Here is a 144,179-nt window from a genome sequence, read left to right as displayed (position 1 = left end):
TTGTCTCTTAAATCTTTAAGAGTAGCTAAGACAACAACAATTACACCTAGAAATAATAATCGAACAAGTAAAATAACAAAATCAATAGATAAACAATATCAGACAAAATTTTGATTTTTAAGGAACAAGGAAATAAGTTGTAACGACCCACCCTTCTTACTACTACTACACTCTAAGGATGACCGTTACTTGACTACTAACTCTACTTAACCGGTATGATAAAAAAATCACATGGAAACCCTACCGAAAAATTTCGGCAGAGTCTCCCCTGTACCGGTGACCATATCCGTAAATACATACAAAGTATACTCAGCCACAGGCGGCTAGAACATATATTTTCACAACCACGCAGTTTAATAAATCAAATCATGCAAGTAATGAAAAGCGGAAACATAACTTCCTACTACAAAATTTTCTTATCAACTTAATAAGAAATTAAACTAAACAAATTCTTAAACTAAGTGAGTTCTTTAGCTAAGTCCAAAGGATCTCCATAGTCCACACATCACACACCGTCACAGCATCTCCTTGTCGCCTTCTTCCTTATACTTTAGCTTTTCCTTTATCTGCAGTAGGAGGAAAATAGTATCTATAAGCTAAAAGCTTAGTGAGCGCTATCCTACTCACAAAAACTCGATATGCATGTATATAAATAAAAACATGCTAAAACTGAATGCTAACATGTAAAGCTACTCATGCTCATAAATAGAAAAGAAATCAACTAACTGAAAAGCTAACATGTATAGCTACTCATGCTCATAAATAGCAAAGGAATCATGCTAACTGAAATACTAAACATGTATAGCTAATCATGCTCATAAATAGCAAAGAAATCAACTAACTGAAAAACTAAACATGTATAGCTAATCATGCTCATAAATAGCAAAGGAATCATACTAACTGAAATACTAAACATGTATAGCTAATCATGCTCATACATAGCGAAGAAACTAACTGAAAAGCTAACATGTAAAGCTAATCATAGAACTATCATGTGTATCAATAAGAAACTGAATTGATACCTAAGCTAAACTAATTAATGCTAAACTGAGTCTAACTTGTATTCACATAACTAATTTGTGAAGTTTTGAAAACTATTTACATAATAGATTAAAATAATAATCATGCTGCTGATGGGCCCGGCAACTGTACTTGCTGTGCGCGCATCCCTAACTAAACCCAGGATTGCAAGTTCCGAGTCTAGTAGGGTTTACTAGGTTATCTAAACCTAGGGACAACTGTGGGAGCCCAACCCAATGGACATCTGGTCCAGTACAGCGCCACTGCTAAAAGTAAAATACTGGATCTTAAACTATTTAACTTATCTTACTTTTACTAGGTTATCTGAACCTAGAGGCGACTGTGGGAGCCCACCCATTGGACCGTAGTCCCATATAAGCTGAAGCAAGACTAAATAAGTTATTTTAAATGCTTCTACTGCATTTACTGAGCTATTAAAATGCCTACTGTAGCATTATATTGAGCTAAGCATTTTATCAAGCACTTGGTGTGCACTAGAACACACCCTACGTACTAAAAATCTGTATACAAAGCTTAACATAACTCTGCATATTAAGCTTATCAAAATATGCATACTAAGCTTATCTAAAATCTGCATGCTATAAAAATAGGACTGCTCATGTTAAACTGATAGCAAAGGAAACTGTACGTCTAATAGCAATAGAAAAGAAGTCTGCTCATGCTTACAAATAGCTAAGGAAAATCTAGAAAAAGAAAACTGCTCTTCTATTAGCAATGTAAAAGAAATCTGCTCATTCTAATTAATTCCAACAAAGTGGAACATAAGGAAAGGATGATTTCTGCTACAGTCAAAAGTTACCACATGATATACTAAAGCATATGTTGTTCATGTCCAGTTAATGGTATACAAACCTATTCTGCAAAGCTAACATAGAATGATATACTTAAACACATGCTATTCTCAAATCTCCAATTATCTCAATGTTGTACCGTATAGTAAACTAAACCCCTAATCAACTTCAATAGCTACTAGAGAAACTGAAAGTGAGGTAGATGATTTTATCAATACCAACATTCTAATTGGTACAAAGAAAGATAGATAAAAAGAACAAACCATTTACCCCCACCATTAAAAAGAACAACATTCTTTAAGCTAGCATTCAACGGAACCTACATATTTCACCATTTAACTTCTAGAATTCAAAATTTATCTACAAGCAAACTCTAAGGTTTCATGCAAGGCTTCGGAACAAGGAAAAGAACCAAGGAATGAACTTCGGTGCTATCCCAATGCTGTATACCATGATCCGGAAGCAAAGAACATAAATTAAACCTCCTACTTTTTAGAATTAGATCCCCACTGCAAGGTCAAAGTTTTCCAAAACCTAACAATTCCCCTTTTATTTCCCTAATGAAACTCACGACATTTGTACCCTTTTGAACCTCACGGCAGAACTTCAAAAACAAAACAAAAGAAAAACTCTAAATCAATGCCACAAGGAGGATTGTTCATGCTCGGCAAAGAAATGAAGAAGGCAAAATCGCGGAACTACTCCTACTGCAGGTGAGAAGCAACTCACCGTGATTTGCTTGAACTTACAACCGACGGGAAGAACTCTAGGGTTCCGGTTTGCTCGGAGCTTCAACCTCCCTTGTGCCCACAGACCCTCCTCCTCGAGGGAAACTCGGATCCGCGAGGGTTCGCCGGAGAGAAAACTTCACCGGCCGTCGGAGGGAGGAAACCCTAGGAGAGGCTGCGGTTTTCGCCCGAGCAGGAGTCGGCGTCGCCGCGTGAGAAGAGGAGAAATTTCGAGAGAAAATTTTTAGGTTTTCCTCTCCTAACTTAACCTCTTTTATAACCTAGGGTTAATCCGATTCCAACTATGCTTTAATTTATTTCTCCCCATACTTAGTTAACAAAGCCCATATAGCTCAGCTGGTTGAGCCGTGTCCGGTTGGGTCAGTCCGACCCGAGGTCGTAGGTTCGAGCTTCGGTTTTGACAAATTTTTTGTCAACTTCTTTCGTTCAGTAAAAATACCAAACGAACTCCAAAAATTACGAAAAAATACTCTAAAAATTTCTAAAAATCTCTAGAATTTTTCTAAAGCATTTCTAGATTTTTATAAGGACTTTTAGAACTCGAAATAGGGAAAGTTGGGTCGTTACATAAGTAGTTTTGAACCATGAGACACTAGTACAACTTAAAGAGTTACTCATAGCCAACACAGATCTACTCACAAATAGATTGGATAACTTACAACAAACCCTTGAGGAAGTTAAATATAAATGAATAAATTGCACTTTGAAAATAATTACTACGAAGAGGCTTTAGACTTTTCCAAACAATTTGCTAAAACAATAGAAATAGGATACTGTAAACTTGAAGTTGTAGGAACAGGCAACCAAGTCCTTATCCAACAAAATAACACCATATTAACCTTACATCTCTCCATCATAGACTCATAATAATAGATAACAAACTACTACAACTAGAAACTCAAATAAAAAATACACCTAAGACCACAAATTTATATGAAAGTATCAACATTGTAACAAAATATTTAAGTAAACTCTCCACAGGAGCCATAATCCCTAGAAAGCAACCAAACAAATATAAATTTTTAACTTACAATGAGTCAAACACAAACCAGAGATCTCTCATATCCAATAAGAAAACAAATTAAAACAAATACTACTTCTTGGTTAGATAATATCATAACATAAGGAAGAAATAGTACCTCAACAAGTACATATCAATTAGAAGACTTAATAGATGTTGAAAGTAATATGGTTACTTTCTTAGATAGACAATTAACAACCTTAAATCCAAGATGGATTTATAATCAAGATTACTAAACTTTTCAACAACACTTTATAGGCATCATAGGACACAACCACTACACTTACCAAATGGAAGAGAAGAACACTTGGCCCTCATCGCAGCCAAATCTGCAAGAGCACTCTCACAAAGAAGACATAACTATATCCACCAAGGACTACTAGTAATAGGACTTAGAGGACTAACAAAGAAAAAGATTATGAGCTAAACTATTCCTAGTCCTCTATGATTCTCATTTTTTAGAAATAGAACAGGCAATCATTGGACTTATAGAAGTAGGCATGAATAACAACCTTGGAATTACATATTTCTATCCAAATTTTAATATGACTATTGAAGATTCTATTAAACATATTAAAATAAATGTCCAAGCCAAAGGTTATAAAAATTTTCTAAAGAACAACACCCAAATTGATATAATCTTTTTGGGAAAACAAAGACACAAATTAATAATAGTTACAAAGTCCAAATAAACTCTATCATTAAAGCCTTAACATCAAAAGGTATTTCCTTTTTGGAACCAAAAGTTTTTTCTTCTGAAACCCTAGCAGGACTAGATTGGAGTCTAAATCTAGACCTCAATACACAACAAAGAACACTAAGACCAAAAGAATTGATTATGTACAAAAATAGGCATGGAAAAACAATATTCAGATTTAATAACTATCAACCCTCCACTTCTCAAAATGAAAAAGAGGAAGAGAAAGAAAACTTTAACTTAATGAACATTGAAAGCCTACCTGAAGAAAACCGAAACTAAGAATTTCAAGACTACCAAGAATTTCAAGGATTTTATGATGACTTAGACAAATATATGTATAGCCTAGCAGAAATAACATCCTATACAAATATATAAGAATTATTGGAATTTGAACAAAATGAAAAAAAATTTCATAGACTAGAACAAGATTGGGAACTCTATTTTAATGATGATCAACACATTATTGCTAGGAAGCAACTCCCACAAGTAAACCTTATAAATCCAGTAGAATCAATAGGAACATCTAGACCATCTAGACTAGTACCCTTAAACATACCTCCAATAGCCACACATGGAACGCCTGAAAATTCTCAAATCAATTTTAGAAATATTCTATGATTTTTCTGGAATTTTAGAATATTTTTATGGAATTTTTGGAGTAGCAGAAGTAGCAAAAATAAATAGAAACGTAAAATAGCCTAAGCGGGAATTGAACCCGAGACCTATGAGACCTTATGTCTTATAGACAACTCTAGTAACCAGAAGGCCCCAGCAGGGGTGTGCTGAAAGAAGAGGGAAACAGTTATATTTAAGGTTTAGTTAGCCGAATAAACCACTTAATATAAATAGGAAAAATTAAGTGAGGAGTTATTAGTTTTCATCGGAAGCTTTTCCTCTCCTCACCCTAATTCCGCCGACCCCTCTCCCTTCCTCACCTCTCGGCGCCCAAGTACAAGGAAGAACCTAGGGTTCCATCCCTAGGGCCATAGGAGTATCTTCCGGCAACATCAAGGGTACGAGGACGCTCCTCTCCGCAAGAAGAACGCATAGACGCGAGAAGATCGTCGAAGAGATCCCTTCTCCGTAAAATCTAGTGATCGGATTGTAAGAAAAACTAGCGCAGGAGGTAAGAAACCCCTCACCTGCAGTATAAGTAGCTCTTTTCACGATTTTATGCCTTAGTTTAGTTATATACAGATTTTCAGCACATAGGGTGTGAATTAGTGCACACCAAATGCTTGATAAAATGCTTAGCTCAGTTAAATGCAACATAGTCATTTTTAATAGCTTAGACAAATGCAATAGGAGCATTTATGGCATACTTAGCTTTGCTTCGGCTTATATGGGACAGATGGTCCAATGGGTGGGCTCCCACAATCGCCTCTAGGTTCAGATAACCTATTAAGAGCAAGGTAAGGTATATTAGCTACAAATCAGTATTTTACTTTTCAGTGGCACTGTACTGGACTTCAGTTGTCCTTGGGTTGGGCTTCCATAGTCGTCCCTAGGTTTAGATAACCTAGTAAACCCTACTAGAATCGGGATTTGCAACCCCGAGTTTAGTTAGGGATGTGCGCATAACAAGTACAATTGTCAGACCCAACAGCAGCATGATTAGTATATTTATCTATTTATGATAAATAGTTTTTCAAAGCTTCACAATTTAGTTATGTGATTACAGTTCAAAATTTGTATCAGCTTAGCATTAGTTTAGTTAGCTATCGTATCAGTTTAGTTCTATCTTGTTGATACTAGAAGATATTGCCATGATCAGCTATGGATTTCTATGTTTTGTATGATAGTATGCCATGCCATGCTCTAACATGTTCAGTATATATTTCAAATAGCATATTTTAAAAGCATAAATTGCATCGTATGCATGTTTTGTGAGGTAGATGGTTTCTTACTAAGCTCCCAAGCTTACAGATACTTCTTTTCCTTATACTGCAGATAAAGGTAAAGGAAAGATGGATTAGCGGAGGCTGGAGGACAATGCAATGAAGATTTGTGTGGATAGGAACTTGGAATAAAGATCTTTGGAGAAACTAGCAACTTAAAAACTTAGCATTTCCTTTATGTTATTCCTTTCTGCACTTTAGTTATTTAAGTGTCTTGGATTATGAAAGTTATGCATAGATTGTTAGTTGTCATGATATTAGATAGCTAATCATGAGTAATGATAGGTCTAGTAGCTTTGTTTTTTCTTATAGAATTGATATATGTGATTTGAGCATGAAACAGTGTTGAAATCAGACTTCTGATATGAAATCAGAAACCCCAATCGATCAGCCGATCGATTGGAGGCTCCTCAATCGATCAACTGATCGATTGGGCATCTTGTTCCGTGAACAGTAAGCTCCTGAGTCGATCGGGGAATTTTCTCCCGCGAACAGAGAGCTTCTGAATCGATCATTAGATCGATTGGTCAGCTTGGATCGTGTAACACCCACTAAGCTTTTAAGATAAGCATATGAATGTAGGATTTTGCCTTAGAAAAATAAAAGGAAGTGGGTTGAAGCAAAAAGAAATAAAATGAAATAAAAAGAAGAGGAGGTCAAGGATTGAACCTTGAACCTCTTATATTATAATTTATAGAATTAATTAGTAGAAACCAATTGGGATAGAGAGAAGATATTGATAGCAAAGGAGGGAAACTCATGATAAGGGTGAGAGTAAAAGTTAGCCAAAAGAAAACAAGAAAAGAGCAAGAGAAAGGCAACTTGCCTTCCTTCCTTCTCTCCCTCTTTCTCTCTTCTCTTGCCGAAAATAAAAGAGGCTAATTAAGGGGATTCATTCCCCCTTATTTCACCATGAATGATGAGGATAAATAAATAAATAAAAGTAAAAATAAAATAGAAAAAAAAAGGCTAAGGGAGAAGGAAAGCAAAAACTAATTTTGCTACTTCTTCCTCCTTAACATAAAAGGGAGCAAGTAAAGAGAAGAATTCTAATTTTTCTCTCATTTCTCTCATTCTCCCCTCTCCATCACCGAGAACCCCAGCCCCCTCTCCTCCATCTTCGGCCCCAAGCCAAGGTTTTCTCCTAAGAAAGCCTAAGATACAAGGAGGACTTAGCAAGAGGAACAAGGGAAGGGAACTAGAAGAAGAGACTACTTCTTCCATCACCATACCTTAGATCCACAAGAGAAAAGGATGTAAGCTTCCCCTCACCTGTGGTACAAGGCGTTTTATGTGCTTTTCAGATTTTATGAGGATTAGAAAACCTAGAATAGAATTTAAGAAAAATTTGGCCAAAGAAGAGTTTTCAAATCTAGGAAGGTTTAAACAAGTCCTCATTTCATGATATTTTTTTCTATGCTATGTAGGAAGGTTTTCCTTCATGTTTTTATACCTATATGATGCTTGGTCAGAGGAGTACCTAACCCTAGAATTTTGGCCAAAAATATTTTAAAGAGGTTAGGGAAATCATTGTTTAACCAAACTAGTACAAGATTCCCTCCATGAATTACTAAGGGTCTTTTGTTGGTTTTTCTTGCTTAAAAGTTACTTGGAACCAAAAGAAATTCACTCATATGTTTCGGCCAAGAAAAGAGCTTAGGGTTAGGAAGACCTTTAAATTTAAGTAACCATGTTTATATGATAGAATATAGAGTTCTCTTAAAGAATTGCATGTTGAATATTGCTAGAAATTCATGAACTCTTCATTAAGATTTTCGGCCATGATAAGATGGATAGCTTAGAAAAGCTTAAACAAAATTTTAACATGCTCAAGACCTCTGTGATATTGAGATATGAAAGTTGTTTAATGCTCTCATGCTTAATTAGAGTATAGAGAATTTAGTTACATGATATATGACATGTAAGATCACAAGAGTCCTAGCTTGTTTATGAACCAAATTTGTATATGATGTTCTTAGTAATTTTTGCCATGAAACTTAGGTCTTCCATGATTTAGGCCACTTAAAACCTAGTTTAGAGATTGGTAGGTTTCGGCCATGAGGAAAAATAAAAGAAAAAGGAAAGAAACCTAGGAAGCCTAAGACACAATTCACATGTATGTTTATTATGCTTGTCTTTATACATGCTATGAAACTTGTATGACTTCCTATGCTTTTAGGCTATTTGAAGCAAAGTTAACCACTGATGGGTCTCGGCCAAGTAGGGTTTAAATGACCTAGAGGCCTTAGAATTGAAACCAATTGTGTTAAAAATGCTTCTTATGGAAATATGATAATGTGTTGATTGTGTCACATGCTTGTATAATTTTTCCATGACCTAAATGGACCATTGTAGGTCTCGGCCATGAAGGGATAGATGCCCTAGAAACCCTAGAACAAAATTTAAATATTCTCATGTCACTCTACATGAAATATGATAAGTAGAAAGCCAAAGTTCTCATGCTATATGTTGCTTAATGACCTAAAATGAGGCTAGGGTAAGTTTCGGCCATACCCTTTGTATGATACCTTATTATGAATTTATACATGATGTTAGTTCAAGTTCACATGCTTGTATGCTTGTTTTTAGCCCTAATGAATACTTGTGAAATTTTGGCCATGACATATGTTAAGGGCTTGAGGAACTTAGGAATTAGCTCAAATATGATTACTATGTTACTTGGAAGAAAAATGCTATAAATATGGTTTAAGGTTTCCATGCTTTCATGACATTTGGGACCTTGTTTCACACCTGATAAGGTTCAGCCACATGAAGTTTAGGGACTTGGAGAACTTAGAAACCAAGTTAATCATGCTTATAATGCTTCCTATGAAATTGATGTGATGATAATTTAGGTTCCACATGCTTGGAGATTATTTTTACCTAAATTGAGATCTAAGGGGGTTCGGCCATGATAAGAACCCAAGGGATTAGGAAGCTTAGAATCCAAGTTAACTATGTTACAATGTTTCTTATGATAGTATAATCACATGATACACCCTTATGCTTAAATATGTATGCTTGTGATTCATACTTTCCATGATATGACATTTGCTAGAAATATGCATGCTTTTATGATATGCTATGTGGATAGAAATATGCATGCTTTTATAATATGCTATGTGGTGAAAATATGCATGCTTTTATGATATGCTATGTGGTGAAAATATGCATGCTTTTATGACATGATGTATGCCTAAGTGATGCATACCTTTATGATATGATGTATGCCTAAGTGATGCATACTTTTATGACATGATGTATGCCTAAGTGATGCATACCTTTATGATATGATGTATGCCTAAGTGATGCATACTTTTATGATATGATGTATGCCTAAGTGATGCATACTTTTATAATATGATGTGTGCCTAAGTGATGCATGCTCTTATGATGTGTGATATGTATAAGTATGACATGTACTTTACATTATATGGCTTGTACCAAGGGTGGGCTCCATAAGCGCCCCGGGGTCGATGGAATAAGACTCGGGCCTCGTTAGGGATGGGCTCCTAAGTGCCCCTAGGTCGATGGAGTAAGACTCGGGCCTAGTATGTTTGCCTTGTAGGGTTCAAGACTTGCTACCTTGGACCTACATAGGTTGCGCGCAATATGTAAGTGGTACATAGCCGGGATCCCCTTTAAGTTGATAATATGTTCAAGTATATATGTAAGAAGAAATGGTTTTAAAGATCATGAGACATACACATGTTTTTCGGATACATGTTTTCAAAATCATATTGCATATACCTTATGATCATGTTGTGATGATGCTATGATTTATGATATGCCATGATTAGATATGATTATGTTATGTTTCATGCTATGCTTGATATGCCATGCTACCTTATGATGATGCTATGATATGCCATGATTATATATGATTATGTTATGTATCATGCTATGCTTTAAGAGATGATATGCCATGACTAGTTATGATTTTGTTCCGTTGCATGATATGCTTAAAGAGTATGATATGTTATGCCATGACTAGTTGAGATCATGTTATGTTGAGATATTCTTTGATCATGTGATGATTTTCGGTTTTAGTGAGTAGGAAAGGAACTTACTGAGCCATGAGTGCTCATAGCTTACTTTCCTTGTACCACAGATAAAGGAAAAAGCTGGATGAGCTAAAGGAGCAGCAGGAGAGGCAAGGAGATGTGTGTGGCGGTGGCTAGGCAACCAAATAAGAACCTGCTTTAAGAACTTTTAAGAATTACGCTTTGGTTTCGTAAATTGTAGTACTATATGGGTAACTTGATGTTATGTTTCTATTTATCTTGTTATCATATTATGGAAACCATATAAGTGTAGTTCGGATTTGAAAACAAAAGAAAAGTTTTATTAAACTAAGAAAAAAAAAATTATTTCAAGTCTTCCGCTGTAATATGTACATAGAGTATCGTAGCCCCGTCCCTTAGGGTTAGCAGGGAGGGCGGGCGTTACAGATCGATCAGCCGATCGATCCAGAAATTCATCCGTACACAGTAGCACGTTGAATCGATCAGTGGATCGATCCAATAGCTCCAATCGATTGAGTGATAAGCTCAATCGATCGGGAAGCTGGATTTTGACTAGAAACCTTTAGTTGTAGCTCCTTGATCATGGGGGATGAAAAATATGTCATGTATGCCTTAGATCCCATCCCTTAGCACATGTAGAACAAAGAAATTGCCTTAGCATAAAGAAATTTTAAATTAGATCAGTCTTCCGCACCTTATAGTTTAGCATAGCATAATGTGATGGTCGGCCTCGCAGCCTAGTATCAGTAGGAGGCGGGTCGTTACAGAGTGGTATTAGAGCAAGTTCCATACTTCCTTCACACACACATCAGCATTAAACCTGCAGCTTCCAAGTAAGAATATCTCTCACTTTATTATGTTCTTGCTTTCATGTTTATGGATAACAGTAGCATATTTATACATGATAACATCTAACCTGATAGTAGGAATTATATAAACATGATTGTATTAGTTATGTATGTCCTCTATCTCTCTAGAAAATGGTACGAGGACGCCCAGCTAGAAAGACACTAGCTACTGAGCCCCAGCATGAGGCAGGCAGCTCAGTGCCTCCTCCAGACCTTACAGCAGTAGTGGCTCAGTTACAGAAGCAGCTAGCTGAACAGCAACAGGAGATAGCCACTCTAAGGGCTAACCAGCAGAACACTCCCACTGTCACCCCAGAACCTAACTTAGCAACCCCAGTGGTGATAGAGGTTCCCCCAGTCCAACCTGCAGCACCAGTAGCTCCAGCAGCAGGGGCAAGAAGAGAAGCCTATCTGATCCAGTGGCAGAAAATCAAGCCAGAGAATTTCTCAGGCACTAGTGAACCATGGGATGCTCAAGCTTGGTTCAAAACACTGGAGAGTACGATGGAGCTTCTGGACTGGCCAGAGTTTGAAAAGGTGAAATGTACCTCATTCTGCCTAACAGGAGACGCACGTATGTGGTGGGAGAGAATTAAAGTGAAGCGCCCAGTAAACCAGATGACATGGGCCGACTTCGAGAGATAATTCTTTGAAGAGTTATTTCACATGCGAGTCACAAACCACCACTACGACGAGTTCACTGAATTTCGCCAGGGCAACCTTTCAGTTGAGGAAGTCATGAAGAAATTCAATAGACTGGCTCGTCTATGCCCTGAACTAATCAGCACTGAAAAAGAACGAGTCCGGTTGATGCTCAAGATGCTAAGGCCGGAAATAGCAATGAACGTGGCCAGCGGCGTCCATAGGCCGCAAACCACTGAAGAATTAGTAAACAGTGCTCTGACCACCGAGCACTACCAGAACAATATCAAACAACAGAAGCAAATCCTCTCAGAGTCCAAAGGTCAAGGAGGCTCAGGTACTCAGAAACACCAGGGCCACAGCTCTAACTGGAAAGGGAACCCCAGCCATAAACGTAAGCCAGGGAGCTACCCAAAAGGAGGACCAACTAGTAAACAGCCTAGTTATCCCAAATGTTCCACTTGTGGGAAATTTCACCCAGGAGTTTGTCGCAAGGGCACACGAGGATGCTTCGAATGTGGACAAGAAGGGCATATGACTAAGCAATGCCCGAACAAGACCAGTCTTCCTCCACCACAGCTGATTCAGTATGGAGACAAACCAGCTCAGTTACATCAGATGCAGGCTGCTATAGATGGTCCACACATCAGTCAAGGCAGACTAGAAGCCCCCTCAGCCATGACGAATGCGAGGATCTACTCACTCACCAGGGAGGACGTAGTGAACGCCTCGACAGTTGTTACAGGTCAGACTAGTATTTTACAGCAAAATGCAACTGTCTTATTCGATATTGGGGCAACCCATTCCTATATATCTAGGGCATTCGCCGAAAAGTTAGCGATACCTCCAGAGGTACTTAGTGGTCAGTTTCTGACAACACTACCTTCGGGAGAAATTATGACATCCACGCACTGGCTCCGAGTAGTGCCGGTCAGTATAGCAGACAGAGAGCTTTTTGGTGATCTGATAGTATTAGATATGGCCGACTACGATGTCATCTTGGGAATGGACTTTATGATGAAGTACGGTGCCTCCATAGAGTGCCGTAAACAGAGAGTGGTATTCCAACTTGAAGCAGGAGTGCAGTTTGGGTACATCGGAGAACCAAAGATAAGAGCCAAGAAGTTTTTCTCAGCTTTGAAAACACAGAAACTATTGGATTCAGGGTGTATGGGATTCCTAGCCCATGTAGTCAGTACTAGTCAGAACAAGGACCAAAAGCTAGAAGGGGTCCGAGTTGTATGTGATTACCCAGCAGTCTTCCCTGAGGAGTTACCAGGTCTAGCACCAGGCAGAGAGATTGAATTTGAGATAGAGCTCATCCTTGGTACGAATCCCATCTCCAAAGCGCCCTATCGCATGGCCCTAGTAGAGCTGAAGGAACTTCAGGAGCAACTACAGGAGCTGCTTGACAAGGGCTTCATACGCTCTAGTCACTCACCATGGGGAGCACCTATATTGTTCGTGAAGAAGAAGGACGGGAGCATGCGCCTGTGTATAGACTACAGAGCACTGAATCAAGTCACGATCAAGAACAAGTATCCTCTTCCCAGAATAGATGACCTGTTTGATCAGCTAAAGGGAGCAGCAGTGTTCTCTAAAATAGACCTCCGGTCAGGATATCACCAGGTTAGAGTTAAAGAAGGTGATATACCCAAGACAGCCTTCAGGACCAGATACGGACATTATGAGTTCGTAGTCATGCCCTTTGGCGTGACAAATGCTCCAGCTACCTTTATGGACCTTATGAACAGAGTATTCAGAGAATACCTAGACAAATTTGTTATTGTGTTCATCGATGACATTCTTGTCTATTCAGGAACTCAGGAAGAATACACAGAGTACCTGAAGACAGTACTACAGATCCTTCAGCAGAACCAGCTGTACGCCAAGTTCACGAAGTGTGAATTCTGGCTCGATCAGGTGTCCTTTCTGGGTCACATCATCTCTAAAGATGGTATTATGGTAGACCCTAGAAAAATAGAGGCTGTGAGCAACTGGAAAAGACCTAAGAACGCTAGTGAAATCAGAAGCTTTTTGGGACTAGCAGGTTATTACAAAAAATTCGTAGAGGATTTCTCCAGGATAGCCTCCCCACTGACAGCTCTCACCAGGAAGAACAGAAAATTTCAGTGGACAGAGGACTGTGAGAACAGCTTCAGCGAGCTAAAAAAAAGATTGACCAGTGCACCCATTCTGACTCTACCAGAAAACACAGACAGCTTTGATATTTATAATGATGCCTCTAAGTTGGGACTGGGAGCAGTACTGATGCAGAATGGCAAGGTGATCGCCTATGCCTCCAGACAACTCAAGGACTATGAGAGGAACTACCCCACTCATGATCTTGAGCTTGCAACAGTTGTCTTCGCTCTCAAAATTTGGAGACATTACTTGTATGGAGCTCAGTGCAGAGTGTATACAGATCATCAGAGTCTAAAATACTTCTTCACTCAGAAGGATCTGAATATGCGACAGTGTAGATGGTTCGAACTGGTCAAAGATTATGATATAGACATCCTCTACCACCCAGGAAAAGCCAATAAGATAGCAGACGCACTTAGCAGGAAGTCCAGCGCCACCTTACTATCCCTAACAGCCATGTCACCGTCCCTACAGAAGGAGATCACATATTTCAATCTCGAACTTATAGTGGGACAGCTCTCTACTATGACGTTAGAATCCACCTTGCTGGGTGACATCCAGACAGCTCAGGGACAGGATCCTGAAATTCAGAAAATCAAACAAGGGCTAGCAGGATCAGAAAGCGGAGGATTCAGAATATCTGATAGTGGGGCATTGTATTTTGGTGATAGAATATGCGTTCCGAATCAGGAGGAATTAAAGAGAAAGATTTTAGATGAGGCTCACAGGACTCCCTACGCGATGCATCCGGGTTCCACCAAGATGTACCAAGACCTAAAGAGACGTTTTTGGTGGTCTGGGATGAAAAGAGACATCGCTAGATATGTTAGTACCTGTCTGACCTGCCAGAGGGTCAAGGCAGAACACTAGAGACCACGAGGAGTTCTGCAGCCTATTCAGATTCTAGAATGGAAGTGGGAAGATATTTCCATGGACTTCATAGTGGGACTACCCAGAACCACGAATGGTTTGATGCCATCTGGGTAATAGTCGACAGATTGACTAAATTAGCCCATTTCTTAGCTATCAGGATATCCTACTCCATGGAGCAGCTAGCTCAGTTGTATCTCAAGGAGATCGTTAGACTACATGGAGTCCCACGGACCATTATATCAGACAGAGACAGTAGGTTCACATCACACTTCTGGGAGTGTGTACAGTCAGCATTGGGCACTAAGTTAAGATTCAGCACAGCTTTCCATCCTCAGACAGATGGTCAGACGGAGCGATTAAATCAGGTACTCGAAGATATGCTCCAAGCATGTGCCCTAAACTTCAAGGGAAGTTGGTGCAAATATCTGAGTTTAGCAGAATTTGCATACAACAATAGCTATCAGGCCACCATAGGCATGGCACCTTACGAGGCTCTCTACGGGCGGAGGTGTAGATCTCCAATCTGCTGGTATGAAAGTGGTGAACAGAAAGAACTAGAACTTCAGACAGATCTATTAGTAGATACCACACCAGTTATACAGCAGATCCGCCAGAGGATAGAGACAGCTCAGAGCCGCCAGAAAAGCTATGCTGATACATGGCGCAGACCCTTAGAGTTTTCTGTTGGGGATACAGTATTTCGAAGAGTGGCTCCCATGAAGGGAGTAATGCGTTTCGAGAAGAAGGGAAAACTAAGTCCTAGATATGTGGGACCATACCTTATCACCAGAAGAGTTGGCAAGGTAGCATATGAACTAGAACTACCCCAGGAGATGTCAGCTATCCACAACGTATTTCATGTCTCTATGCTGAAGAAGCATATCCCAGATGCCACCCATGTGATTGAGCCCCAGTCGATACAAGTCCGCAAAGACCTCAGCTATGACAATCGGCCTATTCAGATAATAGACCGAGCAGTTAAGAAATTACGGAACAAGGAAGTACCAATAGTAAAAGTTATTTGGCAAAGTCACACAACAGAAGAGGCAACTTGGGAGACAGAAGCTAGTACGAGACAGAAGTACCCAGAGTTATTCTAAGTTTGAGGATGAACTTTTTATAAGGTATGAGGGATTGTAACGCCCGAAAATTCTCAAATCAATTTTAGAAATATTCTATGATTTTTCTAGAATTTTAAAATATTTTTATGGAATTTTTGGAGTAGCAGAAGTAGCAAAAATAAATAGAAACGTAAAATAGCCTAAGCGGGAATTGAACCCGAGACCTATGAGACCCTATGTCTTATAGACAACTCTAGTAACCAGGAGGCCCCAGCAGGGGTGTGCTGAAAGAAGAGGGAAACAGTTATATTTAAGGTTTAGTTAGCCGAATAAACCACTTAATATAAATAGGAAAAATTAAGTGAGGAGTTATTAGTTTTGATCGGAGGCTTTTCCTCTCCTCACCCTAATTCCGCCGACCCCTCTCCCTTCCTCACCTCTCGGCGCCCAAGTCCAAGGAAGAACCTAGGGTTCCATCCCTAGGGCCATAGGAGTATCTTCCGGCAACATCAAGGGTACGAGGACGCTCCTCTCCACGAGAAGAACGCATAGACGCGAGAAGATCGTCGAAGAGATCCCTTCTCCGGAAAATCTAGTGATCGGATTGTAAGAAAAACTAGCGCAGGAGGTAAGAAACCCCTCACCTGCAGTATAAGTAGCTCTTTTCATGATTTTATGCCTTAGTTTAGTTATATACAGATTTTCAGCACATAGGGTGTGAAATAGTGCACACCAAATGTTTGATAAAATGCTTAGCTCAGTTAAATGCAACATAGTCATTTTTAATAGCTTAGACAAATACAATAGGAGCATTTATAGCATACTTAGCTTTGCTTCAGCTTATATGGGACAGATGGTCCAATGGGTGGGCTCCCACAATCGCCTCTAGGTTCAGATAACCTAGTTCTAGGTTCAGATAACATAGTAAGAGCAAGGTAAGGTATATTAGCTACAAATCAGTATTTTACTTTTCAGTGGCACTGTACTGGACTTCAGTTGTCCTTGGGTTAGGCTCCCACAATCGTCCCTAGGTTTAGATGTAACGACCCGCCTTCTACTGACTAGGCGGTGAGGCCAATCGTTACGTTAATCTGTGCTAACTATTCCATGACCATCATTAAAGCTAAGTGCGGAAGCTGTACTAATTGAAATTTTACTAAACTATAATCATCTCTGGGTTCTACATGTGCTAAGGGGTGTAATCTAAACTATTCATGACATATATTACATCCCCTAATGGTCAAGGAACTTAACTAAGAGTTTCTTGCTGATGTCAGGCCTCCCAATCGATCCACGGATCGATTGGAATGGCCGGATCGATCCGTGGATCGATCCAGGTGGCTACTGTATGTGGGGCTTAGGTTGGATCGATCCAGTGATCGATCCAGCATGCTACTGTGCTCGGGCAATATTCTGGATCGATCGGCTGATCGATCCAGACTGGCCAATCGATCCAGTGATCGATCCCAGAGCCTTCTGTTCACGACAGAATTTGCTGGATCGATCGGCTGATCGATCCAGAGGCCTACTGTTCGCGGTACGAACTTCTCAATCGATCGGCTAATCGATTGAGAAGCCTCCAATCGATCAGCCGATCGATTGGGGTTTCTGATTTTGTACTAGAAGTCTGATTTTAGCACTTGTTCGTGCCAAAACTTCCCATGTCAACCCTAAACTAAATGTAAAACATTCTAAACATATACTAATAACTATTCTATCATACATTGGGCAACATTCAAGACATAATATAATGCATGTTCACTAGTTCATACCATTAACCATACTAGAATGCGAAGCATAAGGGAAAAGAGAACAAGACTTTAATAACTAGACTTGCTACAAGTTCTAATGCGTATAAAATAAAACTAGATCCCTAGGATCTTTATTCCAGTTCCTGCCACACACATCCTCATCTGCACTGACCTCCAGCCTCCACTGCTAGTCCATTTTCCTTTTTCCTGTATCTGCAGTATAAGGAAAATAGTATCTGTAAGCTAAAAAGCTTAGTAAGAAACCATCTACCTCACTAAATCATGCACACGATGCAAATATGCTTTTAAATCATGCGGTTTGAAAAACATACCGAATATGCAAGCATGGTATGGCATGGTATCATACAAAGCATGGCATAACATAAGCTGAACATAAAATAAAACTGATCATAACATGTCTAGAACTGTATATGAAGCTATCATATTTAACAACTGAAATAAGCTGAGTTGATACAAAAGTGAGCTAAGCTGAAGCTGAACTAATACTGAATTCCATTATGTTTTAAAACTGATTTGGAAAACTATTATATATAATAGATAAAAATACTAAACATGCTGCTGTAGGGCCCTGGCAACTGTACTTGTTGTGCGCGCATCCCTATCTAAACCCGAGATTGCAAGTTCCGAATCTAGTAGGGTTTACTAGGTTAGCTAAACCTAGGGACGACTATGGGAGTCCAGCCCAGTGGATATCTAATCCATGCAGTCCATTGCTGAAAGTAAAATACTGAAATGCTAATTAGCTGAATCTAGGTTATCTGAACCTAGAAGTAGGTTGTCTGAACCTAGAGGTGACTGTGGGAGCCCACCCATTGGACATCTAGTCCCATAAAGCTGGAATAAAACTGATATGCTGTTTAAACGCTTCTATACATTTAACTATGCTGTTAAAACTGTCTAATGTTGCGCTAAACATTTTTATCGAACACCTAGTGTGCTCCAACTCTCCTCTCTAATAGGGAAAACACCTCTAGGCACCCGATGATGTCTAGAACCTCTATCTGAAGAGGAGAAACGCGTCCGGCCCATCCAGAGGTACTCAACTAACCCCTAAATCTGCGAAGAGAATTAAATACACTCTAGATGTCGATAAAAATCTACATATAACTAAATTATAAGCATGTAATCAAACGAGAGCTACTTATACTGCAGGTGAGGGATTTCTTACCTCGTATGCTAGATTTCTTACAAATCTAATCGCTAAAAATTCCGGTGGAGACGACTTCTCGACGATTCGCTCCCGTCCACGTGCTGTACTCGCGGAGGGGAACGTCCTTGCGCCCGAGATGTCACCGGAAGGCACTCCTATGGCCCTAGGGATGAAACCCTAGGCTTGCTTGGGTGTTGGCGTCGAGAGAAAGAGAGGGAGACGGGGTTGGCGTCGGTGAGGGTTTTGGGGAGGGAGAAGTTGCCGAACCAAATAAAAGAAATAACCCAAACCAACTTAAGTTTCCTATTTATATTAAGGAGTTAATTCACCCAATACCAATATAAATTTTATTGGTTCCCTTTCCTTTCAGCACGGCCCTGCTGGGTTCAACTGGTTACTAGTATTATCCCCAAGCCATAGGTCTCGGGTTCAATCCCCGCTTAGGCCGTTTTCGTTTTCTAATTATTTTTGCTACTTCCATTACTCTAAAAATTCCGAAAAAATATCTAAAAATTCCAGAAAAATCACGGAATAATTCTAATGCAAGTTTGAGAATTTTCGGGCGCTACATTAGATAACCTAATAAACCCTACTAGAATCGTGATTTGCAACCCCGAGTTTAGTTAGGGATGCGCGCATAGCAAGTACAGTTGCCGGGCCCAACAGCAGCATGATTAGTATATTTATCTATTTATGATAAATAGTTTTTCAAAGCTTCACAATTTAGTTATGTGATTACAGTTCAGAATTTGTATCAACTTAGCATTAGTTTAGTTAGCTATCGTATCAGTTTAGTTCTATCTCGTTGATACTAGAAGATATTGCCATGATCAGCTATGGATTTCTATGTTTTGTATGATAGTATGCCATGCCATGCTCTAACATGTTCAGTATATATTTCAAATAGCATGTTTTAAAAGCATAAATTACATCGTATGCATGTTTTGTGAGGTAGATGGTTTCTTACTAAGCTCCCAAGCTTACAGATACTTCTTTTCCTTATACTGCAGATAAAGGTAAAGGAAAGATGGATTAGCGGAGGCTGGAGGACAATGCAATGAAGATGTGTGTGGATAGGAACTTGGAATAAAGATCTTTGGAGAAACTAGCAAGTTAAGAACTTAGCATTTCCTTTATGTTATTCCTTTCTGCACTTTAGTAATTTAAGTGTCTTGGATTATGAAATTTATGCATAGATTGTTAGTTGTCATGATATTTGATAGCTAATCATGAGTAATGATAGGTCTAGTAGCTTTGTCTTTGCTTATAGAATTGATATATGTGATTTGAGCACGAAACAGTACTGAAATCAGACTTCTGATATGAAATCAGAAACCCCAATCGATCAGCCGATCGATTGGAGGCTCCTCAATCGATCAGCTGATCGATTGGGCAACTTGTTCCGCAAACAGTAAGCTCCTGAATCGATCGGGAAATTTGCTCCCGCGAACAGAGAGCTTCTGATTCGATCATTGGATCGATTGGTGTAAAATACTGGAAAATAGGCGAATATTAATAAGGGAATTTTTCGAAATTTTTGGAAATTTTGCGGGAATTTTTTCGGAGCTCATATAGATAAGTTAACGGGGATAAAAACGGAGCCCCGGGAAAGCCTGTTTAGGCTACCCATTTAAGTGAGAAAATGTTTATTTATAAATAACACCTAGCACTAATCATGCGTACAGTCTCCTGATGAATAAAGGTAAATACCAAACTGAAGTAAGAAGGAGAGAAACTGTACTAACCAGGACCCGGTAAAAGAACAAACAGTCCGAAAGGTATAGAAGACCTGTATGCATGTCAATCAAGGTATCCAAGCAATGTGCAGCATATAAGTGCAACAAACACAAACACAAACAATAAATGCATCATGCATATGATGCCAATGTCATGGTCACCCCTGACGCCAGTCAGCCGACTCACAACAACAGTGGGACCGAGTGGGTAGGGCTGTGACGACCGTGCACTCTGCATCACTACTCCTGATGAGTGACCGAGTGGACGGGATGCTGTCGGAGTACATACGTACTCCTACCCCAAATCATAAATGGGGGAGCGCCATGCTCTCATCTCCCGGTACACTGTGACGGGGAGGGATCTCTAACGTGCTACACGCTGCGTCACACTACCCATGAGCGGATCAACGGAGCACCGGAAGAGCCAAACTGACGTGCTACCACGCTGTGTCCCGCTACCCATGAGCGTCACAACGGAGCACCGAACAGTGATGAAACTGGCAAAGTGCTCGACAATAAAGGAGCAATCAATCACTCAGCATGCAATCATGCGAATGGTGCATGTCACTAAACATGGTAATATACTAAACCAATCTCTGGACATATCATAATGTGCACCAAAGCGAATGAATCATATCAAGGTATCTGATCATATAAGGTAACAAACCTAGGTCCTGACATGGTAAAATATGGTTATATCACTACCCATGAGCATGTGGAATCAGGTACATATCCATACAAGATGTAAACAAACAATCAATCAACAGGTAGCATGTATTGGGCAGTGATTAACCGAAACAAGTAAGAAACACAATTAATGCATCTTGTTAATTTAATTACTAAGCATATCAAAGACAATAAGTCAAAAGTACCCGCCTCCAATAGGAAAAGTCCAATCGGTCCAAATCCGACGTCGAGATACTCGTCTCGCGTCAAAACCCTGAGTCACCAATAAATAAATATTTTATTTAGCTATACTCCTATAAATAGCTAAATAAAAATCTCTTACACTAAATTAGGGCAAAACCCTAATCAACAATCACATAAACCTAACTCAGAATCCAACTCATACTAGAAACAAACTACACTGTTCGGATCAAGAACAGAATATCCAAAACCAACAATAACCTGATTCAAGAACAAAATCTACTCATCTTACCTCAACCTCTCAGTCGTTCTTGCTACTGAAATCAAAAGGAGTACGTATGTACTCCGACAGCATCCCGTCCACTCGGTCACTCATCAGGAGTAGTGATGCAGAGTGCACGGTCGTCACAGCCCTACCCACTCGGTCCCTCTGTTGTTGTGAGTCGGCTGACTGGCGTCAGGGGTGACCATGACATTGGCATCATATGCATGATGCATTTATTGTTTGTGTTTGTGTTTGTGTTTGTTGCACTTATATGCTGCACATTGCTTGGATACCTTGATTGACATGCATACAGGTCTTCTATACATTTCGGACTGTTTGTCCTTTTATCGGGTCCTGGTTAGTACAGTTTCTCTCCTGCTTACTTCAGTTTGGTATTTACCTTTATTCATCAGGAGACTGTACGCATGATTAGTGCTAGGTGTTATTTCCTTACTTTGCATATCAATTGTACCTGCTGAGTGTTGGACTCACCCCGCCTCCATTGTTGTTATTTTTCAGGTTGATGCTGTCAGGAGGGAGTTCCAGTTGCTAGTCCCCTGCAGACCTCCAGCTATTTGCTATCGTTTGTATTGTTTTTGATTCTCACTTGACTATATTTGGATTTGGATGTTGAATACTTAGATATTATATAATTTGTCTCGTTGATGGATTTGTTTTTGATTTTATACTACTACATGCCTGCCTGGACGGCAGAAGAGGTAAGAAAAAAAATCAGATTTGGGCTTTACGAGTGTAGTTGAGTAGGGTTGATTTCGAGTCAGAGTATTACTATGTTGTTTATTTTATTAACTGCGTGGTTGTAACAGCCAGAGGCTGAATACATATATAAACTGCGTGGTGATTGATTTTATTTACTGTTATTATTCCAGCCGCCTGTGGCCGAGGTATATGGGTTATGTAGAAGTTTCAGATTGTCCGCCGTACAGGGGAGATGCTGCCGAAATTTCTTTGGACAGGGACACCTCTGGGGCGTGACAATTTAGTGGTATCAGAGCACAGGTATATGATCTTTTGTTTTCGTATTTTTGATGTTTGGGATAACCTGATACCAATTTATTTACTTGGTATCAGAGCCCCAAGTTTGGCAATACTTGTTGGATTTTTGTATTTTGGATTTTCGGGATTTATCTGATACTAATTTATTGGTATCAGAGCAGGTTATGGATACCTACTTTTGGTGTTTTGGAGATTTATCGGATACCTATTGTTAGTATTCTGGATATTTGGGTTAGCCAGGTTTGCGAGTCAAACTAGGCATTTTCGGATTTTCGATATGGTTATGTTTCGGATTTACGTTTCGGATTTATTTGGATTTCCGGCGATGTTTCTCGTTCGGAGTTTGAGGTCAAAGGTTGGGGACAGGACAGTGACGGAACATCTCCAGACAGCAAATAGGTATGATGTTTATTTTATGATAGTTATGACATGTATTAGCACTTTATCTTTAGTACCTGTCTAGTTGTTGTAGCCATATTATATGTGATGGGTTAGCCACTGATCTGGGTCGACCCTCATAGAGATCAAGGATTATAGTCTCTGGTGATTTTTCATATCATACCATCAATAGTTTTAGCTTCTGTTACTACTACTAGGAGATGGAGGCACATATCAGCCTCTGCTATTGTTAGCTGGGTAATGGATGATACCTATATATTCCTGTGGACTTAGCCAGTAGAGTTTTTTATACTCGTATCTTTTGGATAATAGGGTATCCGATACGATGAAAATTGGGCATTGGAGAGTTATCATGTTTGATCATTGTTGAGAATGATTTGAGGTTGAGGGATTTTGGAAGATCAGATATTGTGATGTGTTGATTTCTAATGATTTATGAGAGTAAATGTTATGTGGTTGTTTGATGATCCATTATTAGATATTTGTTTTGATGATCTATTAGTGGATAACTATTTTGATGATTTATATTTGGGTTGTCATTGATGGTGACATAGTGAGTGTCATTTATAATATTCACAGGTTTGATGATTATGGTTGGTGATCAGATTATAAATTGGGTGCTAGAGAGTTTATGGTTGATTGTGCCTATGAGATTTTAATAATCTGGTTAGTTGTGGTTAGTTAAAAGGATGATAAAATGGATAATTGCTTCCTCTGATATTGGACTTCGTGGATAAATAATGATTTGATGTTTTGAATGCTAACTTGCCCTCATGGGGAGTAGAGACTGATTTATCTGATATTATGTGGGCTGATATTTTGAGGATGAAAATGAGAGTGTCTTGATGTTCTTAAATATTGACTTTTTCTTTTGGGTTGTACACATTTATACATATGATATTATGTGGTTGGATATACCTTAGTTGCTTGTGGAGGATTAAGGTATTCTTGATTAGTTAGTAGATGAATGATTTAGTTTTGTTGGGTGATCAGTAGAGGATTGACATATTCTATTTTTAGAGGTTTGAACTGTTAGTTAGAGCCCTAGAGCCAATCATTTGATGATTGTATGGACTCATGTATATCATATTCTTGTATATTAATAAAGGCATTTGTTTGGTTATTATACTTATTTGTATTAGTGCCAAATAGACTAAGTATAATAGCGTCCTTGAGTAGAAGGTTCATACCTATATCAATCGATTAGTTGAATCGATAGTGAGATGATATAGGGAACACTACTCTAAATCATTCCTAGTCGAGTATTAACATTCAGGGACAATGTTAATGTAATAAGACTAACATGTAGGTCAGTTCGATGACTTAATCTCACAAGTCATGGATATAGAGATATCAAGCTGACACATGGGTATACATTGGAGAATGTATACTGAATGACCCGCCATGAGAAAGTATCATGGATCGTTATATGAGTGTCATATACTTTCTCATGTGGCTATTAGTATGACTATTAGTCCTTAGACCTGAAGTCACCATGGATCCCTACATAAGGAGTTATGTACTTTGGTTTCGTCAAACGTCACCCGTAACAGGGTGGACTATAAAGGCGATAACTGGATATGTAACAAATTATGCAGAGGGATGTGAGTGATGTAGATGGGATCTATCCCTCCCATATGACGGGAGCGACATCAATATTCTTGATAGAGTTAGACCACGAAGTGCATGGCCATGCCCAAATGAGTCAACATTAGATGTTGAGCTCATTTGATCGAGTGAGTCTACTTGGAGTTCAAGATTTAGATTGATTAGAGGATGACACGGTCTATGCCTCATATTGATCAATCTAGATGTCTAGGATAGAAGGACAATGTCATATATTGTGAGGAGTCACAATTAGTAGTCACAAGGTGATGTCGGATCTCGACATTCTTGTAACTTGGGTAGTAATGATGTGTTGCTAGATACCGCTCATTACTTATGCTCCTAAATAGGTTTAGGGCATTGCCAACGTTACAAGAACCTATAGGGTCACACACTAAGGACAATTAGATGGAGATTTGATTCATATGATGAACCAAGAGGATTAGATTCATTTGATGAATCATATTGGATTAAGAGTAATCCAAATTGGGCTAATTGAGTTGGACTCAAGTTGATTCATGTATTCAATGAGTCTAATTTAGATTATGACTCATTAAATCAACTTAATTTAATGAATTAGATTCATTATATTAAGTTGGCTTGAATCATAAGGTTGGATTAGATCAACCATGAGAGAGATTTGATCAAGTTTGACTTGATTTGAGAGGAAGAGAAAAAGTCATGTTTGACTTGACTTTTTGCCACATCACTAGTGAGTTGGCAAGATGTGGACAAATAGGATTGCTCCACATCATCAATGTGTGCCACCTCATGGAGGTTGCAAGCCTCCATAGCATTTAATGTGGCCGGCCCACATTAAATGAGGAGGTTACACTTGTTGCCATGTCATTTAGTGAGGTGGCAAGATGTGGACCAATAGTGTTGATCCACATCATCCTAGAGTGCCACCTCATGGGGGTTACAACTCTTAATGGTCTCCACATTAATTAGAATTAATGTGGAGGTTACACCTCCTTGAAGGTGGCCGGCCACTTGAATGTGGAGAAGGATTTTCATTTTGAAAATTATTCTATCATTCATTCCTTCTTCTTCCTCCTAGAGTTCTTCTTGCTCTCTCCCTCTCCTCCTTCCTTGGCCGAACCACATAGGTGCTAGCACACCTTGGTTTTTGGTCACCTCCATCTAGTGTGTCCGTGTGGATACTTCTAGAGGACCGTACGCTTGACGGTCTTGAGATCCGGCACCATTTGGACGAGCGGGATTTGCGTGGGGCGCGCATCAAGGGTAATGATCTTAACTTTAGTGTAGATCTAAAGTTTTTACAAACTCGTACAAGAAAAATGTTTTTCTGAAATTTTTACCTTGCACGAGATCCATGGCTTTGGGTGACTCGGGTTTCCGCGACGCGAAAAGCGGCTTTCGCGGCTTAGAGCCACGTGCAAAGACTTGTACGAGTTTGTTTGTATTTTATGAAAAATAAACCTTCTGTAATTTTCTGTAAAATTGAGTTTTAGAGTTTTATGAGTAATTTTTCCGTAGAAGCGAAGCACGTGTGTCTCAAGACTTGTAGGCTTCGCCACCGGAAAGTTTTCTTTAAACGGCTTCGCTTTGCCCCAAACCGTTTGGGACAGCGGGTCGGGTGCCATTAGATCGCAAAGGAGCAACTCACGATGGTTAGATCATGGGTAGGGGCATAGCCCCTAACCCCGCAAGGGAATTTGCTTCGCGATTGCACCCGAAATCGCTAAAAACGAACCCACCGGGAAGATTTTTCCGAAACGGCAATGTCTCGACCCAAATCGTTTTGGGACAGCGGGTTTAGGCGCTGTTGGATCGCAAAGGAACCCTCGTGATGGTTAGATCGCGGGTAGGGGCGCTGCTCCTGGGCCCCGCAAGGGGATCCGTTCCGCGATTGCGCCCGAAACCGCTAAACGGGACCGCCGGGAAATTTTATTCATAAAAATTGTAAAAATTATTTTAAAATTATAGAAAATTATGAAAAATATATAATTTTGAATTATATATTAATTTGTGATAGTCATGGCCCAAAATACCAATAAGATTGGATTTGTGTTGTAATTCATAATACGGCCTGCGTGCCGTCATATGATTGTGTGTGCTGTATTTTTATTTTTTATTTTTTTCCACGGCCTGTGCGTCGTGCCTTTCTCTTATTCTGGTTGTAAATTAGATTTAGACTCGAATGTAACTCGAGTTTCAAATTGTAATGTACAAATTGGAGCGGTGGAGGGTCCACACGAGACGGAGTTCCGAGGCGGGCACGAGCAACACAAGGTGGTCAAAGGGAGGAGCTTGGAGAAGCTGTTGACCCTAGGTTGACCAATCAATCTTCTCATTGGCTTGAGAAGATCGTAGTAGGGCCATGACTAAATCATAAATAGATTAATTAATTAATTGTTATGTATCTGATGCATGTTTAATAATTAATTAATTAATTAGTGCCTTAACGATTAGATTAGATCTAAGTCGTGCACATGATGCACCCTTGCGATTAGATTAGATCTAAGTCATGCACAAGATGCATCCTTCTCGATTAGATTAGATCTAGATCGAACCAACTCTAAATTCCTAACCGTGCCGTGATACCTATCACTACCTCGATCATATGTATTGTTGAATCTGCCAAAGCAGAGCAATACATATTATCTTGGTAGGGTACGGAGGGACAATCTTGGTCCCGCCTATCAACGCATGGGTGAATACAAACTCAATTAGATTGAGTATTCCTAGTTACTCGGTTGGATCGAGTCAACTATAGGCATTATTCCAACGGTTGGAAAAGATAGGTCAAAATCACATCTATATTAACTCTCGGGCGTATTAGCCAAAGCTAACTCGAGTTTTAATATAAATGCAGATATTGATTCTATAAACAAGAGTTGCATAGAGATGTAATTGGTAATCGTTACCTACCGATCATACTAAGCCTTGGGCGTATTAGCCAAAGCTAACTCAAGGGTTAGTATGATGTAGTTCTTGTCCCACATGAATTATAGTATTCAGTGGGAGCATCATTTAATTAAAGGCCTAATTAAATGATTTTAAAAGAATATGATATTTATTTCTGCATTTATTTCTGTTGTAGAATATCCATGATGTCGAATACGAACACTTTCTCTCTGCGATCTATCCTTAAGAAGGACAAGCTCAACGGAGCAAATTTCCTGGACTGGTACAGGAACCTGAGAATAGTTCTCACTCAGGAACGTAAACTGTACGTTCTGGAGCAGCCCATTCCGGAGGCTCCTCCTGCCACTGCCACGCGAGCTGACCGGGATGCTTATAAGAAGCATCAAGATGACGCATTAGATGTGTCCTGTCTAATGCTCGCAACCATGAACTCTGAGCTTCAGAAGCAACATGAGTTGATGGGTGCTTACGATATGGTTGCACATCTTCGTCAACTATATCAAGGACAAGCAGGGCACTGGAAGAGGAACTTCACAAGACACCTGGAAGATCTTAACAAGAAGAGAAATAAGATTTCTACTTCAGGTATAAATGTTATAGAAGTCAACCTCTCTATTTCTTAGATGTGGGTATTAGATACCGGATGTGCTTTGCACATTTGTACTAATGTACAAGCACTGAGAAATAGCAGAGCATTGACAAAGGGCGAGATAGACCTACAAGTAGGCAATGGAGCACGAGTTGCTGCTGTTGCTGTAGGGACTTATTTTCTATCTCTGCCCTCTGGGCTTATACTAGAGTTAGACGATTGTTGTTATGTGCCTGCATTGACTAAGAACATTATATCAGTTTCTTGTTTGGACAAGAAAGGATTCTCGTTTATAATAAAGAACAAATGTTATTCTGTCTATTTAAACGATATGTTCTATTGTAGTGTACCTCTGATGAACGGACTCTATATTCTAGACCTTGAGAGCTCTATCTATAACATTAGTACTAAGAGGTTCAAATCGAACGATATGAACCACACCTATCTCTGGCACTGTCGCTTAGGTCATATAAATGACAAGCGCTTATCCCAGCTCCATAAGGATGGTTTGCTGGACTCATTTGATTTTGAATCATATGAGATATGCGAGTCATGCCTACGAGGCAAGATGACCAAGACTCCCTTTAGTGGGCACAGCGAGAGAGCAACTGATTTGTTAGGACTCATACATAGTGATGTATGTGGCCCTTTCAATATTGCTGCTGGAGGCGGTTATAGATATTTCATCACATTTACTGATGACTTCAGTAGATATGGTTATGTGTACTTGATGACACATAAGTCTGAATCCTTTGAAAAGTTCAAAGAATTCAAGAATGAAGTACAGAACCAACTTGGCAAGAGTATTAAGATACTTCGATCAGATCGAGGTGGAGAATACCTTAGCCATGAGTTTCGTGACTACCTAGCTGAGTGTGAGATTCTATCCCAACTCACTCCTCCTGGAACACCACAGTGGAATGGTATATCTGAAAGGAGGAATCGTACCCTATTAGATATGGTACGATCTATGATGAGTCACACAGATCTTCCGACATATCTATGGGGATATGCTCTAGACACTGCAGGTTTCATACTCAACCGAGTTCCATCAAAGGCCGTGATAAAAGACACCATATAGGATATGGACTGGGAGAGATGCCCGGGTGTCTTTCATGAGGATTTGGGGCTGTGAGGCTTACGTACGACGTCAAGTCTCAGACAAATTAGGACCCAAATCCGACAAGTGCTATTTCATCGGATATCCCAAGGAAACTAAGGGATATTACTTCTACATTCCCAGTCAGCACAAGGTAGTTGTGGCAAAGACTGGGGTCTTTCTAGAAAGGGACTTTGTTTCTAGAAAGACTAGTGGGAGCGCGTTCGATCTTGAAGAAGTTCAAGATGCGAACAATAGCACTAATGCCACGATGGAAATTGAATTGGAACCACAAAGTGTTGTGGATGATGTTGTTCCACAAGGAGTTGAGGAACAACAACCGGTTCATGTAGACATACCTCTTCGCAGGTCTGATAGGGTACGTCGTCATCCTGAGAGATACTCATTTCTCTTGTCTGACCATGATGACATTGTGCTCATAGAGGATGAGCCTACCACCTATCAAGAAGCTGTGATGAGACCAGATTCCGAGAAATGGCTAAAAGCCATGAGATCCGAGATGGAATCCATGTACACCAACCAAGTATGGACTTTGGTTGATCCACCTGAAGGGGTAAAACCCATTGGGTGCAAGTGGGTCTTTAAGAGAAAGACTGACATGGATGGACCTATCTATAAGGGTCGCTTGGTAGCTAAAGGTTTCAAGCAGATTCATGGTATTGACTATGATGAAACCTTTTCTCCAGTAGCGATGTTTAAGTCCATTCGGATCATGCTTGCTATTGCATCCTACCATGACTATGAGATATGGCAGATGGATGTCAAAACCGCGTTTCTGAATGGAAACCTACTCGAGGATGTGTACATGACACAACCTGAGGGTTTTATATATCCACAGCATACTAGTAGAGTATGCAAGCTGCATAGGTCCATTTATGGACTAAAGCAAGCTTCTCGGAGCTGGAATCTTCGATTCGATGATGTGATCAAACAGTTTGGTTTCATCAAGTACGAAGATGAGCCTTGTGTCTACAAGAAGGTTGTAGGGGACATAGTTGTCTTCCTCATATTGTATGTGGATGACATACTACTCATTGGGAAGGACATCCCTATGCTTCAGTCTGTCAAGACATGGCTAGGGAGTTGCTTCTCAATGAAGGACTTAGGTGAGGCATCCCGCATTCTAGGGATACAGATCTATAGAGATAGATCTAAGAGATTGCTTGGCCTAAGTCAGAGTATATACATTGACAAGGTACTCCTTCGGTTTGCCATGCAGAATTCCAAGAAGGGATTTCTGCCGATGTCACATGGGGTGAGTCTTTCGAAGACTCAAGGTCCCTCTTCTAGAGAGGAGAGAGACCGCATGGATCAGATCCCTTATGCCTCAGCCATAGGATCGATCATGTACGCCATGCTGTGTACTCGACCTAATGTCTCGTATGCTTTGAGCATGACGAGCAGATACCAGATCGGTGAAAGTCATCGATAGCGGTCAAGAATATTCTTAAGTACTTACGAAGGACTAGAGAATATTTCTTGATATATGGAGGCAATGATGAGCTAACCGTAAAGGGTTACGGTGATGCCTGCTTTCAGACCAATCAGGATGATTATCGAACCGGGGTTCGTATTTTGCATTAATGGTGGTGCCGTCACGGAAGAGTTCAAGGTGATACGTGAGTCGATTCTACAATGTCGAGAATATTGCGCATCGAGGCAAAGAAGGAGGCGCTGATCCGCAAGTTCATCATCGAACTTGGGGTGGTTCCTAGCATCACGACCAGTTGAGCTCTATTGTGACAACAATGGAGCTATAGCATAGGCGAAGGAACGCTCACACCAGCGGACCAAGCACATACTACGGCGCTTCCATCTCATTCGAGAGATTATCGATAGAGGAGATGTGAAGATTTGCAGAGTACCTACAGAGGCTAACATCGCAGATCCCTTGACCAAGGCTTTGGCACAGAGGAAGCATGATGGTCACACTAGGTCATTAGGCCTTAGAGCCTATACTGATTGGCACTAGTGCTAGTGGGAGATTGTTAGTTAGAGCCCTAGAGCCAATCATTTGATGATTGTATGGACGCATGTATATCATATTCTTGTATATTAATAACGACATTTGTTTGGTTATTATACTTATTTGTATTAGTGCCAAATATACTAAGTATAATAGCGTCCTTGAGTAGAAGGTTCATACCTATATCAATCGATTAGTTGAATCGATAGTGAGATGATATAGGGAACACTACTCTAAATCATTCCTAGTCAAGTATTAACATTCAGGGACAATGTTAATGCAATAAGACTAGCATGTAGGTCAGTTTGATGACTTAATCTCACAAGTCATGGATATAGAGATATCAAGCTGACACATGGGTATACATTGGAGAATGTATACTGAATGACCCGCCATGAGAAAGTATCATGGATCGTTATATGAGTGTCATATACTTTCTCATGTGGCTATTAGTATGACTATTAGTCCTTAGACCTGAAGTCACCATGGATCCCTACATAAGGAGTTATGTACTTTGGTTTCGTCAAACGTCACCCGTAACAGGGTGGACTATAAAGGCGATTACTGGGTATGTAACAAATTATGCATAGGGATGTGAGTGATGTAGATGGGATCTATCCCTCCCATATGACGGGAGCGACATCAATATTCTTGATAGAGTTAGACCACGAAGTGCATGGCCATGCCCAAATGAGTCAACATTAGATGTTGAGCTCATTTGATCGAGTGAGTCTACTTGGAGTTCAAGATTTAGATTGATTAGAGGATGACACGGTCTATGCCTCATATTGATCAATCTAGATGTCTAGGATAGAAGGACAATGTCATATATTGTGAGGAGTCACAATTAGTAGTCACAAGGTGATGTCGGATCTCGACATTCTTGTAACTTGGGTAGTAATGATGTGTTGCTAGATACCGCTCATTACTTATGCTCCTAAATAGGTTTAGGGCATTGTCAACGTTACAAGAACCTATAGGGTCACACACTAAGGACAATTAGATGGAGATTTGGTTCATATGATGAACCAAGAGGATTAGATTCATTTGATGAATCATTTTGGATTAAGAGTAATCCAAATTAGGCTAATTGAGTTGGACTCAAGTTGATTCATGTATTCAATGAGTCTAATTTAGATTATGACTCATTAAATCAACTTAATTTAATGAATTAGATTCATTATATTAAGTTGGCTTGAATCATAAGGTTGGATTAGATCAACCATGAGAGAGATTTGATCAAGTTTGACTTGATTTGAGAGGAAGAGAAAAAGTCATGTTTGACTTGACTTTTTGCCACATCACTAGTGAGTTGGCAAGATGTGGACAAATAGGATTGCTCCACATCATCAATGTGTGCCACCTCATGGAGGTTGCAAGCCTCCATAGCATTTAATGTGGCCGGCCCACATTAAATGAGGAGGTTACACTTGTTGCCATGTCATTTAGTGAGGTGGCAAGATGTGGACCAATAGTGTTGATCCACATCATCCTAGAGTGCCACCTCATGGGGGTTACAACTCTTAATGGTCTCCACATTAATTGGAATTAATGTGGAGGTTACACCTCCTTGAAGGTGGCCGGCCACTTGAATGTGGAGAAGGATTTTCATTTTGAAAATTATTCTATCATTCATTCCTTCTTCTTCCTCCTAGAGTTCTTCTTGCTCTCTCCCTCTCCTCCTTCCTTGGCCGAACCACATAGGTGCTAGCACACCTTGGTTTTTGGTCACCTCCATCTAGTGTGTCCGTGTGGATACTTCTAGAGGACCGTACGCTTGACGGTCTTGAGATCCGGCACCATTTGGACGAGCGGGATTTGCGTGGGGCGCGCATCAAGGGTAATGATCTTAACTTTAGTGTAGATCTAAAGTTTTTTACAAACTCGTACAAGAAAAATGTTTTTCTGTAAATTTTGTTTACGAATCTTTGCACGAGATTCATGGCTTTGGGTGACTCGGGGTTTCCGCGACGCGAAAAAGCGGTTTTCGCGGCCCGACGAACCCAACACGAACCTTTAAGTTATTTGTGCTTAGTTATGTATCTAGAGCACATTTGAGTACATGTTTTGTACTGACGTGAAAATGACTGATTTAGCCATATATCATTATCGGCTTGGATAGGTTATAAATGATCGATGTATCCTATTCCATGAAGATTTTGATCGTGGATTGTATATACCTGGTGGGATAACTTAGAGGGTGCTTTGGGATATGTGCCCCCGCTGATGTAAGGAAGTGTAGAGCTAATTGCTTAACACTTATGGGATACAATAGTTACTAGTGTATACTGGAAGAGTACATTTGGATTTATGATGATAAAATTTTCCCCATTAGATATAGTCTTGGTAGTGTATGACATTGACTGGCAATGTTATACCACGGTGTGTATATTTTTCTTGTCCGATACCAGTTCCTTTGAACCTAGAGCAGGGTTGTTACTGGATGATTAGGCTGCTTTATTTTGGGTTGCTTTTGATTGATGTATTCATGCTTGATACATATGCATGAATTTTGTTTAGATATACCGGTAACCCATGAGTGTTGGTAGCATAAGGTTGGTCTCTTTGATTGAGCTGGTGTGCTGATTTTACATGTCTATGTTACATGTATATTATGATTGTTATGTGTTGTAGGAGTCATGTGGTAGACTGCCCATTTGCAAGTAGTATATGTATCCATGTTCTGATATGGTTTGAAGTTTCCTTGTGGATCATAGCTATGTAGTTCAGTGTATGTATCTGGATGTATTATTGAAGATATCTTGTTGATTAAATCCGAGATGTAGTATAAGTACATCGGTGGTGTTTTGATGGAGGCATTTTGTCGATTTAATCTGAGTTGTGATATGTACATATGTGTTTGGTGTGGTATCTGAGGTATCTTTTTGATTAGGTTTGATTTGTGAGTGCACCTGAGTTTAGTATATTTTATTGGAAGCATATGTCGGTTATACGATATGTTATGTGAGTGCTGTTTGAGGTGTATTGTTGATTTTACCTATGTTGATTTTGCACACGTGTTCGGTATGTATTGTTGGATGTATCATACTGAATATACCTGAGTTGTGAGTATGTTTGGTGTATAATAATTGGAGGATTTTGTTGATCATACATATGTTGTGTGAGCATGTGTGCTAGGTGTATACATTGGTAGCAGTATGATGATTTTACTTATACTGAATGCAGAATGTGGAGTGACTGCATTATGTCGTTTGTTGGATTAACCCATCAACTAATTTTCCTATCAGTAGATGACCCACTAGGATGATGATAGAGTTGATGATGGATTTGATTAGTTACTAGGTAGTTATAGCCTAGGCTAACCACAGTGATTTGTGGTAGAGAGATCTTGTACAATCTCTAGCTGGATAGTTAGGTGCCTTGGGGTACTTATGTATTATTTTGTGGTGAAGCGTTGCTCCCACATATTACGGATTAGTGGTAGCGGAGCATTGCTCATATATTTATTGCAGATACATATTTCAGATTATTTGTGGTGGAGTGTTGCTCCCACATATTGAGGATTTCTTGTGGTAGAGTGTTGTTCCCACATATGTGGTGTTTCTCTGTGATGAAGCGTTGCTCTCACACGGGAGGATTTATTCTTTGGTGATTTATGTTATTGATGATCAGATTTTTGACTTATTATCGGAGATCTTATGGTTAGAAATGTTGTGATACGGACATTATGTGTCTTGGTTTTTGCCATATAGGCTTACAGTGCCTTAGATGTTTTCAGGGACTCGATGATCCTGGTATGTCGAGGATGTTTGGATAGGTTTCCATTATCTTTGTGGACGATGTTGTAATCTATTTAGAATCCGCGGTGAGTCACGCACATCATCTTTGCATAGTCTAGAGATGTTACGATGGGAACATCTATATGCAAAGTTCAGTAGTGTGTTTTGGGTTTGTCTTCTGTGAGATGTTTGAGACATACGGACCCAGTAGGAGTATACCGTAGTTCCACAGGAGATCGAGGTTATTACCGTTGAGAGTAGACGGAGTCTATAGAAGAGGTTTGCAACTTCCTTTGTTTGGCTCGATATTTCCGGAGATACGTTGAGGGTTTCTCACGGATTGCTATGTCACTGACACGCCTGACCTGGAAAGGCGTGAAGTTCACTTGGACTGAGGATGACAAGACCAACTTCTAGGAGCTGAAGCGGAGACTAGTGTTGGCTCCGATTTTGAATTTTTACCTTCTGGAGAGGACGAATATGTCCTCTGCACCGACGCATCTATTCAGGGTTTGAGCGTTGTTCTGATGTAGCACGATATGGTAGTCTCCTATTCTTCTCGTCGGTTGAAGGAGCATGAGAAGATCTACCCTGTGCATGATCTGGGTAAGTCGCCATTATTTTTGCCATGAAGATTTGGCGACATTATTTATATGGCGTTACATTTGAGATTCTCATTGACCATAAGAGTCTCAAAGATCTGTTTAGTTAGAAGGAATTTAATCTCCGACAGAGGAGATGGATGAAGTTCCTGAAGAATTATGATTTTACCATTAGCTATCACCCGGGAAAAGCTAATGTGGTTGCTGATGCCTTAGCTGGAAGTTCAGAGGGACTTTAACTTGCCACCGAGTTGTGGTCACATATTTGATTCAGGATTTCTCTGCGTTAGACATTGAGGAGCAGGGACATACAGAGCAGGGTATTCTTGTTACCATAGTTGCTCAGTTGTCGATCAGAACGAGAATCCGAGAAGGCCGAGCATCAGAGACCTGCCGGCTTACTTTAGCGGATTCCTAATCCTGAGTGGAAATGAGAACACATTTCTATGGATTTTATGGTAGGATTGCCGAGGACACGATGAGACCATGACGCGATTTGGGTAATCGTTGATCAATTAACCAAGTTCGCGCACTTCTTAGCGACCCGGAGGACTGATCCCCTGGATCGATTGGCAGATCTGTATTGTCGGGAGATTATCAGACTACATGGTGTTTCGTTGAGTATCATTTCGAATAGAGACCTCGGTTCACGTCTCGTGTCTGGCAGAGTCTGCAGCAGGCCTTGCGAACGCAGCTCCGTTTTAGTATAGCTTTCCATCCGCAGACAGATGGACAGTCAGAGCGGACCATTCAGACTCTAGCGGACTTGCGGAGGATATGTGTATTGGATTTTTAGGGGCAGTTGAGAGGACCACTTGCCATTGGTAGAATTTGTCTACAACAACAGCTTTCATTCGGGTATCCAGTTGACACCGTTTGAGGCGTTGTATGGTAGACCTTGTCGGACACCCGTCCTCTGGGATGAGGTTGGGGAGACCCAATTGTTGGGACCTTATAGAGCTCAGCAGAACGAAGAGTTGGTCCGTATTATCAGACGGATGATGTTAGAGACGGAGGATCGCCAGAAGAATTATGCTGATCGGAGACGCAGACCACTAAAGTTCTCTGTTGGCGACCATGTATTTCTGCGAGTTTCACCCACGAAAGGGGTGAAGAGATTTGGCCTCAGAGGTAAGCTAGCTCCGCGGTACATTGGTCCTTTCGAGATCATGGAGAGGATCGGAGCGGTAGCTTACCGATTGGCACTACCACTGTCCCTGTCAGGCGTTCACGATGTATTTCACGTATCGATGCTGAGGAGATACGTGTCCGACCCGACACATGTGCTGGCAGATATTCCAGTTCCAGTTCAGCCTGACATTACATATGAGGAGGTTCCGGTACGGATTCTCGACCGGAAATAGAGTCAGTTGCGGAACAACACTATCCGACTGGTTAAAGTCGGATGGCAGCATCATTCAGACGAGGAGGCTACTTGGGAGCTCGAGGATACTATCCGAGCTCGATATCCCCATCTTTTCACTTGAGGTATGTGATTTAGTTTACCGTTCAGCATTTATACTTTCTGTCTGTTGTTAGTACTTGCTGATGGTAGATAACGAAATTTGGGGACCAAATTTTTATTAGTGGGGGAGAATGTAAAATACCAGAAAATAGGCGAATATTAATAAGGGAATTTTTCGGAATTTTTGGAAATTTTTCGGGAATTTTTTCGGAGCTCGTATGGATAAGTTAACGGGGATAAAAACAGAGCCCTGGGAAAGCCTGTTTAGGCTACTCATTTAAGTGAGAAAATGTTTATTTATAAATACATTTTCTTTTCTTTTTCTTTTTCTTATTTCTTTCTCACTCCGCCGAATCCATGCGCCGACGCTGAGTCTTCTTCTCCCGAATCCCTGCCCTAACCGGTGCCTTCTCCTCCTCTTCACCATTTCTTCTTCTTTCCTCCCTCGACAGCCATTTCTCACCACTGCCGAAGCCCTTCTCTGCCGACGCCGCACTTTGCGCCGATCGTTGTCGCTTGTGCCCTAGCGCCGGCCTTCTGCCCGCGACGCTGACCCCCTCTCCCGCCGGCGATGAGAGCCACCTTTCCTCTCCCCTCCTCTGGTCCGACGAGCCACCGCCGGACACCCTTGCTCTCGGCCCCGTCGCGACGATCAGCGGCCACTGGATGTCGATGCGCGGAGATCACGCCATGCCCTAGCATTGTCGCCGACTGCCAGAATTGATCCAGCACGCCTTGTGACACCGCCGATCCCTTGCCTCTGCCCTAGCCTTCAGCCGCGTGCCCTACTTGATCTTGGAGGTCACGGATTGGTGAGGTTTTGTGTAATGTGGGGTGTTTTTGATTCCGGCAGCAACCCCATCATGCAGCATCCTGTTCCAGCACCAACAGAGGCTAGGTAGTGAGGTAAGGATTAGAGAATTTTATCCTTGCTGTAGATTCAGTGTTGTTTGGACTATTGTGATGATAGATTTGGATTTAGATATGAAGTAGAACTGGCTGTGGGGATTGTTCTTGGTGCTGGACAGCAACTCCATCTAACTATTCTTTTTGATTTCAGTAGCAAGAACGACTGAGAGGTTGAGGTAAGATGAGTAGATTTTGTTCTTGAATTAGGTTATTGTTGGTTTTGGATATTCTGTTCTTGATCCGAACAGTGTAGTTTGTTTCTAATATGAGTTGGATTCTGAGTTAGGTTTATGTGATTGTTGATTAGGGTTTTGCCCTAATTTAGTGTAAGAGATTTTTATTTAGCTATTTATAGGAGTATAGCTAAATAAAATATTTATTTATTGGTGACTCAGGGTTTTGACGCGAGACGAGTATCTCGACGTCGGATTTGGACCGATTGGACTTTTCCTATTGGAGGCGGGTACTTTTGACTTATTGTCTTTGATATGCTTAGTAATTAAATTAACAAGATGCATTAATTGTGTTTCTTACTTGTTTCGGTTAATCACTGCCCAATACATGCTACCTGTTGATTGATTGTTTGTTTACATCTTGTATGGATATGTACTTGATTCCACATGCTCATGGGTAGTGATATAACCATATTTTACCATGTCAGAACCTAGGTTTGATACCTTATATGATCAGATACCTTGATATGATTCATTCGCTTTGGTGCACATTATGATATGTCCAGAGATTGGTTTAGTATATTACCATGTTTAGTGACATGCACCATTCGCATGATTGCATGCTGAGTGATTGATTGCTCCTTTATTGTCGAGCACTTTGCCAGTTTCATCACTGTTCGGTGCTCCGTTGTGACGCTCATGGGTAGCGGGACACAGCGTGGTAGCACGTCAGTTTGGCTCTTCCGGTGCTCCGTTGGTCCGCTCATGGGTAGTGTGACGCAGCGTGTAGCACGTTAGAGATCCCTCCCCGTCACAGTGTACCGGGAGATGAGAGCATTGCGCTCCCCCATTTATGATTTGGGGTAGGAGTACGTATGTACTCCGACAGCATCCCGTCCACTCGGTCACTCATCAGGAGTAGTGATGCAGAGTGCACGGTCGTCACAGCCCTACCCACTCGGTCCCACTGTTGTTGTGAGTCGGCTGACTGGCGTCAGGGGTGACCATGACATTGGCATCATATGCATGATGCATTTATTGTTTGTGTTTGTGTTTGTTGCACTTATATGCTGCACATTGCTTGGATACCTTGATTGACATGCATACAGGTCTTCTATACCTTTCGGACTGTTTGTCCTTTTACCGGGTCCTGGTTAGTACAGTTTCTCTCCTGCTTACTTCAGTTTGGTATTTACCTTTATTCATCAGGAGACTGTACGCATGATTAGTGCTAGGTGTTATTTCCTTACTTTGCATATCAATTGTACCTGCTGAGTGTTGGACTCACCCCGCCTCCATTGTTGTTATTTTTCAGGTTGATGCTGTCAGGAGGGAGTTCCAGTTGCTAGTCCCCTGCAGACCTCTAGCTATTTTCTATTGTTTGTATTGTTTTTGATTCTCACTTGACTATATTTGGATTTGGATGTTGAATACTTAGATATTATATAATTTGTCTCGTTGATGGATTTGTTTTCGATTTTATACTACTACATGCCTGCCTGGACGGCAGAAGAGGTAAGAAAAAAATCGGATTTGGGCTTTACGAGTGTAGTTGAGTAGGGTTGATTTCGAGTCAGAGTATTACTATGTTGTTTATTTTATTAACTACGTGGTTGTAACAGCCAGAGGCTGAATACATATATAAACTGCGTGGTGATTGATTTTATTTACTGTTATTATTCCAGCCGCCTGTGGCTGAGGTATATGGGTTATGTAGAAGTTTCAGATTGTCCGCCGTACAGGGGAGATGCTGCCGAAATTTCTTCGGACAGGGACACCTCTGGGGTGTGACAATTGGTCAGCCTGGATCGATCAGCCGATCGATCCAGAAATTCATCCGTGCACAGAAGCACATTGAATCGATCAGTGGATCGATCCAATAGCTCCAATCGATTGAGTGATAAGCTCAATCGATCGGGAAGCTAGATTTTGACTAGAAACCTTTAGTTGTAGCTCCTTGATCATGGGGGATGAAAAATATGTCATGTATGCCTTAGATCCCATCCCTCAGCACATGTAGAACAAAGAAATTGCCTTAGCATAAAGAAATTTTAAATTAGATCAGTCTTCCGCACCTTATAGTTTATCACAACATAATGTGATGGCCGGCCTCGTAGCCTAGTATCAGTAGGAGGCGGGTCGTTACAACACATTATCTTGAAAGTTCTATGGGAACAAGAGAGTATGGCCAAGGGCATCCCCCTAGAATGAAATTGCTCCATACACCAATAACAATGCATTACTTAGAACAATAGGAAAAAGATGACCACTTGAAATTACTTATTTTGGAAAAAACTCTGTAATATTAAATATAGCAGAATGTGATGATCCCCAAATGTATGTCATATATTTAGAACAATGAATTGTTTCAGACTAAAGAGACTATTAAGCCAAACATAAACTTGACATTGAATCTAGAGAAGCTATGATGCATATAGGAGAGAGCAGCATGAGAAGCATATAAAAAAAAAGTTCCCTGAAGACATTTCTAGAATAGCAGCTCAAGGAAATAATATCTTAAATTTTTGTTATACTATATACCGCCTACTAATAGCCAAAGATACTAACACAGGTTTAGACCTAAGATAACGAGAGGCAATACAAGACTTAGAGCAATTATAGTTTCTAAGTTAGAATTGGATCAAACCATTTTGTAATGATTTTTTAGCCCTAACAGCAATCTCTGGAAATTATTGCAACCCTGAATAGGGGAAAGACTATTTAGTAAATTACTAGTGATTTAGGAAAAGAAATCCATAAAGCATGGGCAGACATGAAAGTAACATAGGTATAAAAATACAACACATTATAGCAGTACTAAAAGAAAAATACACATACATACAAATACAAAAACAACTTAAAACTTAAAAACCAACATTACAGTTTTTGTAGTCAAATTTATACTCCACAGCAATATGGAGCCAATCAACATAAACAATACAAAAGAAAAGGATGACAGCCTCCTAGACCTATTATACAGCCACGACACAAGGGAAAACCATAGAAAACTTGTTTTGTCCAAAAAAGTAAGGAAAGGAAGCCTTACTTAAACAAAGATAAACATGTAAGAAAATATAAACCTACAAAAATGTATGCAAACACGATTACATGTTTCGCCTACCATGAGCCAGGGCATCTTTCTTTGTCTTGTCCAATAAAAATGTTTACACAAGAGAAGCCTAGCTAATAAATAGTACAAAAATGGATTTAGTAAAAATCCAACCAAATGTCTCAAACACATCCTCAATATACTTAATAGTATCCATTGACAACCTAGAAGAAGTCTCATTTTTTGGATCGAGTCACACGTGAGAGGGGGGGCGTGAATCACGTGATTTTGAAAACTTGTTCTTTTTGAATTTTAAAAGATAAGTACGCATCAAAAAACTAAGAAGGCGAAGAAAAAGAACAAGTAGACAGAATACGAATGCAAATGATTTTACTTGGTTCGGAGCCTTCGGTGACTCCTTCACCATGACCCAGGTCCCACGGACCTATCGATAGGTAATCCACTAAAATACCTCTTTCGATACCTCCGAAGGAATCAAGTACAAGAAATTTAGGTACAAGTACAACACACTGTACGTGCCCTTTTGTAGTAAATAAGTACAAAAATTAAAGTTACCAAATTTCAGAAGATGGTCAGCTTAAGCTTGGTGTTTAGGTGACTTCTTAGCAGTAAATGAGCGCAACAGCATTATAGCAGAGTTGTAGCAGGAAGCCGGAGCAGTCAGAGCCTCAATCAGATGTGTAGGATCTTGTATATTACTTCTCCTTGACTGCTCGAGAAGCCCTTATAAGGGTTGTGGAAGGCGCTTTCAAAGGCCTTGAAGGTGCCTCCAACTCAGCAGATTCGATCCCGAACAACCTGGCCCTTATCCACAATGAAGTCCAAACTTTATCTTGTTGAAAGTGTCTTCCATACACTGAAGGTGCCTTCAATGAATAGTGCCAAGGCACCTTCAATGCTTGAAGGTGCCTTCCATCCCTTGGAAGGCACCTCAGGTACTGTTCACCCAAGGACTTTTTGTGCTCTTCTTACCCTGCAAAGTGTGTTAGTGTAATAAAAAAGATAATGACCTGCAAGACAAGTATTAGCATAATAATACTGAGTAGTAATTAGACCCTATCTCGCTTGAGACCAGGATCTAGTCGAGGTCTCAGTTTAGGGATCCGAAATGGACGTAAATTGGACCGATGCCTACTGTCCCTCAACCAGGACGCGTCCCTCACCGAGTCACTCTCCTCTAGTAACTTACCTTTACTTACCTATCAAACATCTGGTTCTTCAGACCTGTTTGGACTTTCTCTAGCCTTGCTTAGTATCTGACCAAGCTGATCTACTAAGACTTGCCTACAACACTGAGTTAGCACCATAGATATAAAATGGTAAAGACAAAACAGTGTTAGCATTATTAATAATTTGCCGGTTCGATTGACCACGCATCGATTACATATTACCTAGGATTTGTTGGATTGAAAGTGCTAGAGGGGGGGGGGGGGGGGGGAATAGCGCTTGTGGCTTTCACTTTCGTTTTGGAAAACTCAAAGTAAAATGCAGCGGAAATAATAAACACAAACACACTAACACCAATATTTACTTGGTTCGGAGCCTGGGGCGACTCCTACTCCAAGGCCCACGCTCGTTGAGTGTTTACTTTGGGCAATCACTACTTGGTTCGGAGCCTTAGAAATAATGTAAATCAAAGATAAAATTAACCATCTCACAAAATCCATAAGGTTCCCTGATTTATAATTTAGAAAAGGGTGAGATGGGCTTAGGCAAAATTTAGATCTAATTAATTTAACTTAATCAAATTAGGTTAATTTAGCCTAAACTAATTTAACTTAATCAATTTTAACCTAACTACTTAATCAATATTAACTTAATAAATAAAATCAATTAATCAATTAACATATTTAATAAAATCAATTAATAAATTTAACTAAATTAATAAATAAACTTAAATAAAATCTAACCTAAACTAAATTAACTCTAACTCAAATCTAAACGTAAAATAAAATCTAAACTTAAAATAAAATCTAAACTTAAACTAAAGTAAATCTAACTTAAATCTAACCATAAATTCAATTAACTTAGATCTAAACTAAATCAAATTAAAACTCAAAAGTTAACTTAAACTTGTTAACTTAACTAATAAATTTCTTGACTTGGTTGATCCATGCAAATTACCATGACCATGCATATGCTAAATTGATAAATGTCAATCATGATTGTTAATTGTATAATCTAGAATGGTTAGATAAGGACCTAGACATAATTTACACTTGACTAGTTAGCCCTAGGGATTTCAAAAAGAAAATTAAATATTCAATTTCTTTGAAAGGCTTTGTCTAGAAGTGGTGGATTATCCCATACCCAAGAAGGCCTAGTGCCTCGCCACAACCTGGAAGTCAATCATTGAAATGTATATTTAATTGACTAATTGAAAAACCTTAGTCTAACTCAAATGTAAATTAATCCTTAGATGATAACCTAAATTAAAGATTAATTTAACCATCTCATAAAATTATTAAGATGCCCTGAGTGATAAACTAGAAAAGGGTGAAATGGACCCAGGTTTATAATAGATAACCAAATCCACATTCAATTTAATTAATTTTGAAAAATTAATTTAAAAAGGTTAATTATTTCAAATTCTAATTATTTTCAAAATTCCAATTAATTTCAAAATGTTAATCTTAATTATCAAAATTATAATTTCAAAATCATAATGAATTTAAAAAGCATAATTATTTGATTATTGACTTTCAATCATAATTAAATTATTAAATTTTTAAAATTTTAATTATTTCTTAATGATAATTAATTGTCAAATCATATTTAATTTTTCAAAATCTTAATGATAGTTAATATGTAAGATTAAAATTTCAAACATTAATATATTTTCAAAAATCTCCAAAAATTTAAATGTTTACTCATATTTTAAATTTAAACTCATTGAAAATTCAAACTTATATTTTAAACCTAAATTTCAATAAAGTTAACTCCGTCTCATACATACTCATAAGCTAAACATGCTTGATAATCTAGAATGGGTGAGATGGAAAATTAGGAAAATAAATAATAATTTTTATATTTTTATACACATGCTTTGACTCTAGAACCCTCAAATATTCTTAGCATTAATTAAGGGGGAGTGCAAAGAAATTTAAAGACTTTAATTTTTATTATTTTTCATAGTTAAAAATTTCAAAATATATCCGAAAAAGGAAGTTTTTTTTAAACTAAGTAATTGCTAAAGTTTTTTATCAAAATAGTTTTAAAGTTAAGTTTTTATCAAATTTTTTTTGGCTAAATCTTTTATCAACATTTTTTAAGTACTCCTAATTAAGTTTTTTAAATTTATCAAAGTCTTTTTAAGAGCTAAGTTTTTGATTAACTTATTTTGAAAACTAAGCTTTTTATCAAAGGCTTTTTAAAGCTAAGTTTTGAAAGTACTAAATTTATCAAAGTTTTTTTTCTAAGTATTTTCAAAACTAAAAATTTAGCTAAATCTTCTTTGGAAAGGCTATTACAATTTCAAAATTTCATAGTTTCAAAATTTACGTTTATCTAAGTTTTTTTGAAAAAGCTAAGTATTTTCAAGAATCCTATACTTTAGCTAAGTTTTTTAAAAGAAATTATTTTTTTTGACTTGGAAAATTATTTTTGACTTGGATTTAAAATTATTTTTGACTTGGAAAATTATTTTTAACTTATTATGCTTAAGGTTGGATTAACTTATTTTGAACTAAAGTCTAAATTAAATTTAAAGTTTTAAACTGTATTCAATTTTCAAAGTTTTATGAAAAGTAGCTTGGTTTTATTACTTGAATTTAATTTATTAACTTAACTTGCAAACCTATTATTTTGACTAGATATTATTTGCTAAGTCATTTTCAAAAACTCAAACAAGTGAATATATTTCCAAGCTATCTTTCATGAGGAGCAGATTATGTTTTCTTTCCATCCCTTTCTCTACTTTATGTATTTTTTATTTATGGCAAAGGGGGAGAGGAAAGTGAAAATTAAGAAAGTTAAAGTAAAAATGAATAAAAGTGAATACTAGAAACATTTTGTTACATTTACTTAAACATTGCAATTGCTTGATTCTTAATATTGCATTTATACTTTCTGAATACTTTCTGTTTTACTTAACTTTGAATTTTGTTGTCATAATCAAAATGGAGGAGATTGTTAGTGCGGAAAGCATCCGACGATCGAAGCTAAGTTTTGATAATGGAAAAGGGTTCAAAGTTAAAGTTATTTGTTATCTAACATGTTTGAATGAGCTTGTAAGAAAATCCTAAGTGTACTTAGGTAAAAGTCCTAACTGCGGTTAGGCAATTGGAAAACCGTAGGGAGAGGTAACCCTAGGTCTTAGGGGTTGGTAACCCTAGGCTGGAAGTCTTGGTGAGTCAAGGGCTTCAGAAAAAAGTCCTAGAGTTGAGGACTCTAGGTGGAAAGTCCTGGTGTCACGAACCAAGTGAAAGATTGGGTGGGCGGGTCATGGACCGGTCGCCCAAGGGAAAGTCCTAGAGCTTCGGGTACTGAGCAAAAGTCCAGTTGGTCTGGAGGATCAACTAGCAACAGGTAAATTCTCCTGAGTGGAGTAGGTGAGGGCGCATTCCCTGGAGAGGGAACAGTAAGCGTCAGTTCAACCTAGGATTTCCGGTTGGAAATTCGAAGTCAGAATCGGACAGTCCGATGACTGTCAAAATATTATGTTTAACTTATTTTATTGTGCTAAACTCTATCTTACAGGATGTGTTTTGTATTTTGGACTAACCCATCTTGCAAGGGGTGAAAAAGTAGAAAAGCCTCAGATGAACAATCCTGAGGCACCCTCCATGGAGCGTGGAGGCGCCTCAAGTCATTGGTTGATGACCTCCATGCAGCAAGACAGAGGGCACCCTCATGGAGCTTGAGGGTGCCTTGGACGCTAAGTAGAGGGCGCCCTCATGGAACTCAGGGCGCCCTGGACGTAGGTGGAGGGCAGCCTCCATATGGTTGGAGGTGCCCTCAGGCAGATAAGCTACGAAGTGGTCAGAGTTCATCCATGTTGCAGATTCGATGTGAATAAGGGAACCCTCCATGGTGTTGGAGGTTTCCTCAATGGCCTTTATAAGGCATCTTCAAGCAGCAGCAAGAAACAACAATGAAATCATAATATGTCTTCTCCGTGCTGCTCAAAAGACGATCTAGAAAAGGTATAGCAAGACCCCGACAACCAGGAGCTTCAAATTTATTATTTTTGTTGTGGTATAAACTTTATTACTGCTCTAATTGTATTTCAAACTATAATATTCCCATGCTTATAGTGATTGTCTAAAGTAAACGCTCAACGAGCATGGACCTTGGAGTAGGAGTCACCCCAGGCTCTGAACCAAGTAAATCTTGGTGTTTGTGTGTTTGTGTTTATTATTTCCGCTACATTTTACTTTGATTTTTCCCAGGCTCCGAAATGAAAGTGAAATGCAGCAAAAATAATACACACAAACACATGAACACCAAGATTTACTTGGTTCGGAGCCTGGGGCTACTTGTACTCCAAGGACCACACTCGTTGAGCATTTACTTTGGGCAATCACTATAAGCACGAGAATATTACAGTTTGAAATACAATTAGAGAAGTAATAAAGTTTATACCGACAAAAAAAATAATAAGTTTGAAGCTTCTGGTTGTCGGGGTCTTGTTATAACTTTTCTGGATCGTCTTTTGAGTAGCACGGAGAACACGGATTATGATTTCGTTGTTGTTTCTTACTGCTGCTTGAAGATGTCTTATAAAGCCCATTGAGAGTGCCTCCAACACCATGGAGAGCACCCTCATCCACATCGAATCCACAGCGTGGATGAGCTCTAACCACTTCACAGCTTATCCGCCTGAGGGCGCCTCCGACCGCATGGAGGGCGCCCTCCACCTGCGCCCAGGGCGCTCTCCACCTGCGCCCAGGGCGCTCTCTGCTTAGCGTCCAGGGTGCCCTCAAGCTCCATGAGGGTGCCCTCTGCCTTACTATGCGGAGGTCATCAACCAGTGACCTGAGGCGCCTCCAAGCTCCAAGGAGGGTGTCTCAGGACTGTTCATCTAAGGCTTTTGCTACTTTTTCACCTCCTACAAGATGGGTTAGTCCAAACTACAAAACACATCCTACAAGACAGAGTTTAGCACAACAAAATAAGTTAAACTGTCACTCCCCGGAGGAGTCTCTGTCCGAAAAAAAATTCGGCAGCATCTCCCCTGTACGGCGGACAATCTGAAACTTTTCTACAAGCACTATACACCTCAGCCACATGCGGCTGGAATAATAACACAAATTAAAACAAACACCACGCATTTTATAAAGATATTCAATAATAATAGGACTCTGACTCAAAATCCACCCTACTCCACTACACTCATAAAGCTCAAATCCAACGAACTCACCTCTTCTGCCGTCCAGGCAGGCACGTAGTAGAATGAAATCCAATATCATATCAAAAATCCATCAAAAAGGTATCACTCCATACAATATCCATAGGAAAAATCCAAAGACAATACTAAAACAAAGTCTGATATAGAAAAAGGCCAAATAAAAACAAATAATGAACTAGTAGAGAACTGGCTCTACGTGCAGATGGGGGGCCAGCGACTGGAACTGCTCCGGACAGCCTCAACCTGAAAATATCAACAATGGAGACGGGGTGAGTCCAACACTCAGCAGGTACAACTGATATGCATAATAAAACAAATAACAGATAACACTAATCATGCGTACAGTCTCCTGAATACGAGAATGAATAAATGCAACTAAAACGAAATCAGGAGATAACTGTACTAACCGGAATCAAGGTACAAAGGTAACAGGTCGTCAGATCGAAGAAATCATAATCCTGTATGCATGTCAATCAAATGCATCCATACAAATGCAGCATATAAGTGCAGCAATCACAACAATAAAATGCAATAAATGCATATGGTGACCGTGCACTCGGACATCACTGCTCCTGACAGTGACTGAGTGGACGGAATGCTGTCGGAGTACTCCTATCCTCTGGCCCCAAATCATAAATGGGGGAGCTCAATGCTCTCATCTCCCGGTACACAATGACGGGGAGGAAAAATCTCTGCCGGCTACCACGCTGAGTCTCCTGACCAACAGAGCCAAACAGAGTCCACCATCTGCCGGCTACCACGCTGCTACACTAAATGCCAACGGAGCCAAACAGAGCGGAACTGACTGTCGGCTACCACGCTGAGTCTCCTGACCAACGGAGCCAAACAGCAGAACCGCCACACACCTGCCTGATATACCACTAATCCATGGGTGGTGGTGGTGTGTGCAGTACATGTAACTGACGATGGGCTCAACCATAGTGGAGCCGACAATCGCACAGCATGCAAACATGATGCATGATACTAAGCATGGCAATCTCATGAATAGCATAGCAAGATCCATACATAAATAAAAGGTGTACCACAAGTCAATGTATCGGATGGAAGGTACATAAACAGATAGGGTGTCATATAAACCCTAGGTCCTGAACATGATGTATCATATGGTTGGGTCACTACCGAAAGCATGTATGGTCAGGTCAATAATAACATGCAGTGCATAATAAATAAACAAACAACATGTAACAGATCATGTAGTGACCAACCGAATCAAAAGGATAACACAATCATTGCTATATGTTAAACAATTTATTATGCATATCAAAAGACATAAGTCAAAGTACCCGCCTCCAATAAAGTGGTCCAATCCGGTAATCAAGATACTCGTCGAGATACCGTCCCGCGTCAAAGTCCTGTGTCATAATATTTAGTTTAGTTAATTCTATCATGCATTCATTAACTAAACTAAATCCTAATCCATTGATCAATTAGGGTTAACTTCATTAACCCTAATTACACAATTAAATAAATTCCCAAACTAGGTTAACAATTATTGCTAACCCAACTAGCAATCATCTACAATGAAGATCAAATTTCTCCACAATACCTCAACCACCGTTGCTGTTGCTGCTGAAACAAGGACTACTTGATGGGGTTGCTGCTGGAAATCTAGAACAAACCACAACACACTACACAAGTCGGACACTTCACTGCTCAAAGCAACAAAAAGGATCAAGCAGTCACCACACAAGAATCAAGTACCCAATTCACTAATTAGGGAAACTCCCTTACCTCTAAGATCACCACTCTGCTGTAAAGAAGAGAGGGGCACCGGCAGTGGATGAACTAGGGCACAGCAGCAACACAGAGAGAAGAAATCCACCGACTGGTCCAAGCAAGGCCAAGAACTGAGATCATTAACACAGATCAAGTCATAACCCAAATTCCACACCTCACAACTTACCTCCAAAACCAACTAAGGCTCGACTGTACCTGATGGCCGGCGACAGTGAGGGGAAGAGACGTCGGCGCTCAGTGGCTGGCACAGAGGAGGAAACAGTGATGGTGAACAGCACACAGAGGAGTCGGCCGGAGAACTAGGGTTGAGATGGCGATGTGCGGCTCGAAAACTAGGGCTCGACGGTGATTCAGGGATCTCGGTGGTAAGGAGGTGACGAGGGCAGGAAAGGAGAGCACTGCAGGAGATCGGCACTAGGGCACAGGATGGCCGGCGATGGCCGGCGTTGCTTCGGTCCAGAGAAGGCAGCAACAAGGAATCGGCGGTGTCGTACGGGCACAAGCACAGAGAGAAGAAACACAAAGAGAAGAAGGCGTCGGTTTCTCCCTTGGTCCGGGCTTATGCACGAGTGGGAGAGGCGGTTGGTGCTCCGGCAGTTAGGGCTCAGAGAAGGTGCGGCGGCGTCGGGGAGAAAAGGGAAGAAATGCGGGGATGGCTCGGGTTCGGCGAGATGAGGAAATAAGTAAAAAAAAATAAAAAGAATTAAAAGAAAAGGAAATGTAAATATAAACATTTCCTCGCTTAAACGGATCGCCTAAACAGGCTTTCCCGGGCCCCGTTTTTATCCCCGTTAACTCGTCCATACGAGATCCGGAAAAATCCCGAAAATTTTTCAAAAATTCCGGAAAATTCCCTTATTAATATTCGCCTATTTTCGGTATTTTACATTCTCCCTCACTAATAAAAATTTGGTCCCCAAATTTCGTTATCTACCATCAGCAAACACTAACAACAGGTATAGAGTATAAATGTCGAACGGTAAATAAATCACATACCTCATGTAAAAAGATGGGGATACCGAGCTCGGATCGTATCCTCAAGCTCCCAAGTAGCCTCCTCATCCGAATGATGCTGCCATCCGACTTTAACCAGCCGGATAGTCTTGTTCCGCAACTGACGCTCCTTCCGATCGAGAATCCGTACCGGAATCTCCTCATAGGTAATGTCAGGCTGAACTGGAACTGGGATATCTGCCAGCACATGTGTCGGGTCGGGCATGTATCTCCGCAGCATAGATACGTGGAATACATCGTGAACGCCTGACAGGGACGGTGGTAGTGCCAGTCGGTAAGCTACTGCTCCGATCCTCTCCAAGATCTCGAAAGGGCCAATATACCGCGGAGCTAGCTTACCCCTGAGGCCAAATCTTTTCACCCCTTTCGTGGGTGAAACTCGCAGAAATACATGGTCGCCAACCCAGAACTCTAGTGGTCTGCGTCTCCGATCAGCATAACTCTTCTGGCGGTCCTGCACCTCGACATCCTCCATCTGATAGTACGGACCAACTCTGCATCCTGCTGAACTCTATGAGGTCCCAACAACTGGGCCTCTCCAACCTCATCCCAAAGGAAGGGTGTCCGACAAGGTCTACCATACAACGCTTCAAACGGTGCCATCTGGATAGCCGAATGAAAGCTATTGTTGTAGGCAAACTCTACCAACGGCAGATGGTCCTCCCAACTGCCTATAAAATCCATAACACATGACCTCAACAGGTCCTCTAAAGCCGGAATGGTCCGCTCTGACTGTCCATCTGTCTGTGGATGGAAGGCTGTACTGAAACGGAGCTGTATGCCCAAGCCCTGCTGCAGACTCTGCCAGAAACGAGACGTAAACCGTGGATCTCTTTCCGAAATGATACTCAACGGAACACCATGTAGTCTGATAATCTCTCGGCAATACAGATCTGCCAATCGATCCAGGGAATCAGTCCTCCGGATCGCTAAGAAATGCGCGGATTTGGTTAATCGATCAACGATTACCCAAATCGCGTCATGGCCTCGTCGTGTCCTCGGCAAACCCACCACAAAGTCCATAGTGATGTGATCCCACTTCCACTCAGGAATAGGAATCCGCTGAAGTAATCCTGCAGGTTTCTGGTGTTCAGCCTTCACCTGCTGACAGACAAGACATCCAGCTACGAAATCCGCGATGTCTTTCTTCATACCGTTCCACCAGTAGGAACGTCTCAAGTCTCGATACATACGGGTCCCGCCTGGATGGATCACAAATCGAGAGCGGTGTGCCTCCTGGAGTAGCTCCTGTAAGATCGGATGAGACTAAGGTACGCATAATCTACCTCGGAAGTATATGATACCCTCCTCGTCTCGTGTAAACTCGGTCTGCTGCCCGGAAGCTATCTGACTGCTAATGAACTGCAAATGCTGATCACCAGCCTGTGCCTCTCGAATCTTCGTCCTGATCGACGATTGAGCAACCATAGTAACAAAAATACCCTGCTCTGTAGATCCCTGCTCCTCCAAGTCTAACTCAGAAAAACTCTGAATCAAGTCCGTGACTGAAGTCCGGTGGCAAGCCAAAGTCGCTCTGGACTTCCTGCTGAGTGCATCTGCAACCACATTAGCTTTCCCTGGGTGGTAGCTAATGGTACAATCGTAGTCCTTCAGGAACTCCATCCATCTCCTCTGTCGGAGATTAAACTCCTTCTGAGTGAAAATATATTTGAGACTCTTATGATCAGTGAGAATCTCAAATGTGATACCGTATAAATGATGTCGCCATAGCTTCAGAGCAAAAATGATGGCAGCTAACTCCAAGTCATGAACTGGGTAGTTCTTCTCATGCTCCTTCAACTGACGAGAAGCATAAGAGACTACTCTGCCGTGCTGCATCAGAACAGCGCCCAAACCCTGAAGAGATGCGTCGGTGTAAAGTACAAACCCATCCTCTCCAGAAGGTAAAACCAAAACTGGAGCCGACACTAATCTCCGCTTCAGCTCCTGAAAGCTGGTCTCGCAATCCTCGGTCCACGTAAACTTCACGCCTTTCCTGGTAAGACGTGTCAGCGGCATAGCAATACGCGAGAAACCCTCGACAAAACGTCGGTAATATCCGGCCAATCCCAGAAAACTGCGGATCTCCTGAACTGACTTCGGCTGCTCCCAACTGGTGACAGCCTCGATCTTCTGAGGATCAACTGAAATACCTCTACTAGAAACCACGTGTCCCAGAAAACCGACTGAGGATAGCCAGAACGCACACTTGCTGAACTTCGCGTACAGCTGATGTCGTCGAAGAATCTCCAAAACTGTGCGAAGATGTTGTACGTGCTCCTCCTCGGAATGAGAGTAGACTAATATGTCATCAATGAAAACGATAACAAACTGATCCAAATACTCCAGAAAAATGCGGTTCATCAAGTCCATAAACACCGCTGGAGCATTGGTAAGCCCAAATGGCATTACCAAAAACTCATAATGACCTTATCGAGTACGGAAAGCTGTCTTCTGAATATCTGAGTCTCTGACTCTCAGCTGATGATATCCGGATCGCAGATCAATCTTAGAATACACTGATGTACCTCTGAGCTGATCAAACAAATCCTCGATCTGTGGTAAGGGATATTTATTTCTAACGGTCACTGCATTCAGCTGTCTGTAGTCAATACATAACCTCATGGTGCCGTCCTTTTTCTTAACAAATAACACAGGAGAACCCCATGGAGAAACACTAGGGTGAATGAATCCCCTATCCAAAAGCTCCTGGAGTTGAACCTTCAGCTCGTTCAACTCCTTTGGTGCCATACGATAAGGAGCTTTCGATGCCGGTGCGGTTCCCGGAATCAACTCAATAGCGAACTCCACTGGCCTTCTGGGAGGCAAACCTGGCAGCTCCTCTGGAAATACATCTGGGTACTCCCGGACTACAGGAACGTCGGAGAGCTGCGAACTGCTGCTGTCCTCAGTACTGATCAAAGATAACAGAAAACCCTGACAGCCATGTGACAGCAACCTCTGAGCCTGTATCGCCGAAATGATCGATAAGCCGTCATCTCTGATGCCAGTGAAATCCCACGAGGGTTGGTTCGGAGGCCGGAATGTGACCACCCTCGTCTGGCAATCAACTGTGGCATGATATGTTGACAAACAGTCCATGCCAAGAATAATATCAAAATCGACCATTTCTAATACTAAAAGATCCACTGTAAGTATTAGGTTGCCAAAATCTAACGGGCAACCTCTGACCTCCTGGGTGACGTCCAATGAATCACCGGACGGTAGGGAGACGGTCAGTCACTGGGGTCTGAAAGTGGGTAATCTACCAACCTCCCGCATAAAAGTGTGAGATATAAATGAATGCGAGCTACCAGTATCTATCAGTATATCTGTAGATAAGGCATAAATAGAAATCATACCGCGGAAAACGGATTCGTCGGCTCGCTGCGCATCCTCTCTGGTCATCGCATGAACACGTCCAGTCTCTAGCGGAGGAGGAGGTAACGCTGCCAGCGGCTGCTGTGGCTGGGCAGAAGTCGGCCACTGAGGCGGTGCTAGATACTGCGCCAGAGAAGACTGAGAGGACGGCGACTGATACTGTGCAGCTGGCTGGGACTGAGTCTGGTACTAACCTATAGGCTGAGGCTGCATCTGATACTGCCCCTGCGTCGGATAATAAAGTCCCGGAACAGAACTCTGGGGTGCTATGGAAGCACTGGAGTACTCCTGTCCAAGCATGCTAAATGTCGCTGCTGCATGTGAAGCACTCGGCTGCTGGCCAGGCAAAGGTTGGGCTCTACGCCCTCCTCGATAAGTACTGGACTGACTGGACTGTCCTCCATGATCCGTCCCTCCAGAAGTCATATGCTGAGTCTTCTGTGGACAATCTCGGCTCTGGTGCCCAAGCAGAAGTGACATGATCTCTGGACCCACATCTGAAACAGCGAATGTCACTGGCGGTTTGTTTCCGGTTCTGCTGGGAAGACCGGAAACGTCCTGAAGAAGACTGCCCTGATTTCTGAGGTTTACGTGATACCCCAGATGTACCCTGATCTGATCGACTACGCCTGCTCTGCTGTGGTGTAGTCTGAGGCCGCTGGATCTGTCCAGATGTCTGACTCGGTTGCTTCCTTTTCCTATCCGGAAAAACTCTCTGCTGAGCTGACTCAAAAATGAGAGCTCTGTCCAACATCTCCGCATAAGATGTGATACCAAGACCGACAAGTCTTAGTTGCAAATGTCCATCCAACCCCTGAATGAACTACTGCATACGTGAACTGTCCTCAGCAACTAGCTCTGGACAAAATCCGGCCAATCTGTCAAACTCTGCATTATACTCAGTCACTGTCCGATTATTCTGTCGCAAACTCAGGAAATCCTGCCGGCGAGCCATCTGATAAGCTCGTGGAAAGAAACGACTCTCAAAAGCCTCTCTGAATCTGACCCAAGTGATGTTCTGCTCACCGATGATGGAACGCTGGGTAAGCCACCAAGTGTCGGCTGCGTCCCGTAAGTGAAAAGCAGCCAGCTCTGCTTTCTCCCACTCGGAGCAAGCAATATAAAATAAAGTCCGCTCCATAGTCTCAATCCAAGACAAGGCCACACTCGGATCTCTGTCTCCTCGGAAGAGTGTGAATCGATTCTTCATCGATTCTGCCAACACTGGAATCCTGGCTCGTGTCGCGGCAAAGTCAGTGAGGTGTGTCAGAACGGCTGGCGGAACTGGCGGAAACACTGGAGCTGGTGCTACAGGTGGTACTGGTGCATATACTGGAGGAGGTACTCCCGGTGCTACTGGGTAAACTGGAGCATAAGCCGTCGGTGGTACTGCCGGGTGAACATAGGTGGCCGCAGCTGGATGTACGGTAGGCAATGGTATCGAATGTGGAGTAGCCGGTATCCCTAATGCAGGTGCTGCTGAGTACACTGTATGTACTGGGGCACAGGGGCTGCTGGTGCCGGATACACGGTGGGTCCAGGTGGCGGTGGTGCCGGATACACCGTAGGCTGGGCTGGAGCGGGTATCGGGAATGCCAATGGTACCCCTGGTGGTACCGGAAATACAGTAGCAGTGAATACTGTCTGTGCAGCTGAGGTAGGTACCTCTAAGGGAGCCATCGGGGTCTGAGAGCCCGACGCACCCACAGTAGGCTGAGTCTGTCCCTGGCTGACAGGCTCATCAACAGAAGGCATCTCTGGCGTATCCAGAGATCCTGCGGTCCTCGTACGTGCTCGTCCAGCACCACGTCTCGCAGCAATACGCGTAGATCGCCTCATATCTGTTAAATTATATTACAGATATTACTACAGGTATTAACAATTACCAAAATGACACCATACCTAATTGCTGTCTTGAGATGTTCCGTCGCTGTCTAGTCCCCAAAATGACCTCGGAATTCCGTACGAGGAAAACAAACACCGAAAATCCATATAAATCCAAAACGGAAGTCCATAACATAATCGAAACGGAAAAATCCGTGCAACCCAAAATAACTGCCTAGACCAATATGTCTCGCAACTAGGGCTAGTATAAAAATGTCCAGAATACTAAAAGCAGGTATCACACCCTGCTCTGATACCAATAAATTGGTATCAGATAAATCTCAAAAATCCAACACACGGAAACCCAACAAATATCGCCAAACTTTGGCGCTCTGATACCATATAAATTGGTATCAGGTTATCCCAAATATCCAAAATACGAAAACAATAATCGCAAAACTTCTCTCTGATACTAAATAAATTGGTATCAGATAAATCTCGAAAATCCAAAACGCATAGCAAGTATCGTATACCTGCTCTGATACCACTAAATTGTCACGCCCCGGAGGAGTCTCTGTCCGAAAAAAAATTCGGCAGCATCTCCCCTATACGGCGGACAATCTGAAACTTTTCTACAAGCACTATACACCTCAGCCACATGCGGCTGGAATAATAACACAAATTAAAACAAACACCACGCAGTTTATAAAGATATTCAATAATAATAGGACTCTGACTCGAAATCCACCCTACTCCACTACACTCGTAAAGCTCAAATCCAACGAACTCACCTCTTCTGCCGTCCAGGCAGGCACGTAGTAGAATGAAATCCAATATCATATCAAAAATCCATCAAAAAGGTATCACTCCATACAATATCCATAGGAAAAATCCAAAGACAATACTAAAACAAAGTCTGATATAGAAAAAGGCCAAATAAAAACAAATAACGAACTAGTAGAGAACTGGCTCTACGTGCAGATGGGGGGCCAGCGACTGGAACTGCTCCGGACAGCCTCAACCTGAAAATATCAACAATGGAGACGGGGTGAGTCCAACACTCAGCAGGTACAACTGATATGCATAATAAAACAAATAACAGACAACACTAATCATGCGTACAGTCTCCTGAATACGAGAAGGAATAAATGCAACTGAAATGAAATCAGGAGATAACTGTACTAACTGGAATCAAGGTACAAAGGTAACAGGTCGTCAGATCGAAGAAATCATAATCCTGTATGCATGTCAATCAAATGCATCCATACAAATGCAGCATATAAGTGCAGCAATCACAACAATAAAATACAATAAATGCATATGCACTACAAGAAAATATGGCTTCAGAAACTGATTTTTGAAACGAAAATAAAATCTGTTTTAAATTTTAGTAAATTATAAACGGATTAGCTACGGAATTATTAATCCGTTCCACTTTTAAAAAAATAATATAGAAAAATATTTTTAAAACGGAATTTAAAATAAATTAGAAAAAAAATTTATAAATTATTTTTTATAAATAAAAATAAATACAGATTAATAACGAAATTAGATACCAAATCCTATTGGTTTATAAATCTATTTTAAACAGAAAAAAAAACAGTTTATAATTTATATAATTTAAGAAAAAAAATTATTAAGTAATTATAAATATATTTTATTTTAATTAATCAAAAACCAAACCCTATTCTAATATAAAAGTTTATGTTTTTTCTCCGCAATCCCGCACGGCTGCAAGCGTTATTTTCTTCTCCGGCTGCACCGGCTGCACGCAATCTTCTTCTCCGGTCCCAAATCAGGCACAGCTCTAAGGTAGGAATGGCTCTGAGGGGCAAGCGATCTTCTTCTCTGGTCCCAAATCACGCACGACTCTAAGGCACCCAACGCTCCGGCTTAAGGGGCTCGCGATCTTCTTCTCCGGAGTTCTTTCCACGATCCACCGAACAAGATCAAGTTTAGGTAATCCTAATCTTCTTCTCCATCCTTCTTCTTTGTCCTAGAACTGCAGCACTAGTTGTGTCCTACTCATGCGATCGAGGTCATTCGCATGACCTAACCGTGTGATGGTTGTCGCACGCGATGCCAATCGCTCGCACGACCTAATTGCGAGGTGGTTGCGCCTAGCCATTGCCGCAACCACCACATTGGTTGTAGCCTTGGTCATCTTGACTGCTGCCTTTCCACTACCGTAGCCTTGGTCTCGTTGTCACTGCACATTTTTTTCTACATATGCTGCTTTGTTTGCCCCGTATGCAAGATTAAACTCTACTGTTTTTTTTTATTTACTGTTTTATTAATAAAATTATTTTTTCAACCAGATATTATTATTGCAATGTTTTATTATTGTTGTTTTCTTGTTGTGCATACAAGTTGTTGTCTGATTGAAGCAATAACAAAACTTGATTGTCTAGGTTCCTATTTAGCTTAATTACGACCCAATTAGTCTTTTAATGTAATATGTGTTTTTAGAGAACGATTAGCTCTAGCTTATTTTGTTTATGAAAAATGTTTGTATATATTTTTTAAAATGAAGGAAATATGTCTACAAAATCAAAGGATGAGTTAAAAAAGTTTCTGCAGTAAAGGACCATAATAAATTTCATGAATCTCTGCCACCCTCTCACATGGTTAAAAAAAGTTAATAATTCACAAAAGATTGAATATTCATGCCGTGAAAACCGGAGCTCCAAAGTCATCTATGATTCACACTACAGATCACATCCTAGAGATGATACACTGAATTGTGGAAATTTTAGTAAAAATGATGAAGTATCTTTTGGACCAAGACAACCATTTGTCACTGAAACAGTGATGCCACAAACTTCTTCTCGTATGATTGTTAATACCAATGAAGTTGTGTGTGATTCTGTTGATAATCTTGCCAATGACATATTTTTAGATGCCCTTGATGATGATGAATTATTGCAGGTAGGATTTATCAATTTCTTTGTTTAGGGAGTTCTAATCTAAAATTCAGATATGGTTGTCTACTAGAGGCTTCATATAAATCATAGTTATTATAAATTTCAGAGTATTGATGTAGACCAAATAGTTATGGAACACTATCAAGTAACTGGCACACCAGAAGGTTCTGTATCTAAATAGGCACCTTTCACTCCAGTCTCTAGAAGTTACATAGGATGCCCTCGTGAAGACGCATTGCCACTGAAACTCATTACTGTCTCAACTGAACTTCTTGATAATGCTTCTGAGCTTAGTCCTGAACACTGCAAAAATCTTAATCAGGAGCGGTTTGTCCTTGTATACATGTACTTGAATGCTTTGTTACATGAGAACTCTTTTCTCCTTAATGAATATTTTTTGTTGCCCCTAATATTCGTGCCAGTTTACATCTCAAAAATAAGATTCAGCATCTTGAGAAAGACCTTTCCCTTTCAAATCAAGATGAAGAAAGACAGAGATCATCTTTCACGGCATCAACAACTACTTCAAGGAATTTTCAACTTGAGAGGCCCTCAAGTATGACAGATCCTGTCAACTTTAACTCCCAGGCTTACATAAGAAATGAACCAGGAGATACTATGACTTGGAGCTCACCTACTCCATCCTGTTATGCAAACCAGTTTGGGACTACATCTGCAGAAAGACAAGTATTTACTCCAAAGCTTCTTGACATTAATTACATTGAAGGATCTGGAGATAAAAAATGGAAAAGTTTAGACTTTCCATGGACAAAGAAACTTGAGGTGATTCCCTTTTAATTTCTCTGTGACTTTTCATCTTTATTATGTTTGGTACTATTGAGTTTTCCTTCTTCCTAGGCTAACAACAGAAAAGTGTTCGGTAATCACTCATTTCACCCCAATCAAAGAGAGGTGATCAATGCTACAATGAGTGGTTGTGATGTCTTTGTTTTAATGCCAACTGGTGGTGGAAAGAGTTTGACATACCAGGTATAATATCATTGTAGTCTATATACTTAATTTTGAATCTATTTTTCCTGTCTAATATGTACAAAAGTTTAGTCCCATTTTTCTTAATCCTCATTAGGGATTGTGATTCATATTTAAACTTTTATTGTTAAACCAATTTCTGCCATTCTAGGTAATATTATTTGAGAAGCATTACATAACTGCTATTTTGGAACTCATGTAGCACAAATATACTTTTCTTGGCTGGTTCTGTATATAGAAGTTTTGTTGCAGCTTCCTGCTCTCATCAGCTCTGGAGTAACATTAGTTGTCTATCCTCTTGTCTCACTCATTCAAGATCAAATTATGCATTTATTACAAGTACTATAGACAGTGTAATGAAGTTTCACTATTCATAAGTAAAATACTCTAAACTGAACTGTTTTACATGTTTTTTTTTAGCAGGCAAACATTCCTGCTACTTATCTTGGTGCCAATATTGAATGGGCTGAACAACAGGATATTTTTCGGGAAGTGATGTCTGATGTTTGCAAATACAAATTGCAGTATGTCACTCCAGAAAAAATTGCAAAGTAAGTTTTTTCTATACAACATAGGATTATCATATTGACATCATTAGCTGTTTCATAATTCAACTACTTAGGCAGTGGACAATGTATTATATGCACAAACAAAACCATTAATGCTATAAAAGTTAAAATGTAGGTGATTCCAACATTGTTTGATCCACTATTTTTGTCATTTAGTAGTCGAATCATTAAAGCTTTTTTTATCCTTACATACTTTTGGTACTAAAATAACTAAAAAATTTCCTCATCAAGTTGCAGCTATGGTGACATCCAAGGTAGGGAAATGCTATGCATTTACTGGCTTTGAAGCACTGAAGGAGTTGTTCCTTTTGAGGTAAGATGCCCTCCCTAAATGCACTTCTTTCTATTGTTTCATCCTCATGTTTCCATTACTTGGATCTATGGGTATATACCCTAGATTTATGTTAATATTTTAAAGACTAGCTCCAGTTTACAATAGACCAGATACCACATTATTCCAATAATTTAAACATCTGATAAATTTATTAAATATTTGACATTTAGATATACATTCAGTGTATCTTATTTGTTCTATTTTATATTGACATATATGATGTATAATTGTAGAAAAAAAAGATTTGGGATGAGATGTGGATGAATTTGAAGTTTTTGAACGAATGCATAAAAGAAAGCAAGGTACTGGAGAGTTTGTGGATAACAAATCGGCTCGAGTTAGTGTAAGTAAACATAATTAATTATTCATTGATTTTTTATTATCTTATATTAATTCTTGTTTATTTTTTTATTTGTTAAATTAATATAAACTATTGTAATATGGACAGGAACAATATAAAGAGAGACAAAATGTTGATGATCAGTCTACTCAGTCTTCATTCAATCTCAAGTCATGGTGATGTAGTGGAAGACCTATGCAAGGGGAGGGTGTACGGATTTGAATGCAATCAACACTTTAGAAGATCATACAATGGAAGTTCCAATGAAATGTGCTCCCATGAGAAGAACAAGAAATTATTTCAAGAAATTGAAGACGTGCGTGTTACTAGCAAGAGGATGGAGGAAGAAATTACTAAAAGCAAAAATAAATTGGAATTTGTTATCAAAGAAAATAGATAGATGGAAGAACAACTTATCCAGGAAGGTAGGCAAAGAGAAGAAAGTCTAAAGGAGATGGTTCGAAAAATGATTCAAGAGGTGGGATATACAAATCATTTATATCTAAGAGGATCTGGTCCCCGTGAGTGTTGTGATAAGTGAAATAAAGATTAAATTACTTTATCTTTGATTAATGGTTAAATGTATTTAGATTATATGAATATTTATTTATTTCAATATTAATTGTACGATACTTTTGCATTAAAATTAATTGTTTTAAATATTTTTAATTTATTTGAAATGTGTGATTGTTGAAAGTACTATGTAGATGAGAAATATAAAAATATAATATAATATAAATTTAGTAATAAATTTAAAAATGATTATATACAAATTTATAAATAAAATTATAAACAGATTTATAAACAGATTAAAATTATATTTGATATGTTATTTGAAACAGATTAATTACGGATTTAAAACAAAATTTGAGACAGAATTTATATACGAATTTATAAACAGAATTATAAATAAATTTATAAATAGATTAAAATTATATTTGTTATGTAATTTGAAACAGACTAATGACGAATTTAAAACAAAATTAGAAACGAAATTTTTATTTTTAATTAATTTCATTTGGTCAAAATAAAACAGATTCATAAACAATTTTTTAATCTGTTTTTGAAATTAGAGACAGAATATTCACTAACGGATATTTGAAACAGAATATTCCGTCTCAAATATCCTTTGGAGACGGAAAAATGACTTTCAAAGACAGAATTTTTCGTCTCTGAAGGCCTGTTTTCTTGTAGTGATGGTGACCGTGCACTCAGACATCACTGTTCCTGACAGTGACTGAGTGAATGGAATACTGTCGGAGTACTCCTATCCTCTGGCCCCAAATCATAAATGGGGGAGCTCAATGCTCTCATCTCCCGGTACACAATGACGGGGAGGAAAAATCTCTGCCGGCTACCACGCTGAGTCTCCTGACCAACGGAGCCAAACAGAGTCCACCATCTGCCGGCTACCACGCTGCTACACTAAATGCCAATGGAGCCAAACAGAGCGGAACTGACTGTCGGCTACCACGCTGAGTCTCCTGACCAACGGAGCCAAACAGCAGAACCGCCACACACCTGCCTGGTATACCACTAATCCATGGGTGGTGGTGGTGTGTGCAGTACATGTAACTGGCGATGGGCTCAACCATAGTGGAGCCGACAATCGCACAGCATGCAAACATGATGCATGATACTAAGATGGCAATCTCATGAATAGCATAGCAAGATCCATACATAAATAAAAGGTGTACCACAAGTCAATGTATCGGATGGAAGGTACACAAACAGATAGGGTGTCATATAAACCCTAGGTCCTGAACATGATGTATCATATGGTTGGGTCACTACCGAAAGCATGTATGGTCAGGTCAATAATAACATGCAGTGCATAATAAATAAACAAACAACATGTAACAGATCATGTAGTGACCAACCGAATCAAAAGGATAACACAATCATTGCTATATGTTAAACACTTTATTATGCATATCAAAAGACATAAGTCAAAGTACCCGCCTCCAATAAAATGGTCCAATCCGGTAATCAAGATACTCGTCGAGATACCGTCTCGCGTCAAAGTCCTGTGTCATAATATTTAGTTTAGTTAATTCTATCATGCATTCATTAACTAAACTAAATCCTAATCCATTGATCAATTAGGGTTAACTTCATTAACCCTAATTACACAATTAAATAAATTCCCAAACTAGGTTAACAATTATTGCTAACCCAACTAGCAATCATCTACAATGAAGATCAAATTTCTCCACAATACCTCAACCACCGTTGCTGTTGCTGCTGAAACAAGGACTACTTGATGTGGTTGCTGCTGGAAATCTAGAACAAACCACAGCACACTACACAAGTCGGACACTTCACTGCTCAAAGCAACAAAAAGGATCAAGCAGTCACCACACAAGAATCAAGTACCCAATTCACTAATTAGGGCAACTCCCTTACCTCTAAGATCACCACTCTGCTGTAAAGAAGAGAGGGGCACCGGCAGTGGATGAACTAGGGCACAACAGCAACACAGAGAGAAGAAATCCACCGACTGGTCCAAGCAAGGCCAAGAACTGAGATCATTAACACAGATCAAGCCATAACCCAAATTCCACACCTCACAACTTACCTCCAAAACCAACTAAGGCTTGGCTGTACCTGATGGCCGGCGACAGTGAGGGGAAGAGACGTCGACGCTCAGTGGCTGGCACAGAGGAGGAAACAGTGATGGTGAACAACACACAGAGGAGTCGGCCGGAGAACTAGGGTTGAGATGGCGATGTGTGGCTCGAAAACTAGGGCTCGGCGGTGATTCAGGGATCTCGGTGGTAAGGAGGTGACGAGGGTAGAGGAAAGGAGAGCACTGCAGGAGATCGGCACTAGGGCACAGGATGGCCGGCGCTGCTTCGGTCCAGAGAAGGCAGCAACAAGGAATCGACGGTGTCGTACGGGCACAAGCACAGAGAGAAGAAACACAAAGAGAAGAAGGCGTCGGCTTCTCCCTTGGTCCGGGCTTATGCACGAGTGGGAGAGGCGGTTGGTGCTCCGGCAGTTAGGGCTCAGAGAAGGTGCAGCGGCGTCTGGGAGAAAAGGGAAGAAATGCGGGGATGGCTCGGGTTCGGCGAGATGAGGAAATAAATAAAAAAAATAAAAAGAATTAAAAGAAAAGGAAATGTAAATATAAACATTTCCTCGCTTAAACGGATCGCCTAAACAGGCTTTCCCGGGCCCCGTTTTTATCCCCGTTAACTCGTCCATACGAGATCCGGAAAAATCCCGAAAAATTTTCAAAAATTTCGGAAAATTCCCTTATTAATATTGGCCTATTTTCGGTATTTTACATAAACATAATATTTTGAGTCCGGGTCTAACTTCGGATTTCGAACCAGAAACCCTAAGTCGAACCGATGCCTATTGTTCCCTCACCGGGGAACGCGTCCTCACCTACTCCACTCAGGAGAAATTACCTATTGCCAGTTGATCCTCCAGACTAACTGGACTTTTGCTCAGCGCCCAAAGCTCCAGGACTTTCCGCTAGATGTCCGCTCCATGACCCACCCAGTCTTTCACCTGGTTCACGACACCAGGACTTTCCACCTAGAGTCCTCGACTCTAGGACTTTTGCCTGATGCCCTCGACCAACCAAGACTTCCCGCCTTGGGTTACCACCCCCTAGGACCTAGGGTTACCTCCCCCTAGGGTTTTCCACTTACCTAACCGAAACTAGGACTTTTGCCTAAGTACACTTAGGACTTTCCTGAAAGCTCATTCAAATATTTTAGATAACAAACAAACTTAACTTTGAACCCTTTGCCATTATCAAAACTTAAGTTCGATCGTCGGATGCTTCCTACACAAATAGGGTTGGCTTCCCTTAAGGATGCGCAACTTTACTCACTAGGACTTCTATTGCCTGACTTCACTCACCAGGACTTCCACCACCTAGCTTCACTCATTAGGGTTCGACTTCACTCACCGGAACTTCCACTACCTTGCTTCACTCACTAGGGTCTAGCTTCACTCACCAAGACTTTCACTACTTACCTTCACTCACTAGGACTTCCACTACCTAGCTTCACTTGGTAGAATTCTCACTTACCTATCCTTTGGTTAGGACTTACCCTTGCTAGTCACACTACAAGAAAAAAGCTAAACAACAACGCTTTTTTGGCGTTGTCGTATGTACTTAAAAAGTGATGTTGTAGATGGTGTTGTAGAAAGTCATATCAAAGACAACGCTTTAAAAGCGTTGTGGTTGGTCACAAAGACAACGCTTTTTAAGCGTTGTCTTTTCGTTCTTAAAAAGCGTTGTTATAGATGCTGTTGTAAAAATGCACATATCAAAGACAACGCTTTAAAAGCGTTGTGGTTGGTCACAAAGACAACGTTTTTTAAGCGTTGTCTATTCGTTCTTAAAAAGCGTTGTTAAAGATGCTGTTGTAAAAATGCACATATCAAAGACAACGCTTTAAAAGCGTTGTGGTTGGTCTCAAAGACATTGTTTTTTAAGCGTTGTCTTTTATTACTTAAAAATGTTGTCTTTTTAAATTTATAAAAAATAGTGTTTTTCTTAATTAAATAGCAAAAATTATAAAAAATACTCAAAATTTACATATAATTGAATATCCACAACCACAATCATTTTTATAATAAGACTATTTAACAAATAAATAAAACTTTATATTATACAAACAAAATGTATACATATTGATCCACAAATTAAATTTGTATCATACAAGTTATCCTTAACTTCATGACAATAATTTTTCAAACACACAAGTTTTACAAAACCTCATCATTGACTAACCGCTGTTGTTGGTGTCCATCGCATGGAATTGCTTCTTTAAGTCCAGCAATCTCTTCTTCTGAAAGGCTTTCAGCTATCACTCTTAGAGCCATCTTCTTCAACTTGTCATCAGCACACCTGGGGTTGTAGGCAATCAAGAAATTTTGTATGAAAACTTTCATACATGTAAATCTCGTACTAAATAATATGTCAATGTTATATATACATGTAATTCATACCGTAAGTGTGTTTATATCATAACTGACAAGTTTTCTTTAGGGCCAACTTCTACTCAAGCTCTTTAAACACTGCATCAAAATAAAAAAATTGGCATTAGTTCTGTGCTAAATGAAAATCATATTTAGAGGAAAAAGCGGGAGTGCTGTAGATGGATATATTAACCAAGCATATTAATGTTTGACCTGTCTTTACAAGTTCTAAGCATATATATTAACCAAGCATATAACCTAAGAGGAATAAGTTACAAAATGCTACTTGATGTTTGACCTGTCTTTATTGGATTTTGCGGCCCCGGTCTTCTTGTAGCCAGGCACAATGTAATACTTGATGTTGACTCTACCTTTGCAGTTGTTTCGGCTTGAGGAGTGGCAAAGAATGGTGGAGTAGAGGATGGATTTTAGGTATTCATCCGTGCCATCGAGGAAATGACTCCAGTAGGTGACTAGCATGTTGACCAGGGCATGCTTGGAGAAGATGACTTGTTTCAGAAGCTTTTTAGATCAAAGATACGAAGTGCATTGTTATAAAACTAGATGCACGAACACTTGCTTATACGGTTCTTGAAATAAAATACATTCGTAACCGTCACTAGCCCAAGCTCAATAAGGAAAATTCACGGTAAATGTGCATAGTATACCTCAGATACTGCAGATGATAGGGAAGGCCAAAAGATAGTTTGACGCAAATATTGAGATTGCCCAAGCCAATCCATGGTACTAATCCTGACAGCTCCTCCAAATCGCACTGACTTGATTGTGTCCACCCATCCTTGTTCATCAGCTTGGAACCTTTGAAATGAAAGCTGCATTGGGTACATGGAAAAAACAACAAAAAGGGAGGATAAATGATAGCCACCAACCTAATTGTTCACAAATATCTGTATAAGTTATTAAGGGTGTTCATAGAAGTTGATCCTTTAGCCGTGTCTGTTAGATGGTCAAATCTAGGCGCCAACTCAAAAATGTTGGCGTCCAAGTGTTAGTGTTCAACTACTTCTGATTTTCTTCATCTTTGAATTGTTAAATACATAGGGTATTTATAGGAATACTCAAGATGTATCTAAATAAATACATGAACCAATATTAAATGACATACATTCATCATCCGAAGAGTCATTCATGAATCCTCCAATATTCATGCTCCAGATGACCATACATTAGATTATAAGTCCAATTAATTTGATTGCAAGGTTGTAAACAGTCCTTGAGGGCTATTGATAGTGATTCCAGTACGTACTGGAAAATAATGGAACAAACCTATGAAACAACTATCAAGGGATTCACTTCAACTTTCCTAAACCAAAGAAGAAACAGATGGATTACAAAAGAAAACAATTTGCACCATCAAACTGAAACTTATAATAAGCCTTAATAAATTAATGAAAAAAGAATTGTTTAGAAGTTCACTGAGAAACATATGAAAATACAACAAATGCAACTGCAAAAAAAAAATAAAAAACTAGTATCCAATTAACTTTTTTTTATACTTTCAGATCAAAAGGTCAAATTTATATACTTTGGTTCATGTTCAAGCAAGAGGATAACAATCTCATCGACAGTTAGTATTTCCTTTTAATATAGAACACTAAAAAGAAGGAATATCAATGATGAAACAAACCTGAAAATGCGAGCTACTGAGGCAGCGAGCAATCTGCTTGAACAAGGTAATCATGCAGCGTTGGAACTCTGTCGTGAGCATCAAAGACCAAATATTACCAAATATTAAGATCACTGACAAACCAAATAATACCTTATTTTTAACAGCTATCTAGAGGATCTGGCTTTTTGACTTGAAGTTGGTTCAAAGAAGACAAATCAAATATACAAATACTAAGATGAAAGCATAATGAAGTAGTTAACTTTTTCTACTTTACCTGATTATAAGATCTACAGCTTCTTGCTCAATATTTTGCTGCACGAGTAATTATTAGAAAAACAAACCCAATAGTGGAACAAAAGCTAGATAAAGAAACTAGATAATTTACATTGACAGAACTTTACAGAATAACATATAATACAGTGCTTTGTACTTGCATATTAATCCAGAAAACATCCTTTCACCTAAGTGACAATTTTTCCAAAACATCATCATTCACAAAACATCATCATTCACTAAAAATTTTCACAAGTTTTTAAACTTCAGTGACAACTTTTCTTTGGGGTCAACTGCTCAAGGTCGATCTGGTAACTATGCACTGCATCAAAAAAATTGGCATTAACTATGATTCCACCAAAAAAAACCACCATTCCATGAACTTAAATCTAAATAGAATTATGGCAACTATCATTCCATACCTATTCATAAATATGATCTTGTATGCACTCCGCCAACTCGGACCGAACCTCATCAATTTGTTCACGAGAGTACCCTATTTTTGTGAACTGTGAGCATACACAATTTATGTTAATGGAAAAAATAATCAACACTGATCACTTTGCAATTTTAAATAGTTTATGTCAAATAATTTGAGATAAGCTAAATAATGTTACTATTGATTGCAGCGAATCTCTCTCAATAGTCTCAACTTCTTCAATAATTTCTCTCATAAATCGCATCACAAAAAAATCACATTGTTTCGCATCCGGTTGTTGAGGAGCCTATATATAGTAATTAGAGTCAAATTGTTAATGAAAATTATACACATTACAATATATGTTAAACAAAAGTACACATACCTTAACTACTTCCCACTTAACATTTTTCCTACCTTTCCTTCCCTTGGTTGAATTAAACAATTTTAAGGCCCTTCATACGTTAAGAATATTTGTTAAATAAGATTTTTATTATAATAAATATTTACTAAAAGAAATCTGAACTCACATTTCCATTACGTATTTTGAATCATCATCGCGAATGCGGCAACTTAGGGAATCCAGCAGGTAAATAGCATCCTTGTAAGGTTCAATAACACTAAGATTCCAATGGAAACTAGGCAAATACATAGGATTAGATCATAAAATTGAATAAATTATCGAAAGGAAGCAATTGAAAGTGATGTTTTACTTCTTGCTTACCCGACATTACATGGCACTAACACTAGTTGATCTGTTGATGCACTTGTCAGCTTATCTGCTAAAAGAGTTGCCCTTTGATTCAGGGTTTCAAGCTTAACTGATTTGTCTTGTGCCGTTTTTGCCAGATATGGGAGTTTGTGAGGATTCATAAATCTGAATTTCTTTGTCTTGGTATCTTTCACCATCTTTTTATACAGACACCTATCATTGCAAAGAAAAAAATATTTAGATACTAAATAATAAAATTTAGATACAAAACACTCATAATAAGTTGGAAAAAATAATGATCACTCATAACACTAAGTTATGGCTGATGATAGTAACATCCATACATGAGAACTTACTATGAACAGTCTTGCATATTAAACATACCAGAAATGTATACATGCAAATTCTTTTATTTCTTGAGGACAAGCACATTTAAGATACTTAAAAATATACAAGAAAAAAGATATGAGCAAAGTACTTCCTGTCTAGAAGAACAAATGGCAGAAGGCAAACATTAAGGGCCGGTTGAAAATGAATGAGCTATATTTATGTAAAGTGTACCACATCAATTGATATTAGTAAACCTCTCAATAGAAATGATGAACTATTAACTTAATGAGAATAACATGGTATGAGAAAATTACTAGAAGTTGAATTTTTCAAGAGTAAACTTGTTCACACAACAATATTAGTAAACTTCTTGCAGTTCAAATCAGGGATTTTCTGTCTTGCTAGATATTAGAATTTCCCAACAAACATAAAGCAATGCAGTAATTTCCCAGCATAAGTAAAGCAATGCAGTTGCAACTGAGAAAATAATATTTAGATACTAAATAATAAAATTTAGATACAAAACAATCATGTGGATTAAAAAATAATGATCACTCATAATAAGTTGGTGAAATTGTAACAATAAACCATAATAAGTTGCTAAAATTGGGAAGCAAACATGTGATGAAAAAGTTGCTGAAATTGCTTAAATAAACTTACTTACCATATGTAGGCAACGATCAAATTTCCTGAAATTGACTCCAAATGATACAAAGAATTGATGTCCTCAAGGTCAAGAAAAAGTTCACAATCTTCATCAAACACTTCATTATCTAAGCACATTGATATACATTTTCCTCCATCTAGAGCATGCTATAGAAACCTAGATACAAGGTCAAGAATGTTTCAAACCTGGTTGATTTATCTGCATCTGTTCTATAGAAACTCTAGCTATCACCTCTAAGTTCTCAATGCATTCACCATTAATTGATTGCAGCAAAAGGAAACCACTGCATTTAATAGACTTTTCGACTTGATCTCTTCTCCAAGTAAGAACATTTCAAACCTAGATACCTAGTAAATCCACATCTGTTCTATATAAACCCGTCACCTCTAAGCTCTCAATGCATTCATTCACCATTTACTTCCTCAATACATGCTCTAGTACTGAGAATTCAAGCTATGCAAGGAATGGCTGTTAAACTCCTCATTGCACTGCTTGCCTTGGCTTCCTCACGCAAAGGGTATGCATGCATGCAACTTTACTCTCGAAAACTAGAAGATATATTGAAGTCATTATCAGAAGAACATGAAAATTTACTTACAATCTTGTGTACTGTGTCCACCAAATCTTCACCTTCAAACTCTCCTCCTTTGTTGGCGCGTCCTTTCTTCCACATAATAGCTCTATTGATGTCATTATCATCACATAATTCAGTCCCCTACAACAAAGAAAAATCAAATAACAAATGTGAAATAATTTAATGTGAATCAATTAGAGGGTTCTTAGAGGAAATATATTTTAAAAATACTTACAATTTCTTCAGCAAAGCGTGCATACCCTTTGCGTGAGAGTCGATGAGGATATCTATTTTTTTTCCTTCGCTCTTTTTGTTGATCACTGAGTTTCTAGTTATTTCAAACAGGCGACATATCAAATTTGAATAATACATAATGAATTATGATCGAATAGTTTCAAAAGAAAAAATTTAGAATCTTACAATGAAATCTTCAGAAATGCGACTAATGACAAACGCACGCCAATCTTCTCTTGTAATTTCAAAGCCAACAGGTGGCTCATTCAACTCCTCAGGTTTGTCACGCCTGCTTAAAATAAATTTTTGGGTGAGATGGGTCTTGTATTGCCTCCACTTACTGTTTGCAGACCTCAATTTTTGGGTGAGAGGAACACACGGAGCTTGAGCGCTTGAGCTGCTTCAAGAAGAACAAGAATCGAGCGAGATGTGGAAACAGAGACCATTGAGGCAAACACTCAAACACGTTACCTGCATTGTATAGGTTGGTTGATCCAAATTCAAATGGATGAGGAGGTGGTGTTGGATTTGAACCAGATCAGGGCGGTTCGCGTCCTGGGCCGTGGAGCCATGGCCTCGGTCTTCCTCGTCAGCGCCGCACCCGGCAGTCGCCTCCCCACGCTCTTCGCCCTCAAGGTGTTCGACAAGCAGTCCGCCGCCAAACCCCACGCTCTCCGCCGCGCCCGCTGGGAGCTATCCCTATTGTCCCGCCTCTCAGCCGCTCCCGGTGATCACCACCACCCGTTTCTCCCTTCCCTCCTTGGCTCCGTCGAGACGCCGGACCTCCTCGCTTGGGCGATCCCCTTCTGCCCCGGCGGCGACCTCCACGCCCTCCGCCGCTCCCTTTCTCCTTCCAACGAGGAGGCGTTCTCCGCGGACGCGATCCGCTTCTACCTCTCGGAAATCGTCACCGCTCTCGCCCACCTCCACTCCATGCGCGTCGCCTACCGCGACCTCAAGCCAGAGAACGTCCTCCTCCGTTCATCCGGCCATATTATGCTCGCCGATTTCGATCTCTCCCGCCACCTCCCTGCCAGATCGACCACCCACTCCTCCCTTCCTCCTCCACTTCCCTCCGACAACCACAGCCACGCCCCCCGGAGGAAACTCACACGCGTGTTCTCCTTCGGCGCCGCGGACGACCAGATCAAGAAAGGGAGGTCGGCGAGAGTCTCCCCGGCGAGTCGCCGTAGGACGAGTTCCTCGTCCATCTCGAAATCCAGAGAAGGATCCGGTGGTGACGACGAGCGGTCGTTCTCGTTCGTGGGGACGGAGGAGTACGTGGCGCCGGAAGTGGTGCGCGGCGAAGGGCACGGCTTCGCGGTGGACTGGTGGGCGCTTGGGATCCTGGCGTACGAAATGGCATACGGACAGACGCCCTTCCGGGGGCGGAACAGGAAGGAGACGTTGCGCAACATTCTTACGCTGCCGCCAATGTTCCCAGGCCGGCGGCGCACCGATCTCACTGACATTATCGAGCGGCTCGTGGTCAAGGACCCGGAGAGGAGATTAGGGTTTAGTGGGGGTGCGGAGGAGGTGAAGGCGCACCCTTTCTTCGATGGGGTGAAATGGGAGCTTTTGCCAGAGGTGGCGCGGCCTCCGTTCCTGGCGCCGGTAATTTTACCTTTCTTTCTTCCGTTCCTCCTACTCTCGAATCTGCTCTGCGAGGAAGGAACTAAGATCGAAGGGTTCAGAGGAGTTGAGGAGCCGTGAGAAGATTAGGAAGGGTAAGCTGACTTTGATTGAGGAGATGGGGAAATGCGAGATTAGGGATCTCGACTTGGAGGAGTTGGGCCGGCGTGAGGAGTTTTGCGTGAGGAGTTTGGGTCGAGATTAGGGTTCAGAGGAGATCACGCGGCAAGGAGAGGAGAAGGCGCTCGTGGAGAGGAGAAGGCGCTCGTGGAGAGGAGTGGAGAGGAGAAGGCGCTCGTGGAGAGGAGAAGGAGAGGAGAAGGCACTCATGGAGAGGAGTGGAGAGGAGAACTCGTGGAGAGGAGTGGTGAGGAGAAGGCGCGCGCGCGTTGAGGGTTTAGAGTTTAGCAAAGCGAGGGCTGCGAATTTATTTTAAGTGAGTTTAGGGGAAACATACACAACACTTTAAAAAACGTTTTTTTAAAAAAATGTTGTCTTTGACCATAAACAACAACACTAAAGACAACACTTCATTAAAAACCGTTGTCTTTAGTAAAAAGTAAATACCATAGACAACGCTTTTCACTAAAAGCGTTGTAAAACAAAGAACGACAACGTTTTTATTAAAAAGCGTTGTCTATTGGGTGTTGTTGAATGCAAAAATTCTTGTAGTGTCATCTAGTCCTGACTAGACTTTTCTCTTCCAAATATTAAGTCCTGTTTGGATTAACCCTTGTTAAACTGACCAAACTAAGGTACATTGTCAAACATCGAAACCCTAGAGGTCGATTGCACCAACAATCTCCTCAATTTTTATGTTTGACAATTTTCTTAAGATAGGTTGGGATCTTTAAGGGTTAATTCTCGAAGTTTGAGAGATTTTAAAAATTTTGGGAGATTATAAATATTCTTAACTTTTTAACTTAAGATCTTAACTTTTCTAACTTAAGATCACTCTCCCCCTTTGATACACATCAAAAAGACATAACCTGAATGTTACTCTCCATTAGGTTTTGCACCAACAATAATATTTGAAAGACATAAGTAAGTGTTTTAAAAACATAATTAAGATGTAATTTTCCAGAGTAGTTGTTAAAGGGGACTTTCAAAATAATTTTTCAAGGTGGTGTTGTAGACTAATATTTAAAGTTGGCTTTTAAGTTAACTTTTTAAGCAACTTTTAACATTCAATTTTCAAACCATTTTTGAAAAGAAAAAAAAAATTCTTCTAGTATTTTTCAAAGATATGTTGCACACAATTTTCAAACATAAAATTTTATAAGAATTTAGAAAAATATTTTTCAAGGTGTTTTCAATGCAATATTCCAAATAATGTTAAGAACTAAGAGTTTTTCAAAATAGTATTTCTTAAAATATTTTCAAATTAATTTTAAATGGAGTTTCATATATTTGTAAAACTAATTTTTGATAAAAATTTAAAAATTATGTTTAATCTTCCAATCAAGACTCCCCCTCAACTTGACACACCCTTAGAAATCCTTGTTAACCATAAGGAAAACTTCCTATGTGTCTAGGGGGTTGGATCCAAATTAAAAGAATATTTAAGTTATCTTTAGAATATTTTTTTAAAAAGGTATTTCAGAATAATTTCAAAAGTTTGAAAGAAAAATATTTTTCAGATATTTTTGTTAATGAATTTTCAAAGTAATATTTAAAAAGAAATTTTCACAAGTATTTAAAAATACAATGTTGATTAAATTTGTCTTTCAAATAAGTCTCCCCCTTAATCTAACACTTCCTTAGGAAACCTGTATTAACCACCTATGTGTCTGGGGTCTATAAGTTTATGGTTGACTTTAAAGGATCAAGTCACTAAGTATTGGTCAACAATCATTTTAAAGAGTGTATACTAATTGTAATCATGACTCAATTTTGTTTTCCTAGCATTTCAACCATTCTAGATTTTCAAACATGATAATCTTACGTGTTTAGAGAGATACTTAATATATATTATCTAAGGTAGACATAATTTCATCTTTTTTTTTGTTTTTAAATTCGAACTTAAATAATAAAAAAAATTAATCATGAATGAGTTGTATAATTAACGTTTTGAATAATTAATTAATCACGGATTATTTAGTTATTTTAAATTTAGAAATAGAATTTTAGATTAATCTTAAGTTGTATTTAAGTCAAGTTCAATATTATTTTCATATTAACTGATTAATGAATAAATCAGATGTTAATGTATTAAGTTAAGATTTAGTTAATAATTTAATTTCTGATTAATTTATTAATTAGGATTAACTATAAGTTAATATAATTTAATCTTAAATTGAATTAACAAATAAGTTACAATTATTTTTGGATTAATAGTAAACATTGAATTGGTTATTGAAAGCGATTAATTTTATTCAGTTGATTAATTTATACTAGTATTGATTTGATTAATTGATCAGAATAATTAAAATTCATATTATTTAATAAATTAGGATTAACTAAATAAAAATTGAGTTAATTGATTGTTACTTGAATTTAGATAAGTTGATAAAATTTGAAATAATTAAATAAGATAAACACTTATTGAAGTTCAAATTTTATTTATGTTTGAATATATTTAATGAAGTTAAAGTGCTAAGTTTTAAGTTTTGGTTGATTATTTGTTGAATCAAGATTTATTTTAAGTTAATTAAATTAATTAAACTTTAAGTTTATGATTTCATTAAAGTTTTTTTAAATAAATTTTAAAAATAATTTTAAAAATAATTTTAAAAGATTTTTAAAAGGATTTTAAAAGAATTTTAAAAATATTTTGAAAATAATTTTTAAAATAATTTTAAAAGTAATTTCTAAAAGATTTTGCAAATGATTTTAAAAGATTTTAAAAGAAATTTTTTAAAAGTAATTTTTAAAGGATTTTTAAATGAATTTTTTTAAAGTAATTTTTAAAGGATTTTTAAAAGAATTTTTTAAAGTAATTTTTAAAGTAATTTTTAAAATATTTTAAAAGGGATTTTTAAAATGATTTCCAAAAGCATTTTTAAAATAATTTTTCGAATATTTTTAATGTAATGTAATATGTTAATTAACATATGTTTAATTTAATTTTGATTTTAGGTTAAATTAAATTAATATTGTTCTTTATTTTAATTTAATCTAATTTAATTTTATTTATTTAAATTTAATTTAATTTAATTTAATTTAGCTTACTTTATTTTAATTTATTTTAATTTAAATTTATTTTAATTTAATTTATAATTTGAATTTGAATTAAATTCATAGTCATCTCACCCAATCTATATTTTCAATCAGAAAATCCTATTGTCATACCCCAAGTGTAAGGTTGTCCAACGAAAATTGGACAACAGCTCTCCTGTAGCAGTGACAAATGAAACCAATATACATTGACACAAGACTACTCACAAGAAAACTACAGCCAACATGGTTGGATATAAACACAATCACGCAGTTTATAAACAACACACATGGTTGAAAGTAAGCACAACTACGCAGTTAATAAACAACCCACAGAGCTGAAACAAAAGAGAGTGGAAATCACGAAATAATGATCACAAAACCATAATACAACTAACTACAAGTCGGCTTGGCTTGACATGATAACATCAAACTAAATATAAGAAACCATAAAGCTGACCTCGATAAAAAAGATACATATACTTGAATAAGTCCAAAGCCAATAATACGAACAAAAGCAATAATGGAAGAAGTCACTCGATGTGGCATGGGACTGGCGGACAGGATCTCCAAGCAACTCTATAAATCCTTAACCTACTACTTGGCGAAATAAACCAGTTCATGGGGTGGTGAGTGCTGGGACTCGGCGGGTAATAGACAGATAGTGCATGAGTATACTAAAGAACTAGAGATACAAAGTTATATAGTCTCATAGGGAAAATAGCAGATACAACAGTGATATCATAATAAATATCCATACCTGAAACCATATCCTAGGCTAGTAATAGAAGGTCAGGAGTAGTAAAGATCTGCTACAGTACTGCTTATAACTAAAAGGATAATATGTGAGGTATATACATACTACTAACAAGTAAGCTAGTGTTTAAGCATATGCAATAGGTATATAACTTAACATATGTAAATATATCATATGGATATAATAAAACAACTGCATAAGTAATCAACAACATCAGCAGGTATAATAATAACAGTGTATGCACGGATGGTCACTCTTGCCCACCCCTCTGCACCACGACCCCTGTATGGTCGAGAAGTCAGGACAATGGCAGCTGTACTCACTCTAGCTACCACTACTATCGAGTGACCGAGTAGACAGGTGCTGAGTAGCTAACTAGCTACGTAGCAATGGGGTCCCAACTACTCACATCTCCAGCTATCACTACACATGAGTGACTGAGTGGGAGAACTACAGGACAAGTGACATCTGTGTTAGCTAGAGCCCTAGAGCCAATCATTTGATGATTGTATTTTGGACTTGTTGTATCATATTCTATATAAATAAAGGCATTTGATTTTTGGTTATTATACTTACTTGTATTGGTGCCAAATAAACTAAGTATAATAACGTCCTTGAGTAGAAGGTTCTCACCTATATCAATCGGTTAGTTGAACCGATAGTGAGATGATATAGGGAACACTACTCTTAATCATTTCTAGTCGAGTATTAACATTCAGGGACAATGTTAATGCAATAAGACTAGCATGTAGGTCAACTCGATGACTTGATCTCACAAGTCATGGATATAGAGATATCAAGTTAACACATGGGTATGCATTGGAGAATGTATACTGAATGACCCGCCATGAGAAAGTATCATGGATCTTTATATGAGTGTCATATACTTTCTCATGTGACTATTAGTATGACTATTGGTCCTTAGACCTGAAGTCACCATGGTTCCCTACATAAGGAGTTATGTACTTTGGTTTCGTCAAACGTCACCCGTAACTGGGTGGACTATAAAGGCGATTACTGGGTATATAACAAATTATGCAAAGGGATGTGAGTGAAGTAGATGGGATCTATCCCTCCCATATGACGGGAGTGACATCGGTATTCTTGATAGAGTTAGACAACGAAGTGCATGGCCATGCCCAAATGAGTCAACATGAGATGTTGAGCTCATTTGATCGAGTGAGTCTACTTGGAGTTCAAGATTTAGATTGATTAGAGGATGACACGGTCTATGCCTCACATTGATCAATCTAGATGTCTAGGATAGAAGGACACTTGTCATATATTGTGAGGAGTCACAATTAGTAGTCACAAGGTGATGTTGGATCTCAACATTCTTGTAACTTGGGTAGTAATGATGTATTGCTAGATACCGCTCATTACTTATGTTTCTAAATGAGTTTAGGGGCATTGATAACGTTACAAGAACCTATTGGGTCACACACAAAGAACAAGTGGATGGAGATTAGGTTCATATGATGAACCAAGAGGATTAGATTCATTTGATGAATCAAATTGGATTAAGAGTAATCCTAATTGGGCTAATTGAGTTGGACTCAAGTTGATTCACGTGTTCAATGAGTCTAATTTAGATTATGACTCATTGAATCAATTAAATTAAATGAATTAGATTCATTATATTAAATTGGCTTGAATTAAATGGTTGGATTAGATCAACCATGAGAGAGATTAAGTCAAGTTTGACATGACTTGAGAGGAAGATGAAGAGTCAAGTTTGACTTGACTTTATGCCACCTCATTGGTGAGTTGGCATTAAGTGGACCAATGATGATGCTCCACATCATCATGGTTACTTAAGTGAAGTGCCACCTCATGGGAGTTACCAAGAGTTGTGACTCTTGGTATCCCATGGAGGTTACAAACCACTTAATTAGATGAAAAGAGTTTCATTTTGCAAGAGTAACTATTATTCAAGTGATCTTCCTCCTCCTAAGCTCTCTTCTTGCTCCTTCCCTTCTCTTGGTCGTGGGTTTCAAGCAAGGGAGAAGGTGTGTGAGTTGTGTTCCAAGAGAATAAGGGAAAGTGAAGGTAACAAAGGAGGATACTATTAGTGAGTGTATAAGATTCCTTTTTGCTTTCTCTCTTTTCTCTCTTTTAAATCCTACCCGAGAGCCCAAGAAGTGCTAGCACACTTGTGGTGCTCTCTTCTCCATCCTTGAGTGTTAGAGAACACTTCTTGTTCGTGTGGATATCACTAGAGAGTTGTCTACGTTGACAACTTCGAGATCCGGCGTACCTTGGACTTGCGGGATTTGCGAGGGCACGCATCGAAGGTATAAAATGTTTTTCCTTTGTAGATCTACTGTAGATCATAGTTTGAAACTCGTACTCATATTTTGAAATCTCGAGAACCAGTGGCATGGGTGATTCGGGGTTTCCGCGACGCGAAAACGCGGTTTTCGCGGCCCGAAAAACCCAACAGTGGTATCAGAGCCACGTGCGAAGCGAGTACGAGTTTAGATTCATATTTTATGAAAAATATAGATCTGTAAAATTTCTGTAAATTCATGTTTTTATAGTTTTAATGGGTGTTTTTTCTCGTAGAAGCGAAGCACAAGTGTTTCGGCACTTGTAGGCTTCCGCTACCGGGAAGATTTTTCCATAACGGCTTGGTTTCGCCCCAAATCTTTTTGGGGCAGTGGGCTAAGATGCTGTTAGATCGCAAAGGAACCCTCGCAATGGTTAGATCGCGGGTAGGGGCGCTGCCCCTGGCCTCGCAAGGGGATTCGTTCCACGATTGCGCCCGAAAACGCTAAACGGGATCGCCGGGAAAAATTTACTCATAAAATTGTAAAAAATTATGAAAATTACAGAAAATTATAAAAAAAAAAAATTTAGAATTATATATTAATTTTGTGATATTCATGGCCCAAAAGACCTAATGTGATTGGATTTGTGTTGTAATTCATAATACGGCCCGCGTGCCGTTATGTGATGTGCGTGCTGTATGTATTTATTTTTATTTTTTATTTTCACGACCTGCACGTCGTGCCTTTCTCTTATATTTTGGTTGTAAATTAGATTTAGACTCGAATGTAACTCGAGTTTCAAAATTGTAATGTAAATTTTGAAGCGGTGGAAGGTCCACACGAGACGGAGTTACGAGGAGGGCACGAGCAACACGAGGTGGTCAACGGAAGGAGCTTGAGAAGCTGTTCACCTTAGGTTGACCATCCGATCTTCTCATTGGCTTGAGAAGATTGTAGTAGGGCCATGACTAAATTACAAATTAATTTAATTAATTGCTTTTGTGTGTATGTGATGCATGCTAGTTAATTAAGTAATTAATTAGTGCCTAACGATTAGATTAGATCTAAGTCATGCACATGATGCACCCTTCGATTAGATTAGATCTATCAAGTATATGATACGCATCATCGTTTAGATTAGATCTAAATCACGTCAACTCGTAATGCCTACCATGCCGTGATACCTACCACTACATCGATCGCATGTAGTTGTTGAATCTGCCAAAGCAGAGCAACACATACTATCTTGGTAGGGTACGAAGGGACAATCTTGGTCCCGCCTATCAACGCATGGGTGAGTACAACTTAATTAGATTGAGTATTCCTAGTTAACTCGGTTGGATCAAGTATAACTATAGGCATTCTTCCAACGGTTGGAAAGATAGGTCAAAATCACATATATATTAACTCTCGGGCGTATTAGCCAAAGCTAACTCAAGGGTTAGTATGATGTGGATCTTGTCCCACATGAATTATAGAATTCAGTGGGAGCATCATTTAGTTAAAGGCCTAATTAAATGATTAAGAATATGATATTTATTTCTGCATTTATTTTTGTTGTAGAATTTCCATGACGTCAAACACGAACAACTTCTCTCTGCGTTCTGTCCTTGAGAAGGACAAGCTCAACGGAGCAAATTTTCTGGACTGGTACAGGAACCTGAGAATAGTTCTCACCCAAGAACATAAACTGCACGTTCTGGAGCAGCCCATTCCGGAGGCTCCTCCTGCCACTGCCACGCGAGCAGACCGAGATGCTTACAAGAAGCATCAAGATGACGCATTAGATCTGTCTTGTCTTATGCTCGCGACCATGAACTCTGAGCTTCAGAAGCAACATGAGTTGATGGGCGCTTACGATATGGTTGAACATCTTTGTCACCTATATCAAGGACAAGCAAGGCACTGGAAGAGGAACTCCAAAGAATACCTGGAAGATCTTACGAAGAAGAGAAATAAGATTTCTACTTCAGGTATACATGTTTTAGAAGTCAACCTCTCTATTTCTTCATCATGGGTATTAGATACCGGATGTTCTTCTCACATTTGTACTAATGTGCAGGCGCTGAGAAATAGCAGGGCATTGACGAAGGGCGAGGTGGACCTATGAGTAGGCAATGGAGCACGGGTTGCTGCTGTTGCTGTAGGAACTTATTCTCTATCTCTGCCCTCTGGGCTTGTACTAGAATTGGATAATTGTTGTTATGTGCCTGCTTTGACTAAGAACATTATATCAGTTTCTTGTTTAGACTAGAAAGGTTTTTCATTTATAATAAATAACAAATGTTGTTCCGTCTATTTAAACGATATGTTCTATTGTAGTGCAACTCTGATAAACGGACTCTATATTCTAGACCTTGAGAGCCCTATCTATAACATAAATACCAAGAGGTTCAAGTCAAATGACATGAACCAAACCTACCTCTGGCACTGTCGCTTAGGTCATATAAATGACAAGCGCTTATCCCAGCTCCATAAGGATGGTTTGCTGGACTCATTTGATTTTGAATCTTATGAGACGTGCGAGTCATGCCTATTAGGCAAGATGACCAAGACTCCCTTTAGTGGGCACAGCGAAAGAGCGACTGATTTGTTAGGACTCATACATAGTGATGTATGTGGCCCTTTCAATGTCGCTGCTAGAGGCGGTTATAGGTACTTCATCACATTTACTGATGACTTCAGTAGATATGGTTATGTGTACTTGATGACACATAAGTCTGAATCCTTTGAAAAGTTCAAAGAATTCAAGAATGAAGTACAGAACCAGCTTGGCAAGAGTATTAAGATACTTCGATCAGATTGAGGTGGAGAATACCTTAGCCATGAGTTCCGTGACTATCTAGCTGAGTGTGAGATTCTATCCCAACTCACTCCTCCTGGAACACCACAGTGGAATGGTGTATCCGAAAGGAGGAATCGTACCCTATTAGATATGGTGCGATTTATGATGAGTCACACAGATCTTCCGACATACCTTTGGGGCTATGCTCTAGACACGGCATCTTTTATACCCAACCGAGTTCCATCCAAGGCCGTGATAAAGACACCATATAGGATATGGACTGGGAGAGAAGCCCAGGTGTCTTTCATGAGGATTTGGGGTTGTGAGGCTTACGTTAGACGTCAAGTCTCAGACAAATTAGGACCCAAATCTGACAAGTGCTACTTTATTGGATATCCCAAGGAAACTAAGGGATATTACTTCTACATTCCCAGTCAACACAAGGTAGTTGTGGCAAAGACTAGGGTCTTTCTAGAAAGGGACTTTGTTTCTAGAAAGACTAGTGGGAGCGCGTTCGATCTTGAAGAAGTTCAAGATGCGAACAATAGCACTGAAGCCTCGATGGAAGTTGAACTCGAACCACAAAATGTTGTGGATGATGTTGTTCCACAAAGAGTTGAGGAACAACAACCAGTTCAAGTAGACATACCTCTTCGCAGGTCTGATAGGGTACGTCGTCAGCCTAAGATATACTCATTTCTCTTGTCTGACCATGATGACGTTGTGCTCATAGAGGATGAGCCTACCACCTATCAGGAAGCTGTGATGAGACCAGATTCCGAGAAATGGCTAGAGGCCATGAGATCCGAGATGGAATCCATGTACACCAACCAAGTATGGACTTTGGTTGATCCACCTGAAGTGGTAAAACCCATTGGGTGTAAGTGGGTCTTTAAGAGAAATACTGAAATGGATGGACTTATCTATAAGGGTCGCTTGGTAGCTAAAGGTTTCAAGCAGATTCATGGTATTGACTATGATGAAACCTTTTCTCCAGTTGCGATGTTTAAGTTCATTCGGATCATGCTTGCTATTGCAGCCTACCATGACTATGAGATATGGCAGATGGATGTCAAAACCGTGTTTCTGAATGGAAACCTACTCGAGGATGTGTACATGACACAACCTGAGGGTTTTGTAGATCCACAGCATACTAGTAGAGTATGCAAGCTGCATAGGTCCTTTTATGAACTAGCTGGAATCTTCGATTCGATGATGCAATCAAACAGTTTGGTTTCATCAAGAATGAAGATGAACCTTGTGTCTACAAGAAGGTTGTAGGGGACATAGTTGTCTTCCTCATATTGTATGTGGATGACATACTGCTCATTGGGAAGGACATCCCTATGCTTCAGTCTGTCAAGACCTGGCTAGGGAGTTGCTTCTCAATGAAGGACTTAGGTGAGGCATCCCGTATTCTAGGGATACAGATCTATAGAGATAGATCTAAGAGATTGATTGACCTAAGTCAGAGTACATACATTGATAAGGTACTCCTTCGGTTTGCCATGCAAAACTCCAAGAAGGGATTTCTGCCGATGTCACATGGCATGAGTCGTTCGAAGACTCAAGGTCCCTCTTCTAGAGAGGAGAGAGACCGCATGGATCAGATCCCTTATGCCTCAGCCATAGGATCTATCATGTACGCTATGCTATGTACTCGACCTGATGTCTCGTATGCTTTGAGCATGACGAGCAGATACCAGTCAGATCCAGGTGAAAGTCACTGGATAGCGGTCAAGAATATTCTTAAGTACTTAAGAAGGACTAAAGAATATTTCTTGATATATGGAGGCAATGATGAGCTAGCTGTAAAGGGTTACAGTGATGCTAGCTTCCAGACCGACCAGGATGACTATAGATCGCAGTCGGGGTTCGTGTTTTGCATTAATGGTGGTGCTGTGAGCTGGAAGAGTTTGAAGCAGGACACAGTAGCTGATTCTAGTCGAGTACATTGCTGCATCAGAGGCAGCAAAGGAGGCAGTTTGGATTCGCAAGTTCATCACTGAACTTGGGGTGGTTCCTAGCATTGCTGACCCTATTGAGCTCTATTGTGACAACAATGGAGCTATAGCACAGGCGAAGGAACCTCGCTCACACCAGCGGACCAAACACATACTACGACGCTTCCATCTCATTCGAGAGATCATCGAGAGAGGAGATGTGAAGATTTGTAGAGTACCTACAGAGGCTAACATCGCAGATCCCTTGACCAAGGCTTTAGCACAGAGGAAGCATGATTGTCACACTAGGTCATTGGGGCTTAGAGCCTACACTGATTGACACTAGTGCTAGTGGGAGATTGTTAGCTAGAGCCCTAGAGCCAATCATTTGATGATTGTATTTTGGACTTGTTGTATCATATTCTATATAAATAAAGGCATTTGGTTTTTGGTTATTATACTTACTTGTATTTGTGCCAAATAAACTAAGTATAATAACATCCTTGAGTAGAAGGTTCTCACCTATATCAATCGGTTAGTTGAACCGATAGTGAGATGATATAGGGAATACTACTCTTAATCATTCCTAGTCGAGTATTAACATTCAGGGACAATGTTAATGCAATAAGACTAGCATGTAGGTCAACTCGATGACTTGATCTCACAAGTCATGGATATAGAGATATCAAGTTGACACATGGGTATGCATTGGAGAATGTATACTGAATGACCCGCCATGAGAAAGTATCATGGATCGTTATATGAGTGTCATATAATTTCTCATGTGACTATTAGTATGACTATTGGTCCTTAGACCTGAAGTCACCATGGTTCCCTACATAAGGAGTTATGTACTTTGGTTTCGTCAAACGTCACCCGTAACTGGGTGGACTATAAAGGTGATTACTGGGTATATAACAAATTATGCAGAGGGAAGTGAGTGATGTAGATGGGATCTATCCCTCCCATATGACGGGAGTGACATCGGTATTCTTGATAGAGTTAGACCACGAAGTGCATGGCCATGCCCAAATGAGTCAACATGAGATGTTGAGCTCATTTGATCGAGTGAGTCTACTTGGAGTTCAAGATTTAGATTGATTAGAGGATGACACGGTCTATGCCTCACATTGATCAATCTAGATGTCTAGGATAGAAGGACACTTGTCATATATTGTGAGGAGTCACAATTAGTAGTCACAAGGTGATGTTGGATCTCAACATTCTTGTAACTTGGGTAGTAATGATGTATTGCTAGATACCGCTCATTACTTATGTTTCTAAATGAGTTTAGGGGCATTGCTAACATTACAAGAACCTATTGGGTCACACACAAAGAACAAGTGGATGGAGATTAGGTTCATATGATGAACCAAGAGGATTAGATTCATTTGATGAATCAAATTGGATTAAGAGTAATCCTAATTGGGCTAATTGAGTTGGACTCAAGTTGATTCATGTGTTCAATGAGTCTAATTTAGATTATGACTCATTGAATCAATTAAATTAAATGAATTAGATTCATTATATTAAATTGGCTTGAATTAAATGGTTGGATTAGATCAACCATGAGAGAGATTAAGTCAAGTTTGACTTGACTTGAGAGGAAGATGAAGAGTCAAGTTTGACTTGACTTTATGCCACCTCATTGGTGAGTTGGCATTAAGTGGACCAATGATGATGCTCCACATCATCATGGTTACTTAAGTGAAGTGCCACCTCATGGGAGTTACCAAGAGTTGTGACTCTTGGTATCCCATGGAGGTTACAAACCACTTAATTAGATGAAAAGATTTTCATTTTGCAAGAGTAACTATTATTCAAGTGATCTTCCTCCTCCTAAGCTCTCTTCTTGCTCCTTCTCTTCTCTTGGTCGTGGGTCTCAAGCAAGGGAGAAGGTGTGTGAGTTGTGTTCCAAGAGAATAAGGGAAAGTGAAGGTAACAAAGGAGGATACTACTAGTGAGTGTATAAGATTCCTTTTTGCTTTCTCTCTTTTCTCTCTTTTAAATCCTACCCGAGAGCCCAAGAAGTGCTAGCACACTTGTGGTGCTCTCTTCTCCATCCTTGAGTGTTAGAGAACACTTCTTGTTCGTGTGGATATCACTAGAGAGTTGTCTACGTTGACAACTTCGAGATCTGGCGTATCTTGAACTTGCGGGATTTGCGAGGGCACGCATCGAAGGTATAAAATATTTTTCCTTTGTAGATCTACTATAGATCATAGTTTGAAACTCGTACTCGTATTTTGAAATCTATCCTTCGCACGAGAACCAGTGGCATGGGTGATTCGGGGTTTTCGCGACCCTAAAATGCGGTTTTCGCGGCCCGAAAAACCCAACAATCTGCTCCAGATAGCACTACCCATGAGTGGTCGAGTGTGTGGCGCTGACTGACAACTCTCTCATACCACAAGGGAGACAATGGTCATCAGTATTCATGCAATGATATGATGAACCAGATGCAACTGTCATCACACATATATAAATAGAAATTAGGTATGCTACAGTAAGCCATCATGCTCAATAAGGTATCTGAATAAACAACAATCAAAACAAGTAAGTATGGTATCTAGTAGCTGCTAAATATCATGGATAGCAACGTGAGACTGTATAGATATCAAGTTGATTATCTCAAAGATCGAGCTGATAAGTATCAAGCACAGGAAAAATACGAGTGGAGTCAAGATAAATATAGCAACTATCCGAATATAAAGATCATGCACTAGCGTCAAAGTACTAAAGAGACAAAGCAGGAAGTACCCACCTTTATATGTCGGTCGTGCTAAATAATCCCACATCGAGACACTCATCTTGAATCAATGTCCTACAAATCACATAATTACAATTTAGCTAATTACATATGCAACAACTAGCTAAATCCCAACTCAAACTAATTAGGGGAAACTATAATCAAATCATCTATGAATCCTATTATCTTTCCAATCATAATCTACAATCCATTAATCCATCAAATACAACTTAATCAATTTCTACAATCCATTTTACCCTCTACTACACATCATGAATCAACCCTACATAAATCATCCAATAAGAATTGACTAACCTCATTTATAATCCATCACTACATTGGATTTAATAACATTAATCATTCCATTTACCATTCTATGGCTCTATTTAATATCATCAACTTCATCATTAATAGAAAATTAATCTCCACAAAACAACTACCTGATTTTATCATTCCTGAATCCATGACCAAATTCTAATTTCATATAATAAGATTAATTACTCCTATAATTGCGACTAATCAAATTCCAAATATGTGAATGAACAACAACATGGGAAGGGATTCTCGTTACCTCACAACTTCTTACAATGGATGCTCTCTGCCCTAGCAGCAACTCACAACAACAGATGGTCATTGATGGTGCTGCCGGCGCAAATAGAGATGACAAGAGGAATTAGGGCATTTCGTCAAACATATGTCCTGCATCACCAACATTAATGGTCAGAGCTAATCACCATCATCAAACAGCTAATCACCATATCCACAAATAGAAAATGAGATCAAATTTTGGCTAATCAAACACGAAGCATGCCTTACCTCAATCTACTATCGACGGACTTCTCTTGGATGAAATCCGATTGCTACTGTGGTGGTGAACCAGAGCAGAGAAGGGCAGTAATGGCACTGTACAAAAAGTGTACTCTGGAATTCCGTTTTGTTTCAATTCTCTTGTATAAAAATTGTACAAGTATAGAACTTTTTCTAGAAACCCGCATGTTCGATCAGATATGTGTTTGATCAATCAAGCAAGTTCTTAACGGATCAAAGCACACCTTGATCGAAGTACAAGATCGCTGGCTTCTTGTGTTGGTATCCAAAATTGATACAAAGAAAACTAAACTAATTACGAAGAAGAGTCAAAGAACTAGTTGTACCTTTTCTTTGTAGCTAAAGACCTCTTGATCTTCTATTGTATTCCTCTTTCTCTTCTTGGACGTCATGTGGGCGATGATCTACCAAGATAACAAACACCCTTCCCTTCGTTGTTTCAAAATATCCTACCACCAAGAGAAGCTCTAGGATAAGGCACCTTCTCATCTTCTTCTTCTTTTCCAAGCTGCCATCCACAAACGATGCTAAGCAAGGGTCGCTGGCCCCTAGCAAGGAGAAGAGGTCTCGGCCCCTAACAAGGAGAAGAGGCGTCGTCCCCTAGCAAAGAGAAGAGGTGGCGCCGACCCTAGGGGGAGGAGGTGGCGCAGGCCCTAGGAGGAGGAGGTGGTGTCACCAGCCCTAGGAAAGGAGGTGGCACTGACCCTAGGAGGAGGAGGTGGTGCCACCGGCCCTAGGAAAGAAGGTGGTGCCACCGACCCTAGGAAAGGAGGTGGTGCCGCAGGCCCTAGGAAAGGAGGTGGCCAACCAAAAACCACAACAACTACTACTTGGATGGGTGGATGCGAGGCTTTATATAGAGGCTACAACAGGGACCTAGAGGAGGAATTGGTTTAGGCCTCTTGATGGGCTTGTGCTTCCTATGTTCGGCCCGAACACTCAACTAAAGTCCATCAATAATAACCCATACCACTAAAGGGTTATTATTGAATTACCGTACCAATCCCATATTAGAATATGGGCTCATTCTTATCATGAGTGTGTTAATCTCCCTATGTTTAAGATATCGTATGCCCGTTAATTAAATGAGTTACTGAGAACTCAATTAATTAACATCTGATTCAAAGATTAGTACCACTCAACTTTATTATCATGCCAGAGTAAGTCCACCTGCAGGGTTTACATGATAATCCTTATGAGCTCCTCAAGGGGACATTATCAGCCTAAATAATTAGGACATAGATTTCTTCTATAATCAACAACATACTATATAAACAGTACTATTTCCTAACTCATTGGGCCTATTGATTTAATGAATAAATCTCACCCATTGATAAGTTAAAGAAATAAATATTAAGTAAAGTGCTTGTTATTATATGTGGATTAAGAGGACGCACATCCATAATAATAGAGGTTCTATTTTTTTATGTAGTCAGTACAAATCAAACAACCTCAAACGGTCCTGCTCAATACACACATAGTGTACTAGTATAATTTTATAGTCAAGACAGACTAATACCAAATTACACTACAACTGTTCCAATAGTTTGCCCCAATCCATCTTGGTTGTGAGCTACTATTTATAATTTATAAGGAAACGATAACATGATCTTCTGTGTGTCACCACACACCATGTTATCTACAATATAAATTAAATGGGCAACTGCATTGTCACATATAAAATGTGAACATTTGACCAAAGTGATTCTCATTTCAAAATATTTCAAAACAGATGTTCATACAAAAGCTAGGCTTATAGTACATCCTAACAATCTCCCACTTATACTAAAATACTATGCTACCATAATTGTTGTCATACATCTGATTCCAATCCCCTCAACATGCCTATCAAAAGCTCTTGCCGAAAGGGCCTTAGTGAAAGGATATGCCAGGTTATCTACTGATGTAATCTTGGCGATAACAACCTCTTCATGTTCACCAGGGATCAAGTCCGAAGACTCTTCCAAAAACATGAATCTATCAGGTTATCTAATAACCCTCCCACTACGACGACGCACTACCTATAATTGTGCATCATTTGTGACATGTGTTGCAGTTACTTGTGGTATCTCATCTTGTACCGTTGGTACTAAAGTAGAAGTGCCCTCTCTTATTTCCTCAAGAATAATTTTACTCATGGGTTTGTGGTTCATTACATAGTCCTCTTCTAAAAATCAGGCATTGGTGCTAACAATGACCTTCTGATCTTTAGGACTATAAAACAAACCACCTTTCGTTCCTCTAGGATATCCCACGAACAAGCGAACTTCTATACGTGATTCCAACTTATCAGCATCTTCCTTCAGCACATGTGCTGGACTGCCCCAAATCCTTATGTGTTTCAAACTAGGCTTATGCTCATTCCATAATTCTGTGGGAGTAGAGGGTACTGACTTAGAAGGTACCAAGTTCAGAATGTACGCTACCGTTTTCAGAGCATATCCCCAAAACAAATTTGATAATTCTGAATAACTCATCATTGATCTAACCATTTCCATAAGAGTCCTATTCCTTCGTTCCGTCACACCATTCTGTTGGGGTGTACCAGGTGCAGACAATTGGGATTGAATCCCGACCTCTGATAAGTAACTCCTAAACTCTCCTAAGAGGTACTCTCCTCCACGATCAAACTGTAGTGTCTTGATACTTTTACCATGACGTTTCTCCACATCAGCCTTGTACGCTTTGAAGTTATCAAAGCACTCAGACTTGCGGTGCATTAAGTAAATGTACCCATATCTCGAATAGTTGTCTTTAAAAGAGATAAAATATTCAAAACCACCTCTTGTCGGGATAGTCATAGGCCCACACAAATCAGAATGAACCAATTCCAACACTTCTTTGGCTCTATACCTCTTTGCTTTAAAAGGCCTCTTGGTCATTTTTCCTTCCAAGCAAGACTCGCAGGTCGGAAAGTTTTCCACTACCAATGAACGCAAAGGTCCATCAGCTATTAACCTTTGAATCCTACTCAAGTTAATATGACCCAACCTTAGATTCCAAAGATATGTTTGGTTTATTTCTGAAGGTTGCTTTCTCTTATTAGAATTAGAAGATGTGTTATTAATTTCCATTTATTGCATCGTGGGAGTTATTGGATTAAGAGTATACAAATTACCAACCAACGCACCAGAATAGATAACCACCCTATTTTTCTTGACAACCACTTTGTCATCAAAAGAAACAGAATATCCATTCATAAATAATTTAGAAACTGAAATCAAGTTCTTTCTAAAATATGGTATGTAAAGATAATTTTTCAAAATCAAAGTTTTATTCCTATCAAAAGATAAATAAACATCTCCCACTACAACAGCTGCCACTCTCGTAGCATTGCCCATGTAGACGGTGATCTCCCCTTCATGTAGTCCTCTGGTTTCCTGGAACCCCTGCAATGACTTGCAGATATGATCAGTGGCTCCCGTGTCTACACACCAGGTACCGGTAGATAACACTGCTAAACATGTTTCAACAACTAATGAATAAGATATACCTTTATTGTTCTCCTTTCTGCGAGGACATTCCACCTTCCAATGTCCAGACTGCTTGCATGTGAAGCACTTGCCTTTCGGCTTCTTCACACCTGCCTACGGCCTAGTCCCTTGAGGTCGAATCACTTTCTTTGCCGAACCAACTTTTTTCTTCTTCTTCTTTCCGCCTTTCGGCTTAGAGGCAGAAACGTTTTCAGCAATGTGAACTTGAGAACTTTGACGAAATAGTCCTTCTGCAGCTTAGAGTTCTGTCAAAAGTTCCACCAACGAATAAACTCTTTTGTTCATGTTGTAGTTCAGGCGGAACTGCTCAAAACTCTTGGGCAGTGTTTGGAGAATGATATCGACCTGGGTTTCCCCATCGATTTCAGCTCCAAGGACTTCCATCTCATTCAAATAAGTCATCATCTTGAGGATATGATCCCTTACGGGTGCCCCCTCAGTCATGGTGGTCGTCATTAAGTTTCTCATGGCCTCCTGTCTGGCTGCCCGATTCTGGTGTCCAAAGAGTTCCTTGAGATTGAGCATCATGTCATAGGGAGTGGGTATGGCCTGATGCTGATGTTGCAACACATTTGACATAGAAGTCAAAATGCAACACCGCGCCATCTCATCTGCCTTGACCCATTTCCTATGTCTCTCTATCTCCTCTTCACTAGAGTCCTTATCAGGCACGCTAGGATAGACATCAAGAAGTACGAACTTGTATTCTTTAGCTGTTAAGATATTGTCCAAGTTCCGCTTCCAATCAATATAATTTGGACCAGTAAGTTTGTTTTCTTTTAAAATAACAACAAGAGGATTGAAAGCCATTTTGAAATCCTGAGAATCACAAAATAAAATATTTGGTCAAAACTTTAGAATTTAAAATAATATTGATTCCTCAAACAATATAATTTAAATTCACCAACACCTCAAAACACCGTGAATTTCATATGTCACGATAGTGTGAATGTATACTAATTCAAACATTTGTAAGAGGAGGTTTTACCCATTAATTTTATTATCTTGTCAACCTAACTTTATGACAAATAAAATTAATTGTTGGTTCATCTTCGGTCAAATAAATAATAGCAGTGACTCCGATGGGGAGGATACTATTAAATGCGCCTAAGTATATACCATTACTTGATACTTAATCCATTAATTAGGATTGCACCCCTTTAGATGGAGAAGATCACACATATCTAAATAATTTCTTATAATCATCAATAGAGGAAGTTTGATCTAGTGATCCGCAAACAAACTCATCCGATATGGAGGAAGGCACTTAAAGCCAACGCGCAAATTCGAATGCATCACTTACAAACTAGTAATTGAGACCGTGGAATTTATTTAAATAATCTCTCTCCTACTTAGTTATTTAAATTAAGGAATTTTAACATGCACACACATCACAGCACACAGCATCACAGCACATAAAACCAGCATATAAAGGCAATAAATATGAAATAAAATTTTCAACTATTATGGCATCATCCATCGCTGTCCTCCTATATGCCACCAATGGATCAAGCTGTCGTGTCTATCTCGCTTCCTTCTTTGCTTCACCTTCGGTCCTCAAAATAGCACCACACATAGCAAGGATACAAGGTGCAACAAAAAGAAATAAAAATTTACATTTATCGATCCTATATTCCACAAAGGAATTTACATGTAATCTAGATCGAACAGAATGTAAAAAAAAATAATACAGCAGCCGGCTGTATTTAATTATTACAATCATGCACAACACAAAACAACCTCGACATGCCAGAGGGTTCAAATCATACATAAACACAAAAAGCCTTAATAGTTGGACCTAGGATGCCTGTAACCACAAAGTTAATCTTTCTAGCACATCCAACTATTATCCTTCCTAAACTTATATATGAGCAGTGCATAATTTTAACCGAAAACCAATCAAACAGAGTCAGAAAACCTATCTTTGATACCACTTGAAGGCGCTGGAATTCTGTTCTGTTTCAATTTCCCTGTACAAAAATTGTACAAGTACAGAACTTTTTCTAGCAACCCGCATATTCGATCAAACATGTGTTTGATCAATCAAGCAAGTTCTTGACTGATCAAAGCACACCTTGATTGAAGTACAAGATCGCTGGCCACTTGTGTTGGTATCCAAAATCGATACAAAGAAAACTAAACTAATTACGCAGCGGAATCAAAGAACTAGTTGTACCTTTCCTTTATAGCTAAAGACCTCTTGATCTTCTGTTGTATTCCTCTTTCTCTTCTTAGACGTCGTGTGGGCGACGATCTGCCAAGATTGCAAACACCTTTCCCTTCATTGTTTCCAAATCTCCGACCACCAAGAGAAGCTCCAGGTTAAGGCACCTTCTCCTCTTCTTCTTCTTTTCCAAGCCGCTTTCCACAAAGGATGCTTATGCTAAGCAAGGGCCGTTGGCCCCTAGTAAGGAGAAGAGGCGCCGACCCCTAGCAAGGTGAAGAGGCGTCGTCCGCTAGCAAGGAGAAGAGGTGGCGCCATCCCTAGGGGGAGGAGGTGGCGCCAACCTTAGGAGGAGGAGGTGGCACCGCCGACCCTAGGAAAGGAGGTCGCGCCGACCCTAGGAGGAGGTGGTGCCGCCGGCCCTAGGAAAGAAGGTGGTGCCGCCGACCCTAGGAAAGGAGGTGGTGCCGCCGACCCTAGGAAAGGAGGTGGCCAACCAAAAACCACAACAACTACTACTTGGATGGGTGGATGTGAGGCTTTATATAGAGGCTACAACATGGACCTAGAGGAGGAATTGGTTTAGACCTCCTGATGGGCTTAGGCTTCCTGTGTTCGGTCCTAACACTCAACTCAAGTCCATCAATAATAACTCATACCACTAAAGGGTTATTATTGAACTACCGCACCAAACCCATATTATAATATAGGCTCCTTCTTATCATGAGTGCGTTAATCTCCCTGTGTTTAAGATATCGTATGCTCGTTAATTAAATGAGTTACTGAGAACTCAATTAATTAACATCTGATTCCAAGACTAGTACCACTCAACTTTATTATCATGTCGGACTAAGCTCACCTGCAGAGTTTACATGATAATCTTTATGTGCACCTCAAGGGGACATCATCAGCCTAATAATTAGGACACAGATTCCTTCTATAATCAACAGCACTCCATATAAATAGTACTATTTTCCAACTCATCGGGCCTATTGATTTAACGAATAAATCTCACCCATTGATAAGATAAAGAAATAAATACTAAGTGCTTGTTATTATATAGGGATTAAGAGGACGCACATCCATAATAACATAGGTTCTATTTTTTTATGTAGTCAATACAAATCAAACAACCTCAAATGGTCCTGCTCAATACACACATAGTGTACTAGTATAATTTTATAGTCAAGATAAACTAATAGCAAATTACACTACAATCGTTCCAATGGTTTGTCCCAATCCATCTTGGTTGTGAGCTACTATTTATAATTTATAAGGAACCGATAACATGATCTTCTGTGTGTCACCACACACCATGTTATCTATAATATAAATTAAATGGACAATTGCATTGACACATATAAAATGTGAACATTTGACCAAAGTGATTCTCATTTCAAAATATTTCAAAACAGATGTTCATACAAAAGCTAGACTTATAGTATACAACCCAACACTCGTAATATAGATACAACGGACACACTCAATTGTAATATCACTGATAACAAGTCTGTAATATGTTTACTAACTATAGATCACCAAATCCATAAATATCAAGGCATACTACTCCTCATGTCACTATCAACATCAAACACCAAATAATACACCACCAAGTCAAATATCCACTAATAGATCATCAGAAAACCAGATATCATAACATTTAGATGTAGTTTAAAAGGATATCCACCAATAAATCATCAGAAATCAACATATCACAACATCAGATCTCATAATATCCATCAATCTCAAACCATCCTCAACATCAATCAAACCTATAACTTCTCGTACAAAAATAAAGAAAAGAAAGTCATCCAACCTTCAACACCCACTGCCAATAAACTAAATATATCCAAAAGTCTGTCCAATCTCATCATCTCGAATACTCAAATATCCACAGTAAGGGAATGACAATCTAGAGTCTAAAGTGGCACTTAACCTCCTGACTGAGAGTCTACCCATCAGGAGGGTATCTCCACAAATCTCATAATCATATCTGAGGAATATCCTCCGATAACTATCGACAAAATATCAATTATCTGAATTATAGACTTCAAGACCTTTAATAAAAGATCATGTGGTCAAGGTCTTGAGTTACTTATGGAGACAATGATAGTTGAGTCGACTAACCATTGTCTTGCAACACATCATACAATGATTGCTCCACCTGAAGTTCAGTGTCATCTAGTGACGAGCAATGCACACCAGGATAGAGAAGCACTATCAACAAATAGCTAACCGACATAATTGTCGATCATCGCTCTGCTCCTCGAAGATCATCATCTGAAACTTCCCCTAACGGTCAGATTTAATAGGTGTTATTCAACTAACACCACCACATTCTCCGCATCATTACATGTCATATATCTATATGTACCACCAAGGATATCTACCTATATCCAATCGGTCCATGAGTCTGGATCTCCCATGGAACAATATTAGGCGAGTCGGCTAACCATCTCCTTATAAACCATTATACCACGATTCCTCTTTTTTTGGTTCAAGAACTCCCGAGACAAGCTATACAGAAGGAGGTAGAGAAATACTATCTCTCTAAAGCATCTCAGAATCATCAACAAGAAATGCTCTGTACCCATAAGTTATCTTCTGCATTTTCCTTTATGTGGTGTCTAGTCACGTAAAGGATAAGCCGCAACCTTTTGTTGGTTGCTACCCGGAATATCTTACTGGTTCCCCTATACAAAAATTTTGTACAAGTCCTGAACCTTTCCTAACAACCTATTGTGTTTTTTAGAAATTAAATTTGGAATCGCAAACAGAACTTAACATTATTGATTCCAAATTCAACTTATCTATTCTTAGAGGTTTAGAGTTGGATCGCAAATAATGCTTAACATTATTGATCCAAATCCACCCATGTTATAAAGTTAATTAAATATTTATTTCAAAGATCGACTTTCAGGTTAAACATGGCGAGGCACTAGGCATTCTTGGGTATGAGATCATCCACCACTTCCTAGACAAAGTCTTTCAGTGAAATTCAATATTTAATCTCCTTACAGTAACCATAGGTTTAACCACCAAGAATAATCGAATCACAAGATCGAAAAACAAAAGAAACACAAAATCGAAACATAAAATCGATTGCCTAGAATCGTTAGCCTCTTGTGTTTGGTAATTCAAAATCCGTACAAAGAAAACTAGTATGATGCGGAATAAAGCAACTAGTTATACCTTTCTTTGTTAACAAAAACCTCTTGATCTTCTATTGTATTCCTCTCCTTCTCTTGGACGTCGTGTGAGCGACGATCTACCAAGAAGAAATCCACCAAAGCCTTCTTCTCTTTCTCCAAGCTCCGGCCACCAAAGGGATCTAGACAAGAGAGCCTCCTTTCTCTTCTTCTTCTCCTCCTAGTAACTGGCCACCAAAGCTCCTAGTAGTCTTGATGCCGCCGGCCACAATGTGGAAAACAAAAGGAGAAGAGAGAAAGGAAGAGGGCCGGCCACCAAAGGAAAAGAGAGAGGAACAATAGAATAGAGGTTGTGTTCCATGAAGGCACCCTTTACCTCTCTTTTATATTCCTTGATGAATCCAAAAAAGGAAAGTTTTATAACAAAAATAAAACTTCCTTTTCTATACATGATATGGCTGGCCACCTCTTGTAAAACAAATAAGGAAAGATTTTAAACAAAAATTAAAATCTCCCTTAAAATTATCTCTTTTGTGGTTAGCTATAAAAGGAAAGTTTTATAAATTAAAATATCTCTTTTAAATCCTTTTATGGATATCTATAAAAGATAAGATTTAAAACTCCTTTTATGTCATGGTTACAAAAAAGGAAAGTTTTCTTAAAAATTAAAATCTTTCTTTTAACATTATAGACATCTACAAATAATGAAAGATATCTAATCTCTCTTTTAATCCTTTGTATAAAATCTATAAAAGGAAATATTTAAAATTTAAAACTCTCTTTTAAACCCATGTGGATAAAAAACATAAAAGGAAATATTTTATCAAAATTTTATTTTTAATAAAATTCCCTTTCCTTTCCTTACTTGGCTGGCCACTTGCTTGGGCACTAAGCAAAGCTTGGTCGACCCTAGCTTGAGCTCCAAGCTTGGCTTGGCCGGCCCCTTGCTTGGGCTCTAAGCAAGGATAGGGGCCGGCCCCTAGCATGGGCTAAGAGGCTAGGCTTTGGGTGGATATAAGACTATATATAAGAGGCTACAATAGGGACCGAAATGAGGAATTGATTTTGGTCTCCCGATGAGCTTGAGCTTCCTGTGTTCGCCCCGAACACCCAACTCAAGTCACTACAAGAAAAACCCTCATAGACATCGGTGGAACAACAACGGTTTTAAGCAAAAACCGATGTCTTTGAGTATTTTACACCGATTTTTCTAAAAACTGGTGTCTATGAGCGCAGATTTTCGCTCATAGACATCGGTTTTTTAGCTGGTGTCTATGAGCGCCTTTTTTTTTGTTAATAGACACCGGTTTTAACAACGGTTTTTAAAACCCGGTGTTAATGAACAAAAAAAAAAAATTTAATTTTTTCACCGGCCAAAATTTACAACACTTCACAAAATTCCCTCCAAACCTAAACCAATATCGTGCTCGTTCTCTCAGCCTAAACCTAAACCTCAGCCTCATCTCCCTCTTCCCCTTTCGCCGCCTCGCCCTCGGAGATCTCGCCGTCGCCGTCCCCTTCGTCTGCAAGTCCTGGTACCGCGCCTCCCTCGACCCTAGCTGCTGGCGCCGCCTCAACTTCCGCTCCCTCGATTTCACGCCCTGGAGCCCTTTCTCCCGCGCCTTTGCGCTCCGCTACTGCCTCCACTCCCCCCTCTCCTTCTCCGCCTTCCTCCGTTTCGCCCTCCACTGCTCCCGCGGCGTCGTCGACCAACTCGCCTTCCCCCTTTCCTCTGCCGTCTCCATCCACGACCTCGCCTATGCCTCTGTCAAGTGAGTCTACGCCTCCTTCTGGTTTCGTCGCCCTCATCGCTCACTACCTGTTCGACGAATTTGCTCATCGATTATTAGCGCAGATGCCTGAGATTGAAGGCGCTGGCTTTGCTAGACAACCTGATGCTGGAGGACGACCTTCGAATCCCGGAGCTGGTGCGGCGGTGGAAGGATCTGGAGCATCTGGAGATGGAGATAGTTGGCATCTTCGCCCCGCCCATCCTCTCTTCCTCGCGCTCCTGCAATCTGTCCTTTGCTATCCCCATCTCCCTCCCCAAACCTTTGTCTTTCGCCACCTCTTCCCTCCCGCGCCTTCACTCACCTCCCTCGCGAAACCCGGGGCCTTTCCGTGCCCAAGTTAGTGTCTCCGCTGCTCAGAAGACGAAAGATAGGTTGCCAGCCAACCTCATTGTGACGGAGACCAAAGGGCCTCACTCCACTGTCTGTACCTTTCCTTTTTCTACCTTCTAAATCATTTTTACTTCTAATTGATCTGATAGTCAAGTGGAAGTGGTAGTCTTGCTTCAAGGCTATAATTTTCTTACTTTCTACCTATCTTCTTGTATAATTTGGAAATATGTTTGTTTGTTCATCTGGCAATTGAAATGAAGAGGCAATCTTGCTTCAAGGCTATAGCTTTCTTGCTATCTCTCTTCCCCTTGCCTGAGTGCATTCAATCGATTGTTAGTCCTACAAGTTCACGAGAATCAATTTGTCCAGGAAGTATGGTTATGTCAATTCCCTGATAGCTCATCTTATTTGCAGATTAGGTTAAGCGTAGAAGTTCCTCCAGCAATAAGCCAAGAATGTTACGGAGAAGTCTTAGATGAATTTTCTAAGAAGGCAAAGGTATTATTTTCAGTATGCAGTCATTTAAGGGGTCTATTACTGTTACAGGATGAATAGGAATTCATCTGTAGGATAATTTTGTACTTAAATTATTTTCCATTTTCTGTTTTGATCATTATCACTCTATAGTAATCAGAAAAATTTGAATATGCTACCTAACTTTTACTAAGCCCTCTGGGCTCTGACATATACTAATCTATATTTCTTCTTTCTTTCTTTGGAATGTCAAGGAATTCAATATTGTTCTCCCCTTTTATCTTTTCATCCGATCCAAGTTTGTTGACAGTTATGTTTTCCAGTACCTGTTATTTACTTATTTCCACTTAAAGCATGATTGGAATTGCTTGTACTGGGGTTTAGTCATTTCTATGCTGAACTAAAGTTGAGGGAAGACCATGCTAAGTAAAAATGGCCTTTTAAATGTCACTGGAAGCTTCTTCTCTTTTTCTACCTTCTGTCTCTAGTACTAGATTCTAATTCCTTTATCTACCTTTTCTTCTTGAATACTCATTATTGAAGTAGTATGTTGTGATGCCATGCAATTCCTGATAAAAAACCTTATTCATACAGGTTCCTGGCTTTCGGCAGGGAAAGAAAGTTCCAGAAAATATTCTTCTAAACTACATTGGTAGACAGAACATTCAACAAGCTGTAGTTGAGGCAACTTTGAAAAAAACTCTTCCACATGCTATGTCTTCCGTACGTGAACATAACATTAGCTTGCCAACTTGTAGTAGAAGGCAGTCATTTATCCATCCAATATTATGACAAATTTCTGTTGAAATAACGGGTAGAGATTGTTGTCATACTTTTTTATTAATCCACTAGCATAAATCTTTTAATTGGTAGAAATTACCTTCAATGTCATTATTGTTTTAAGTGCCAATCCCTAGAAGTGGCAATGGGCATGGGCTGAGCGAGATGTGGCCAGCCCGCATTCCATGCCTAATATCACGTCGGCTTAGAAATGAATGGGCTGGGTTAGGTTAATCTAGTCTTGAGTTGGCGCGACAAGTAGGTTTGGAAAGTTTAGCGTGCATGACATGCAAGACTAAAGCTAGTATGGTGCACTTTTACACCTTACAACAACAACCAAACCTTATCCCTAGGTGTGGTCGACTATATGGATCATTTTACGCTAGCTCTATCTCCTACTATATATGGATCGTTTAATTGGTTTTGAAGGACATCTATTGCAAATGCTCTTTTCGTGAAAACCTCTTCTTTTTTTTTTCCTGAAACTTGTCTCTTCTTCTCGCTTCAAATCTTTATGGTTCTTGATGGTTTCTTGAGATTATCCTGTAGTTTTGCCTTTCTTTCTTTAATTTCAATGACAAAGAGAATAGCCAGTCTGATGACTTGGTATCGTTCTTAGCATCTTTAGAATTGTGACATCGCTGCGTTTCCTCTATAAAGAAATGTCGTTTTGTTTTGTGTAGGATATTCTCGGACGTTGCTGGGGATGTAACTATTTATGTGGATGGCCAATCGTTCCTATTGCACAAGGTATACATTCTTAAACTGGCTCTGCAGACATATCTTGATATTGTTTTTCATAACTTCCTTTTCAATTTTTGCATATTGTTGTCCAAGTTCCCTCTGGTTTCACGAAGTGGAAAAATCTGGAAAATGGTAGTTGAATCCAGGGAGCCAGACCTTTCCAGATTAGAGCTTCATGAGGAGATATGACTTGCGTGTGTGAACAATTTTTATCTTCTTTGAATTTTTATATATCACTTGCGTGTCTAGCAGGGCTGGATAGAAGATATCACTGCTTTATATGTTAATAAATTTGAAGAAATATAACCACGACTGGCTATACATAGTATAATCTCATCATGGTCTAAGGCCTTCATCAAAAAATGGTCCAGCATCAAAATCAAAGGTCAGGAGAGCCATGTCGACGAGATTGATAGCAAAGGTATGCCTGGTTTCTTCTTCTTGTTCAATTCCAGAAACCCTAGTCGACGAGAATAAAGTGCACTTGTTTGCCTGCTTTTCTCCCTAGTCGTCTTCATCTTGTCGACAAGATGATTTATTTGTCTGTTTGCTGGAGAAAATGATACAACAATTAGAGGAGTCTGATGTAGCTTGTTGGCACTTGTTTGCCTGCTTTTCTCTCATCTTTTTTCTATTCCTAGCTTTCAAATCATTTGTCTATCTTAGACTTGTTTGTTTGACAGAATCAATATGATTTTCTTCCTTTATAAAGAACCAAGGACAATAAAAATTGTCACAAACAATTTGGTGAGGAGATCATGGCCTCTGTGAAAGCATGTGCTCCATACTTCTATATGATTGTGTCCCAGTTCACGTATGCTGGATCCAGCATCCTCGGCAAGCTTGCATTAGGACAAGGACTAAGTGCACTTGTCTTCGTAGTGTACAGGCACCTTATTGCCATGCTCATCTTGGCTCCTCTTGCTTATGTGCTCGAAAGGTTCAAGGAGCATGTCTCATTAGAATTGTTGAGAATAAGATATATGACTACAAATTGAATGTTTTTAAACTCATCTCATGGTTGTAGGAATCGAAGACCCAACTTCTCATTTGGTGTCATGCTAAAAATATTCATTCTTGCTATGTTGGGTATAACAATTCAGCAAAATGTATACTACGTTGGACTCCATCTCATTTCTCCAACTGTTGCCAGTGCCTTGGGCAATGTCATTCCTGCTTTTACTTTCTTATTGGCAATTGTACTGAGGTTGATTCAGATATTAATTCCAAGTAATTTTACAGTGAATTTAGTTCATTCAAATATCATTCTATATTTGGTCTTTTTTTGCTCAGGATGGAAAAGCTCAACTTGAAGACTGTAAGAGGGAGGGCCAAGCTTGCAGGGGCCATCTTCTGCATCACTGGTTCCCTGATCTTCACATTTTGGAAAGGTCATTTTGTTGGGGGCCTTTGTTACTTCACCTATGATCCAACTTCATTTCGAAAGTCCTGAGAAAGGCGATGCCTGGCTTAAAGGCTCTGCTCTTATGCTATTCGGCTATTTTGCATGCAGTGTATCACTTGTTCTTCAGGTATTGCGTCAATGGTGTCCCTTGTGTTGTCACATGTATCGCTTTTGATGTAAAAAGAATGTTTGGGTATTTTATGGATATTGTTGTAAGAAGATTATTTATATAATTTGTGAATATTTGTGTATTTTATGGATATTATTGAATGAAGAATATTTGTACAATTTGTAAATATTTATGTATTTTTTTTATTATTGTCAGTTTTAAAATCAAATCTGTGCTGTTAAAATATATACATATTACATCGGTTTTCCACCGATGTAAAACCGGTGTTATAAAGTAATATTACATCGGTTTTACACCGTTGATGAAACGGTGTCGTTAAGTGATACTACACCGGTTAATAACCGATTCGAAGACCGGTGTCGTTAAGTGATACTACACCGGTTTTAACCCGATGTCTAAAATGGCAGACTTTTAACATCGGCTTCATAGACATCGGTCGAAAATCAAATAGACACCGGTGGAAAACCGATGTCTATGAGCGATTTTGTTGTAGTGAGTTCATCAATAATAACTCATACCACTAAAGAGCTACTATTGAACTACCGCACCAATCCTAAATTACATTATGGGCTCCTTCTTATTATGAGTGTGTTAATCTCCCTGTGTTTAACATATCGAATGTCCACTAATTAAATGAATTACTGACAACTCACTTAATTAATATCTAGCTCCAAGAGTAGTACCACTCAACCTTATTGTCATGTCAGACAAAGTTCACCTATAGGGTTTACATGACAATCCTTATGAGCCCCTCAAGGGGACATCATCAACCTAGATTACTAGGACATAGTTTCATTCTATAATCAACAACACACCATATAAATAATATTATTTCCCAACTTATCGGGCCTATTGATTTATCGAACTAAATTGCACCATTTGATAAATTAAAGAAATAAATATTAAGTATACGTGCTTGTTATTATATCATGATTAAGAGCACGCACTTCCATAATAACAGAGGTCTTGTTCTTTTAAAGAGTCAGTATAAAAAGAAACTACCTCAAATGATCCTGCTCAATACACTCATAGTGTACTAGTGTAATTTATTAGTTAAGATAAACTAATACCTAATTACACTACAACCACTCCAATGGTTTGCCACATTCCATGTTGGTTGTGAGCAACTATTTATAGTTTATAAGGAACTGATAACATGAACTTCTGTGTGTCTCCTCACACCATGTTGTTATCTATAATATAAGTTAAATGGACAACTACACTTAGCATAAATGTAGACATTTGACCAATGTGATTCTTATTTTATAATAAATGTTTACAAAAAACTAAACTTTTAGTATACACTCTAACACCTTTATCTTCTTTGCACCAGTATAAATCATATATCTGAATGTACTCTCCAATTTATACATCCTATAATGGTTGTATCTTGTAAGTGTTAAGAAACTAGCTCTACGCTTTTCCACATCAGTGGGGGTCATCTATCTGAATGTACCTTCTAGGTTATCCTACCAAGTACATGCAGTCCATGGTCAAAGTCCCCATGGAATAGGATATATCGATCCTCAATAAACTAGTCAAGCCGGCAATGGTATGCTGCTAATCCAGTCCATTCTACGGTTGTATAAGTCATGTACTCCAATGTGCCTTCTAGGTTATCTAACCAAACACAAATAACCCAAAGATCGAAATCTCTATGAAAAAGAGTAAGTCGGCCCCCTACTGATCGAACTAATAAGAGTAAATCAGTCCTCTACCAACTAAACCAACAAGAATGAATCAATCCTCTACTGACCAAACTAATAAAGATAAATCGGTCCTCTACTAACCAAACAAACACGAGTAAATCGATACTCTACTGACCGAACCAACATGATATTTAGCAAATACTATCCACCACCCAACTAGTAATAGCAGAAACTAGTAGTACTGATGGTATGGTAGAAGAAATCCCATGACACTGTAATCTCTAATCTCTAGTAGGAACTAATAGACCTAAACACTAGCTGACCCTACACATGTCGTACATGCTACAAATAATCGAACAAATGCCAACAGAAATGTATGATATCAGTATACAATATACCTCCAATAGCTTAGAGATGTCCTATCGCTGCTTGGTCCCAAAACTCGAAAAGTTACATCAAGAAAATAAACCATGAAAATCCAAAAACATGAGAAAACGAGCCTCGTAAACCTGTGGCTCTAGTACCAATAAATTGTCACGCCTTGAGGGTAAGGTTGTCTAACGAAAATCGGACAGCACCTCTCCTGTAGCAGTGACAAATGAAACCAATATACATTTCCACAAGGCTACTCACAAGCAAACTACAGCCAACATGACTGGATATAAACACAACCATGTAGTTTATAGCAACTCACACGTCTGAAAGTAAACATAACCACGCAATTAATAAACAACCCGCACGGCTAAAACAAAATACAACGAAAGTCACAAATAACGATCATGAAACCATAATACAACTAACTACGAGTCAGCTCAGCTTGACATGACAACATCAAACCAAATAAAAGAAACCATAAAGCTAACCTTCATACAAAAGATACATATACATGAATAAGTCTAAAGCCAATAATACGAACGGAAGCAATAATGGAAGATGTCGCTCAATGTGAAATGGAATTGGCTGACAAGATCTCTAAGTGATTCCATAAATCTTTTACCTACTACATGGTGAAATAAACCAGTTCATGGGGTGGTGAGTATTGGACTCAGCGGGTAATAGACAGATAGTGCATGATTATACTATAGAACCAGAGATACAAAGTTATACAGCCTCATAGGGAAAATAGCATATACAACAGTGATATCATAATAAATGTCCATACCTGAAACCATATCCTAGGCTAGTAATAGAAGGTCAAGTGTAGTAAAGATCTGTTATAGTACTGCTCATAACTACAAGGATAATATGTGAGGTATATACATACTACTAACAAGTAAGCTAGTGTCTAAGCACATGCAACAGGTATATAACTCAACATATGTAAGCATATCACATGGATATAATAAAACTAATGCATAAGTAAGCAATTAACAGCATCAGCAGGTATAATAATAACAGCGTATGTATGGATGGTCACTCTCGCCCACCCCTCTACACCACGACCCCTGTATGGTCGGGAGGCTTGGACAATGACAACTGTACTCACTCTAGCTACCACTACTCTCGAGTGGCCGAGTGGACAGGTGCTTAGTAGCTAACTAGCTACATAGCAAGGAGGTCCCTGCTACTCACATCTCCAGCTATTACTACCCATGAGTGATTGAGTGGGAGCACTACAGGATAAGTGACATCTGCTCCAGCTACCACTACTAATGAGTGGCTGAGTCTGCGACGCTGACTGACGACTCTCTCACACCACAAGGGAGACATGGTCATCAGTATGCATAAAATGATATGATGCCCCAAAGACAACAGTCATCATATATATATATATATAGAAATTGAGTATGCTATAGTAAGTCAGCATGCTCAATAAGTATCTAAATAAATAAAAATCAAAACAAGTAAGCATGGTATCTAGTAGCTGCTAAATATCATGGATAACAACATGAGACTGTATAGATATCAAATTGATTATCTCATAGATTGAGTTGATAAGTATCAAGCACAGGAAAAATACAAGTCGAGTCAAGATAAATACAACAACTATCCAAATATAAAGCTCATGCACTAGGGTCAAAGTACTAAAGAGACAAAGTAGGAAATACCCACCTTTATATGTCAGTCGTGCTAAACAATCCCACATCGAGACACTCATCTCGAATCAATGTCCTGTAAATCACATAATTACAATTTAGCTAATTACATATGCAATAACTAGCTAAATCCCAACCCAAACTAATTAGGAAAAACTCTAATCGAATCATCTATGAATCCTTTAATCTTTCCAATCATAATCTACAATCCATTAATCCATCAAATACAACTTAATCAATTTCTACAGTCCATTATACCCTCTACTACACATCATGAATCAACCCTACATAAATCATCCAATAAGAAGTGACTAACCTCATTTATAATCCATCACTACATTGGATTTAATAACATTAATCATTCCATTTACCATTCTATGGCTCTATTTAATATTAGTAACTTCATCATTAATAGAAAATTAATCTCCATAAAACAACCACCAGATTTTATCATTCCTGAATACATGAACAAATTCCAATTTCATATAATAAAATTAATTACTCCTATAATTGTCGCTAATCAAATTCCAAATACATGAATAAACAACAACATGGGAAGGGATTCTCGCTACCTCACAACTTCTTACGGTGGATGCTCTCTGGCCTAGGAGCAGCTCACAACAACAGATGGTCGTTGATGGTGCTACCGGTGCGAACAGAGAAGACAAGAGGAATTAGGGCATTTCGTCAAACATATGTCCTGCATCACCAACATCAATGGCCAGAGCTACATTGATCGATCAAACGGCTAATCACCATATCCCCAAACAAAAAATGAGAACAAATTTTGGCTAATCAAACACTAAGCATGCCTTACCTCAATCTACTATCGACAGGCTTCTCTCAGACGAAATCCGATTGCTATTGTGGTGGTGAACCGGAGCAGAGAAGGGCAGCAACGACACTAGGGCACCAACTCAAAGGAAATTGGGAGAAGAGGAAGGATCAGCGGTGGCACTTGGTCGGGAACGCGGCCTGCTCCAACGAAGATCAATGCGAAGGGATCATTGCCAATGTCAATGATGCCAGTAAGGAGATCGGGTGAAGATGCGTGAGGGGAACGACTGACGCGGTTGAGTCAAAGGGCGATGACCACAGCTGCGCCCCTTATTCTCAATCAAATCCAACCCAGTGCCAATAGACTCAGGCAAAGAAGGCGATGGGGAGCGGCACTAGGGCACGATGATGGTGGATATGTGCGGGCATGACAGCAACATCGGGATCAGAAGAGCGATGGCGCTAGAGTGAAGCTAGGGCACGTCGCTAGTCTACAATCGGCGTCGACAATGAATCGAGAAAGAAGATGGTGCTCGGGAGGCTAGTAGTCAGCATCAAGTAGTGGCAGTCTACGGCGACGGAGAGAGGAGAAAATGGGACGCGTCAGGGGGGGAGGGGTAAAGAAAGGTAGGTTCAGGCAAAGATGAAGAGAGGAAAGCTTTATATACTTAGGTCTAATTTAATTAATACCTATGTTGATTTCTCAATCAACTCCTAACTTAATAGGGATATCCCAACGGGCTTTCTCTAAGTCAAATCGACTCATCCACCTAAAATGTGTCATACTAACTCCGTTTAAATCCCGAAAAATTTCTAAAATTTTTAAAATATTCAGTAAGGTTATAATTCCAATAATACTTATTATTAAATTTGTCGTATCTCACATTCTTCCCCACTAATAAAAATTTGGTCCCCTAATTTCCTGCTCAACACAGGGATCCTCATCGAGGGGTAACAACTAATCAACATACATATATACTACTTTATCCAAGAATCATGAACAAATCTCCAACCGTGAGGGATTAAAGATTTCCTTGTAAAACTACCTGATCCACTTCCAAGTAGATAGTGATTGTTGGTGCAATCGACCTCCAAGGTTTTAATGTTAGACAAATATGTTTAAGTATGCTTAAGTATGTTTAAGTATGGAGTTTGATCTAGAGAAGTCCTAGTTGTAGGCTAGGCAAGGGAAGTCCTAGTTGGAGGCTAGGCAAGGAGAGAAATCTCGGTATATCGTGGAAGCCAGGTGGATAGATCTGGAGGACTTGATCCCTGGGTAGTCGAATACTGAGTCCTAGTTGTAGGCTAGGTAAGGGAAATCTCGGTAGGTCGTGGAAGCCAGATGGATAGGTCTGGAGGACTTGATCCCTGGGTAGCCGAATACTGAGTCTTGGTGAGTGAAGCCAAGTGGAGAAAATCCTAGGGGGTGGTAACCTTAGGTAACGAGAAGTCTTGGAGGAGTGAACTCCAAGCAAGGTTGATCGGATGGTTTCCGGTCGACTGCGCACGGTCGACCGGACCAGCGGGTCTCGGTAAATCTAGGTTTAGGTTTACCATTGTTTTATGTATTATTATTGCTGTTGGCTAACATAATATTACAGGAAAAGTCTTAGTGGATCAGGCGATCAGACACTGAGCAGGCAAAAGTCCAAACAAGTCTGGAGGACCATGTTTGGCACGTTAGTTGAGGTAAGCAACTGGAGGAGCGACAGTGAGGTCGAGTTCCTGAAGGGAACACCATAAGGTCGCTGATCCAACTGAAGAAACTGGGAAGGTTTCCAAGTTGAGATCAAGACAGTCCTAACTGTTATACTCATGCATATTACTACACATGTATTATGACTGTGCTAACTTTGTTTTGCAGGAATATTATTGTTATATCAAACTAACATTGTGTTGCAGAACCATATGACCCCTTGAGTTTCGAAGGGTCATAACTTTTGACTCAGAACTCAGAATCAGGCTCTGTCATCGGCCACGCGTCCAGCACTCAAAAAGCTTCATTTGACCAGGGGTCCAGTCAACTGAACATGTCACGCCCCAAAGGAGTCCCGGTCCGAGAAAATTTCGGCAACATCTCCCCTGTACGGGGGACAATCTGAAACTTTTCTACATCTTCATATACCTCAGCCACAGGCGGCTGGAATAATAAAAATAATAAAATACAACCACACATACATCCATGCAGTTTATATATAATTACACAGATCAGTAATATCATGACTCGAAACAACCCTACTCCACTACACTCGTAAAGCTCAAATCCGACAATAAAACCAACTTACCTCTTCTGCCATCTAAGCAGGCATGTAGTAAAAGCAAATCCAAAACCAAATCCATCGACATCACAAAATCCATACAATGTCCAAGTATCATCAAACAAGAACATAATCTAAAATAAATTTAGCATAGTCTATGTAAGAAAAACCAAAAGTCCAATAATATCCTCGAGGTCTGCAGGGGACTAGCGATTGGAACTCTCTCCCGACAGCATCAACCTGAAAAATAACAACAATGGAGGCGGGGTGAGTCCAACACTCAGCAGGTACAACTGATATACAAAGTAAGGAAATAACACCTAGCACTAATCATGCATACAGTCTCCTGATGTAATAAAGGTAAATGCAAACTGAAGTAACAGGAGAATACTGTACTAACCAGGACCTGGGTATAAAGACAAGCAGTCCGAGAGATATGGAAATCTTGTATGCATGTCAAACATAGGTATCCAAACAATATGCAGCATATCAAAGCAGCAAACACAAACACAAGCAATAAATGCATCATGCATATGATGCCAATGATGCGTCCTGGTCAACCCTGACGCCAGTCGATCATCTCACACAATAGTGAGGCCGAGTGGGTAGGGTTGTGACAACCGTGCACTCTGTCGTCACTACTCCTGATGAGTGACCGAGTGGACGGGATGCTGTCGGAGTACACCTATCCTCCTACCCCAAATCATAAATGGGGGAGCGCAATGCTCTCAACTCCCGGTACACGATGACGAGGAGGAATCCCTGCCGGATAACACGTTGTGTCACACTACCCATGAGCGGACCAACGGTGCCTAACAGAGTCCCTGCTGCAACACACTCTGCCTGAATCGACCAATAACCCATGAGTGGTGGTGTGTGCAGATCTATGTAACTGGCGATGTGCTCTACATTAATGGAGCGGACTATTGCACTGCATGCAATCATGCAAATGGTGCATGGCACTAACCATAAAATATCCTGACCTAATCCATGTGTATATAAAAGTGCACCATAGGTCAACGAATCAAATCAAATCAAAGGTACACAGAAGGTATAAAAACCTAGGTCCTGAACATGGTGAAGCATGGTATATCACTACCCCTATAAGCATGTATCAACAGGTAAGGAATACATGAGATGCAAAACAAACAATCAATCAATGATGTAACAATTATTGGGTAGTGATTAACCGGAATAAATAAGAAAATAATTAATGCAACTTGTTATATTCACTACTATGTATATCAAATGACATAAGTCAAAAGTACCCGCCTCCAATCGAAATGGTCCAATCACTCCAAATCCGGACGTCGAGATACTCATCTCGCGTCAAAGTCCTGTGGCATCAAACATATCCGAATTTAGCTAATTACTATATGTATTCAGTAGCTAGATCAAATTCCTATTAAATCAAGAACCCTAATCAACTAATCCCAATTACACAAACCAGGAGAGATTTACTAACACAAAATCCACGTTTAACCTCATCAATAAACCAACCAAATCCAATAATGAATCCACTCCAAAACTTACCCAAACTCAAGTAGGTGGACAGGGGTACAAGCCGACCACAGAGGTTTTACAATTGCTTCCTCCCTGCTTCCACTTCCTCTTCTTCGGTGATGGTAGTACAGTACAAAATCTACTGCTGGTGGTAGTGTAACCGGCTGCCGGAGGAATGGAGAGGGAAAAACAGTGGTGTCGGGCAGCAGATTGTGATCACCAAGATGCTGGTCTCGGACTGCTTTGCCTCTGTCCACAACCCGGAGAGATAACTAAAGCACAGAGAAAACAAAGCAAAGATTAGGGCAAGGGAGCATCCGAGAAGAATTGGCCGGAAAGATTTGAGATGAAGGCAGAGAGGAGCAAACCGGCACTGCGGCGGAGACGCTAGGGCACAGAGGTCGACGGCAGAAGATGAAGAGAAGGGTGTGCGTGCTCGGGAAGGAAGAAGAAGGCGAAGCCCTTGGCTGGGAGGTTTTGTACGCGGAGAGGGAGAAGGAACCGCTCGGTTAGGGCTCGGGAGAAGGCGCTGCGAGGTTTTTAGGGCAAGGGTCGGGCTCGCGAGGGAAAAGAGAATTCGGCGTCGAGGGAAAACCGGAGAGAAAGAAAAAAAAAAGAAATAAAACTTTTCCTCTTTAAAACAGGGTAGCCTAAACAAGCTTTTTTTTTTCCCGGCCCCGTCTTTATCCCCGTTAACTCGTCCGTACGAGCTCTGAAAAATTCCCGAAAAATTTCCAAAAATTTCAGAAAATTCCCTTTTTAATATTCGCCTATTTTCGATATTTTACATTCTCCCCCACTAATAAAAATTTGGTCCCCAAATTTCATTATTTACCATCACCAAGTACTAACAACAGATATAAAGTATAAATGCTGAACGGTAAATTAAATCTCATACCTCAAATGAAAAGATGGGGATATCGAGCTCGGATAGTATTCTCGAGCTCCCAAGTAGCCTCCTCGTCCGAATGATGCTGTCATCCGACTTTAACCAGCCGGATAGTCTTGTTCCACAACTGACGCTCTTTCCGGTCGAGAATCCGTACCGGAACCTCCTCATATGTAATGGCAGCCTGAACTGGAACTGGAATATCTGCCAGCACATGCGTCGGGTCGGGCACGTATCTCCTCAGCATCGATACGTGGAATACATCGTGAACGCCTGACAGGGACGGTGGTAGTGCTAGTCTGTAAGCTACCGCTCCAATTCTCTCCAAGATCTCGAAAGGGCCAATGTACCGCGGAGCTAGCTTACCTCTGAGGCCAAATCTCTTCACCCCTTTCGTGGGTGAAACTCGCAGAAATACATGGTTGCCAACAGAGAACTCTAGTGGTCTGCGTCTCCGATCAGCGTAACTCTTCTGGCGGTCCTACGCCTCTGACATCCTCCGTCTGATAGTACGGGCCAACTCTGCATCCTGCTGAACTCTATGAGGTCCCAACAACTGGGCCTCTCCAAGCTCATCCCAGAGGATGGGTGTCTGACAAGGCCTACCATACAACGCCTCAAACGGTGCCATCTGGATAGCCAAATGAAAGCTGTTGTTGTAAGTAAACTCTACCAACGGCAGATGGTCCTCCCAACTGCCTCCAAAATCCATAACACATGACCTCAGCAGATCCTCTAAAGTCTGAATGGTCCGCTCTGACTGTCCATCTGTCTGTGTATGGAAAGCTGTACTGAAACGGAGTTGTGTGCCCAAGGCCTGCTGCAGACTCTGCCAGAAATGAGACGTGAACCGTGGATCTCTATCCGAAATGATACTCAATGGAGCACCATGTAGTCTGATAATCTCCCGACAATACAGATATGCCAATCGATCCAGAGGATCAGTCCTCCGGATCGCTAAGAAGTGCACGGATTTGGTTAATCGATCAACGATTACCCAAATCGCGTCATGGCCTCGTCGTGTCCTCGGCAACCCTACCACAAAGTCCATGGTAATGTGATCCCACTTCCACTCAGGAATAGGAATCCGCTGAAGTAATCCTGCAGGTCTCTGGTGCTCAGCCTTCACCTGCTGACAAACAAGACATCTAGCTACGAAATCCGCGATGTCTTTCTTCATGCCGTTCCACCAATAGGAACGCCTCAAGTCTCGATACATACGAGTCCCACCTGGATGGATCGTAAATCGAGAACAGTGAGCCTCCTAAAGTAGCTCCTGTAAGACCGGATGAGACTGAGGTATGCATAATCTGCCTCGGAAGTATATAACACCCTCCTCGTCTCGTGTGAACACGGTCTGCTGCCCGGAAGCTATCTGACTGCTAATGAACTGCAAATGCTGATCACCAGTCTGGGCCTCTCGGATCCTCGTCCTGATCGACGACTGAGCAACCATGGTAACCAAAATACCCTGCTCTGTCGGTCCCTGCTCCTCAAGATCTAACTCAGAGAAACCCTGAATCAAGTCCGTGACTGAAGTCCGGTGGCAAGCCAAAGTCCCTCTGGACTTCCTGCTGAGTGCATCGGCAACCACATTAGCTTTCCCCGGGTGGTAGCTAATGGTACAATCGTAGTCCTTCAAGAACTCCATCCATCTCCTCTGTCGGAGATTAAGCTCCTTCTGAGTGAAAATATATTTGAGACTCTTATGATCAGTGAGAATCTCAAATGTGATACCGTATAAATGATGTCGCTAAAGCTTCAGAGTAAAAATGATGGCAGCTAACTCCAAGTCATGAACTGGGTAGTTCTTCTCATGCTCCTTCAGCTGACGAGAAGCATAAGAGATTACTCTGCCGTGCTGCATCAGAACAACACCCAAACCCTGTAGAGATGCATCGGTGTAAAGTACAAATCCATCCTCTCCAAAAGGTAAAACCAAAACTGGAGCCGACACTAATCTCCGCTTCAGCTCCTGAAAGCTGGTCTCGCAATCCTCGGACCACATGAACTTCACGCCTTTCCTGGTAAGACGTGTCAGCGGCATAGCAATACGCGAGAAACCCTCGATGAATCGTCGGTAATATCCGGCCAATCCCAGAAAACTACGGATCTCCTGAACTGACTTCGGCTGCTCCCAACTGGTGACAGACTCGATCTTCTGAGGATCAACTGAAATACCTCTGCTCGAGACCACATGTCCCAGAAAACCGACTGAGGATAGCCAGAACGAACACTTGCTGAACTTCGCGTACAGCTGATGTCGTCGAAGAATCTGCAAAACTGTACGAAGATGCTGTGCATGCTCCTCCTCGGAATATGAGTAGACCAATATGTCATCAATGAAAATGATAACAAACTGATCCAGATACTCCAGAAAAATGTGGTTCATCAAGTCCATAAACACCGCTGGAGCATTGGTAAGCCCAAATGGCATTACCAAAAACTCATAATGACCGTATCTGGTACGGAAAGCTGTCTTCTGAATATCTGAGTCTCTGACTCTCAGCTGATGATATCTGGATCGCAGATCAATCTTAGAGTACACTGATGTACCTCTGAGCTGATCAAACAAATCCTCGATCCGTGGTAAAGTATATTTATTTTTGACGGTCACTGCATTCAGCTGTCTGTAGTCAATACATAACCTCATAGTGCCGTCCTTTTTCTTGACAAATAATACCGGTGAACCCCATGGAGAAACACTAGGGCGAATGAATCCCCTGTCTAAAAGCTCCTGGAGTTGAACCTTCAGCTCGTTCAACTCTTTTGGTGCCATACGATAAGAAGCTTTCGAGGTCGGCGCGGTTCCCGGAATCAACTCAATAGCGAACTCCATTGGTCTTCTGGGAGGCAAACCAAGTAGCTCCTCTGGAAATACATCTGGGTACTCCCGGACTACAGGAACGTCGGAGAGCTGCGAACTACTGCTGTCCTCAGTACTAATCAGAGATAATAAGAAACTATGACAGCCCTGAGACAACAGCTTCTGCGCCTGAATCGCCGAGATAATCGAGATGTCGTCGTCTCTGATGCCAGTGAAACTCCACGAGGGTTGGTTTGGAGGCCGAAAGGTGACCACCCTCGTCTGGCAATCAACGGTAGCATGATATACTGACAGCCAATCCATGCCAAGAATGATATCAAACTCGACCATCTCCAATACTAGAAGATCTACCGTAAGTATCATGTTGCCAAAGTCTAACGGGCAACCTCTGACCTCCTGGGTGACGTCTAAAGTATCACCGGACGGTAAGGAGACGGTCAATCACTGCAGTCTAACAGTAGGTAATCTACCAATCTCCCGCATATAGGTATGGGATATAAAAGAGTGCAAGCTACCAGTATCAATCAATATATCAGCGGAAAATGCATAAATGGAAATCATACCGCGGAAAACGGATCCGTCGACTCGCTGCGCATCCTCTCTGGTAATCGCATGAACACGTCCAGTCTCTGGCGGAGGAGGAGGTGGTAACGCTGCCAGCGGTTGCTACGACTGGGCAGAAGTCTACCACTGAGGCGGTGCTGGATAATGTGCCTGAGGAGACTGAGAGGACGGTGACTGATACTGTGCCGATGACTGGGACTGAGTCTGGTACTGGCCTAGAGGCTGAGGCTGCATCTGATACTGCCCCTGCGTCGGATAATAAGGTCCTGGAATAGAACTGGGTGCATGGAAGCACCGAGTACTCTGCCCAAGCATGCCAAATCGCCGCAGTGGAACTGCCCCTCATCGACGATGTGAAGATCGGGCCGCCTCCTCGATATGCCCCGATCGACTAGACTGTCCTCTCGACCTAACCTCCGAAGTCGTAGGCCGAGCCTTCACCGACAATCTTTAGTGCCCGTGCATAATAAAAGCAAACTGGCTGTCCCAGAGCAAGCGTAAGGTGATCTCGACCCACATCCAAACAAGTGAGTATCATCGAAGATGGTTGCTTGCTCACGAGAAACCGGAACGTCCTGAAGAAGACCGCCCTGACTTCTGAGGCCTACGAGATACCCCAGAAGTACTCTGACCTGACCGACTGCGACTACTCTGCTACTGTCCTGTCGACGGTGTCTGCTGGATCTATCCGGATGCTTGACCCGTATGCTTCCTCTGTTAGAGTGTATACTAAAAGCCTAGCTTTTGGTATAAACATTTATCTAGAAATAAGAATCACATTGGTCAAATGTCTACATTTATGATAAATGTAGTTGTTCAATTAATTTATATTGTAGATAACATGGTGTGTGGTGTCACACACAGAGGATCATGTTATCAGTACCTTATAAATTATAAACAGTAACTCACGACCATAATGGAAAGGAACAAACCATTGGAAGGTCGTAGTGTAATTAGGTATTAGTTTATCTTAACTATATAATTACACTAGTACACTTAGAGTGTATTGAGAAGGACCATTAGAGGTCGTTTCTTTTATACTGACTTTATAAAGAAACAAAGACCTCAGTTATTATGGAAGTGTGTGCTCTTAATCCTAATATAATAACAATCACATATATTTGATATTTATTTCTTTAATTTATCAATGGGTGAGATTTAGTTCGATGAATCAATAAGCCCGATAAGTTGGGAAATGATATCACTTATAGTGTGTATTGTTGATTATAGAAGGAAACTGTGTCCTAGTGATCTAGGTTGAGAATGTCCTCAAGAGGAGCTCATAAGGATTGTCATGTTAAACCCTGTAGGTGGACTTAGTCCGACATGACGATAAGGTTGAGTGGTACTACTCTTGGACTAAGATATTAATTAAATGAGTTGTCAGTAACTCGCTTAATTAGTGGACATTTGACATCTTAAACACATGGAGACTAACACACTCATAATAAGAAGGAGCCCAAAATGTAATTTGGGATTGGTGCGGTAGTTCAATAATAGTTCTTTAGTGGAATGAATTATTATTGATGGAATTGTGTTCGGGCGAACATAGGAAGCTTAATTTCATCGGGAGACCAAAACCAATTCCTCCTCTCGTCCCTATCGTAGCCTCTTGTATATAGAGATTTACACCCACCACATACCCACCTTCTTACCCATTGTAACGGCCCGAGCCTCTTGGCCCATTAGGCGGCCCATTTGGCGACCCTAAGGTCGAATAGCTTGGAGCCCAAGTTTAGGTGGTCGGCCACATCATATTAAAAAGGATTTTTATTAAAATTATTTCTTATGTGGATATCATAGTTTTAAAAGAGAGTTTAAAAATTAAATCTTTCCTTTTAAAGCTTTCTACAAAAGATTAAGAAAAGATTTGAAATCTTTCCTTATTTGTAGATTGAAAGGAGATTTTATTTTTAAGAAAAACTTTCCTTTTTGACCATGATAATAATTTAAAAGAGAAGTTTAAAAATTAAATATTCTCTTTTATTAGTTTCTACAAAAGATTAAGAAAAGATTTGATATCTTTCCTTATTTGTAGATTGAAAAGAGATTTTAATTTTTAGAGATAACTTTCCTTTTGGAAATTATCCACATGTTTAGAAGAAGAATTTTAATTTATAAAATTTCCTTTTTATTAACCAATCATGAAGGGATAAAAATTATTGGAGAAATTTTTATAAATTTCTAGAAACAAATTAGGAAGTTTTAATTCTTGTGTGAATTAAATTTTCCTTGTTTTGGGGAATTAGAAGTGGCCGGCCATTATTATTAAAAGAAGAAAATTATTTTTTAATTAAAATAATTTTTCTTTTTTATGACAAAAGAATTAAGGAATTTTTTATTAAAATTTCCTTATTTGTCAAGACCAAGGATTATAAAAGAGGGGGTAGAGGTGCCTTCAGGGGTGATCAACTCTATTATTCTTCTCCTCTCTTTTCCTCCTTGGTGGCCGGCCCTAGCTTCTTCCTCTTCTCTTCTTCTTATGGCCGGCGGCAACCTCTCTTGGAGCTCTTGATGGTGGCCGGTTCTAGCTAGGAGAAGAAGGAGAGAAAGGTGGTTTTGTTTCTTGCATCCCTTGGAGCTTGGTGGTGGTGGCCGGACCTCTACTTCTCTTGGAGAATTGTGGTGGCCGAAACTTGCAAGGAAGAAGAAGGTGCTTGGTGGTTCTCATCTCGGAAGATCGTTGCCCACACAACGTCCGAGGTTAGAAGAGGAATACGGTAGAAGATCAAGAGGTCTTTTTAGAAGGTATAACTAGTAATTTTTCCTTTCCGCATCATGCTAGTTATTTATGGAAATAATACCAAATACAAGAGGCTTACGATTCTAGTATTTCAAATATGTTTTTCAAAGTTGTGTTCTTTTATTTTTCTTTTCCTTGTGATTTGATTGTTCTTTTTAGTTGACCTAAAGTTATTTTAGGAAATTAAATATTAGCTTTCCATAAAAGGTTTTGTCTAGTCGGTGGTGGTTGTTCCCATATCCAAGAAGGCCATGTGCCTCGCCACGTCAGTACTGGGAACCAATTATGGAAATTAATATTTAATGGAATTAATAACTTAGGTGATTTGGATCAAACGTGTTAAGTTCCGCAGGAGATCCAAGTCTAAACCTTAAAGAACAAATAGATTATGTTTTGGATCAAACGTGTTAAGTTCCGCAGGCGATCCAAAATTTAATTTAAAAGAACACATGGTAGCTAGGAAAAGGTTCAGACCTTTGTACAAAATTTTTGTACAGTGGAATCTCTAGGTTTTCCGAGTAGCAACCAACAATTGGTATCAGAGCTAGGGTATTGCCTCTATGTATTTGGTATTAGTTTAATTATGCACATGTCATACTTAATTTAGGCAGATTAATAGTAGGATGTGCTAACTTTGTGGATGCAGGATCCAACTATTATGGCTTATAGTTATTATGTGTGTGATTAGACCCTTGGACATGTCAAGGGCATTTTATTGTGTGTGCATGATTGTATTATAAAATACAGCAGGAGCTGTATTTAGTTTTATTAGGATTTTATTTTTTGATCTAGATACATGTACATTCCTTCGAGGAATATAGGATCGAAAAATGTAAAATTCTATTTATGTCGCGGATCGAGTCTTGCAAGGCGTGGAACCTTTTAAGGACCAGAGGCGCAGCGGAACAAGGAGCAAGATGGATGCGACAACTAGACCCGGTGGCAGTGGCCAAAGATGGCAGCAGCTAGGGTTGGTGACACACGGAGGACAGCAATAGATAAAAGCCATAATAGTTGAAAATAAGTTTTTCTATTTATAGCTTTTTATGCTGTGTTGTGTGTGCTTGTTAGTATGCATATTTAGTAGGCTAGCATAGTTAAAATTCCTTATTTATAAATAACTAAGTGGGAGAGGGATTTTTAAGTAAATCCCATGGTCTCCATTACTGGTTTGTAAGTGATGCAAACAAGCTTGCGCGTTGGCTCTGAGTGCCTTCCTCCATAACGGATGAGCTTGTTTGTGGATCACTAGAACAGACTTCCATTTTTGGATGACTATAGGAAGTTAATTAAGAGCGTGTGATCTTCCCCAACGGAAGGGGCATAATCTTATTAATGGACTTAGTGTCAAGTAATGGTATACACTTAGACACATTTAATAGTATCCTCCCCAACGGAGTCACTACTATCACTTGTGTGACCAAAAGGAAATCAACTATTGATTTGTCATAAAACTAGATTGGCAATATAATAAAATTAATAAACCCCTCTTACAAATGTTTGAATTTGTATACATCCACACTAACGTGGCATACAAGATTCATGGTGTTTGAGGTAATTTTATTTGTCAAAAAGTTATATTGACAAGATAGTCAATGGGTAAAACCCTCCTCTTACAAATGATGAATTTGTATACGTCCACACTAACGTGGCATGCAAAATTCACGGTGTTTGAGGTGTTGGTAAATTTAAATAATATTGTTTGAGGAATCAATGTTATTTTAAATTCAAAGAGTTTTGACCAAATATTTGATCAAAGACAGATCAACTATTAATTTTATTCGTTATAAAGTAAAGTTGACGAGATAATAAAATTAATGAATAAAATCTCCTCTTCGATTTTGTATACACAAAATTCATGGAGATTTTAAGGAGTTGATCTTGACCAAATATTTTTAAGATTCTTAGGATGTTTGTCAATCCCTAGTAGTCATACTATAGAAAAGACTTAGTAGTCCCAATTGTAATGATTGGAAATAGGACTTGGAAATTAAGGTAGACTGTCTTCTTAGAACTAAGAACAATTTAGGTGTATTTAATTCATTAGTTGAAACATGCCTAGTGGTGTTATCTACCAGAACCTGGAGTGTAGATACAAGATGCCATTAATCATGTCTGTAATTCATTGCAGGGTTCCAGGAAACCCGACAACTAAATGAAAGGTAAATCACCGTCACATGGGCACTACTGTAAAGTAGCTGTTGCAGTGGGAGATGTTTATCCTTTGATAAGAATAAAATATGGATTTTAAGTAATTGTCTTTACGTACCAAGTTTAGAAAGAACCTGATTTCAGTTTCTAAACTATTATAGATATTGTGTCTATTTTGATAACAAAGTTGTTATTAAGAAAAATAGGGAAGTTATCTATTCTGGTATGATGATTGACAATTTATAATCCAATAACTCTCATGATGCAACAAATGGAAATTAGTAACACATCTTCTAATTTTAAGAGAAAGCAACCTTCGGAAATGAACCAATTATATCTTTGGCACCTAAAGCTAGGTTATACTTAAGTAGGATTCATTGGTAGCTGATGAATTTTTGGGTTCATTGGTAGTGGAAATCTTTCCAACCTGCGAGTCTTACTTGGAAGGAAAATAACCAAGAAGCTTTTAAGTCCAAGGGGTATGGAGTCAAAGATATGTTGAAATCGGTTCATTCTGATTTGTGTGATCCTATGACTATCCAAACAAGAGGTAGTATTGAATATTTCGTCTATTTTATAGACAACTATTCAAGATACAAATAAATTTACTTAATGTACCGCAAGACTAAGTATTTTGATTAGTTCAAAGAGTACAAGGCCGATGCGGAGAAATGTTAAAGTAAATGTCACTATGGTAAGATCGTAGTGGCAAGTACCTCTTGGGAGAATTTAGGAGTCACTTATCAAAAGTAGGGATTCAATCCCAACTAACTGCACCTGGTACACCCCAACAGAATGGTGTAATAGAAAGAAGGTAAATGACTCTTATGAAATAATTAGATAGATGATGAGTTATTCAGAAAATTACCAAATTTGTTTTAAGGATAAACTCTGAAAACGAAAGTGAACATAGTACCTTCCAAGTTAGAACTCTCTACTCATATAGAATTGCTGAATAGGTGAAAACCTATTTTGAAGCATATTCAGATTCGGGTAATCTAGCACATATGTTAAAGAGAGACAATGATAAGTTGGATAGGAGTTCACTTGTTTGTAAGTTATCCTAGATAAACAAAAGTAGGTTTATAGTCTTAAAAATCAGAAGGTCATTGTTAGCATCAATGACTGTTTTTTTTAGAAAAGGACTATATAATGAACCACGTGCTCATAAGTAAATTTATTCTTAAGGAAATAATAAAGGACATGTCTAACCTAGTACCAACTGTACAAGATGAGATACCACAAGAAAACTGCAACACGTATCACAAATTGATACACAATTACAGAAAGTGTCTTGTTGTAATGGGAGGGTTGTTATGCAACCTAAAAAGGTTCATGTTTTGGGAGAGTTTTTGGACTCGATCCCTGGAGGACATGAACCTGATCTCCGGTCATATGATGAAGCACTCCAAGATAAAGATGCAACATCTTGGCAAAGAGTAATGAATAAAAGAATTAGAATATATGCATTCTAATAAAATCTGGAAGCTTGTAGAATCACCAAATGGTGTAAAAGCCGTTGGGTGTAAAAAGGTCTATAATAGGAAAAGAGGGATACACAGGAAGGTAGTAACTTTCAAAGCAAGGCTTGATGAAAAAGGAAACTTTTTCACTGGTATTCATGCTTAAGTCTATCCGGATTCTTTTATCTATTTGGCAAGAGGATGTCAAGACAGCATTCCTTAATGGAAGTCTTGAAGAAAGCATCCATATAAAGCAGCCAGAAGGGTTCATTGCAAAGGGCTAAGAGCATCTTGTGTGCAAGCTCAATCAGTCTATGGACTGAGGCAAAGCTTCAAGGTCTTGGAACATCCGGTTTATCAAAGTAATCCAGATCTATGGATTTAGTAACCGGATAAGTCTTGTGTATACAAAAGGTGTGATGGAAGCGTGGTGGTATTTCTTGTACTATACGTAGATAACATTGTTGGTAGTTGGAAACAATATCAAAATGTTGTCAGAAGTAAGGGTATGGTTGTCCAAACAATTCGATATAAAGGACTTGGGAGAATGTATATATTCTTGAGATCAAAGTAATAAAGGATCGCAAGAAAAAATATATTTTACTTATCCCAAGCTTGATACATCGGAAAAATCCTTGCTCATTTTAAGCATGCAAAACTCCTAGAAAGGTTTCTTACCTTTTAAGCATGGAGTGTCTTTATCTAAAGAGATGTCTCCGATGACATCAAAGGAGATTGAGGACATGTAGGCAATTCTTTATGCTTCGGCAGTTAGACAACCTAATGTATGCTATGCACGAGATCAGAAATCTGTTTTGCCAAGGGCATAGTTAGCAGATATCAAAGAAACCCTAGACAAGGACATTGGACTGCAGTAAAGCATATATTAAAGTACCTTAGAGGAACTAGAGATTATATGCTAGCTTACAAGGCAGTTAATTTGGTCCCTGTGGGTTGCATGGATTTTGACTTCCAATCGGATAGGGACAATAATAAGTCAACCTCGGGGTTTTGTGTTTACTTTAGGAGGTAAAGTCATAACTATGGAAGAGTGATAAGCATAGGTGTTTTTCTGGACTCCACCATAGAAGCTTAGTATATGACAAGCCTCTGAGGAAACCATAAAAGCTGAATGACTTAATTACCTCAAGATAGACTTAGATATGATTTCTAGTTTGTCCAAAGATTATTACAATTTATTGTAATAATAATGGTGCAGTAACAAACTCGAAGAAACCATGAGTCTATAAGGCAAGTAAACACAATAGAGCGCAAGTACTACCCAATACGAGAAATCGTATAAACGAGGAGAAGTTGTTGCCGCCTAGAATGCATCAGATGATGACCTATAGATCTTTTCACTAAGGTCCTTAAGGCGAGAACTTTTGATGGACATGTTGAAGGGTTGGGAATCAGATGTATGGCAGCAGATATGGCAGCTTAGTCTTTTAGTATAAGTGGGAGATTGTTATAGTGTATACTAAAATCCTAGCTTTTGGTATAAACATTTATCTAGAAATAAGAATCACATTGGTCAAATGTCTACATTTATGATAAATGTAGTTGTTCAATTAATTTATATTGTAGATAACATGGTGTGTGGTGTCACACACAGAGGATCATGTTATCAGTACCTTATAAATTATAAACAGTAACTCACGACCATAATGGAAAGGAACAAACCATTGGAAGGTCGTAGTGTAATTAGGTATTAGTTTATCTTAACTATATAATTACACTAGTACACTTAGAGTGTATTGAGTAGGACCATTAGAGGTCGTTTCTTTTATACTGACTTTATAAAGAAACAAAGACCTCAGTTATTATGGAAGTGTGTGCTCTTAATCCTAATATAATAACAAGCACATATATTTGATATTTATTTCTTTAATTTATCAATGGGTGAGATTTAGTTCGATGAATCAATAAGCCCGATAAGTTGGGAAATGATATCACTTATAGTGTGTATTGTTGATTATAGAAGGAAACTGTGTCCTAGTGATCTAGGTTGAGAATGTCCTCAAGAGGAGATCATAAGGATTGTCATGTTAAACCCTGCAGGTGGACTTAGTCCGACATGACGATAAGGTTGAGTGGTATTACTCTTGGACTAAGATATTAATTAAATGAGTTGTATGTAACTCGCTTAATTAGTGGACATTTGACATCTTAAACACATGGAGACTAACACACTCATAATAAGAAGGAGCCCAAAATGTAATTTGGGATTGGTGCGGTAGTTCAATAATAGTTCTTTAGTGGAATGAATTATTATTGATGGAATTAAGTTGTGTGTTCGGGGCGAACACGGGAAGCTTAATTTCATCGGGAGACCAAAACCAATTCCTCCTCTCGGTCCCTATCGTAGCCTCTTGTATATAGAGATTTATACCCACCACATACCCACCTTCTTACCCAACCAATAGGGGCCGGCCAAGCTAAGCTTGAAGCTCAAGCTTAGGGCCGGCCAAGCCTAAAGGTTGGCCCCCAAGTTTAGGTGGCCGTCCACATCATATTAAAAAGGATTTTTTATTAAAATTATTTCTTATGTGGATATCATAGTTTTAAAAGAGAGTTTAAAAATTAAATCTTTTCTTTTAAAGCTTTCTACAAAAGATTAAGAAAAGATTTGAAATTTTTCCTTATTTGTAGATTGAAAGGAGATTTTATTTTTAAGAAAAAAATTTCCTTTTTGACCATGATAATAATTTAAAAGAGAAGTTTAAAAATTAAATATTCTCTTTTATTAGTTTCTACAAAAGATTAAGAAAAGATTTGATATCTTTCCTTATTTGTAGATTGAAAAGAGATTTTAATTTTTAGAGATAACTTTCCTTTTGGAAATTATCCACATGTTTAGAAGAAGAATTTTAATTTATAAAATTTCCTTTTTATTAACCAATCATGAAGGGATAAAATTATTGGAGAAATTTTTATAAATTTCTAGAAACAAATTAGGAAGTTTTAATTCTTGTGTGAATTAAATTATCCTTGTTTTGGGGAATTAGAAGTGGCCGGCCATTATTATTAAAAGAAGAAAATTGTTTTTTAATTAAAATAATTTTTCTTTTTTATGACAAAAGAATTAAGGAATTTTTTATTAAAATTTCCTTATTTGTCAAGACCAAGGATTATAAAAGAGGGGTAGAGGTGCCTTCAGGGTGATCAACTCTATTATATTCTTCCTCTCTTTTCCTCCTTGGTGGTCGGCCCTTCTTCCTCTTCTCTTCTTCTTATGGCCGGCGGCAACCTCTCTTGGAGCTCTTGATGGTGGCGGTTCTAGCTAGGAGAAGAAGGAGAGAAAGGTGGTTTTGTTTCTTGCATCCCTTGGAGCTTGGTGGTGGTCGGACCTCTACTTCTCTTGGAGATTGTGGTGGCCGAAACTTGCAAGGAAGAAGAAGGTGCTTGGTGGTTCTCATCTCGGAAGATCGTTGCCCACACAACGTCCGAGGTTAGAAGAGGAATACGGTAGAAGATCAAGAGGTCTTTTTAGAAGGTATAACTAGTAATTTTTCTTTTCCGCATCATGCTAGTTATTTATGGAAATAATACCAAATACAAGAGGCTTACGATTCTAGTATTTCGAATATGTTTTTCAAAGTTGTGTTCTTTTATTTTTCTTTTCCTTGTGATTTGATTGTTCTTTTTGGTTGACCTAAAGTTATTTTAGGAAATTAAATATTAGCTTTCCATAAAAGGTTTTGTCTAGTCGGTGGTGGTTGTTCCCATATCTAAGAATGTCATGTGCCTCGCCACGTCAGTACTGGGAACCAATTATGGAAATTAATATTTAATGGAATTAATAACTTAGGTGATTTGGATCAAACGTGTTAAGTTCCGCAGGAGATCCAAGTCTAATCCTTAAAGAACAAATAGATTATGTTTTGGATCAAACGTGTTAAGTTCCGCAGGCGATCCAAAATTTAATTTAAAAGAACACATGGTAGCTAAGAAAAGGTTCAGACCTTTGTACAAAATTTTTGTACAGTGGAATCTCTAGGTTTTCCGAGTAGCAACCAACATCCTCTTTCTGTCCGGATATGCTCTCTGCTGAGCTAACTCTATCATCAAAGCTCGATCCAATGCATCTGAGTAAGATACAATCCTTAAGCCGGCAAGCCTTACTTACAGATAACCATCCAGTCCCTGTATAAACTGCATCATACGAGATATGTCCTCCGCAACTAACTCTGGACAAAACTTAGCCAACCAGTTGAATTCAGTATTATATTCTGTCACTGAGCGATTGTTCTGTCGCAGACTCATGAAATCCTGCCGGGGAGCCATCTGATATGATAGTGGAAAGAAACGGCTCTCAAAAGCCTCTCTGAACCTGGTCCAAGTGACGTTTCGCTCGCCGATGATAGAACTCTGAGTAATCCACCAGGCGTTAGCCTCATCCTGTAAATTGAAAGCAGCCAGCTCTGCTTTCTCCCACTCTGAGCAAGCCATATAGAAGAAGGTCTGCTCCATAGTCTCTATCTACGATAAAGCCATACTCGGATCAAGGTCTCCTCGGAAGAGTGTGAATCGAGTCTTCATCGACTCAGCCAATGCTGGAATCCTAGCTCGTACTGCGACAATATCAGTGAGCTGTGTCGGGACGGCTGCAGGAACTGGCGGAACCACTGGAACTGGTGCTACAAATGGTACCGCGGAATAAACCGGAGGAGGTACTCCCGGTGCTGCTGAATAAACTGGAGCATAAGCCGTCGGTGGTATTGTAGGGTGAACAAAAGTGGCTGCAGCTGGAGGTACAGTAGATAATGGTACTGGATGTGGAGCAGCTACTGCTACTGTAGGCACTGGAAGCACAGGTGCCACTGGTGTCGGGTACACTGTAGGTCCAAGTGGCGGTGGTACCGAATACACTGTAGGCTGCGCTGGAGCAGATATCGGGAACGCCAATGGTACCTCTGATGGTACCGGAACTACAGTAGGGATAGGTACACTCGACGTAACCGAGGTAGGTACCTCTATAGGAGCCGTCGGGGTCTGAGAGCCCGACGCGCCTGCAATATGCTGAGTTTGTCCCTGACTGACAGGCTCATCCACAGTAGGCATCTCTGGCATATCTAAAGTGTAGGGGATCGGTGGCCGGCTAGAAAGGGGGTTGGATAGCTAGGTCACCCCCAACTTTGATTTCTTCTCTACACGGTTAGTTTGCGCAAGCGGAAATGAAACTAAAACAAGAAAGCAATGAGTAAGAACACAAACGCTAACACGATTCTTTTACATGGTTCGGAGATTGCTTGCTCCTACTCCACGGCGTGTCCTTGAGGTGGACGAGCCCTTGATCCTTCGGTGGATCAGTCCCCGGCAATCTCCGGCTAGAGCTTTCTCCTTCTCGGTGGAGCAAACCTCTCACAAAGGATCTCTTCCTCTTTACAATGATGAACTTAGGTTTAGGAGGAAGAGAGTAGGCTTGGAGGCTTTTGGGCAATGACAAGGAGTTATTCAATAAGCATGAGTAACCTCCTTCAAGTCCCAAAGCTTTCTTTAAATAAGAGGAGAGAGTTGATCATCATATCAACTCATCTCGGCACCAGTCGACTGCTAAAACATGCAGTCGACTGATGTTACCGTTGGAGGTAGCCAACGGCTACTTTCCAGCACCAACGGTCATATACCAGTCGACTGCTAAAACTAGCAGTCGACTGCTAAAACTTGCAGTCGACTGATCTACACCGACCGAACGAACAGAACCATTCTGTTCGCGCGCAGTCGACTGCACCAGTCGACTGCTAAAACATGCAGTCGACTGCTACAGTACTGCTACAGTGCTGCTACAGTACTGCTACAGTAACGCTACAGTAACGCTACAGTAAACCCTAGAATTTATGTTTTTACTCCGAATACAATCTCTCGTGTACTCGTACCCTCACCCTTACGACTCTTTTGACGCTTCCTTTACAGCTTTACCAGAACCTTCAAGCATACTTTCTTTGGCTCTCGTCCCTCGGATGCATTCAAGCCTGCGGCTCGTCCCCAATGCCATCCTTCGCGTATGCCTCGAAATTGCTTCCCTCGGCCTTTGTCCTTGCTGCCTTGTCCACGGTCCCTCGGATGCTTCATCCTTCACCGGACCCGAAGCCATCAACCTGAGTCGCATGTGTATCTTGCGAACCTGCACAACTCAAATACACATATCAAATACAAGGATGAACATAACTTAAACTCTTTGACACACACATCAAAACTATGATCGTACCGATCAAAACCTAGGTCGATTGCACCAACATAAAGATCCTGTGGTCCTCGCACGTGGTCGTCCAGCACCACGTCTCGCTGCAATACGCGTAGACCTCCTCATATCTGTTAAGTTATATTACAGATATTACTACCAATATAACAATCATAAAATAAACATTATACCTATTTGTTGTCTGAAGATGTTCCGTCGCTGTCCAGTCCCCAATTTGACCTCAAAATTCCGAACGAGAAAATCGTCGGAAATCCATATAAATCCGAAACAGAAATCCGAAATATAACCATAACGAATATCCGAAAATGCCGAGTTTGACTCGCAAACCTAGCTCTGATACCACTAAATTGTCACGCCCCAGAGGAGTCCCTGTCCGAGAAAATTTCGGCAGCATCTCCCATGTACGGGGGACAATCTGAAACTTTTCTACATCCTCATATACCTCAGCCACAGGCGGCTGGAATAATAAAAACAATAAAATACAACCACACATACATCCACGCAGTTTATATATAAGTACACAGATCAGTAATATCATGACTCGAAACAACCCTACTCCACTAGACTCGTAAAGCTCAAATCCGACAATAAAACCAACTTACCTCTTCGGCCATCTAAGCAGGCATGTAGTAAAAGCAAATCCAAAACCAAATCCATCGACATCACAAAATCCATACAATGTCCAAGTTGTTAGTTAGAGCCCTAGATCCAATCATTTGATGATTATATGGACTCATTGTATCATATTCTTGTATATTAATAAAGGCATTTAGTTTGGTTATTATACTTACTTATATTGGTGCCAATTAAACTAAGTATAATAGCGTCCTTGAGTAGAAGGTTCTCACCTATATCAATCGGTTAGTTGAACCGATAGTGAGATGATATAGGGAACACTACTCTAAATCATTCCTAGTCGAGTATTAACATTCAGGGACAATGTTAATGCAATAAGACTAGCATGTAGGTCAACTCGATGACTTGATCTCACAAGTCATGGATATGGAGATATCAAGTTGACACATGGGTATGCATTGGAGAATGTATACTGAATGACCCGCCATGAGAAAGTATCATGGATCGTTATATAAGTGTCATATACTTTCTCATGTGGCTATTAGTATGACTATTAGTCCTTAGACCTGAAGTCACCATGGATCCCTACATAAGGAGTTATGTACTTTGGTTTCGTCAAACGTCACCCGTAACTGGGTGGACTATAAAGGTGATTACTGGGTATATAACGAATTATGTAGAGGGATGTGAGTGATGTAGATGGGATCTATCCCTCCCATATGATGGGAGCGACATCGGTATTCTTGATAGAGTGAGACCACTAAGTGCATGACCATGCCCAAATGAGTCAACATTAAATGTTGAGCTCATTTGATCGAGTGAGTCTACTTGGAGTTCAAGATTTAGATTGATTAGAGGATGACACGGTCTATGCCTCATATTGATCAATCTAGATGTCTAGGATAGAAGGACAATGTCACATATTGTGAGGAGTCACAATTAGTAGTCACAAGGTGATGTTGGATCTCAACATTCTTGTAACTTGGGTAGTAATGATGTATTGCTAGATACCGCTCATTACTTATGTTTCTAAATGAGTTTAGGGGCATTGCCAACGTTACAAGAACCTATTGGGTCACACACAAAGAACATGTGGATGGAGATTAGGTTCATATGATGAACCAATTGGATTAGGTTCATATGATGCAACAAAGATTGGATTCAAATTAGACTTATTGAGTTAGACTCAATTAGATTCAATTGTTGAATGAGTCTAATTTAAATTTGATTCATTAAGTCAATTTATATTAATGAATTGAGATTCATTAAATTGAAATTGACTTGAATCAAATGTTGGATTTAACTCAACAAGGGAGAAATTGGTCAATTTTGACTTGACCAAATGAAAGTTGAAACATCAAGTTTGACTTGATGCATTGCCACATCATGTAGGTTGACTCATCCTACATGGCATGACACATCCTTGCCACATCATCACCACCTCATAAAGGTGTGCCACCTCATGGAGGTTACACACCCATTCCTTTTAATGTGGCCGACCACATTAAATGAGGGGGTTACATTTGTGTGGCCGGCCACACATTTGATGGTGTGTGAATGCAATTGATTTGCATTCACTCTTGCTTCTTCTTCCTTGGATGCTTGCTTCTCTTGGTGGTTGCCGTGACTTCCATGGTGGTGAGAAGGTGTTGAGTTTCATCCAAGAAAAGATAAGAGAGTGTGAAGGACACAAGAAGAGGATACTACTAGTTGAGTATGTCAGAGTCTTCTTGTTTTCTCTCTTTTCTACCTTTTTCAATCCCATCCGAGAGCTCTAGAAAGTGCTAGCACACTTGGGGCTCTCTTCTCCATCCTTGAGTGCTAGAGAGCACTCCTTGTTCGTGTGGATATCACTAGAGAAGTATCTACCTTGATACTTTGGAGATCCGACACGTACCTTGGACAAGCGGGAATTTTGCGAGGGCACGCTTCAAAGGTAAAAGCTCTCAACACATAGATCTAGGAGTAGATCTAAAGTTTTTGAAACTCGTACTTGTATTTCATTCGGTTTTTCCTTGCACGGATCTACGGCTTTGGGTGATTCGGGGTTTCCGCGACGCGAAAAGCGGTTTTCGCGGCCCGAAAAACCCAACACAAGTATCATCAAACAAGAACAGAATCTAAAACAAATTTAGCATAGTCTATGTAATAAAAACTAAAAGTCCAATAATATCCTCGAGGTCTGCAGGGGACTAGCGACTGGAACTCTCTCCCGATAGCATCAACTTGAAAAATAACAACAATGGAGGCGGGGTGAGTCCAACACTCAGCAGGTACAACTGATATACAAAGTAAGGAAATAACACCTAGCACTAATCATGCGTACAGTCTCCTGATGTAATAAAGGTAAATGCAAACTGAAGTAAACAGGAGAATACTGTACTAACCAGAACCTGGGTTTAAAGACAAGCAGTCCGAGAGATATGGAAATCCTGTATGCATGTCAAACATAGGTATCCAAACAATATGCAGCATATCAATGCAGCATATCAATGAAGCAAACACAAACACAAGCAATAAATGCATCATGCATATGATGCCAATGATGCGTCCTGATCACTCCTGACGCCAGTCGATCATCTCACACAATAGTGAGGCCGAGTGGGTAGGGCTGTGACAACCGTACACTCTGTCGTCACTACTCCTGATGAGTGACCGAGTGGACGGGATGCTGTCGGAGTACACCTATCCTCCTACCCCAAATCATAAATGGGAGAGCGCAATGCTCTCAACTCCCGGTACACGATGACGGGGAGGAATCCCTGCCGGATAACACGTTGTGTCACACTACCCATGAGCGGACCAACGTTGCCTAACAGAGTCCCTGCTGCAACACACTCTGCCTGAATCGACCACTAACCCATGAGTGGTGGTGTGTGCAGATCCATGTAACTGGCGATGTGCTCTACAATAATGGAGCGGACTATCGCACAGCATGCAATCATGCAAATGGTGCATGGCACTAACCAGAAAATATCCTGACCTAATCCATGTGTATATAAAAGTGCACCATAGGTCAACGAATCAAATCAAATCAAAGGTACACAGAAGGTATAAAAACCTAGGTCCTGAACATGGTGAAGCATGGTATATCACTACCCCTATAAGCATGTATCAACAGGTAAGAAATACATTAGATGCAAAACAAACAATCAATCAATCATGTAATAATTATTGGGTAGTGATTAATCGGAATAAATAAGAACATAATTAATGCAACTTGTTATATTCACTACTATGTATATCAAATGACATAAGTCAAAAGTGCCCGCCTCCAATCGAAATGGTCCAATCACTCCAAATCCGAACGTCGAGATACTCGTCTCGCGTCAAAGTCCTGTGGCATCAAACATATCCGAATTTAGCTAATTACTATATGTATTCAGTAGCTAGATAAAATTCCTATTAAATCAAGAACCCTAATCAACTAATCCCAATTACACAAACCAGGAGAGATTTACTAACACAAAATCCACGTTTAACCTCATCAATAAACCAACCAAATCCAATAATGAATCCACTCCAAAACTTACCCAAACTCAAGTAGGTGGACAGGGGTACAAGCCGACCACAGAGGTTTTACAATTGCTTCCTCCCTGCTTCCACTTCCTCTTCTTCGGTGATGGTAGTACAGTACAAAATCTACTGCTGGTGGTAGTGTAACCGGCTGCCGGAGGAATGGAGAGGGAAAAACAGTGGTGTCGGGCAGCAGATTATGATCACCAAGATGCTGGTCTCGGACTGCTTTGCCTCTGTCCACAACCCGGAGAGATAACTAAAGCACAGAGAAAACAAAGCAAAGATTAGGGCAAGGGAGCATCCGAGAAGAATTGGCCGGAAAGATTTAAGATGAAGGCAGAGAGGAGAAAACCGGCACTGCTTGGCGTCGGCGGAGACGCTAGGGCATAGAGGTTGTCGGCAGAAGATGAAGAGAAGGGTGTGCGCGCTCGGGAAGGAAGAAGAAGGCGAAGCCCTTAGCTGGGAGGTTTTGAACGCGGAGAGGGAAAAGAACCGCTTGGTTAGGGCTCGGGAGAAGGCGCCGCGAGGTTTTTAGGGCAAGGGTCGGGCTCGCGAGGGAAAAGAGAATTCGGCGTCGAGGGAAAACCGGAGAGAAAGAAAAAAAAAAGAAATAAAACTTTTCCTCTTTAAAACAGGGTAGCCTAAACATGCTTTTTTTTTCCCGGCCCGATCTTTATCCCCGTTAACTCGTCCGTACGAGCTCCGAAAAATTCCCGAAAAATTTTCAAAAATTCCAGAAAATTCCCTTATTAATATTCGCCTATTTTCGATATTTTACAGAATAGGAGGTTCAATCGACCGAAAAAGGTATTTTATTAGTCGACCGAACAAAGGTTCGGTCGACCGAACAGGCAACTTTGGCAAAACAGATCAGGCTCAGAAATATGGTATTACAGCATGATCGGTCGACCGAAAATGAGGTTCGGTCGACCCAACATTGAAGACATTAATGGCGCATTAATTCAAGATCTCGACGAACAGGGAAGGAAGTTGTTCGGTCGACCGAAAAAGAGGTTCGGTCGACCGAACCATTAAAGAACAATAAATGCAAAACATCGAGCCAGCTTCGGACTTCAGCCAGGAAGGAAGGGAGCAGGTTCGGTCGACCGAACAGAGGGATCGGTCGACCGAACGTCCAAGATTCTTATAAAATGTGCTCGAAGTCAGAAGCTAATGATACAACTTTTCTGATCAAAATTCCTGCTCTGCAATCGTCTCGTCTTCATCTGTGTAGCAAGCTACATCATCTAGAAGTGTCGACCTAAGCTAAATCTCCATTTTATTTGTCGGTAAAATTTATTTTAAAGCTTGCATTTGTAATTCATTTAAGCAAGATAGTAGGGTGTTACTATCTTGCTCCATTGTACGATCTGCTTCTTTCTGAAGAATTTCGGAAAGAAGAGGTATAGTGGTTTGCTCACCGGTGCGATCAAGGACCACGAGCCTTCGAGTAGGAGTTGAGCTAGGCTCCGAACGAAGTAAACAATCTGTCTCTTTTACTTTCCACTGTGCATGACTTTGATATAAAAGAAAAGATTAGTCTTAAAAAGGCGCGATATTCACCCCCCCCCTCTATCGCTTCAAACGATCTATCAATTGGTATCAGAGCCTCGTTAGCTCTGAAATAACTTAACCGTTTTTCAAAGCATTTTTAAAACTTTTTCTTTTCTTCAATTTATTTTCTTTTAGAATATTTTTTTTCAAGCACTACTAATCCCAAGACGAAAGTCTTGAAAATCGGTTTGTTATTTTCTTTCTTGCAAGAATGTTGACATCTTATCAAGAAGGGAGAAGTATCTACAACCCCCGCTGTACAATCAAGTCTACTTCAATTCCTGCAGGCAAATGATGGAAAGCTTCATTGGAAGCAACGATTTTGACAACTAGATCGCACTGAGACAATTTTCTCAAAACTCAGAAGCAAACACAAGGGTAATAGATATTTTAATTAGTGTTTTGCCTAATAATGTTTTGTGTCAATTACAAGATTATAAGAACGCATTCGAGATGTGGACCAAATTGTTCGAGCTTCACGAGACTTCATCGAGGCTAGAAGATCAAGGCGAAAATGAATTCGAACTTGAATCCGAATCCGGAGAGCTATCCTCAGAACCAGATCTAGACCAAATCAACTTCATCGCCCTAGTGGCTAAGGAGGAGGCTGATGGATCTAAACCCGAGCCCGACCAAACACTCGAGCCTGATTTCGAAATGGCATTGGTAAAGGGGGAGAATCCTAATGAGGATTCAAAAGGTAATATTTTAAATTCAAAATTTAAAGAACACATAACATGTTTTAGTTGCAGAGAAAAAGGACACTACAAAAATAAATGCCCGATGAGTCGATCTGCACAACCGGAAGCAAAGGAGGAGTCGAAGCCTAGAGTACGGAAAAGGAAGGACCACATTGAATGTTTCAAGTGCAAAAAGATGGGACACTACAAATCTCAATGTCCAGAGAGAAGACCCAAGGATTCAAGGGGAGCAAATATGGTAAATAAATTTATGTTACATGAAAAATTAAATGCTTTAGATCCTTCTTGTTTGAATTATAATTTGAATTTGAAAAAGCATGAAAATCCTACATTACTTAACAAAAATAATAAAAACTTAATTAATTCAAATATAATTAAAATTGACCAAATTAACCCAAATCTTAATCAAGACTCAAATATATTTAATCAATGTATTCAAGATAATTTGAATCAAAATCTAAGATTAACTAATAGTAAACAGAACTTAACTAAAAATTTAGAAAGCAAAAATAAGAAATTAAACTATAAATCAAAATTTAGAAAACTAGAAAAACAAAATAATGTTTTGAAAAATAAAATTAATAAATTAGAAAGCATTATTAATAATTTTATAAACTCACATAATCTAGATTTAAATTATAAATCAAAATTCCAAATTTAAAACAAAACTTTCGTAAACTTAATTATAATAATGTACCTTTTAATTATAAAACTAAATAATAATAATAACAATAAAACAACAACAACATTAATAATAATAAAACAACAATAACAACAAAAATAATAATAAATAAATAATAACAATAATAAAACAACAACGGTAAATAATAATAATAATAATAAAATAATAACAATAAAACAATAACTACAATAATAATAAATAAATAATAACAATAATAAAACAACAACGCTAAATAATAATAATAATAATAAATAGTAATATTAAATAATAACAATTTAAATAAAACAACTAAACAATAATAAATCATGTATGACTTGTTTGAATTGTATGACTTGCCATGTTCATGCATACTTATCTATTATTTAACATGTCATGCATCTTTTCTTTATGCTACTAGTTTAGAACGGTTAGTTAAAAAGGTTTACCAAACCCTAACAACATAGCACCGGAATGAATTGAGATGATAGTACGTCAAGGAAACTTTGTCGAAGGCATGTCTAGGCTGAATATGGAATTCTACCTGGTGCACTAGACTTAGTGGATCTGACCGAAGCTACCCCAGTTAAACATAGGCTAGTTAGACCAAAGCTTAGTATTAAGTTTTTTGGGCAGGAACAGTTTGGAAAGTCTTCAGCAAGTGGTCTAATGATATTCAAGTAGGTCATATACCTCACCACTGAACTGAAACTTATCCTTAGGACGCTTGCTTGATTAACCCAAAGCTAAGTTTGAATCTAACATGGGTTCAATAACCTTTTTCATTAAAATCTAATTCAAACGTAATTCAAACCTAACTTAATTCTAACTTAATTCAAACCTAATTTAACACTAACTAAATTCAAACTTAATCCAAACCAAATTTAAACCTAATTCAAATCTGATTCAAACCAAATTATTTTTAAAACTTAATTAAAATTATTTTAAAACTAATTTAAAACTTAATTAAAATTATTTTAAAAGACTTAATTAAAAACTTAATTAAAATTATTTTTAAAACTTAATTAAAATTATTTTAAAACTTAATTAAAATTATTTTAAAAAACTTAATTAAAAAATTAATTAAAATTATTTTTTTAAAAAAAAAAACTTAATTAAAATTATTTTAAAAACTATTTTTAAAATCTTTTTAAACTTAATTAAAATTATTCTAAAAAATTAATTAAAATTATTATTTTAAAAAACTTAATCAAAAAATATTTTTTAAAACTTAATTAAAATTATTTTAAAACTTATTTTGAAACTCAATTAAAAACTTAATTATTTAATTATTTTAAACTTAATTAAAAACTTAAAATTAATCATACTCAATTGAAACTAACTTGTGTAATTAAAATTAATTCTTAACCTAATTAATAATCATTGAATTTTAAATTAATCCTTTATTAATTAGTTAATAAATTTAAATTTTCTAAACTAAATATTAGTTCAAATAATGTTACCATTAATTAATCAAAGTTAAACTAAAATTCAATTTAAGTTTTTTAAAAAAATAATAATAATTCATCTCATACAATTATAGGATTACCATACTTGAAAATTTAGAATGGGTGAGATGCTAAGAAAATTAAAATTTAAACTATTTTCTTAAAAAGGATTTTGAAAACTTATAAATCTATTTTCTTATGAAATATTTTTCAAATCTTGATTGATTGGGTGTATTATATATATAATTATTGTTATTCACCGCCTAAGTCTTTAGAACCTTAAGTCAATCGTGACCCTTAGACACATATAGAAAAGTCTTCCTTGTGGGTAACAAGGATATCTAAAAAATACTGTCCAGTTAAGGGGGAGAGACTTGGTTGAAGGACATATTTTTTATTCAAAATCATTCTTTTGAAAACATATTTTTTAAAAAAAAATAATTATTTCAAAACACTCTTTGAAAATTGCTTGATAAAACTTCTTTACAAATCTTTTTGAAAAATATCTTAAAATCTCTTAATCAAATATTTTTTTAAAAATATATATATATATATTACTTTTACAAAATTCTTCTTCAAGCATTATCTTTTCAAAATCATATTTTTCAAACTCATACTTTTTGAAAAATACTTTGAAAATTCCTCTAAAAATTTTTATTTCATACTTTAAAAAATTCTTTGCAATATTTTTTTGAATATTATGACATTTATATCTTAGTAAACCAGTAAGAAAAAAAAATTTGACAAAGTCCAAGCCTTGGAATATCTTTGTAAAATCCTTGAAAATATTTTTAGCCTTGAAATATTTTATAAAATGGTATTGAACTCAGATTTGAAATACTCTCTGAAAAGAATGCTTGATAAAAACGCTTTACAAATATTTTTGACAAGTATTCTTTGAAAATATTTGAAAGAAATTCTGAGAAATTTTTGCAAGCATTAAAACTTCTATATCATGGTTTTGCAAAAATACTTTAAGTCTTGAAATACTTTTTGAAAGATTTTACTTAGTGCATTCTTCAAAATTATTTTGAAAAAGATACTGCAAATTTACTCAATTTTTTAATGGAATGAGGTTTTTTCAAAATCTCTATGACTCGTTTTTGAAAACTCTATTATACATCAAATGGGTGAGGGAATACCTTAGGCATATCTTGAAAATATTTACAAGTATTCCATCATTGTTGGTGCAAAACTTAGGTATCCTTAGCAATTAAAGTCATTTATGGAGTGGTTCTTTTTGTTGTATGACAAAAGGGGGAGAAGAAGGGTTTAAGTTAGAAATCTAAATCTTGTTGACCGAACTTAAACATATTTATCAAACATCAAAAAGGGGGAGATTGTTGGTGCAATCGACCTCCAAGGTTTTAATGTCAGACAAATATGTTTAAGTATGTTTAAGTATGGAGTTTGATCTAGAGAAGTCCTAGTTGTAGGCTAGGCAAGGGAAGTCCTAGTTGGAGGCTAGGCAAGGAGAGAAATCTCGGTATATCATGGAAGCCAGGTGGATAGGTCTGGAGGACTTGATCCCTGGGTAGCCGAATACTGAGTCCTAGTTGTAGGCTAGGTAAGGGAAATCTCGGTATGTCGTGGAAGCCAGGTGGATAGGTCTGGAGGACTTGATCCCTGGGTAGCCGAATACTGAGTCTAGGTGAGTGAAGCCAAGTGGAGAAAATCCTAGGGGGTGGTAACCTTAGGTAACGAGAAGTCTTGGAGGAGTGAACTCTAAGCAAGGTTGATCGGATGGTTTCCGGTCGACCGCACACGGTCGACCGGACCAGCGGATCTCGGTAAATCTAGGTTTAGGTTTACCATTATTTTCTGTATTATTATTGTTGTTAGCTAACATAATATTACAGGAAAAGTCTTAGTGGATCAGGCGATCACACACTGAGCAGGCAAAAGTCCAAATAGGTCTGGAGGACCATGTTTGGCAGGTAAGTTGAGGTAAGCAACTGGAGGAGCGACGGTGAGGTTGAGTTCCTGAAGGGAACAACCTAAGGTCGCTGATCCAACTGAAGAAACCAGGAAGGTTTCCAAGTTGAGATCAAGACATTCCTAACTGTTATACTCATGCATATTACTACACATGTATTATGACTGTGCTAACTTTGTTTTACAGGAATATTATTGTTATATCAAACTAACATTATGTTGCAGAACCATATGACCCCTTGAGCTTCAAAGGGTCATAACTTTTGACTCAGAACTCAGAATCAGGCTCTGTCAGTGGCCACGCGTCCAGCACTCAGAAAGCTTCATTTGACCAGGGGTTCAGTCGACTGAACAGGAAGTTCAGTCGATCGAAAAAAGTATTTTATCAGTCGACCGAACAAAGGTTCGGTCGACCGAACAGGCAACTTTGGCAAAACAGATCAGGCTCAGAAATATGGTATTACAGCATGATCGGTTGACCGAAAATGAGGTTCGGTACACTGAACATTGAAGACATTAATGGCGCATTAATTCAAGATCTCGACGAACAGGGAAGGAAGCTGTTCGGTCGACCGAAAAAGAGGTTTGGTCGACCGAACCATTAAAGACCTGTAAATGCAAAACATCGAGCCAGCTTCGGACTTCAGCCAGGAAGGAAGGGAGCAGGTTCGGTCGACCGAACAGAGGGATCGGTCGACTGAACGTCCAAGATTCTTATAAAATGTGCTCGAAGTCAGAAGCTAATGATACAACTTTTCTGATCAAAATTCCTGCTCTGCAATCGTCTTGTCTTCATCTGTGCAGCAAGCTACATCATCCGGAAGTGCCGACCTAAGCTAAATCTCCATTTTATTTGTCGGTAAAATTTATTTTAAAGCTTGCATTTGTAATTCATTTAAGCAAGATAGTAGGGTGTTACTATCTTGCTCCATTGTACGATCTGCTTCTTTGCGAAGAATTTCGGAAAGAAGAGTTATAGTGGTTTGCTCACCAGTGCGGTCAAGGACCGCGAGCCTTCGAGTAGGAGTCGAGCTAGGCTCCGAATGAAGTAAACAATCTGTCTCTTTTACTTTCCACTATGCATGACTTTGATATAAAAGAAAAGATTAGTTTTAAAAAGACGTGATATTCACCCCCCCCCCCTCTATCGCTTCAAACGATCTATCAGTGATGACTCTGAGGGTTGAGCTCATAATGCTTCTGCTACACCCACACTACTGTCCATCCAATTGTGGGTAAATCAACTACCTAAGAAATCCATAACACGCAGTATCAGCAGATCCTCTAACATCTTATAATACGCTCAAACTGTCTATATGCCTAAGGTTAGAAACCTCTACTACAACAAAACTCTATACTCTCGATTTGCTATAAACACTACCAAAAATGTTATGTGAATCACGGATCTCTATCCGATACAAATACTCTTAGTATACCATGAGGTTTGGTAATCTCTCTTCAGTATAACCCTGCTAATCGATCCAAAAAATTCATCCTATAGATCGATAGAATGGGAGTAGATTTAGTCAATCAATCAATAATTACCCAAATCGTATCATGTCATCCCCGTGTCCTAGGTAATCCCACAACAAAACCCATCATAATATGTCCACATTTCCATTCCAATATATGAATCTATTGGAATAACCTACTAGTCTATGATGTTCAGCCTCCACTTGTTGACATACTAGACATCAAGCTACAACATCCGTGATATCGTTCTTCATATCGTTCCAGAAATGCTTCATGTCTCTATACATCAAATACCAACTGGATGTATCACAAATCTGGATCAGTGTGCTTCATGGAGTAACTCCTCTCGGACAGGATGTAACTCAAGAACACACACTATCTCCCACAAAAATAATGAATCCCGTATAACTGATGTCTCCACATTTTCAATATGAAAATGTTAGCAACTAACTCCAAATCATGAGTCGGATAATTCTTCTTGTAACGCCCAAAAATTCTCGAAATACTTTTATAAATATCCTAGTATTTTTCTAGAATTTTAGGATATTTTTACAGAATATTTAGAGTAGCAGAAGTAGCAAAAATAAATAGAATCGTAAAATAACCTACGCGGGAATTGAACCCGAGACCTATTGGGTCCTACGCCTTATGGTGAACTCTAGTAACCAAGTGAACCCAGCAGGGCCGTGCTGAAAGAAGAGTGAACCAATTATATTTATATTTAAGTTGGCCGAATTAAGCACTTAATATAAATAGGAGACTTAAGTGGGGATTGATTAATTTTAGTCGTTAAATTCTTTTCCTCAAACCCTCACCCGCCGACCCCTCTTCTCTCCCTCCTCCTCTCAGCGCCCAAGCCAAGGAAGACTAGGGTTCCGTTCCAAGGGTTCCAAGAGCACCTTCCGGCGATAACTCCGGTACGAGGACGCTCTCCACTACAAGAGGAACACGTAGACGCAAGGAGATCGCCGAAGGGATTTTCTCCACCGGAAAACTAGCGGCTAGATTCGTAAGAAAACTAGCACAGGAGGTAAGAAACCCCTCACCTGCAGTATAAGTAGTTCTCGTGTGCTTTCCTTCTTTAGTTTAGTAACATATGAATTTTGACACTTAGGCTATGCAATAGCGCACACCAAGTGTTCGATAATATGTTCAACACAGGTAAAATGCAACCTAGGCATTTTAATAGCCTAGCTGAATGCAATAGAAGCATTTAGTTAGTATATGTGCAGTTTTATTACAGCTTTTATGGGACTACGGTCCAATGAGTGGGCTCCCACAGTCGCCTCTAGGTTCAGATAACTTAGCTCTAGGTTCAGATAACCTAGAATCAGCAAGATAAACTAATTAGCTTATGATCTAGTATTTTATTTTCAGCAGTGGCACTGTACTGGATTAGATATCCATTGGGTTGGGCTCCCACAGTCGTCCCTAGGTTTAGATAACCTAGTAAACCCTACTAAATTCGGGACTTGCAAACTCGGGTCTAGTTAGGGATGCGCGCATAGCAAGTACAGTTGTCGGGCCCAAACAGCAGCATGATTATTATTTTTATCTAGTATGATAATAGCTTTCAATCTCACAAATCAGTCAGGTGATTATATTTTTAAAATCAGTTCTAGTTCAGCTTTAGTTTAGCTCAGCATGTTTCAGTTTAGTCCTTTCTTATTGACATTTCAGTTATAGCCAAGATTAGCTTTTGGTTTCTATGTTTGGTATGATAGTATGTCATGTTTTAGTATGTTCAGCACATATTTCAAATAGCATGTTTTAAAAAGCATAAATTACATCGTATGCATGTTTTTGTGAGGTAGATGGTTTCTTACTAAGCGAAAGCTTACAGATACTTCTCTTCCTTATACTGCAGATAAAGGTAAAGGAAAGATGGACTAGCGGAGGTTGGAGGACAATGCGATGAAGATGTGTGTGTGAAGAAGGAGTTTGGAATGAAGATCCCAGGGATTTAGCAAGTCTAACTATTAGAACCTTGTTATTTTTAGTTTTCGCATTTCAGTTTGCTTAAAAGTCATGAACTAGTGAAATATGCACCATGCCATGTTTAGAATGCTAGGTAATTGATGTTAGAATGCATTTCAGTTAGTTTAGAACTTGTGTATGTGAATTTGGCACGAAACAGTGCTGAAATCAGACTTCTGATATGAAATCAGAAACCCCAATCGATCAGTGGATCGATTGGGAGCCTGGTTCCGCGAACAGTAAGCTTCTGGATCGATCAGGCAATCGATCCAGTCGCATTCTGTCGCGAACAGAGAGTTTGGGGATCGATCGTTCGATCGATCGGGGAAATCGCTCCCGCGAACAGAGAGCTCTGGAATCGATCAATGGATCGATTGGCCAGTCTGGATCGATCAGCCGATCGATCCAGAATATTAACCGAGCACAGTAGCAATCGCAATCGATCCATGGATCGATTCAACAGCTTGCAATCGATTGAGTTCAAGCTGGATCGATTGGGAAGCAAGGTTTCGACCAGGAACCCTAGTAATTCAGTTCCTTGACCATAGGGGATGTAGGATATGCCGTGTATAACTTAGATTGCATCCCTTAGCACATGTAGAATAAAGAAATGTATTATCTTAGCAAAGTTTAAATTAGTTCAGCTTTTCCGCACCTAGACTTAGTGATGGTCATGGATATAGTTTAGCACAGCATATTGTGATGTTCCGGCCTTACAGCCTAGCCAGCAGAAGGCGGGTCGTTACACTTCTCATGGTCTTTTAGCTGTCGAGAAGAATATGGAACTACTCAACCATACTGCTTCAGAACTGCACCTAATCCCTAGTATAATACTTCTATGTAAAGTATAAATTTGTCTACACTAGAAAGTAACACCAAGAAGGGAGCAGTTATTAATCTTTGTTTTAACTATTGAAACTAGTCTCGCAAGTTTCTGTCCAAGAAAACTCCATACCCTTCCTAGATAGTCCAATCAATGACATAATAATGCTGGAGAAACCCTCAACCAATCTCTTGTAATATCCAGCCAAACCAAGGAAGATGCGAGTCTCCTATATAGAATTTGGCTACTCCCAACTGGTAACAACCTCTATCTTCTATGGATCCACTTATATGCCCCTGCTAGAGACAATGTGTTGCTAGAAATCCCACAGAAGATAGCCTAACATTCACATTTACTAAACTTTGCATAGAGATGTTCTCATCGAAACATCTCCAGAAGTATGCGAAGATATTGTTCGTGATCCACCTCAGATCGGGTATATATCATAATATTGTCAATGAAGACAATTACAACATATCCAATGTCCGTAGGAATACCAGATTCATTGAGTCTATGAAAACATCTAAGGCACTGCAAGTCTAAATAGTAAAACCAAGAACTCATAATATAGATACAACGGACACACTCAACCGTAATATCAATTATAACAAGTCTGTAATCAATTTACTAACTACAGATCACCAAACCCATAAATATCAAGACATACTACTCCTCAGATCACTATCAACATCAAACGCCAAATAATACACCACCAAGTCAAATATCCACTAATAGATCATCAGAAAACCAGATATCATAACATTTAGATGTTGCTTAAAAGGATATCCACCAATAAATCATCATAAATCAACATATCATAATATCATATCTCATAATATCCATCAATCTCAAACCATCCTCAACATCAATCAAGCCTAATAACTTCCCGTACAAAAATAAAGAAAAGGAAGCCATCCAACCTTCAACACCCACTGCCAATAAACTAAATGTCGGTTGCTACTCGGAATACCGTCCTATTTCCCCTGTATAAAAATTTATACAAGCATAGAACTATCCTAGCTACCCATGTGCTCTACTAAAGTTAAATTTGGATTGAAAATGATGCTTAACATTATTAATCTAAATTTCCTTTTAGAAGTTAAACTTAGATTGGGAACGAAACTTAACATTCTTACTCCAAGTTCAACTGATGTGATCTTCTTAAGTTAAACCATATTACAGAAGTTATCAAATATCTTTTTTTAAGATCGGCTTCCAGGTTAAACATAGCTAGGCACTAGGCCTTCTTGGTATGGGATCATCCACCACTTCCTAGACAAAGCCTCACAGAGACATTGGATATTTAACTTCTTACAATAAACTAGGTATAACTATAGAGACATCAATAGAAACACATTATCGAAACATGAAATCGAAAAATAAAACCGATAACAAAAATGATAACTTAAAAACTGATAACCTCTTGTGTTTGGTTTTTCTAGATCTATACAAAAGATGAACTAATTATGATGTGGAAACTAATAACTAGTTATACCTTTTATAGCTTATAGGCCTCTTGATCTTCTATTGTATTCCTCTCCTTCTCTTGGACGTCGTGTGGCAAACGATCTTCCAAGATGAAATCCGCTCAAGCCTTTTCTTCTTGCTTCCAAATTTCGGCCACCAACCTGTTGGGTTTTCGGGCCGCAAAAACCGCTTTTTGCGTTGCGGAAACCTAGAAATTCCCATGCCGCCGGATCCGTGCGAAGAAATAAATTTACGTAAAAACTTTCACATACGAGTTTTCTAATCCTAGATCTACTTTAGATCTACAAGATAAGAATTTACCCTTGATGAGAAGCCCTTCGCTTAATCCCGCTCGTCCAAGGTTCGCCGGATCTCGAGAGTATCAAAGTAGATACTCCTCTATGTGTATCCACACAAGCAAGAGATGGAAAAACCTAACAAAAATGTGTGCTAGCACCTTTGAAAAGTTCGGCCAAAGAGGAGGAGAGGGAGAGAGGTTGAGAGCTTGAGGAAGAAGAAGGAGGTTTCAACACAAAATGAAACTTCCACACAAGAATGAATGTTGTCGGCCACTTCATGGAGGAGTTTTAACTCCATGGGATACCAAGAGTCACAACTCTTGGTAACTCCCATGAGGTGGCATCCCACTTAAGCAACCATGATGATGTGGAGCATTATCATTAGTCCACTTAATGCCAACTCACCAATGAGGTGGCAAATGGTCAAGTCAAACTTGACCCTTCATCTTCCTCTTAAGTCAAGTCAAACTTGACCACTTGTCTCCCATGGTTGATCAAATCTAACCATTGGTTCAAGTCAATTTTAATTTAATGAATCTCTATTCATTGAATTAAATTGACACAATGAGTCTAAGTCCAAATTAGACTCATTTAACACATGAACCAAATTGAGTCCAACTCAATTAGCCTAATTTAGATTACTCTTAATCCAATTTGGTACATCACATTAACCTAATCCTTTAGGTTCATCAAATGAACATAATCTCCATCTAATTGCCCTTTGTGTGTGACCCTATAGGTTCTTATAACGTTGGCAATGCTCCTAAACCCATTTAGAAGTATAAGTAATGAGCGGTATCTAGCAACACATCATTACTATCCAAGTTATAAGAATGTTGAGATCCAACATCACCTTGTGACTACTATATGTGACTCCTCACAATATATGCATTGTCCTTCTATCCTAGATATCAAGATTGATCAATATGAGGCATAAACCGTATCATCCTCTAATCAATCTAAATCTTGAACTCCAAGTAGACTCACTCAATCAAATGAGCTCAATATCTCATATTGACTCATTTGGGCATGACCATGCACTTAGTGGTCTCACTCTATCAAGAATATCGATGTCACTCCCGTTATATAGGAGGGATAGATCCCATCTACATCACTCACATCTCTCCGCATAATTTGTTACATACCCAGTAATCGCCTTTATAGTCCACCCAGTTACAGGTGACGTTTGACGAAGCCAAAGTACGTAACTCCTTATGTAGGGAACCATGGTGACTTCAGGTCCAAGGACTAGTAGTCATACTAATAGCCACATAAGAAATTATATGACACCCATATAACGATCCATGATATTTTCTCATGGAGGGTCATTCAGTATACATTCTCCAATGCATACCCATGTGTCACCTTAATATCTCCATATCCATGACTTGTGAGATCAAGTCATCGAGTTGACCTACATGCTAGTCTCGTCGCATTAACATTGTCCTTGAATGTTAATACTTGACTAGGAATGATTAAGAGTAGTGTTCCCTATATCATCTCACTATCGATTCAACCAATCGATTGATATAGGTAAGAACCTTCTACTCAAGGATGCTATTATACTTAGTTGTTTGGCACCAATACAAGTAAGTATAATAACCAAAAATAAATGCCTTTATTTATATACAAGAATATGATACAACGAGTCCATACAACAATCATCAAATGATTGGCTCTAGGGCTCTAACTAACAATCTCCCAC

At 39.4% G+C, this 144,179-nt stretch overlaps 4 protein-coding genes across 7 annotated transcripts; all 4 read left to right on the top strand.

Annotated features, from left to right (window-relative positions):
- Positions 1–57,192: 57,192 nt before the first annotated feature.
- Positions 57,193–60,253, top strand: LOC122005712 (ATP-dependent DNA helicase Q-like 4A). 4 transcript variants are annotated; one of them, XM_042560850.1, is made up of 6 exons: positions 58,336–58,385; positions 58,488–58,708; positions 58,804–59,164; positions 59,240–59,371; positions 59,795–59,922; positions 60,172–60,253. In XM_042560850.1, the coding sequence occupies exons 3-6, from the start codon at positions 58,940–58,942 to the stop codon at positions 60,224–60,226; spliced, it is 540 nt and encodes a 179-aa protein (XP_042416784.1). In that variant the 5' UTR covers positions 58,336–58,385; positions 58,488–58,708; positions 58,804–58,939; the 3' UTR covers positions 60,227–60,253. The 4 variants fall into 4 exon arrangements, with proteins under 4 accessions (XP_042416782.1, XP_042416785.1, XP_042416783.1 ...); XM_042560848.1 differs by lacking the exons at positions 58,336–58,385; positions 58,488–58,708 and adding an exon at positions 57,193–57,416; XM_042560851.1 differs by lacking the exons at positions 58,336–58,385; positions 58,488–58,708 and adding an exon at positions 57,194–57,416 and having other exon boundaries at positions 60,178–60,253.
- A 10,428-nt stretch (positions 60,254–70,681) lies between these two features.
- LOC122004318 (serine/threonine-protein kinase UCN-like) lies at positions 70,682–97,566 on the top strand. The gene is made up of 4 exons (XM_042559226.1): positions 70,682–72,104; positions 73,039–73,072; positions 96,781–97,095; positions 97,179–97,566. The coding sequence occupies exons 1-4, from the start codon at positions 70,901–70,903 to the stop codon at positions 97,564–97,566; spliced, it is 1,941 nt and encodes a 646-aa protein (XP_042415160.1). The 5' UTR covers positions 70,682–70,900.
- A 129-nt stretch (positions 97,567–97,695) lies between these two features.
- On the top strand, positions 97,696–98,712 carry LOC122004317 (trigger factor-like protein TIG, Chloroplastic). Its single transcript, XM_042559225.1, has 3 exons — positions 97,696–97,778; positions 97,861–97,944; positions 98,515–98,712. Exons 1-3 carry the CDS (start codon positions 97,701–97,703, stop codon positions 98,710–98,712), a joined length of 360 nt encoding a protein of 119 aa, XP_042415159.1. The 5' UTR covers positions 97,696–97,700.
- Positions 98,713–100,479: 1,767 nt separating this feature from the next.
- Positions 100,480–101,034, top strand: LOC122003721 (WAT1-related protein At2g40900-like). The gene is made up of 2 exons (XM_042558772.1): positions 100,480–100,651; positions 100,738–101,034. Exons 1-2 carry the CDS (start codon positions 100,503–100,505, stop codon positions 100,895–100,897), a joined length of 309 nt encoding a protein of 102 aa, XP_042414706.1. The 5' UTR covers positions 100,480–100,502; the 3' UTR covers positions 100,898–101,034.
- Positions 101,035–144,179: the final 43,145 nt, after the last annotated feature.

Source organism: Zingiber officinale, chromosome 7B (genome assembly GCF_018446385.1).
Source record: "Zingiber officinale cultivar Zhangliang chromosome 7B, Zo_v1.1, whole genome shotgun sequence".
NCBI classification, from domain to species: domain Eukaryota; kingdom Viridiplantae; phylum Streptophyta; class Magnoliopsida; order Zingiberales; family Zingiberaceae; genus Zingiber; species Zingiber officinale.
This window is presented reverse-complemented; position numbering and strand designations above follow the sequence as displayed.

What these genes read in the sequence shown, in the direction of transcription:
- LOC122005712 (XM_042560848.1), top strand. Translation starts at nt 58,940, where the DNA reads ATGACAGATCCTGTCAACTTTAACTCCCAGGCTTACATAAGAAATGAA. An exon ending in GAAAGAGTTTGACATACCAG is followed by an intron (nt 59,372 to 59,794) that starts GTATAATATCAT and finishes TTTTTTTAGCAG; the next exon opens with GCAAACATTCCTGCTACTTA. An exon ending in ACTCCAGAAAAAATTGCAAA is followed by an intron (nt 59,923 to 60,171) that starts GTAAGTTTTTTC and finishes TTCCTCATCAAG; the next exon opens with TTGCAGCTATGGTGACATCC.
- LOC122004318 (XM_042559226.1), top strand. Translation starts at nt 70,901, where the DNA reads ATGGATGAGGAGGTGGTGTTGGATTTGAACCAGATCAGGGCGGTTCGC. An exon ending in GTTCAGAGGAGTTGAGGAGC is followed by an intron (nt 72,105 to 73,038) that starts CGTGAGAAGATT and finishes ACTCTCCATTAG; the next exon opens with GTTTTGCACCAACAATAATA. An exon ending in CTCGCCTATGCCTCTGTCAA is followed by an intron (nt 97,096 to 97,178) that starts GTGAGTCTACGC and finishes TTATTAGCGCAG; the next exon opens with ATGCCTGAGATTGAAGGCGC.
- LOC122004317 (XM_042559225.1), top strand. Translation starts at nt 97,701, where the DNA reads ATGAAGAGGCAATCTTGCTTCAAGGCTATAGCTTTCTTGCTATCTCTC. An exon ending in CTGAGTGCATTCAATCGATT is followed by an intron (nt 97,779 to 97,860) that starts GTTAGTCCTACA and finishes TCTTATTTGCAG; the next exon opens with ATTAGGTTAAGCGTAGAAGT. An exon ending in AATTTTCTAAGAAGGCAAAG is followed by an intron (nt 97,945 to 98,514) that starts GTATTATTTTCA and finishes TTATTCATACAG; the next exon opens with GTTCCTGGCTTTCGGCAGGG.
- LOC122003721 (XM_042558772.1), top strand. Translation starts at nt 100,503, where the DNA reads ATGCTAAAAATATTCATTCTTGCTATGTTGGGTATAACAATTCAGCAA. An exon ending in TTATTGGCAATTGTACTGAG is followed by an intron (nt 100,652 to 100,737) that starts GTTGATTCAGAT and finishes TTTTTTGCTCAG; the next exon opens with GATGGAAAAGCTCAACTTGA.